Genomic DNA, 144,179 nt, shown 5'->3' on the forward strand with positions numbered 1-144,179 from the left:
CAAACTAATAGAAGAAAAACTAGGGAAGCATCTGGAACACATGGGCACTGGAAAAAAATTTCCTGAACAAAACACCAATGGCTTATGCTCTAAGATCAAGAATCGATAAATGGGATCTCATAAAACTGCAAAGCTTCTGTAAGGCAAAGGACACTGTGGTTAGGACAAAATGGCAACCAACTGATTGAGCAAAGATCTTTACCAATCCTACAACAGGTAGAGGCCTTATATCCAAAATATACAAAGAACTCAAGAAGTTAGACCGCAGGGAAACAAATAACCGTATTAAAAATGGGGTTCAGAGCTAAACAAAGAATTCACAGCTGAGGAATGCTGAATGGCTGAGAAACACCTAAAGAAATGTTCAACATCTTTAGTCATAAGGGAAATGCATATCAAAACAACCCTGAGATTTCACCTCACACCAGTGAGAATGGCTAAGATCAAAAACTCAGGTGACAGCAGATGCTGGCGAGGATGTGGAGAATGAGGAACACTCCTCCATTGTTGGTGGGATTGCAGACTGGTACAACCATTATGGAAATCAGTCTGGAGTTTCCTCAGAAAATTGGACATTGAACTGCCTGAGGATCCAGCTATACCGCTCTTGTGCATCTACCCAAAAGATGCCCCAACATATAGAAAAGACACATGCTCCACTATGCTCATAGCAGCCTTATTTATAATAGCCTGAAGCTGGAAAGAACCCAGATGCCCTTCAACAGAGGAATGGATACAGAAAATGTGGTACATCTACACAGTGGAATATTACTCAGCTATCAAAAACAATGACTTTATGAAATTCGTAGGCAAATGGTTGGAACTGGAAAATATCCTGAGTGAGGTAACCCAATCACAGAAAAACACACATGGTATGCACTCATTGATAAGTGGATATTAGCCCAAATGCTTGAATTACCCTAGATGCCTAGAACAAATGAAACTCAAGACGGATGATCAAAATGTGAATGCTTCACTCCTTCTTTAAAAGGGGAACAAGAATACTCTTGGCAGGGAAGAGAGAGGCAAAGATTAAAACAGATACAGAAGGAACACCCATTCAGAGCCTGCCCCACATGTGGCCCATACATATACAGCCATCCAATTAGACAAGATGGATGAAGCAAAGAAGTACAGGCCGACAGGAGCCGGATGTAGATCGCTCCTGAGAGACACAGCCAGTATACAGCAAATATACAGGTGAATGCCAGCAGCAAACCACTGAACTGAGAATGGGACCCCCATTGAAGGAATCAGAGAAAGAACTCCAAGAGGTTGTAGGAGCTCGAAACCCCTTATGAGCAACAATGCCAAGCAACCAGAGCTTCCAGGGACTTAGCCACTACCTAAAAACTATACATGGACTGACCCTGGACTCTGACCTCATAGGCAGCAATGAATATTCTAGTAAGATCACCAGTGGAAGGAGAAGCCCTTGGTCTTCCTAAGACTGAACCCCCAGTGAACGTGATTGTTGGGGGAAGGGCATCAATGGGGGGAGGATGGGGAGGGGAACACCCATAAAGAAGGGGAGAGCGAGGGATTAGGGGGATGTTTGCCCAGAAATCGGGAAAGGGAATAAAACTCGAAATGTAAATAAGAAATACTCAACTTAATCATAAAAAAATAATAATAGTAAGAGGAGTGAGTTTGCTGCTCTTTTAGACAGTCTGCCTATAAACTACCATTTACCTACTCTGTGTTAGGAAGACTTGCCTTCAACTCTCCAGAGATGACTATATCAGAGGAGATGGAATATAAAATGTTTGTTCTTTTTTGGTCTCATTGGTTCTGTAGTTTCTGGAGGAGGACTGGCTTTTGCTTGCAACCATGTATTAACAAGGAGGTTGCCCAGCTGCACATCCAAAAAGAGAGCATAATCTGTAACTCATACATTTTCCAATGCTGATAGATTCCCCAACTCACACCCTTGGACCAGATATGCATTTCCTGAGAAGCAGTAAAAATGACAATAAGCTTTCTCATTTTACTCCATGTCTTTCTGTTCTGGAAACAGGCTTCCAGTAAATTTTCAAATGATTCTTTTCTTTTTCTTCCAATTTCTTCCTTCCATTTTTGATTTTAGCAAATTACTGCCACTTGAAAGGAATACAATTTTAGCCCTTTTCACTGTGCCCTCAGCAGAGTATGGACTTGAATTTTGAGCCATCCTGGGTCAGTTTCTAGTCAAAACCATAAGCTATACTCAGCTATACTTAGGAAAAAGCTAAACCTGTTCACTGTGTGTAGAATGCAGACATTCTAAGTAACATAAGGGATTGCTGGCAATAAAATGAGCATTGCATTGTTCTTGATACAAGGGGTAATGTTGTCAACCTCAGTGCAAGTCAGGTCAGTGAAAAGGCAGGATGAAGTTAGAAAAATTTGAAATTAAGTTTCTATAGAAGACAGTTAAATTTAAAGTTCTACCATTCTCTATGGATATGTCTCTGGAAATTTCTATCATCGAATTGACTTATTTATACATTGGTCTTGAAGAAGAGCTCAGCAAATGCTGTTCGTGTTCAGCAACAGGAAAAACACAAGGAGTCTGGGAGAAGGACTCAACAGGAGTTGCTTGTGGACAGCAGCAAGAAAATTCATGAGGATCTTGTCACTCCTAACTATTTGCTGAATTCTCCTTTTTTTTTCCTATAACATCTCATTACTCTGGGGATAGAGAGGTAGGGAAGTATTGTTGAAAAAAAGTAGGCCTAGAGCTAAATCCTCAGAACCTATAAAAAGCTGGTCTCGATGATTTGTACCTGCAATCCCCAAAGCAAGAGAGAGATGAGTCACACAAAGAAGTGTGTTACAATACAAAATCAAGACACTCAACATGAACTTCGGGCACACACACAGAAATAGGCACCTACCTAACACACACACACAAACACACATACACGCACACACACACACACAGGGAGAGAGAGAGAGAGAGAGAGAGAGAGAGAGAGAGAGAGAGAGAGAGATGTGCACACATACAAACACATACGCATAAATATAGACATATGCACATAAAATGCATATTGAAATAAAACACTCTATCCAAGAAATATGTACAATTACACTGTGTTAATAAAAATGTAAAAGAGACTAGAATATTAGCTACTCATAATCCCTACACCCAGGCTTCAGGTTGAAGGTGAACCTAACATCACCAAAGGGCAGCATACAGATCCTACAGGAGTAACTTTTACTGTGCTTGTGTTCAGGGAGGCTTCAGAGAACTGCGTTCAATATTTGAATCTAGTGCAAATCTTTGGAATAAAGTAATTTAAAGGATTTTTGGGTTGGTTTTTGGGGGAACTTTTGGAGGACTGACTTTTATTTTCTTAAAGAGTTTTACTTTAAGTTTTTAATTGTTCATTTGGTTATTGCAAGAAATGGTATGTTTCATTAGGCATCTTTATACTTACAAATGATCATACCTTATTCTTCTTGAGTCCTTTCCTTGGGGTCCCTCTTTTAACTTTCTCCTTCCTTTGTGCCATTCCTTTTCTTCCAGTTAATCGCAAGGTCTACATACGCCTACACTATGAGATGCAGGTGAGATTTCAGAGAGGAAATGATCAATAATTTCAATTACTGCATAGTATAGTATTACTTTTAAATACCATGCTCTGTTCCCAAACACTGTGGGAGAAAGAGCTCACCGCCCAGACAGGTGGTCACTCCTGAGGCTGCAGAGCAGGAGAGAACTACAATACTGCCAACCCTTGCTCACATCCTTGTCCCAAGAGGAAACTGTATAGGGCTTCTGGCAACAGGAAGATAGGGCACTCAAGCAGGAGTTCCCCCGCGGTTCAGACACTGCCCGTAACTGAAGGGACCTAGTAAATAGATACCTGCACCCAAATCCCATGGGAAGGAGAGCTAAACCTTCAGAGGGGCATACATGCCTGGGAAGCCAGAAGAGACTACATTCTGCCCACATTTCTGACCCCAGAGGAAAACACCTAATGACATCTGGAACTCTTGTGAACAGGGACCCGGGAATAGGCAGTGCAAGCCCTTCTGGTTCCCGCCCTCATGGAGAGCTCAAACGCAGACACCCAGAAGCAACTTCAGCCAATGGACAAGAGGTAAGACCAACTTTTATGCTTCAAGTGACTGACCTGGTGGACTAAGGACACATGGCCACAGGAAGAGCTGAAGACCAGTAGTCAGGAAGACTACACACCTGAAAGCAGAACACTCTGTTCTCATAACTGGCTTAAAGAAAATAGGAAAACAGGTTGACAGCATACCTGACGCACAGTCCTACAGGATGGTCTAGCCACTGTGAGAAATAGCAGAACAAGGTAACACCATAGACAACCTGATGGCAAGAGGCAAGTGCAGGAACCCAAGCAACAGAAACCAAGATTAAATGGCATAATCAGAGCCCACATCTCCCACCAAAGCAAACATTGAATATCCAAATACACCAGAAAAGCAAGATCCTAATTATAAATCACATTTGATCATGATGGGAGAGGACTTCAAGAAAGACATAAAGAACTCCCTTAGAGAAATGAAGGAAAACATAAATAAATAAGTAGAAGCCTATAGAGAGGAATAACAAAAATCCCTAAAAGAATTCCAGGAAAACACAATCAAACAGGTGAAGATATTAAAAATGGAAATAGAAGCAATAATGAAAGCACAAAGGTGGAAAACCTTGGATATAGAAAACCAAAGGGAAAGACAAGGAGTCATAGATATAAGCATCACTAATAGAATACAAGAGAGAGAAGAGGGAATCTCAGGAGCAGAAAATTCCATAGAAATCATTGACACAACTGTCAAAGATAATGTAAAACAGATAAAGCTATTGGCCCAAAACATACAGGAAAGCCAGGACAAAATGAGAAGATCAAAGCTAAGAATAACAGGTATAGAAGAGAGTGAAGACTGCCAGCTCAAAGGACCAGTAAATATCTTCAACAAAATCATAGAAGAAAACTTCCCTAACCTAAAGAAAGAGATGCGTATAAACATATAAGAAGCCTACAGAACTCCAAATAGATTGGACCAGAAAAAAACTCCTATCGTCACATAATATTCAAAACACCAAATGCACAAAACATGGAAAGAATATTAAAAGCAGTAAGGGAAAAAGGTCAAGTAACATATAAAGGCAGACCTATCACCAGAGAGTATGAAAGCCAGAAGATACTGGACAGATGAGATACAGACCATAAGAGAACACAAATGCCAGCCCAGGTTACTGTATCCAGCAAAGCTGTCAATTAAAATAGATGGACAAAACAAGATATTCCATGACAAAACCAAATTTACACAATATCTTTCGACAAATCCAGCACTACAAAGGACAATAAATGGTAAAGCCCAACATAAGGAGGCAAGCTACACCCTAGAAAAAGCAATAAATTAATTGTTTTGGCGGCAAAACAAAGAGAGGAAAGCACACAAACATAATCTCCCATCCAAATATGAATATAATGGGAAGCAACAATAACTGTTCCTTTTATTTTTTTTTTGGTTCTTTTTTTCGGAGCTGGGGACCGAACCCAAGCGCTCTACCACTGAGCTAAATCCCCAACCCATAACTATTCCTTAATATCTCTCAGCAACAATGGACTCAATTCCCCAATAAAAAGACATAGATTAGCATACTTGAAATGCAATGAGGACCCTGCATTTTGAGAAACACACCTCAGAGACAAATACAGACATTACCTCAGAGTGAAACCTGGAAAAGAGCTTTCAACAAAATTGGTCTGAAGAAGCAAGCTGAAATAGCCATTCTGATATCAAATAAAATCGATTTTCAAACAAAAGTCATCAAGAAAGATAAGGAAGGACACTTCATATTCATCAAAGGAAAATCCCCCAAGATGAATTCTCAATTTTGAATATCTATTCTCCAAATAAAAGGGCACCTACATACATAAAAGAAACATTACTAAAGCTCAAAGTACACATTGTACATCATACAACAATAGGAGGGGTTTTCAACATCTCATTCTCATCAATGAACCGATCGTGGAAACAGAATTTAAATAGAGAAATAGACAGACTGAGAGAATTCATGAGGAAATGGACTTAACAGATGTTTATAGAACATTCTGACGTAAAACATAAGGATACACCTTCTTCTCACCACCTCATGGTACTTTCTCCAAAATTGACCATATAATTGGTCATAATACAAGCCTCAACAGATACAGAAAGATAGAAACAATCCCATGTGTCATATCAGACCACAATGGGCTAAAGCTGGTCTTCAATGACAATAAGGGAAGAATGCCCACATATAAATGGAAGTTGAACAAAGGCCTACTCAATGATAACCTGGTCAAGGAAGAAATAAAAAAAATTAAAGATTTCTTAGAATTTAATGAAAATGAAGGTACTCAAACCTATGGGACATAATGAAAGCTGTGCTAAGAAGAATACTTATAGCTCTGAGTGCCTGCAGAAAGAAACAAGAGAGAGCATATATCAGCAGACCTAAAACCTCTAGAAAAAAAAGAAGTAAATACATCCAGGAGGAGGAAAAGCAGGAAATAATCAAACTCAGAACTGAAATCAACCAAGTAAAAACAAAAAGGTCTATAAAAAGAATCAAGAGAACAAAAAGCTGGTTCTTTGAGAAAACCAACAAGATAGATAAATGTTTTGACAGACTAATGTGAGGACACAGAAGTGTGTCCAAATTAATAAAATCAGAAATAAAAACGGAGACATAATTGCCGACACAGAGGAAATTCAAAGAAATAATCAGATCCTACTGCAAAAGCCTATATTCAACAAAACTTGAAAATCTGGAGGAAATGGTCAATTACCTAGACAGGTACTGGGTACCAAAGTTAAATCAGGAACAGATAAACCATTTAAACCACCCCATAAATCCTAAAGAAATTCCAGGAGTCATTAAAACTCTTCCAACCAAAAAGAGCCCATTTCCATATGGGCTCAGTGCGAATTCTTTCAGACTTACATAGAAGACCTCATACCAATACTATCCAAACTATTCCACAAAATTGAAACAGATGGAGCACTACAGAGAATTGTTCCTTCTATGAAGCCACAATTACTCTTATACCTAAAACAGGCAAAGACCCCCCAAAAAAGAGAACTTCAGACCAATTTCCCTTATGAATATCGACACAAAATACTCAATAAAATTCTTGCAAACCAAATACAAGAGCACATTAAAACAATCATTCATCTTAGTCAAGTAGGTTTCATTCCCAGCATGCAGGAATAGTACAATATATGGAAAACCAGCAACGTAATACACTATATAAACAAACGAAAAGATAAAAACCACATGATCATTTCATTAGATGCTGAGAAAGCATTTGACATAATTCAAGATCCGTTCTCGATAAAAGTCCTGGAAAGAAGAAGCAGTCAAGGCCCATACCTAAACATAATAAAATCCATATACATCAAACCAGTAGCTAAAATTAAACTAAATGGAGAGAAACTTGAAGCAATACCACTGAAATCAGGGACTAGACAAGGCTGCCCACTCACTCCCTACTTATTCAATATAGTTCTTGAAGTTCTAGCCAGAGCGATCAGACAACAAAAGGAGATCAAAGTGATACAGATTGGAAAAGAAGAAATCAAAATATCACTATTTGCAGATGATACGATAGTATATTTAAGTGATTCCAAATGTTCCACCAGAGAACTACTAAGTCGGAGAAACACCTTCAGCATAGTGGCTGGGTATAAAATTAAGTAAAATAAATCAGTAGCCCTCCTCTACACAAAAAGAAACAAGCGGAGAAAGAAATTAGGGAAATTATACCCTTCACAATAGTCCCAAATAATATAAAATACTTCATTGTGACTCTAACCAAGAAAGTGAACGTTCTGTATTATAAAAACTTCCAGCCTTTGAAGAAAGAATTTGAAGATCTCAGAAGATGGAAAGATCTCCCATGCTCAAGGATTGGTAGGATTAACATAGTAAAAATGGTCATTTTACCAAAAGTGATCCACAGATTCATTGCAATCGCCATCAAAATACCAATCCAATTCTTTAGAGAGATAGACAGAAAAATTTGCAAATTCATCTGGAATAACAAAAAACCCAGGATAGCTAATACTATCCTCAACATCAAAAGGACTTCTAGGGGGAATCACTCTCCCTGAACTCAAGCAGAATTAGAGAGCAATAGGGATAAAAATTGCATGGTATTTGTACAGAGGCAGATAGATAGACCAGTCCGATAGAATTGAAGACCCAGAAATGAACCCACACACCTGTGGTCACTTAATTTTTGACAAAGCAGCCGAAACCATCCAATTAAAAAAATAGCATTTTTCAGAATATGGTGCTGGTTCAACTGGAGGTAAGTATGTATAAGAATGCAGATCGGTCCATGCTTATCACTCTGTACAAAGCTATATGTCCAAGTGAATCAAAGACATCCACATCAAAGCAGATACACTCAAACTAATAGAAGAAAGATTGGGGAAGAATCTCGAACACATGGGCACTAGAGAAAATTTCCTGAACAAAACACCAATGTTTTATGCTCTAAGATCAAGAATAGACAAATGGGATCTCATAAAACTGCACAGCTTCTGTAAGGCAAAGGACACTGTTGTTAGGACAAAATGGCCACCAACAGATTGGGAAAAGAGCTGTACCTATCCTACAACTGATGGGGGCTTATATCCAAAATATACAAAGAACTCAAGAAGTTAGACTGCAGGGTGACAAATAACCCTATTAAAAATTATTTTCAGAGGAAAACAAAGAATTCCCAGCTGAGGAATGCTGAATGGCTAAGAAACACCTAAAGAAATGTACAACATCTTTAGTCATAAGGGAAATGCAAATCAAAACAAGTCTTAGATTTCACCTCACACCAGTGAGAATGGCTAAGATCAAAAACTCAGGTGACAGCATATGCTGGCGAGGATATGGTGAGATTTTTTGGGATTTCAGATTGGTACCACCATTCTGGAAATCAGTCTGGAGGTTCCTCTGAAAACTTAATAATGACCTAACGGAGTACCCAGCTGTACCTCATTTGGGCATATACCCTAAAAATGTCCCAATATATATCAAAGACGCTGCTCCACTATGTTCATAGCAGCCTTATTTATAATAGCCAGAAGCTGGAAAGAACCCAGATGCCCTTCAACAGAGGAATAGATACAGAAAATATGATACATCTACAAAATGGAATATTAATCAGCTACCAAAAACAATGACTTTATGAAATTCATAGGTAAATGGATGGAACTGGCAAATATCATCCTGAGTGAGGTAACCCTATCCCAGAAAAACATAATGGTATGCACTCATTGATAACTGGATATTATCCCAAATGCTCAAATTACCCTAGATGCACAGAACACATGAAACTCAAGAAGGATGACCAAAATTCAAACACTTCACTCCTTCTTTAATAAGCAAACAAGAATTCTCTTGAGAGTGAATAGGGTGGCAAAGTGTAGAACAGAGACAGAAGGAACACCCATTCAGAGCCTGCCCCACAAGTGGCCCATACATACAGCCACCAAACTAGATAAGATGGATGAAGAAAGAAGTGCAGGCCTACAGGAACTGAATGTAGATCTCTCCTGTGAGACACAGCCAGAATACAGCAAATACACAGGCGAATGCCATCATTAATCCACTGAACTGAGAACAGGACCCTCGTTGAAGTAATCTTAGAAAGGACTGAAAGAGCTTGTAGGGGCTTGACACACCATGTGAACAACAATACCAACCAACCAGAGCTTCCAGGGACTAAGCCACTACCCAAAAACTATACATGGATTGACACTGAGCTCTAACCTCAGTGAATAGGTAGCAATGAATAGCCTGGTAAGAGCACCAGTGGAAGGGGAAGCGTTTGGTCCTACCAAGACTGAACCCCCAGTGAACGTGATTGTTCTGGGGGCAGGGCGATAATGGGGGGAGGTTAGGGAGGAGAACACCTGTAGAGAAAGGCAGGGGGAGGGGTTAGGGCTATGTTGGCCAGGAAACCAGGAAATGGAATAATATGTAAATAAGAAATATCCAAGTTAATAAACATGAAAAAAAATACCATTATTCATTAACCTTTGGAAAAATCATGCTTCATATATAATAGATGCAATTATGCTCTTTCTGCAATACCTGTGAATCATGCCACTTTCCTTATTTAAAGCCTTGTGAGACACAATCTGTGATGCTATGTTATTCTAGGTAAGAAGACTTACAGACCCAAACTTCAGGAAAAGATTAACAGATCAAGAAGCCTTTACCTTTATCCACCAGTTTAAGTCTCATTATTCTGTCACCAAGCTTCTGGGTGAGGGTATGGCTGTGTGTGACAATTGTATTAACAATTGGAGGCAAATGGGTATGGTGGCATGTACCTTTACCCTTCAGACAAGCATATTTGCTCTGCCTGTTTTACATAGTTCCAGGAGAGACAGCAATATGTACATAGACTCTGTATAAAAATAGAATTAAGTAGATTATTTGTCCTTGTATATGTGCATTTTAGGAGGTATTCTAACTTCCCTTGATAGCCTCCTCCCAGGTTTCTTGAAAATACCCACACCTTAATAACTTATTAAGGAGGAAATTTGTTTGAGAAAAATATTCCTAATTATATTACCTAGCAATTTTTATATTTCTTTTTTTAATTTTCTCTTCAAACCTCACCTGTATGTGGATTTGTCCTTCACTTTCTTTCATGGTGGGGTCAATTTATCTGTGTCCTTTCCAATTCCCATTGCTTCAGTTTAAAGATCTCTTTTTTTCAGAAAAAAAAAGACTTACTCTGAAATGGAATGTACCTGGTTTGTTGGCCAATCTTCGTACACCTGTACTAAGAGTAAATCCTACCATTCCAATATTTTCTCATGAATTACCTCAGTGTATGTTCTGGTATGGTTTTAATGTTGTAATAAAACACTCAGACCAAAATCAAGTTTGACGAGGGAAGGATTTATCTGGTTTATTCTTACACAGCAGAGTTCATCATTAAGTAAAGTCAGAGCAGGACCTAAAGCAGCAGCTGGAAGTACAAACCACTGAGAAAGATGTTGCTATCTGGCTTGTTTGCTCATGCTTAAATAGCCTTCTTATACAGCTAGTACTGCTTGTATAGCAATCTACAATGCCACAGTGGGTTTTACCCAAACACAGCACTTGACAAATAAGAATGTCCCCTATGGAGATGATGAGAGGCCACCCAATCTAATTTAGACCACCCGTCAATCAATGCTATCCTCTCAGATGACTCTAGGTCATGTTAAATAGATAATTAATGCTGATCAGGACAGCAAATCAGTATAGCGAATACACTTTAACAATGACACTATACTTCTCACATCCAGTTAACAGTCTTTCTTTCTTCTTTTCCTATCCACTGCTAAACCTGCTCTGATTATCCTGTATTTATTTTTATTATTTTATTTGAATCCAGGAGAAGACACACCTATAACTAGTTACCTTTGTGAATGCTAGTCTTAAATTATTTTGATCTGTTGCATGACATTTAGGGTGCATCCACGTTATGAAGGAATATACATAGTTTAAGGCTGGTAGACGTTTTACTGGGACAGTCCCTTAGGTAATTTCTGAACTTAGAATTTTTTTTCAGCTCCAGCAGATTATATTTATTGGATATTTTTATTTATATTTCAAATGACATTCCCTTTCCCAGTTCCCCAGCCATAAGCCTCATATCCCATCACTCTCTCCTTCTATAAGGGTATTCCCCCTCCACAACTATCATTCCTTCACACACCCACCTGACATTCCCCTACACTGGGAGGTCAAGCCTTGGCAGGACCAAGGACTTCTCCTTCCATTGGTGCACAACAAGGCCATCCTCTGCTACATATGACACTGGAGCTATGAGTTTGTCCATGTGTAGTCTTTGAGTTGTGGTTTAGTTCCTAAGAGCTCTGGTTGGTTGGGATTGTTGTTATGGGGCTGAGAGCCCCTTTAGCTCTTTCAATCTCTTCTCTAATACCTCCAATGGGGACACCGTTCTCAGTTCAATGGTTTGGTGTTAGCACTCACCTATGTATTTGACAAGTTATGGCCATGTCTCTCATGAGACAGCTATATCAGACTCCTGCCAACGTGCATGTCTTAGTTTCATCAATATTATCTAGCTTTGGTGGATATATATGTATATTTTTTTCCCACATGTGGGGCAGGCTCTGAATGGCCATTCCTTCATTCTCTTTTTCCCCCTCTTAAGAAGGAGTGAAGCATCTGCACTTTGGTCATCCTTCTTCTTCAGCTACATGTGTTTTGGGGATTGTATCTTGGGTAATTTGAGCTTTGGCGCTAATATCCACTTATCAGTGAGTGCATACCATGTGTGGTTTTCTGTGATTGGGTTACCTCACTCAGGATGATATTTTCTAGTACAGTCCATTTGCCTATATTTCATGAAGTCATTATTGTTTTTGATAACTGAGTAGTACTCCATTTTCTAGATGTACCATATTTCTGTAACCATTCCTCTGTTGAATGGCATCTGGGTTCTTTTCAGCTTATGGCTATTACAAATATGGCTGCTTCAAACATAGTGGAAAAATGTGTCTTTGTTTTATGTTTTAGCATCTCTTGGTTATATGCTCAGGAGAGGTATAGTTGGGTCCTCAGATTTTGAAATACCTAATTTTCTGAGGAATCTACAGACTGATTTTGAGAGTAATTGTACAAGACTGCAATCCCACCAACAATGGAGGAATGTTCCTCTTCCTCTGCATCCTCCCCAGCATCTGTTGTGACCTGAATTTCATATCTTAGCCAATTTGACTGGTGTTAGGCGGAATCTCAAGGTTGTTTTGATTTGCATTTCCCTCATGACTAAGAATGTTGGACATTTCTTTAGGTATTTCTCAGCCATTCGATTTTACTCACCTGAGAATTCTTTCTTTGGTCTGTGCCCCATTTTTAATAGGGTTATTTGGCTCTCTGGAGTCTAACTTCTTGAGTTCTTTGTATATTTTGGATATTAGATGATCTATCAGATATAAGATTGGCAAAGAAATTTTCCCAATCTGTTGGTTGCCATTTTGTCCGTATGAGAGTGCCCTTTGCTTTACAGAAGCTTTGCAGTTTTATGAGATCCTATTTGTTTATATTTGATTTTACAGCATAAGTCATTGGTGTTTTGTTCAGGAAATTTTCCCCAGTGCCCATGTGATCAAGACTCTTCCCCATGTTTTCTTCTATTAGTTGGAATGTATCTGGTTTTATTTGGACTTTATTGATCCACTTGGCCTTAAGCTTTCTACAGTGAGAGAAGAATGGATCAACTTGTATTCTTCTACATGTTGAAGGTGAACCAGCATCAATTGTTGAAAATGATATTTTATTTACAATGTATGGTTTCTTTTCCTTTGTCAAAGATCAAGTGACCATAGGTGTATGGGTTCATTTCTGGGTCTTCAATTCTATTATACTGATCTACCTGCTTGCCTCTTACTAGTACCATACAGTTTTTGTCACTATTGCTCTGTATTACTGCTTGTGGTCAGGATGGTGATTTCCCCAGATGTTGTTTTATAGTTGAGGACAGTTTTCTCTCTTCTGGGTTCTTGATATTCCAAAATATTTTGCAAATTGCTCTTTCTAACTCTAGAAGAATTGAGTTGTAAATTTGATGGTGATTGCATTGAATGTGTAGATTGCTTTTGGCAAAATGGACATTTTTTACTATATTAAGCTTCCCAATCCATGAGCATGGGAGATCTTTCTGTCTTCTGAGATCTTATTCAATTTCTTTCTTCAAAGACTTGAAGTTCTTGTCATACAAATCTTCCACTTGTTTGGTTAGAGCCACACCGAGGTATTTTACATTATTTGTGACTGTAGTGAAGGGTATCTTTTCCCAACATCTTTCTCAGCCTGTCTATCCTTTCAATATAGGAAGGCAACTGATTTGTTTGAGTTAATTTTACACCCAATCACTTTGCTGAAGTTGGTTGTCAGGTTTATTAATTCTCTAGTGGAACGTTTGGCATCATTTGTGTAGACTATCATATCATCTGCATATAGTAATATTTGAGTTCTTTATTTCCACTTTTTTCCCTGTGATGTCCTTTCATTATCTGATTGTTCTGGCTAGGACTACACTGAATTACACTGAATAAATACGGAGGGAGGGGGCAGCCTTGTCTAGTCCCTGATGTTAGTGGGATTGCTTCAAGTTTCTCTCCATTTTGTTTAATGTTGGCTACTCCTTTGCTGTATATTGCTTTTACTATGTTTCTCTATGAGCATTGAATGCCTGATCTTTCCAGGACTTTTATCCTGAAAAGGTACTGTACTTTGTCAAACAATTTCTCATCATCTAATGAAATGATCATGGTTTTTTTTCTCATTTTGATTTTGTTTACATAGTGGATTATGTTGATGCATTTCTGACTATTAAACCGCACCTGCATCCCTAGGATGAAGCCTACTTTATCATGATGGATGATCCTTTTGATGTGTTCTTGAATTAGGTTTGAGGGAATTTTGTTGAGTATTTTTGCATTGATATTCCTAAGGGAAATTGATCTGAAGTTCTCTGTCTGTGCTGGCCCTTTGTGTGGTATAGGTATAAGTTTAATTGTGACTTCATAGAAGGAATGGGAAGTGTACCTTCTGTTTCTATGTTGTGGAATAGTTTGTACAGTGTTGGTATGAGGTCTTCTATGAAGGTATAATAGAATTCTGTAGTAAAGCCATGGGGTCCTGTGTTCCTTTAGTTGGGAGACTTTTAAAAATACCTTGTATTTCTGTAGGAGTTATGCGATTGTTTGGATGGTTTATCTGATCCCGATTTAACTTTGTTACCTTGTATTTGTTTAGAAAATTGTCCAGTTCAGTCAGATTTTTCATTTTTGTTCAATATAGGCTTTTCTAGTAGGATCTGGTGATTTTTTTGAATTTACTCTTATTCTGTTTTTTATGGCTCCCTTTGCATTTCTGATTTTGTTTATTTGGATATACTCTGTGTGCCCTCTGGATAGTCTGCATTTATCTATCTTTTTGATTTTCTCAAAGATATAGCTCCTGGTTTTTCTGATACTTTGTATAGTCCTTTTTGCTTTAAATGTCCCTTAAGTAGTATTTGTGATCATGGAGGCATAACTTGAATATGATAAAAGGATACATACTTGATTTTTTATGTCCTTGTTTTCAATACAGTAGTTGATTCCTTCTACAAATGAAGGATGCCTATTTTTTTTCATTACAAACACAACTAACACAATGAAATACATTTTGCTAAATTGCTTTTAAACGTCACATCAGCATACTTCTGTGCCTAAGTAACTCTGGAAGATCAATTTTCATGGTTGCTCTTTTTTTCTGATTATGAAATATCTGAGTGCATTTAACTATTTTTATTGTTGAAATTTGTGTGTGTGTGTGTGTGTGTGTGTGTGTGTGTGTGTGTGTTGGGGAGTTTTCAGAGGATAGAGGTCAATCTCAGGTTTTGTTTTCTGTCAATATCTACCTATACTCTCCATGCCCCCTTTATTTTTTAGGCAAGGTTTCTCCCTGTGACTGCCTAACTTGAAAGCTTCAGAGGTTACCATGAATCTACCTCTCCAGCACTGTGGTTATAAGGATAAGCTACCATGCCTGTGCCTGTGTGTTTACATAAGTGCTGGGAATTGACTCAGGTTTTTACATATGAATATTATTTTATCAATTGAGTCATCTCTGTAACCATTATCTGTGGAGAGCCGCAATAACATTTGTCACCACAAGATGGCGCTGGCTTCCACTGCGCCCCACATGGAAAGCCGGGATAGCTTTTGCCATTACTAGATGGTGCTGGCCTTCGCCGCGCCAGCCAACTTCCTTTCAGGAAGTTAACTGTGTGCACATGTTCAAGAGTGCCTTCGTGCCAGGTCTTTGCCCACTCCGGGGCGTGCCTATGAGATCATGGATAATCATGTGTGGATGCACCGCGCTAGGGTGTATATAAGCCGTGCTATGCTGGCGCCCCGGGCCCTCTCTTTAAGATACAATAAACGTTTTTGCTGCAGAAGGATTCGTGTGTCCCCACGTGTTCTTGCTGGCGAGATAGCATGGGACATCTGGTGCTGAAACCCAGGAAAAAAACGCCACACCATCGCCAGGCACCGAGGAGTGGTCCTCCGTCCAGGGAGAGAATCCAGAACTGTAGTGTTTAAGGTAAGCTCTGAAAGATATGCTTGGTCTTGATCTGTTCCACTTCTCTCCCCCGCTGGGAAGATGGTGCGGAAGTTTTTGTTATCGTTTTGGCTGCCTTCATGCTTTCTCTTTTGGTTTTTGATTTTGTGGCTGCTGCTAGACAATGTCAGAAGTCATGCCTAGAAAATGGGAGCCGCCCAACTGTAATAGCAGGACAGAGAGTGCTAGGGGAGTTACAAGGCAGCATGTCAGAAACAGAGCGAAAAAAATTAAAGAGCTCAAAGAGAAAAGATAAATATAAGCAAAAAGACCCTTCCAAAGACTTCAGATCTGAGGGAGCGAGAGGTTGGGAAAAGAACGCCCTGGGAGAGAAACAGAGAAAGGAGAAAAAAGTTTTGTAAAGGAGAAGCCTTTATCTGGGAAAGGAGTTAGAGGCTTTAGAGCTTGATAGCTCAGAGACAGACGAGCTTGACTCCTCTGAGGAAGAGGATTTAGAAGATGAGGCAGCTCGCTATGAAGAAGAGCTTCAAAGAGTCATACTGATCAGATTTGATAGAGGTAGACCGCCTGAAAAATTTACTCTGGAGAATCAAACAAAAGGACTTCTCAACGCCCATGCACAGCTTGATGGAGTTAATGTAATTGGGTTGTGAGTAAAAATATTCAGGGCTGTGTTTCACTTCCATACCATTTGTGAATGTCAGTCGTGCTGCTCAGATATCCCGTAATATATCTCAGTATCTTACAGGAATTTGGTTTCAACACATTGATGGACAATCCAGGAATTGAGACAATCCATCGTCCATATCAACTCCACTTGAGTGGATGGTCACCGTGGAAGTGGTGGGAAAGGGGAAATCCTACCTCTCTGCTGACTCCTATTGGAATCTGGATCCCCTTGACGGGACACCATCTAGTTTTTCCCCTTTGTCTATTGTCTGTCCTTGGTGCACCAAGCTGTCCATGTTTGTCAGTTTATGTCTGTGGTTTTTGTTTCTTGTTGCTTAAATGTTTTATGTTTCATCTTCAAAAGAGAAAATGGTAAAAACTTTATCTGCTGGTCTTTCACACCTTGATTTGGTTTTAACTCGTTTCAAAAAGGAACAAATGAATAAAAAGCAGTTTCAATCGGCCTTTAGAGCCCTACACCTGTAGCCAAGAGTCTAGGTCAGCTGGAGAAGCTGCCCAGGGGTAAGCGTCTACATGAGCTGATTATTAGACTCAACAGGTGACAAGGTGCTTCTCTTAACATCATAGCTAAAAGGGTAAAAATGGTGCTTGGTCTAAATATTAAAGACATGTGTAGCCACTTCAATTTTGTTTCTGATTGGTTTTAAATGTATAAATATGCTCTACATGCCTTGGTTATGGACTATTGGCTTTTAAGTTATTGGATATGGTTAAAAAGGTATAATATTGGTAACAGAAAGTTGACATAAAACTGGTAATTTGGATGGAGTCATTCTAGACAACATGTGGCATGAGCAAACCTAGGGAAACAGGTCTAAATTGAGATAATATTTTTATAGAATTATTATTCTAGAAACCAGGCTTCTAAAAGAATTTAGGACAATGTCTCTTTGTTGAGGTACTGGAGACTACACCATCGTGTGTCCATATGTTTCCTATAACATTCTTTGCAAGGTAAAATTAGTAGATTAATATTTAATGATGACCAAGATAACAAGGGAGCATGGTTAGTTGAGTAGCTTTTTATTGATGCTTGAAAGATATTTTTTACTCTTTTTAAAATATTCATACTCCTTACATGTTATATTTAGTAATTTTTAGCAGGATGTCCATTTATCATCAATTTTTTTGACCTGCTATGAGTTTTTGTTGAATTCTTTGGAATGTGTGAACAGAGACTGTAGCATCCAGCAAGAAAAAAGAAAGAAAGAAAGAAAGAAAGAAAGAAAGAAAGGAAGAAAGAAAGAAAGAAAGGAAGGAAGGAAGGAAGAAAGGAAGAAAGAAAGAAAGAAAGGAAGGAAGAAAGAAAGGAAGGAGGGAAGAAAGAAAATGTCACTAGACAGCATCTCTGGCTTTCAGCAGAGATTTCCCTGCTTTTTTGTAACCCATCTATGTTGTGCTGCCAGTGTATTGAAAATATTTGTTGATTTACAACCTTGTTAGAATGGCCCTCAGCATTATAATCCCTTTGATATTATTAAAATTCTGACCAAACCATTTCAATACCTACATCAGAACTTATAAGAAATGTAGTTCTGCATTCCCAGCCAGAGATTTCCGAAATCAGGAAGCATAAAGGTGGTCCTGGATTGTTTCCAAGAAGCTCATTTATGGACATGGGTCTGTATTAAGAGGACATGAGGTTATATTTCTAGGATTTTGTGTTTTGGAAAAAATAATTAAAACAATGATACCTGATAGTAAAAGAAATAGAGAAATTTTTCTCAGGACATGAAAGGCATTTCTAGAAAGCTGGAACAAATGTGATACTGTAAAATGTACAGGGTACAAGAGTCCTGAATCTTTCTATGTCATTTACATAACATCTACCTTATATTATGCACCACACTTTTGTTTTTTTCAAAAATGCCTCGTAGCTTCAGCTTAGGTCTCTCCCAACTGAATTATTTCATATGTTAATCTCCCTCTCCCCCTCCCTCTTCCCCTCTCTCTCCCCCTCCCTCTCCCCCTCGCTTTCCCTCTCCCTCACTCACTTTTCTACTAAAATCACATTAGTGGACTCTAAGTCCAACTTTGAGAATTATATTTGTACAGAATTGATTCTTCTTGACAGTTAAGCCATCCAGAGATGACTACAGGGATATTCTTAAAAGACCCCATATTCAGAGTCACTCTTTGTATGTGGAGGGGAGAGGGGCCTCAGGTACAGGAGGCTACTTCTTCCTGCAAAGTCTTGGACAGGAGAGCTATTATTCTTTTCCAAAACATGACTGGTCCTATGCTGGGCCACAGGGAGGAGAAAATATAACTTCTTCCAGGGGTACGGAGAGAACAGTCTGAATTCTGTGTTGCTCTGTTTCTTGGCAAATCAAAAGGATTGAGGTACATGAGGCCACAGGTTTTCAGTCAGGGAGGTCAGTTTTGCACTAGAGAAATCCACTGGTCAAAATACAGAAACTGCGTGGGTTGGGCCTCTAGTCCCCATGTTCTAAATGGCCTGAATCATCTGGCAATCCAGAGTTTCTTCAATGGCTAACTGACTTCAATGGAGGACCAATCTATCTCACAGAAGATCTGGAGTATTCTGGGTGAGAAATCCTTTTCTGTAAAATCCTTTTTGGTTGTGCTTTACTAAGCCAGCCTTGACTGTGCAATCTCTCTCTCTCTCTACCATAGGGAGGATCATGAGCTTACCAGAAGTAGTACACGACTTTATGGGCAGAGTTGGTGCCTTTGACAGTGGTCCTTGGATTGCTTACTCCTCTTATTTTAGATTTGGTTCTTTAACCAAAAATGAAACTGACCAACACACAGAGAGAAATACAGTCAAGAAAAGTGTAAAGATAGCCAGAGGTGGCCACCCCACAAACGTAAACCACACAGTCCACTGATATTGGATCTTGAACACTAGAATTGGGGTTATGTCCACTCTTTAATATGTGTCCTGTTAAGAAGGCACCATAAATATCATTCAAATATGACAGTTTTACATGTCTTACTGTTATTTTTTATTTTAGGGTAGAGGGGTGGGTAGTCTGGACTTGAAGTCAGAAAAGTTTGTGGAACCCTTAAACATCTCAGGGTGTGCTTCCCCAAGGAACTTTCTGATTTCTCTCTATTTTAGATCCAGAGGTAATTTAAGATACCCAGTATCCCAGCATCATCTCAGTCTCTGGGGATCTTACCGTTTTTTGCAGAGCATTGTGAAGGGATCCCAAAAGAGACCACTCAACCATTCTCTTAAAGCTGGCTAGAGAAAAAAAAGAATAAAGTACTTATTGCTGGCCTGTAGCTCATAGAAGAACTTGTCTAAATCAGGAATCCTGGAACCTTTGAAACTTTTTTTTTCTTTTATGCATAAAACCAGACCCTGTTTGTCACACTTTAGGTAGCAAGAAACAGAAATACAGAAGCAAATAACAAAGGTTAGTACATTTAGGGACTTTCTTGGAAATATGGGCTAGGTCTTGGATGAATCCTGTCTTTGTTTTCATTTTAGCAGGTATTGGGGCCTGGATTTTAAAAGTCATAATTATGGCTCTAACATGGTATTACTTATGCTAATGTCTGGAGATTGGCTAAATACACTCTGTCTCTTCTTTGTTACATGGTAGCAGATAGTGTAACTTTGAGATAAGGTTTGACCTGCTTACTATTGCCCAAGTGTCAGGATGTAAAATCACTTGGAACTAAGCCAACTGGCATATATGAAGAATTATCATATTAAATTAGCTGACACATAAAGACCTGCCTCAAATGTGGGGGACACTATTGTACCTATGGGAATCCTGAACTGAATGAGAAGGAGGAAGTAAGCTGAGCACAGCATTCATCTTGGTTTGCTTACTGACAATCGATTCAAAGTAAATGACTTCCTCATGCATCTGCTACCATGTCTTCCACACCACGATATGATGAACCCTCAACTGTGAGCCAAAATAAACACTTTGTCCTATTTAAATTTGCCTTTTGTCCAGCATTTTGTCTCAACAATGTGACATGCAAAGCAATACAAGGATTCACCTCTAAAAAGTGGTAGGATTTGTAGGAAAGTAATTAGAACAGGTATGACAGTGGGTTTTTTTGTTTTGTTTTGTTTTTTTTCCAAGTCCTTTGAGAATATACGTTCTACTATGCCTCACTTCTTCTGTAAATAACATGCTTATACAATTACCATCTCAGAGTCCCAACTATCTTGGCCCAATAGCATAGGTCCCTAAAGAGCAGATCACTGGGATAGCTGGGTCTATAATAACTGTAATGGAACTATTGGCACCCCACTCTAGAGAACAGAGTGGGGAGTTCTCACAATCCTTACCAAGAAGTCTAGCCATCACTCTGTCTTACCTTAATTCACCTTCAAATGATCTTGAGCAATACTAGCATATGTAGAATCTGGAATGCTCATTGTAATTTGGACTCCTTAATGTGACTTCCATGATGTCTTCTATACTGAACTAAGAATTTTAGTAATGTAGCTGTTTGAGGTAAAAGTAAACCCTCAGTCTTTTTCTGTATTAGTAAGCCCAATAACATCACTGATTTCACACAATAGACTTTGGTGGAATCATACTTCGTTCTCTCATTTGGTATATTATCTTCATGAATATATTTTGTTGGTTTCTCTCCTTAGAAAAAACAATTTAAGAATATAGATAATTTTCTTTTCTGTTCTTTTTCAAGTGTGTGTATGAATGTGTGTATGCTTGTTCTTTGTTCTTGTTTCATGCATACACAGGTCAAAGAATGGCATCAGTTTAACCATATTTTGGTGCAGGGCTTTATTCATCTTTAAGCTCTTTTTATTTTGGCTAGTATGCGAGCCATCAAGCCCTAACAATCTTTCTGGGTTCCTTCCAAATTGTTGTCATTGCAGGAAAATAATGTGCAAAGATACCCTACATTTATCACCCAGTTAGAGCTATGTATCCAAGAGGCTTCAGGAATGGGACTCAATGGTGCAACACCATTTAAGCATATTCAGTGTATACTGGCTTGGATCCACTGACATTTATGGAGTTTATACCACATTGTTCTGAATATAGGTCATTTTCTAAAACTGTCCTGAGGTTTATGGACAAAGTGTACTATGAAAACCCACAGAGCATTGTTCAAATGGCCTGGGTACAGTGAGTGTTTCATCTGAATGCTGGAAACAAGCAGTAGATATACAGTTGTAATTATGGAGAATGAGACTCCTTATTTACACTTTAATTTGCCTATATCTTTAATGAGTTCCTACTAATGAAACAAGCAAATTGAGAAGGCCGTAACTGCTTCTATACCTTGCTGTTCTTATGAGCCAATTACAAGGCACCTCTCATTGCTGATTGCTGCAAACTCCAGGCTTTTTTTGTGAAGCAGGTGTCTTGCCAGTAATAATGATCTTCTAATTTCCCACAGATAAGGAGGGAGGATTTTAAAAGACAATGAGAAGACAACTCTATGCCCTTCTAAGAGCAGCAGCTGGTATGTGGTAACCTGTAATCTGGATCAAATACTTTCACCAATGCAAATATTTCTGTTCCTTTTTTACTATCACTACATTCCAGAGACCATGGAAGCAAATGAAAATAACAGTTAAGTACACTTGTAATGCAAGAATAAGGATCAGAGTTTCCAAATGCATGTAATAAGCCAAATAAACACAAATAGTACAACACACAATCAAAAATTATCTGTTTATTAAATAGTTCACACCTGTGTGGTAGTTTGAATGAGATGTTTTCCATAATCTCAAGCATATGCAAACTTGGTCCCTTGTTGGTGCTGGCTTTTTGGGGAGCTTACTTGATATTGTCTTAGGAAAAGAAGTACGTCACTGTGATTGGGCTTTACCTTGTCAAAAGGCACACACCATTTGTAGTGTACTCTTTCTGCCATCTGTTTACCTTTTGGGATATTGGCTCTCAGCTTCTTCACAAGCAGGCTTATTCTGTCCATTATACTACTAACTGTAATGGATTCGTATTCCTGTACATGTATAACCCACAAATAAACCCTTCTACCTATAAATCACCTTAACTATGGTATTTTTTATACCAAGAGAAAAGTAACTAAGATGAAATGCTTCGCTCTTTTCTTTTTGTTTTTGTGTGTTCATGTGTGCACATGTACACTATAGGTTCATATGCAGATGTGCTTGCATGTGGAGCCAAATACAAACCTTGGAAATCACTCATCATCTCTTATCTGCCTTGGGTTCTTTGAGACAGGGACTTTCAGTGCCCTGAATATCCCAGGTAAACTATAATGTTTCATCAGTAAAATCCAATGTTCCTTGACATTTTATCTCCCCAATGTGGATGTGCCACCACATCTGGCTTTTATTATATGGGTTTTAGGAACTGAACTAAAGCCCTTTTACTTAGATGACAAGTATTTGATCAAGTGAGCTATCTTCCTATCCCCCATGAAAGTTTTTTCTTTCCTTCATGCTTCTTTGATATTAGCAATTTTCCAAACTAGAAGTCTGTATTAGTTACTTAGAAAAGTGAGAGAACATCATGTGAAAAACAGCTTATAGAAGAGAGTTTAAATGTGGTAACAGTTTTAGAGGAATACGTCCACACTGGTGGTGAAATATACCAGCACACTCAACAGTCAGCATCAAGGAGAGAGAGAATGGAAAGTAGCTTTAGGGTTTATACTCTTAATGCCCACACCAAGAGATATGCAAGGCTGCAGCACATCCTAAACCTCCCACAACAGTGCCATCAGCTATGGTTGAAATACCAAGTTCCAGAAACTATGGGACATTTCTCATTTAAATGACCTAGCGGTATTTCTTCTTGGAACTCCATTTATTAACCTAGTTATATGTGATGATACAATGTTTATGACATAAATATACATGAGTCTTTCTATGAAAAGTCATATCCCCCATATGTATATATATACAGGTCCTAAAGCCACCACAAAACCCCATTAGTGAATTTTGGAAGATGCCCTAAGCCCTGCCTGTTTTTCTTTCTACCCAGAGCAGGTGACATTCCATATACAAATATTGGAATAGAATCAGCAAATCAGGATTAAACAACTGCACTTATGTGTTTCAGGATTGTTGTTGTTGTTGTTGTTGTTGTTGTTGTTGTTGTTGTTGTTGATGATGATGATGATGATGATGATGATGATGATGATGATAGTCTTGACAGAGTACCATTGTAGTACTGGTAGTTAATGTTAGGAATGTTTAAGGTGAGGTTGCAGAGCTTGTGGAAACCCTCATTTCCTGGCCAGTATTCTCTTAAGTATTGGCATAAAGCATCTCTGGGTGCTATTGATCAGTGGGAGGGGTCCAGGCAGGTGGTCCATGCTGGAGTCCCCTGCAACAGGAAGTTATCAGTCACAGATATAAATTACCCTTGACTTTCTTTTCATTGCTTCCATCTCAAGCAATATTCAGAGTCAGACTTACCTCAAAGTGACCTAAAGGGTGGTGTTGGAGACGATTCTTGGAGAAACTCTTGGGATTCTTGAGGTTTTTTTTTTTTTTTTTTTTTTTTTTTTGATGAACTATGTGCTTTCTGGGGACTGGCCCTTTAAGATGAGCAAATCCATCTCATAGCTTAGACATTGCTTTTCAATATCATATTTACTATTACTTTTTACAGGAGCTTATTTGGATGAATTTTTTTCTTGTCCTCCAATCCAAAGAAAATGTAAAAACACAAGAGTGTTACACACCTTCCTACGCACTCTCTATGTTTGCTTAGTACATAAAGTCATTAATATGTTTAATATTCTACTCAGTTACACCTGTGGATATAGGCATGCAGAATCTACAGGCCAGGATTTCTCTGAATGTAATCCAACAGAAAACTGTGCAGTTACCTAATCCTTATTGCTACAAAATGCAAAAGAGCAGCACCACAATTGGTTATGAAGGTACTGACACATACTTTTCCCCAGGATGAAATTTTGAAGAAAGAGACTCAAGACTACTAAAAGGCTTCAGTGCAACATATCACACATGGCATAAGAGGGCCTTAAAGGAAAAGATACTTTCTTTAAAATCTGTAGATGAAGAAATATTGAAAATATGTAAAAATAGACTACCAATCAGCTTTATGTAGAGGGAAATCACAAAATTTTCAGGAATTTGATAGACTTAGAGTGTACTATATTAAGGAAGGGGACCCAAGTCAGAAAAAATAAATAAAATAGTAATCACATTTCCCCTCATTTTTGATCTAGCCTATAATATGTACAAACATTCACACACACACACACACACACACACACAAACACACAGAAATGTGTGCATGATGCTATACATTTAGAAAAAACAAGATTGGCAGTAAAAATATATGAGTTATGAGTGGTAAAGATGAAATAAAGCTAGTTTTTCGTTAGTTTTTAGCATTAAATCCCTTGTCATTTATTTTTCTTTGTGGTGGAGAAGGGCATTAACATGTAATTAGTGATAACAGTACAAAATACAAAGTGAAGGTCCACACTTCAGAATTTTTGTTCAATGGTATAAAAGTTCATTGAGACGTATAGAGCTTGGGACAATCAGTTTGATGGAGTTTGCTAATTCATACACGCGATGCCTTTATTAGCTCATTGTGACATGAAGCCATTTATATTAAAAAAATGAATTAATGGCCATGATATGGGCATGGTTTTGTGTGCTTGCTAAGTCAGTGAAGCACTCTCTTGAAGGAAGAAAGACCTGAATACAATCCCCCAGAATGTATGATGAGGTGGAAGCAGAACTGTCCATAGTTTTGCAAGACTGTATTTCTTGTGCTGGTATGATGGAGTCAAATGATCCATTCAATCATTTGCCAGCCAGACTAACCTCACTAGTTAAGTTTAAGGCTGATAAGGGACAAAATATTAAAAATAAAGTTGATTTCCAGGAGGAACATCTGAGGTTATCTTTTAGCCAGTATACATTTGTTTGCAAATATGCACACATACTAGAGAACAACACACACACACACTCATACACACACACACACACACACACACATACACACATACACACACACACACACACACTGAGAGAGAGAGAGAGAGAGAGAGAGAGAGAGGGAATGGGGGGGGGGAGTTCAGAAAATCTCCAGGAATCTGTTCTCAGTATGAGAAGTGTGGAAGCCATGAGGAATCTTGACACAAGGCTTTTTCATGAAGAGCCTGATGATAATTATAGTAGTGCAGGTCAGAAGGGAGCAACTTAAGGGATACTTACTGCCCACCATGAAGGTGGAGACAGGAGCTGGAAAGCACATCAGCACTTAACAAAACATCTGAGTTTCTGGGGAACCAAGATTTCAGTTTTCAGCATCCATATGGGCAGCTCACAACCACCTCTGACACCTACTGGGAGGATATAAATATCTCTACTGACCTCTGAGGCCACTTTACACACGTGGATTATGTGTTTGCATTCATGCTCAAACATACATACATGCAAATGCACACGTAAATGGACACACACATGCGCGCACACACACACACACACATAAAAACAAATCTTTAAAACGAAGACAGACATTACATGATATAACTCTTTGGTTGGAATTTTTTTGGTAGTTATTTTATTTATTTACATTACAACTGTCATTCCCTTTTTCAGTTTCCCCTCTGTAAACCCCATATTCCATACCTCTCCTTCTGCTTCTATGAGGGTGGTCCTACCCCTTCAACCAGGCCCTCCTCACTGCACTATTATTCCCCTATATTGAGGAATCAAGTCACCACAAGACCAAGGGTCTCCCCTCCCATTGAAGCCAGATAAAGCAATGACTGCGACAATGCAGCTGGAGCCATGGGTCCCTACATGTGTATTCTTTGGTTGGTGGATTAGTCCTGGGAGCTCTGAGATTTTTTTCTAAAGGAAATCCAAGAACTGTGAAGATATGTTGTTGTAAAATTTTAAAATGCAAGCTGTCCTTTACCCCCACTAGGTGTGGCACCACAGTGCTCCAAGATATCTGACTGATATCTTCATCCCATTCAGCAAAGCCTCTGACCCGCATTGTTCCATCCCATATCACACTGCCATTGGCCTCTCTCTGAGCATGGCATAAATCTCTCTACCCCTCCAGTTCCTAAGGCAGGCTGCCACCATGCCAGAAATATACATCTCAATTCTGTGGCAGCTTAGTGTCCTAGTCGCCAAATATTCTTTATACTTAATTCGCAACAAGAAAGAAAACACTAATAACCTGTGATCCAATTGATAAGATATAATTGCCCACCTCAACATACAAAGCCCTTTACACTTCCTTCCCTTAAGAACATTTGTAACAACCTGTAAATATACAGAGTGGAAACTTAACCTCAGCCTTGATGTTCTCCCAATGTCTTCTTCCCCAGTCTCCTTCTGTTCCAGTCTCCTCCTCTTCCCTCAAGCTTTTCTGCCCATGCCTATCCTTCCTTCTCATCCTTGTTCTATCTTGGACCTGCCTTCACCTGTATGACATCATCCTACAAAGATAAACTTATGATTACTCATTAAATGGTTAGTCATGTGTCAATTGCTGAATCTTTGGGGCTGTGACTGGTTTAGATATGGATTTAGATTTTTTTCTTCTATTGGATATTTTCTTTATTTACATTTCAAATGTTATCTGCTTCCCTTGTTTCCCCACCAGAAACTACCTATCCCTTTCCCCCTCCTGCTGCTTCTATGAAGATGCTCTTCAAACCACCTATCCATTCCCTCCCTCCTCCAAGCCCTGGCATTCCCCTACTCTGGGGCTTCTAGCCTTAACATTACCAAGGCCATTTCCTCCCATTGATGTCCAACGATGCCATCTTATGCATACATATGAGGCTGAATCCATGGGTCTTTCATCCATACTCTTTGATGAATTAATACCTTGGAACGCTGGGGGATCTGGTTGGTCGATATTCTTCTTTTAATGGCATTGCAAATCCCTATAGTTGTTTCACTCCTTTCTCTAACTCCTCCATTAAAGACGATATTCTCAGTCTAATGGTTTACTGGTAACATCTAATTTTTTGTTTGTTAGGCTCTGCCAGATCCTCTAAGGACACTTGGAGGCTACTGTCAGCATTGACTTCTTAACATGTGCAATAGTGACTGGGTTTGGTAAATGTATATTGAACACAACCCCATGGGGCAGTCTCTGGATCATCTTTCCTTCAGTGTCTGCCCCATACTTTGACTCTATATTTCCTCCTGTGGCTATATTATTCCCCCTTCATAAAACCATTCTTATAGTGAGTCAGACATACCTGGTTACTGCCAGATAACTGTGGGACAAAGATTCTAGCTATTTTATGTAAGCCTGCAGGAATAGTGAGGAATCTGTGTCCTTGTTATATTTTGGAGCATTTTATGGATATATATCAATAAGTAGTATAGCTTGGTCCTCAGGGAGTACTATGTCCAGCTTTCTGAGGAAACTCCAGAATGATTACCACAGTGGTTGTGTTGAAATCCTACCAACAATGGGAGAGTGTTCTTCTTTCTTCACATCCTGGCCAGTACCTACTGCCACCTGAGTTTTTGATCTTAGGCATTCTGACTGGTGTGAGGTAGAATCTCAGGGTCATTTTGATTTGCATTTCCCTTATGACTAAGGATGTTGAACATTTCTTTAGGTGCTTCTCAGCCATTCAATGTTCCTTAGTTGAGAATTCTTTGTTTAGCTATGTACTCCATTTTTAATAGGATTGTTTGTTTCTTTGGAATCTGAGTTTTTTTTTTTAAATGAATTAGACATTATTATCTATCTAATGTAGGATTGGAAAAAAATATTTTCCCAATCTGTAGGTAGGCAATTTGTCCTATTGACGGTATCCTTTCACTTACAGAAGCTTTCCAGTTTTATGAGATCCCATTTGTCAATTCTTGATCTTAGAATAAGTCATTGTTGTTATGTGCAGGAAATTTCCCCTGTGCCCATGTCTTCATGGCTCTTCCCCAATCACTCTTATATTAGTTTGAATGTATCTGGTTTTATGTGGTGGTCCTTGATCCCCTTGGACTTGAGTTTTGCAAAAGGAGATAATAATGGATAAAATTGCATTCTTGTACATGCCAACATCCAGTTGAGTCAACACCATTTGTTGAAAGCGCTGTTTTTTTTCCCCATTGCAAAATTTTTAGCTCCTTTCTCAAAAATCAATTGACCATACATCTGTGTGTTCATTTCTAGGTCTTCAATTATATTCCATTGATCTACCTGCCTGTCTAGGAAGCAATACCAAAAAGTGTTTTATTACTATTGATCTGTAAAACAGCTTGAGGATAGAAATGATGATTATACAAGAAGTTCTTATATTATTTAGAATAGTTTTCCTATCTTGGGTATTTGGTTATTCCAATGAATTTGCAAAACATTCTTTCATACTCTGAGAAGAATTGACTCGGTATTTTGATGGGAATTGCATTGAATCTGTAGATTGCTTTCAGCAAGATTACTAATTTTACTAAATTAATACTGTCAATCCATGAACATGGTGGTCTTTCCATATTCTTAGATCTTTGCATTCTTTCTTCAGAGACTTGAAGTTCTTGTCATACAGATGTTTTACTTGCTTTGCTGGAATCATCCCAAGGAATTTTATATTATTTGTGACTATGGCTAAGAGTGTATTTCCCCAATTTCTTTCCACTTATCCATTGAGTAGACGAAGGGTAATGATTTCATGAATTAATTTAATATCTAGTCACTTTGCTGAAGTTGTTTTTCTGCTGTAAGAGTTCTCTGGTGGAATTTTGGGGTCACTTCAATTATTAGCATATAATCTGGACATAGTGATATTTTAACGACTTGCTTTCTATTTTGTATCCCATTCACCTCTTTAATTTTTGTCTATTAACTCTGGCTAGGACTTTAAGTACTATACTGAATATGTAGGGAGAGAGTGAGCAGCCTTGTGTAGTCACTGATTTTAGTGGGATTGCTTCAAGGTTCACTCCATTTAGTTTGATGTTAGCCACTGGTTTGCTGTATATTGCTTTTACTATGTTTAGATATGGGCTATTGATTCCCAATTTTTCCAAGAATTTTATCATGAAGGGGTTTGCATTTTAACAAATGATTTGTCATCATCTAATGATATGACTATGTGTTTTTTTTTCCTTTGAGTTTGATTACATAATGGATTGCTTTGTTGGAATTTTATTTATTGAACCATCCCTGCATCCCTGGGATGAATCCTACTTGACCATGATGGATGATCATTTTTGTTGTGTTCTTTGATTCAGTGTGAGAGAATTTTATTGAGTATTTTCACATCAATATTCTTAAGGGAAATTGGTTCTCTTTTTTGCATCTTTGTGTGGTTTAGGTGTAAGCGTAATTGTGGTTTCATAGAGCAAATTGAGTAATGATCCTTCTACTTCTATTTTTTGGAATATTTTGAAGTATATTGGTATTAGGTCTTCTTTGAAGGTTTGATGAAATTCTACACTAAACCTTTATGGTTCTGGACATTTTCTGGTTTGGAGATTTTTAATGACTGCTTCTATTTCTTTATAGGTTATGGGAATTTTAGATGGTTTATCCGATCCTTATTTAGCTTTGCACATGATATCTGTCTAGATAATTGTCCTTTTCATCCAGATTTTACAGTTTGGGTGAGTATAAGCTTTTGTAGTAGGATCTGATTAATTTTAGAATGTCATCAGTTTCTGTTGTTATGCATTCAGTTTCATTTCTGAATTTGTTAATTTGGATACTGTCTCTGTGCTCTCTCATTAGTCTTGCTAAGGGTTTATCTATCCTGTTGATTTTCTCAAAGAATCAGCTCCTTGTTTTGTAGATTCTTTGTATAGTTCTTTTTGATTCTACTTGGTCAGTTTCTGCCCTGAATTATTCATTTTCTACTCTTTACTCCTTTTGGGTGAATTTCCTTCTTTTTGTCCTCAGACATCATGTGTGATGTCAAGGTGCTAGTTTTGCTCTCTCCAGTTTCATTTTGGAAGCTCTCAGTGCCATGAATTTTCCTAAGACTGCTTTGATTTTGTCTAATAAGGTTGGGTATGTTGTCCTTTCATGTTAATTAAGTTCCAAAAAGTCTTTAATGTCTCTAGTTCTTCCAAGTTATCATTGAGTAAAGCATTGTTTAGCTTCCATGTACAAGCTGGTTTTCTGTTGTTTTTTGTTGTTATTGAAGACCTGTCTTAGTCCATGGTGATCAGATAGGATGCATGGGATTATTTCAAACTTTCTGTGTCTCTTAAGGCCTGTTTTGTAACCAATTATATGATCAAATTCATAGAAGCTATGATGAGGTGCACAGAAAAAAGTACATTATTGTGTTTTAGGATTACATGTTTTATTGATGTCTGCTAAATCCATTTGGTTCATAACTTCTGTTAGATCCACTATATCTCTCTTTGTTTACTGCTTCAAGATCTCTCCATTGCTAAAAATGGGGTGTTGAAATCTCCCAAGATTTTTGTGTGATTTGCATTGTGTGCTTTGAGCTTATTAAAGTTTCCTTTATTAATGGGGGGTGTGCCCTCACATTTGGAGCATTAGTGTTCATAATTGAGAGTTTATCTTGGTAGATTTTTCCTTTGCCAATTATGAAGTGTCCTTCCTTATCTTTTTTTGATAATATTTGGTTGAAAGTCAATTTTATTTGATATTAGAATGGCTACTCCTGTTTGCTTCATGGAATGATTTGCTTAGAATTTTTTTTCGAGGCTTTTCTTCTGAGGTAGTGTCTGTCTTTGTCACTGGGGTGCGTTTCCTGTATGCAGCAAAATGCTGTATCCGTTTTACATATCCTGTAAGTCAGTGTATGTCTTTGTATTAGGGAATTGAGTTCATAGATATTAAAAGATATTAAGGAAAAGTGATGGTTTTTTCCTCATTTTTCTCCCCCATCTTCTTTCTTTCTTTCTCTCTATCATTCTTCTTTTTCTTTTCATAGCAGCCTTATTTATTTTTTTGTGTTGTTTTATCTCAGATGTACTTTTTGTTTTCTCTTTTACATCTTGTCTTTTTTTAATTTTATTTTTTTTATTAACTTGAGTATTTCTTATTTACATATCGAATGTTATTCCCTTTCCCGGTTTCCGGGAAAACATCCCCCTAATCCCTCCCTCTCCCCTTCTTTATGGGTGTTCCCCTCCCCATCCACCCCCCATTGCCGCCCTCCCCCCAACAATCACGTTCACTGGGAGTTCAGTCTTAGCAGTACCAAGGGCTTCCCTTCCACTGGTGATCTTACTAGGATATTCATTGCTAACTATGAGGTCAGAGTCCAGGGTCAGTCTATGTATAGTCTTTAGGTAGCGGCTTAGTCCATGGAAGCTATAGTTGCTTGGCATTGTTGTTCATAAGGGGTCTCGAGCCCCTTCAAGCTCTTCTAGTTCTTTCTCTGATTCCTTCAACGGGGGTCCTGTTCTCAGTTCAGTGGTTTCCTGCTGGCATTCACCTCTGTATTTGCTGTATTCTGGCTGTGTCTCTCAGGAGAGATCTACATCCGGCTCCCATTGACCTGCACTTCTTTGCTTCATCCATCTTGTCTAATTGGGTGGCTGTATATGTATGGGCCACATGTGGGGTAGGCTCTGAATGGGTGTTCCTTCTGTCTCTGTTTTAATCTTTGCCTCTCTATTCCCTGACAAGGGTATTCTTGTTCCCCCTTTTAAAGAAGGAGTGAAGCATTCACATTTTGATCATCTGTCTTGAGTTTCATGTGTTCTGTGCATCTAGGGTAATTCAAGCATTTGGGTTAATTGCCACTTATCAATGAGTGTATACCATGTGTGTTTTTCTGTGAGTGTGTTACCTCACTCAGGATGATATTTTCCAGTTCCAACCTTTTGTCTATGAATTTCATAAAGACATTGATTTGATAGCTGAGTAATATTCCATTGTGTAGATGTACCACATTTTCTGTATCCATTCCTCTGCTGAAGGGCATCTGGGTTCTTTCCAGCTTCTGGCTATTATAAATAAGGCTGCTATGAACATAGTGGAGCATGTGTCTTTTTTATATGTTGGGACATCTTGTGGGTATATGCCCAAGAGAGGTATAGATGGGTCCTCAGGCAGTTCAATGTCCAATTTTCTGAGGAACCTCCAGCCTTATTTCCAGAAATGTTGTACCAGTCTGCAATCCCACCAACAATGGAGGAGTGTTCCTCTTTCTCCACATCCTCGCCAGCATTTGTTGTCACCTGAGTTTTTGATCTTAGCCATTCTCACTGGTGTGAGGTGAAATCTCATGGTTGTTTTGATTTGCATTTCCCTTATGACTAAAGATGTTGAACATTTCTTTAGGTGTTTCTGAGCCACTCGGCATTCCTCAGCTGTGAATTCTTTGTTTAGTTCTGAACCCCATTTTTTAATAGGGTTATTTGTCTCACTGCAGTCTAACTTCCTGAGTTCTTTGTATATTTTGGATATAAGCCTTCTATCTGTTGTAGGATTGGTTAAGAACGTTTCCCAATCTGTTGGTTGCCGTTTTGTCCTAAACACAGTGTATTTGTCTTACAGAAGCTTTGCAGTTTTATGAGATCCCATTTGCCGAGACTTGATCTTAGAGCAAAAGCCATTGGTGTTTTGTTCAGGAAATTTTTTCCAGTGCCCATGTTTTCCAGATGCTGTCCTAGTTTTTCTTCTATAAGTTTGAGTGTATCTGGTTTGATGTGGAGGTCCTTGATCCACTTGGACTTAAGCTTTGTACAGGGTGATAATCATGGATTGCATGCATTGTTCCACATGTTGACCTACAGTTGAATCAGCACCATTTGCTGAAAATGCTGTCTTTTTTCCATTGGATTGTTTTGGCTCCTTTGTAAAAAATCAGGTGCCCTTAAGTGTGTAAGTTCATTTCTGGGTCTTCAATTCTGTTCCATTGGTCTATCTGTCTGTCTCTGTACCAATACCATGCAGTTTTTATCACTATTGCTCTATAATATTGCTTGAGTTCAGGGATAGTGATTCCCCCTGAAGTCCTTTTATTGTAGAGAATAGCTTAAGCTATCCTGGGTTTTTTGTTATTCCAGATGAATTTACAAATGGTTCTGTCTAACTCTATGAAGAATTGCCCTGGAAATTAATGGGGATTGCATTGAAGCTGTAGGTCGCTTTGGTAAAATGGCCATTTTTACTATATTAATCCTGCCAATCCATGAGCATGCGAGATCTTTCCATCTTCTGAGGTCTTCTTCAATTTCTTTCTTCAGAGTCTTGAAGTCCTTATTGTACAGATCTTTTACTTGCTTGATTAAAGTCACACTGAGGTACTTTACATTGTTTGGGTCTATTATGAAGGGTGTCATTTCCCTAATTTCTTTCTCGGCCTGTTTCTCTTTTGTGTAGGGGAAGGCTACTGATTTATTTGAGTTAATTTTATACCCCGCCACTTTGCTGAAGTTGTTTATCAGCTTTAGAAGTTCTCTGGTGGAACTTTTGGGATCACTTAAATATACTATCATATCATCTGTAAATAGTGATATTTTGACTGATTCTTTACCAATCTGTATCCCCTTCATTTCCTTTTGTTGTCTGATTGCTCTGGCTAGAAATTCAAGGACTATATTGAATAAGTATGGAGAGAGTGGGCAGCCTAGATTAGTCCCTGATTTTAGTGCGATTGCTTCAAGTCTCTCTCCATTTAGTTTAATGTTAGCAACTGGTTTGGTGTATATGGCTTTTACTATGTTTAGTATGGGCCTTGAATTCCTATTCTTTCCAGGACTTTTATCATGAAGGGGTGTTGAATTTTGTCAAATGCTTTCTAAGCGTCTAATGAAATGATCATGTGGTTTTGTTCTTTCAGTTTGTTTATATAATGGATCACGTTGATGGTTTTCTGTATAGTAAACCATCCCTGCATGCCTGGGATGAAGCCTACTTGATCATGGTGGATGATTGTTTTGTTCAATATAGGCTTTTAGAGTAAGATCTGATGATTTTTTGAATTTCCTCTGATTCTGTAGTTATGTCTCCCTTTTTATTTCTGATTTTGTTAATTTGGACACACTCTCGTTAGTCTGGCTAAGGGTTTATCTATCTTGTTGATTTTCTCAAAGAACCAACTTTTGGTTCTGTTGATTCTTTCTATGGTCCTTTTTGTTTCTACTTGGTTGATTTCACCTCCGAGTTTGACTATTTCCTGCCTTCTACTCCTCCTGCGTGTATTTGCTTCTTTTTGTTCTAGAGCTTTCAGGTGTGCTGTCAATTAGCTGACATATGCTCTTTCCTGTTTCTTTCTGCAGGCACTCAGCGCTATGAGTTCTCCTCTTAGCACAGCTTTCACTGTGTCCCATAAGTTTGGGTATGTTGTACCTTCATTTTCATTAAATTCTAAATAGTTTTTAATTTCTTTCTTTGTTTCTTCCTTGACCAGGTTATCATTGAGTAGAGCATTGTTCAATTTCCAAGTATATGTGGACATTCTTCCTTGATTTTTATTGAAGACCAGTTTTAGGCCGTGGTGGTCCGATAGCACGCATGGGATTATCTCTATCTTTCTGTACCTGTTGAGGCCCGTTTTTTGACCAATTATATGGTCAATTTTGGAGAAAGTACCATAAGGAGCTGAGAAGAAGGTATAACCTTTTGCTTTAGGATAGAATATTCTATAAATATCTGTTAAGTCCATTTGACTTATGACTTCTCTTAGTCTGTCTACGTCGGTGTTTAATTTCTGTTTCCATGATCTTTCCAGTGATGAGAGTGGGGTGTTGAAGTTTCCTACTATTATTGTGTGAGGTGCAATGTGCGTTTTGAGCTTAATAAGGTTTCTTTTACGTATGTAGGTGCCCTTGTATTTGGGGCATAGTTATTTAGGATTGAGAATTCATCTTGGTGGATTTTTCCTTTGATGAATATGAAGTGTCCTTCCTTACCTTTTTTGATCACTTTTAGTTGAAAATTGATTTTATTTGATATTAGAATGGCTACTCCAGCTTGCTTCTTCTCACCATTTGCTTGGAAAATTGTTTTCCAGGCTTTCACTCTGAAGTAGTTTCTGTCTTTGTCTCTGAGGTGTGTTTCTTGTAGGCAGCAGAATGCAGGGTCCTCATTTTGTATCCTGTGTGTTAATCTATGTCTTTTTATTTGGGAGTTGAGACCATTGATGTTGAGACATATTAAGAAATTGTGATTATTGCTTCCTGTTATATTATATTTGGATGTGAGGTTATGTTTGTGTGCTTTTCTTCTCTTTGTTTTGTTGTCAAGACGATTAGTTTCTTGCTTTTTCTAGGGTGTAGCTTGCCTCCTTATGTTGGGCTTTACCATTTATTATCCTTTGTGGTGCTGGATTTTAGAAAGATATTGTGTAAATTCGGTTTTGTCATGGAATATCTTGCTTGGTTTCTCCATCTATGTTAATTGAGAGTGTTGCAGGATATAGTAACCAGGGCTGGCATTTGTTTTCTCTTAGGGTCTGTATGACATCTCTTCAGGATCTTCTGGCTTTCGTAGTCTCTGGCTAAAGTCTGGTGTGATTCTGATAGGTCTGCCTTTATATGTTACTTGAACTTTTTCCCTTACTGCTTTTAATATTCTTTGTTTATTTTGTTCATTTGGTGTTTTGACTATTAGGTGTCGGGAGGTGTTTCTTTTCTGGTCCAATCTATTTGGAGTTCTGTAGGCTTCTTGTATGCCTAAGGGTATCTCTTTTTTTAGGTTAGGGAAGTTTTCTTCTATGATTTTGTTGAAGATATTTACTGGTCCTTTGATCTGGGAGTCTTCACTCTCTTCTATACCTATTATCCTTAGGTTTGATCTTCTCATTGAGTCCTGGATTTCCCGTATGTTTTGGACCAGTAGCTTTTTCTGCTTTACATTATCTTTGACTGTTGATTCGATGATTTCTATGGAATCTTTTGCTCCTGAGATTCTCTCTTCTATCTCTTGTATTCTGTTGGTGATGCTTGTATCTACGTCTCCTTGTCCCTTCCTTTGGTTTTCTATATCCAGGGTTGTTTCCATGTGTTATTTCTTGATGCTTCTATTTCCATTTTTAATTCCTTCAATTGTTTGATTGTGTTTTCCAGGAATTCTTTCAGGGATTTTTGTGATTCCTTTCTGTAGGCTTCTACTTTTTTATTTATGTTTTCCTGGAATTCTTTCAGGGATTTTTGTGATTCCTCTCTGTAGCCTTCTACTTGTTTATTTATGTTTTCCTGTGTTTCTCTAAGGCAGCTCTTCATCTCTTTCTTGAAGTCCTCCAGCAGCATGATCAAATATGGTTTGGAAACTAAATCTTGCTTTTCTGGTGTGTTTGATATTCTGTGTTTGCTTTGGTGGGAGAATTGGACTCTGATGATGACATGTAGTCTTGGTTTCTGTTGCTTGGGTTCCTGTGCTTGCCTCTCACCATCAGATTATCTCTAGTGTTACTTTGTTCTGCTATTTCTGACAGTGGCTAGACTGTCCTAAAAGCCTGTGTGTCAGGAGTGCTGTAGACCTGTTTTCCTCTTTTCTTTCAGCCAGTTATTAGGACAGAGTGTTTTGCTTTCGGGCGTGTAGTTTTTCCTATCTACAGGTCTTCAGCTCTTCCTGTGGGCGTGTGTCCTGAGTTCACCAGGCAGGTCGCTTGCAGCAGAAAAGGTCACCTTACCTGCATTCCCAAGGCTCAAGTTTTCTCGTGGGGTGTTGCTTATGAGCTCTCCGTGGGGGGAGCAACCAGGAAGATCTGTGCCACCCTTTCTAGGAGCTTCCGTGCACCAGGGTTCCAGATGGCGTTTGGTGTTTTCCTCTGTAGTCAGAGATGTGGGCTGAGTGTAGACTCTTCTGGTTTCCCAGGTGTGTCTGCTTCTCTGAAGGTTTAGCTCTCCCTCTCATAGGATTTGGGTGCAGAAAACTGTTTATCCGGTCGGTCTCTTCAGGTTCTGACGGTGTCTCAGACACAGTGGATTTCCAGCTCCTGTGCCCTTATCCAAGGGAACCCAGAGGAAGTATACAGTTTTCTCTTGGGCCAGGGATGTGGACAGGGGTAGGCAGTGTTGGTGGTCTCTTCTGCTCTGCAGTCTCAGGAGTGCCTACCTGTCTTGATGGTGAGCTCTCTCTCCCACGGGTTTTGGGAGCAGTGAGCTGGAGCACGACATTGGGACTCCTGCTAAAAACTGGAAGTGTCTGTTCCTGGAGGAATTTTGCCTCTGTGTGTCCCAAGGCCACCAGTCAGGTTGCTTGCAGCAGAAAAGTTGGTCTTACCTGCGGTCCCGAGGCTCAAGTTTGCTCGTGGGGTGTTGCTTATGAGCTCTCCGCGGAGACAGCAATCAGGAAGCTCTATCTTTCTTTCTTTTCCTTTCTTTCTTTCTTTTCTTTTCCTTTTTTTTTGTTGTTGTCTGAAATTATGTTTGTGTGGCAGTCTTCTATTGGGTTTGTTGAAAGAAGATTACTTTCATGGTTTTTCTATAATGTAGTTTCTCTCCTTGAATTTGAGTTTTCTATCTATTAGACTTTGTAGGGCTGTAATTTTGGGAAAATATTGTGTAAATTCGGTTTTATTATTTTATTTTTATTGGATTTTTTAATTTACCTTTCAAGTGCTATGCCTTATCCCCACCTAATACTGATGCCTACCCAGTTCACTCCACTGAAATTCTTCTACACTGGGGGAATCAGATCTTAGAAGGAGAAAGAACTGTGATGCCCAAAAAGGCCATCCTCTGCTAAGTATGCAGGTTGAGTTAGCGACCTGTTCGTGTGTACCCTTTGGATGGTGATTTATTCCCTGGGAGCTCTGGTTATTGTTATTGTTGTTTTTATAGGGTTGCAATATCCTTCAGCTTCTTCTATCTTTCCTCTAATTCTTCCAATGTATTGCCCATTCTCAGTTCAATGGTTGGCTATGAGCATTTGCTTCTGTATTTGTCATGCTCTGGCAGAGCCTCTCAGGAGAAACCTATATCAGTCTCCTGTTAGCATGCCCTTCTTGTTCTCAGAAATATTGTCTGTGTTGGGTGGCTGTACGTATATGGGTGGGATCCCCAAGTGGGTCAGGCTCTGTATGGCCATTCCTTCAATCTCTGTTCCAAACTTTGTCTCCATTTTTAATCCCATGAATATTTTTGTTCCCCCTCCAAAGAAGGACTGAAGCACCTGCACTAGTCATTCTTCTTGAGCTTTATGTGGTCCATGGATTGTATCTTGGATATTCTGCGCTTTTGGGCTAATATTCACTTATCAGTGAATGCATACCATGCTTTTTGTTGTTGTTGTTGTTGTTTGTTTGTTTGTTTGTTTGTTTGTTTGTTTGTTTTTTGTGGTTGAGTCACCTCCCTCAGGGTGATATTTTCTAGTTACATCCATTTGCCTATGAATTACAGCAAGTCATTGTTTTTAATAGCTGAGTAGATTGTGTAGATTACCACACCATCTGCATCCATTTTTCCGTGAAGGTCATGTGATTGTTTCCAGTTTCTGGCTATTATTAATAAGGCTGCTATGAACTTGAACATAGTGGAACATGTGTCCTTGTTTATGTTGGAGTACATATGGTATGTACTCTGGAGTAGTATGTCTGTGTCCTCAGGTAGTACAATATCCAATTTTCTTAGGAACCTGGAGTGTGATTTCCAGAGTGGGTATTCCAGCTTTAAATTCCACCAACCATGGAGAAGTGTTCCTCTTTCTCCTCATCAACATCAGCATCTGTTGTCATCTGAGTTTTTGATTTTAGCCATTCTGACTGGGATTGAGGTAGAATCTCAGGTTTGCTTTGATATGCATTTCCCTGATGTCTAAGGATGTTCAACATTTCTTATGTACTTTCCAGGTATTCAGTGTTTCTCATCTGAGAATTCTTTGTTAACCTCTGTGCCCCATTGTTTTTAATAGGGTTATTTGATTCTCTGGAGTCTAACTTCTAGAGTTCCTTGTATATATAGGATTTTAGTCCTCTATGGGATGTAGGATTGGTGAAGACTTTTCCTAATCTATTGGTTGCCATTTTGTCCTAATGACAGTGTTTTTTTCTTCACAGAAGCTTTGCAATTTTATGAGGTTCCAATTTTTGACTTTTCATCTTACAGCATAAGCTATTGGTGTTATGTGCAGGAAAATTTCCCCAGTGCCCCTGTGTTTGAGGCTCTTCCCCACTTTATCTTCTATTAGCTTCAGTGTATCTGGTTTTATGTGGTGGTCCTTGATCTAGTTGTAAATTTGGTTTAGTCATGGCATATCTTGTTTTCGCCATCTATGGTAATTGAGAGTTTCTCTGGTTATAGTAGTCTGGGCTGGCATTTGTCTGCTCTTAGGGTCTGTATGACATCTGTCCAAGATCTTCTGGCTTTTAGAATCTATGTTAAGAAATTTGGTATAATTCTGATATGTCTGCCTTTATATATTATTTGACCCTTCTGCCTTACTACTTTTAATATTCTTTACTTTTGCTTTGTGGATTTGGTGTTTTATTATTATGTGATGGAAGGATTTTCTTTTCTGGTCCAGTCACTTGTCATTTGTAAGCTTCTTGTATGTTCTTTAGCAGCTCTTTCTATTTTTAGGTAAGTTTTCCTCTATAATTTTGTTTAAGATACACTGACACTTTGTGTTAGGATCTTAGCTCTTTTCTATACCCATGATCCTTAGGTTTTTTTTCTCCACATTTTTTTCAGGATTTTCTGGATGTTTTGGGTTAGGAGCTTTTTGCATTTTACATTTTCATTGACTTCTATGTCAATGCTTTCTATGGTACTTTTTGCCCCTGAGATTCACTCTGCTATATCTTTTTTATGTTTGTGATACTTACATCTATGACCCCTGATCTCTTTTCTTAATTTTCTATTTCCAGGGTTGTCTGTTGTTTCTATTTCCACTTTTAGATCCTAGATGGTTTTGTTCAATTCCTTCACGTGATCGGTTGTGTTTTCCTGTAATTCTTTAAGGGATTTTTTGTTTCCTCTTTAAAGGTTTCTACTTGTTTACCTGTGTTGCCCTGTATTTCTTTAAGGTAGTTATTTATGTCCTTTTTAAAGTCCTTTATTATCATCATGAGATGTGATTTTTAAATCCATGTCTTGCTTTTCTGTTGTGATCGGGTACCCAGGACTTGATGTAGTGGGAGAAGTGAGTAGTGATGATGCCAAGGAGCCTTGTTTTTTATTGTTTATTCTCTTATGCTTGTCTCTGTCCATCTGGTTATCTCTATTGTTACATGTCCATGCTGTTTCTGACTGGAAACTGTCCCTCCTGTGATTCTGTTTTTTTCAGAAATCCTCAGAGTCCAGCTTTCTCTGCGATCCTCTGATTCTGGGATTCTTTGATCCTGAGATTCTGTTGTGTCAGAGCTACTGAGAGTCAATATTTCTCTCAGATCCTGAAATCCTGGTTTGACCCAGTTCCTGAGATCCTGCTGGGTTATAGCTCCTGGGAGCCAAGGTTTCTCCTTGTGTTGCAGGAGTGGGTAGGGAGCCAGAGCCCTTAGTTTGCTCTGAGCATATATGAATGCTGGAAGGAACTTGCTTCTGACTGAGCAGGAGTTTGTGTTCCCCTGGTCCTTGTGGGGGTCCCAGTTACACTGGATGTTGGGAAAGATAAAGTGGCCTAAGCTGTGATCTTGAGTGTGTCAGAGCCCCAATGCTCTTGTGTGTGCCAATCTCCTGGGAGTTAGGCTTCCTCTGTGATCTCGGGATACTGAGATCCTGTGATCCTGTATCCTGGCATCCTGGTTGTTTCAGAGCACCTGGGATTCGGGCTCCGTCTGGCTTCTGTAAGAGTGGAGGCAGAGTCAGCACCACAGGTATGCTCTGAGTGCAGGTCCAAACTGTGATCCAAGGCTTGTGGGAGCACTTTGGAGTTGAGCTTTCTCTGGTTTTTTTTGGAAAGTGCGCAGAGCCAGTACTCCTGGTCTGCTCACAGCACAGTTTCCGATTGGAAGAAAACCATGCCATTGGCTGACCAGGGGTTTCTGTGGCCCTGGATCTGGTTGTCCCAGTCACTCTGGGTCTTGGGGCAGTTATGGTCTCCTCGTGTTTGATCCTGGATATGTTAGGGCATCTGGGTTTTGCGCTTCCTCGGGGTGCTGTGGAAATATGCACATAGCCAGTTCCCAATATCTGCTCAGGGCAATTTATTTATTTTAATTTAAATTAATACATGTTTTGCCTATAATTGCTTACCTATGTACAACATGTTCCTGCTTGGTGCTGTGGAGATCAGAAAAGAGCATCGAATTACCTGAACTTAAGTAACAATGAGCTGTCATGTGGGTTTTGGATGAGTTAATCCAAGTATTCTGGTATATCATCCATGCTTGTAATCACAGAGACATCTCTCTAGTTCTTGAATGAAAAAAAAAATCATAACTTAAAAGGTTACTTTCCTGAAATTAATGCCTCAACATCGAACTAAAAATGACAAAACCAACAGCAGTGTTAGTGTGATTTCTTGATGGCTGAACCTGTCACTCAGCTGTGTTCTAGAACTGAGAGGGATGTTGTAGAAGCATCTTTGTGGAGTCCTATTCTCTTCTTTACTGGGTTTATTTGTCTTTCTCCTTAAGTTACAGTATCCTTTTTTTTTTACCATTTTTTCTCCAGAACAGACCTGAGCAAATTGATCTGCCACCCATCAACATAAGACTTTTAAGAGGATTGTCTTATGCTTTAGTATTTTAACTTGAAATTCAAGGAGAAATTGATGCTGCCAGATTACTACCATGTAATTGATTTGTAGACGATTATTTGGCCTGGCAAATGTTTTTGCTTAAGTAATGATTATGTGTAACAGGAAAACAGTGATGTGCACAGACTGTTCAGTAGGGGTCAGGTCCTTCCTGAAGGATTTACAAACATTGATGCAAAGAATTATTATCAGAGTTGTTGGAGTAAGAGCCTGACTCTGGCAGTGTTGAAACATTATGTCCAGCCATCCATTCTGTATAAGGCAAGGAGAGAAATTAACAGAAATTAAAAAAAAAAGAGAGAGAGAAAAGATTTATTCAACATGGTGTCATTGGGAACAGAAACAAAGAGTTCCAATGGCCCAAATAAGAGTGTTGTCAGGATCCTTACATGACATTTGGGTTAATATTACACAGAGAATCAACATGATTGATAACTTGTCCAAACTGCTTGGACTTTCTTTTCCAGGAGATGAGCTCTATTTGGATGCATCCACCCTCAACATTTCCATTTGGAAACAGGAGAACTCGGGAGGAATTCTAGTTTCTTAGGTACTGTTGTTGCAATAGTCTGATAGTCAAGGGGAGGGATACAAATGTATTTTTAGAGTAGTTACATTACCTTAGATATGACAATCAATAAGGCAACACTTTTACTTAAGTTTTTTATTGCCTCCATTTTATTGTTTATTTGTATTGCTTGCTCTCCCTGAAATTCTCTTTCCTGTAGTATTCTGACAAAGGTAATTGCACCTCAGAATCAGTGGTACTCAGGGTCCCCAAATAGGCTCATCTCATTTTACGTCATTTTACAATTCAACGTCCCTTCCAGGTCTGAACACAACACCATGTAGGGAGATCAAATAGTTTAGGGCTCTTGCAAGTTGTCTGTCAAGACTTTGGACTTGATGAAGATGGATTTTTTTTTTTTTATTGAGAAAGATGAAGGGTAGTCAACAAAAGTAAAAAATGTTATATACAACCCGTAATTCTGCTCTATGACTGGGTTTTGACAAAACCAGACTCCAGTGTTACTATAAATGTGTTGAGCATCCACTTTCTTCTACCATAGAAACATGTCCACAATGAGAGATGTGCTGTTATAGCCTTTTCAGTTATTATCCAAAAAGTGTTCCTATGTTCATGCTTTTTCCCAAATAAACTCCATAGACGCTCTTTAATTCTATTATAGTTCCTCTGTTATAACATGTTTGACTTCCAGCTCATAAAAATACAAAAAAGTTTTTTGTATGTGCAGGCATATAGGTATCTATATGTGTTGGCAAGAAGATTAGCTGTCCACCTTCAGGGGAACTACACTTTGTCTTCTAAGATAAGGTGTGTTTCTTCACCAAGAGTGTGTTGATATTTTATAATGGTTTGCTGGTAAGCACTGGGGTTTTACAGTTTTGTCCTGCAAAGGCTGGTACTCTAGGCCTGTGCTACCACTGCAGGGCTGTGCTGCCATAATCAGGGTTTTGATGTGTGCTTTGTGAGTTGTCCTCGTACTTTTTCCTGCAAATATTTACCACTGAGCCCTTGCCTGAGCCTGTCACATGCCTTGTGTTAGGATATGGATTTCATTCTCTAGACTGCCAGAGAGATCTCTGTATAAGGAAATAATATTATAAATTAAACTTATTAAACACAATGGGGTTTTCTCTGGTCCTGGTCCTTATTTATGAAGGTAGATAAGAGCCTCCCTCACAGGGCTACAGTTAATGTCAGTTAGCACATTAGCTAGCCATAATAAAAGATCAGTAAATATTAGCTGGCATTAATAAAAAATTCATTTTAGGTATCTGGCTTAATTAACATATCAAACACTGACCAGTACATCATACCCAGCTTCTTTAGCTGAAATTACATTTTTTGTAGGTAAATTTTACTTCTAAGATGTTTAATCATTTTATACTCTAAAGTGAGTCAATATTGCACCAGTGATTTGATTTACTCTTTAAGGTGGTCTGAGTATGTTGTTTTGCCCCAAGATGGATTTTGTCTACGTGGATTGTCAATAAGTGAAGAAAACTAGAATAGACAAAATATAGTGCAGGTAGAAGAGCTCCTGTTTGCTCATAGCTAAAGTATTGATCTACGTTGTCAGTACCCTATGATCCTTTAAGTAAATAAAGGGAGCTCATATATAATGTACCGGCATTTTTCAGAAAAAAAAGAAAGAATCCTAAACAGTCATTGTGGCTTCCCACTTTTTAATGTACTTTCTCTCCAGGATGACATCTAAGCAAAAAAGAGAGATCTCTCTCTCTCTCTCTCTCTCTCTCTCTCTCTCTCTCTCTCTCTCTCTTTCTCTCTCTCTCTCTCTCCCTCTCTCTCTCTATATATATATATATCCCTCTCTTTAACAAGGCTCACATATCATGGTATCTTGGTCTGTTCTTACCCACTATGTACCTATCAACTGCTTGCCATCCTGCCTCTATTTCATGATTGTGGTGATGCACTTTTACACAGACAACTTTGTTCATGCTTCATGAAGCGTCAGAGATGAAACTTAGGGCTTCTTGCATGCTAGGCTGAGCTGTGTGTCAAGTCCCAGGAAGAAAAGAGGGTTTTTGCAAAATCATTTGAAGTATCTTCTTTAAAGTTCCTCTAATAGATTCAGTAGAGTGAAACATTTAACAAAGTTCTCTGCCCCATCACTTCCTAGATGAATCCTCTTCTATTGGTTACCTGGAGAATTGGAGGTGGTATTTTCTTCCCTTTCTACAGGATCTCCTTTCTGTGCAAGATACTACTAAAAGATGATCCTGATCGTTCCCCTTAGTTCCTCAAGGAGATTCTAAAGCAGTGGCTCACAAACTTCTTAATACTATGCCCCTTTAATACTGTTACACAAGATATGGTGAAACCAAATGATAAAATTAATATTGTTACTATTTCATAACTGTTGTTTTGTTACTCTTATGAATCATAATGTAATTTTCTCCAATGGTCTTCAAGAATCTGTGTAAAGGTCATTTGGGCCCCAGGGTGTCACATCCTGAAGAATGGAAACAACCGTTCTACATGAATTCAACACTTTCTTCCTCTGTTTACTATATTTGACTTTTCAACCCATTTTCATCTCAAAGTCTTGCTTCATCTATCATGGAAACAATTAGCCATTTTTTTTTCCTGAATGAGGTTACAAACCTGAAAAATGAATGGTTCTAAATACTTAGTAGTGAGTGAATTGTTATAGGGGCTTGGAAATATGTGCAAATCTGGTGGTCTAAATGACTATATTTATTTACATTAGTGCTAGCAGGGATTAGCTGCAGATGATTAATAATTGAAATGTCTTATAATATGTTCTAGGGATCACTGTTAAGTAGACCAGTATGCTAATTTAGGGGTGCTTCTGTCTTCAGGAGATACATTATCTGACAGGGTAGGACAAAGAAGTGGTATGTCAAAATTTGTGGTAACTGAAGGTTCTATATGGATTCGCAATTGCTATAGTGATTATTTCTGCTACACGATGACTACATGATTCTCCAGAGCACCGTCATATAACATCAAAACTACTGTCCCAGACTTGTGCCCCACATTTCTTTTTGTCATTTTAAAATCATTTTAAATCAGAGGGGTGTTTGACTGTACAGTATCAAATACTCTCTCATGCACTTTAAAAATTATAATATATTTTAAGGTCCTCTTATCAAAGGGACCACAAATATTCCCATAGAAAATAATGTAGAGGTTTTGCTTTTTTGTAATTTCTTTATTATTAGTGAATTGTTAGTATGAGATTGTGGTAGTTTGCATAAGTGAAGACTCTCTTAAGGTCCTGTGTTTATATACTCAGTCCCAACTTCAATGTGCTTGCTGTTTGGCAAGGTTGTGGAACATGTAGGTGGTAGAGCCTTGACAGCAAAAGTACTTCACTGGGGATAGACTTTGAAGTTTTATATCACATCATGACTTCCTGCCTCTTTTTGCCTTCTGTATATGAAAATAAGACCAGATATCTTTGCTTTAATTCACCAAACTTTCTCACTCTTAGATATCCCAGATACATATCCTCTTGTGGGAACACAGTCCAGGAATCAAGACATGTAAGGAGATTTCTGAGTGTTTGTGAGAAACTCTGAGGGGGAAAAAAAAAAGACAGGAGTCTTGTGACTACAGTTTCTTCAAAACACAAAATCATTCTTGTGCTTCTCCCAGGTGTACTGAATAAGAGTGAGTTTACCTTAGATTATTAACAGGCTATTATTTGTTAACAGGCCAGTAGTAGTTTTAATATTCTTGGCCCAGGAAGGGCCAATATTCGATGGTGTGGCATTTTTGGAATAAGAGTGTCCTTGATAGAGGAAGTTTGTCACTGTGGGAATTGACCATAAGACCCTTAAATTAACAAAATCAGAAATGAAAAGGGAGACATAACTACAGAATCAGAGGAAATTCAAAAAATCATCAGATCTTAGTGTAAAAGCCTATATTCAACAAACTTGAAAATCTGCAGGAAATGGACAATTTCCTAGACAGATACCAGGTACCAAAGTTAAATCAGGAAGAGATAAACCAGTTAAACAACCCCATAACTCCTAAGGAAATAGAAGAAGTCATTAAAGGTCTCCCAACCAAAAAGAGCCCAGGTCCAGACGGGTTTAGTGCAGAATTCTATCAGACCTTCATAGAAGACCTCGGACCAATATTATCCAAACTATTCCACAAAATTGAAATAGATGGAGCACTACCGAATTCCTTCTATGAAGCCACAGTTACTCTTATACAAAAACCACACAAAGACCCAACAAAGAAAAAGAACTTCAGACCAATTTCCCTTATGAATATTGACATAAAAATACTCAATAAAATTCTGGCAAACCGAATCCAAGAGCACATCAAAACAATCATCCACCATGATCAAGTAGGCTTCATCCCAGGCATGCAGGGATGGTTTACTATACAGAAAACCATCAACGTGGTCCATTTTATAAACAAACTGAAAGAACAAAACCACATGATCATTTCATTAGATGCTGAGAAAGCATTTGACAAAATTCAACTCCCCTTCATGATAAAAGTCCTGGAAAGAATAGGAATTCAAGGCCCATACCTAAACATAGTAAAAGCCATATACAGCAAACCAGTTGCTAACATTAAACTAAACGGAGAGAAACTTCAAGCAATCCCACGAAAATCATGGACTAGACAAGGCTGCCCACTCTCTCCATACTTATTCTATATAGTTCTTGAAGTTCTAGCCAGAGCAATCAGACAACAAAACGAGGTCAAGGGGATACAGATCGGAAAAGAAGAAGTCAAAATATCACAATTTGCAGATGATATGATAGTATATTTAAGTGATCCCAAAAGTTCCAGCAGAGAACTACTAAAGCTGATAAACTACTTCAGCAAAGTGGCGGGGTATAAAATTAACTCAAATAAATCAGTAGCCTTCCTCTACACAAAAGAGAAACAAGCCGAGAAAGAAATTAGGGAAACGACACCTTCATAATAGACCCAAATAATATAAAGTACCTTGGAGTGACTTTAACCAAGCAAGTAAAAGATTTGTACAATAAGAACTTCAACACTCTGAAGAAAGAAATTGAACAAAACCTCAGAAGATGGAAAGATCTCCCATGCTCATGGATTGGCAGAATTAATATAGTAAAAATGGCCATTTTACCAAAAGCGATCTACAGATTCAATGCAATCCCCATCAAAACACCAATCCAATTCTTCAAAGAGTTAGACAGAACAATTTGCAAATTCATCTGGAATAACAAAAAACCCAGGATAGCTAAAATTATCCTCAACAATAAAAGGACTTCAGGGGGAATCACTATCCCTGAACTCAAGCAGTATTACAGAGCAATAGTGATAAAAACTGCATGGTATTGGTACAGAGACAGACAGATAGACCAATGGAACAGAATTGAAGACCCAGAAATGAACCCATACAACTATTGGCACTTTATTTTTGACAAAGGAGCCAAAACCATCAAATGGAAAAAAGATGGCATTTTCAGCAAATGGTGCTGGTTCAACTGGAGGTCAACATGTAGAAGAATGCAGATCGATCCATGCTTATCACCCTGTACAAAGCTTAAGTCCAAGTGGATCAAGGACCTCCACATCAAACCAGATACACTCAAACTAATAGAAGAAAAACTAGGGAAGCATCTGGAACACATGGGCACTGGAAAAAATTTCCTGAACAAAACACCAATGGCCTATGCTCTAAGATCAAGAATTGACAAATGGGATCTCATAAAACTGCAAAGCTTCTGTAAGGCAAAGGACACTGTGGTTAGGACAAAATGGCAACCAACAGTTTGGGAAAAGATCTTTACCAATCTTACAACAAATAGAGGCCTTATATCCAAAATATACAAAGAACTCAAGAACTTAGACCACAGGGAGACAAATAACCCTATTAAAAATGGGGTTCAGAGCTATACAATGAATTCACAGCTGAGGAATGCCGAATGGCTGAGAAACACCTAAAGAAATGTTCAACATCTTTTGTCATAAGGGAAATGCAAATCAAAACAACCCTGAGATTTCACCTCACACCAGTGAGAATGGCTAATATCAAAAACTCAGGTGACAGCAGATGCTGGCGAGGATGTGGAGAAAGAGGAACACTCCTCCATTGTTGGTGGGATTGCAGACTGGTACAACCATTCTGGAAATCAGTCAGTAGGTTCCTCAGAAAATAGGACATTGAACTGCCTGAGGATCCAGCTATACCTCTCTTGGGCATATATCGAAAAGATGCCCCAACATATAAAAACGACACGTGCTCCACTATGTTCATCGCAGACTTATTTATAATAGCCGGAAGCTGGAAAGAACCCAGATGCCCTTCAACAGAGGAATGGATACAGAAAATGTGGTACATCTACACAATGGAATATTACTCAGCTATCAAAAACAATGACTATGAAATTCGTAGGCAAATGGTTGGAACTGGAAAATATCATCCTGAGTATGGTAACCCAATCACAGAAAAACACACATGGTATGCACTCATTGATAAGTGGCTATTAGCCCAAATGCTTGAATAACCCTAGATGCCTAGAACAAATGAAACTCAAGATGGATGATCAAAATGTGAATGCTTCACTCCTTCTTTAAAAGGGGAACAAGAATACCCTTGGCAGGGAATAGAGAGGCAAAAATTAAAACAGACACAGAAGGAACACCCTTTCAGAGCCTGCCCCACATGTGGCCCATGCATATACAGCCATCCAATTAGACAAGATGGATGAAGCAAAGAATTGTAGGCCGATAGGAGCCGGATGTAGATCTCTCCCAGGAGACACAGCCAGAATACAGCAAACACAGAGGCGTATGCCAGCAGCAAAGCACTGAACTGAGAATAGGACCCCCGTTGAAGGAATCAGAGAAAGAACTGGAAGAGCTTGAAGGGGCTCGAGACCCCATATGTACAACAATGCCAAGCAACCAGAGTTTCCAGGGACTAAGCCACTACTTAAAGACTATACATGAACTGACCCTGAACTCTGACCTCATAGGTTGCAATGGATATCCTAGTAAGATCACCAGTGGAAAAGGAAGCCCTGGGTCCTGCTAAGACTGAACCCCCAGTAAACTAGATTGTTGGGGGGAGGGCGGCAAGGGGGGGGAGGATGGGGAGGGGAATACCCATAAAGAAGGGGAGGGGGGAGGGGGATGTTTGCCTGGAATCCGGGAAAGGGAATAACACTCGAAATGTATATAAGAAATTCTCAAGTTAATAAAAAAAATCAAAAATATATTAAAAACACAAAATTTGCTGATTAACAAAAAAAGAAAGAAATCTCATTGTCTGCACAAGGTGTGCACTTGTAGCAGCAGATGGGCTTGCCCTCTAGGGTCACTTAACTGAATCCAGGCCCACAACTCTCACTATATACAGACTGAGGGACCTAAGAATAATGAAAAAAAGTGTCATCTAATGTTCAGTGGAGTATTGTTATTAACACCTAGAGTTACTTAAAAGATTGTGTGGAGTAATGCAGGATGAGGAACTGGGGCTAGCCACCAATAAGTCCCAGATGTGAGGAAAGCAAAAGACTCCCAAGACCCAATGGGGATGACATTACTTGAAATACCCAACAAAGCGGAGGGAGAACATATAAAGACTGTATCCAGATATTACACATGCCCCCTGGTTGAGAGATGGCGCCACCACACATTTTGAAAACATTGACATAGAATTGCTCCTGTGTAAAGGAAATACAGAGACAAAGAATGGAGCAGAGCAGAGACTAAAGGAAATGTCATCCAGAAAGTGCCTCACCTAGGAATTCATTCCATGCAGCTACCAGACCCTGACACTATGGCTGATGCCAAGAAGTGCTTGTTGACAGAAACCTGATATAGCTGTCCCCCAAGAGACTTTGCCAGACTCTGATACCTATACAGCCAAGCATCTGATGGGGAACACAATGAAGGAGATGGTGGAAGGACTGAAGGAGCTGAAGAGGATTTCAACCCCAAAGGAAGAACAACAATATCAATCAACCAAACAACACAGAGTTCTCAGGGACTAAACTACTAACTAAATAATACACATGGAGGGATCTCTGGCTCCAGCCACATATGTAGCACAGGATGGCCTTATCTTGTTTCAATGGGAAAAGAGGCCCTTTGTCCTCTGTAGGCTTAATGCCCCAGTATAGGAGAATGCCATGGCCAGGAGGAGAGAGTGAGTTGGTGGGTAGGTAGGGTAGTACCATCAAAGAAACAGGGGAAGGTAGAATGTTATGGGGGCTTGCTTATCGGAAACTGGAAAGGGGAATAATATTTGAAATGTAAATAAATTAAAAAAATAAATTAAAGAAATAAAAGATTATACCTTTAGAAGGCAAATGTGTTTACATTTTCGTCTGAGAATTAGCATAGTGTTAAAATAATTTGGAATCTTAATGAGTTAAGGACAAGTTGATGAAACATTGTTGATTAGGAACAAGATATACAAGGCCATGTGGTCAATCTAGTATAACACTACCTTTGTATTTTCTGACACCTGTGTTGATGATCTTAACATCCACTGTTATGGTGAATCTTGACTGTTAATTTGAGAAGATTTATAATTATCAGTGAAACAAATGAACATTTATCTGTATGAAGACATATTCTGATAAATTTAGCTATGGTGAAAAGGGTCAGCTAAATCTTAAATGTCACTATTTACTGTACAAATGTCACAATTGTAGAGGAGAGAGGAGGGAGCTGCAGTTTTCCTTGCTTCCTGCATCCAGAGGATATTATACTAACAGCATCCTTGACATTTGAAAATCGCATATTTTCTCTTTTTTTTGTAGTTCTTTTTATTTTCTTATAAGTTTTATTTTATTTTTTCATCTTTATTAACTTGGGTATTTCTTATTTACATTTCAATTGTTTCTCCCTTTCTCGGTTTCCGGGCCAACATCCCCCTAATCCCTCCCCCTCCCCTTCTCTATTGGCGTTCCCCTCCCAATCATCCTCCCATTACCACACTCCCCCCAAAATCATGTTCACTAGGAGTTCAGTCTTGGCAGGACCAAGGGCTTCCCATTCCACTGGTGCTCTTACTAGGCTATTCATTGTTACCTATGATGTTGGAGCCCAGGGTAACTCTATGTATAGTGTTTGGGTAGTGGCTTAGTCCCTGGAAGCTCTGGTTGGTTGGCATTGTTGTTCTTATGGGGTCTCAAGCCCTTTCAAGCTCTTTCAGTCCTTTCTAAGATTCCTTCAAAGGGGGTTCCACTCTCAGTTCAGTTGTTTAATGATGGCATTTGCCTAGATATTTGCTGTATTCTGGCTGTGTCTGTCAGGAAAGATCTACCTTAGGGTTCCTGTTGGCTTGCACTTCTTTGCTTCATCCATCATATTTAGCTTGATGGCTGTATATGTATGGGCCACATGTGGGGCAGGCTCTCAATTTTAAAATTAATGCCCCACATTCTTAAATTGTTCAAGTTATTTGAAGTTATTGTTAAACATTGGATGACAGAGGACATAATAAGACTTGAAAGACAATTTATCCATGCTAATGGAGTTATTTTATTACATATTGAAATAGGCTGGAGCATGTGAGTACTTATTTCCTTTTTGGTGACATTTTATGGGAAGTTATTGAAACTTTCAGGGATGCAGACTTCATGATGAAATTATGGCACAGTTGTTGGGAATTGATATATTATGTTTCCCCAATGACAGTCTTTTTTCTTTCCTTCTATCTTCCTTCCTTCCTTCCCTCCTTCCTTCCTTCCTTCCTTTCTTCCTTTCTCTCTCTCTCTCTCTCTCTCTCTCTCTCTCTCTCTCTCTCTCTCTTTCTACTGTCAATATGAGTGGATATAAACATTTTATTCCTTTTACTATTCCTGTCTCCAGTATAAGCATTTGTTGTCATGCTTCTATCTTTTGTAGGCTCGGATACTTCTGGAACCATAAAGCAAAATATAAACTTTATTCTAAAAGTCATTCTGGTCATGGTACTTGACCATACAATAAAAAATAAATTTCAGGCAGTCCAGACTGTGCCTGGATCTGAGCGAACTCAGTCAGAGTGCTCCCTCCATGTAAATCCTGTGAGAGGGAGAGCTGGACATTCAGAGGAGCAGACATGCCTGGGAAACCAGAGAATACTCTCTGCCCAATTTCTGACCTAGTGCCATCTGGGCTCCTTGTGCACAGGGACCCAGGAGAAGTGGGGGCAGGTCCTCCTGGTTTCTGCCCTCACAGAGAGTTGAAACCCAGCTCCAAGGAGTGACTTCAGGCCGAAGACCAGAAGTAAGACCAACGTTTCTGCCCAAGTGTCCTGCCTTGTGTACTCAGGGCACACAAAGTCAAAATTCCTCAGGGACCAGATCTTTCTGGTTTCTATCTCTTGCCCAAATCTCGCTGATCAAGGCCCACAAGTCCCTGCTCCCAAACACCGTGGGAGAGAGACCTGATTGCCTAGAAGTGTGTGCAATCCTGAGACTGTAGTGCAGGAGAGACCACCACTTCTGCCCACCTTTGCCCACATCCTTGGCCCAAGAGGGAACTGAATATTGCCTCTGGGCATGGGAAGTTAGGAGAAGTCAAGCTGCAGGAGCCCTGTGGTCCAGACAGCACACAGATATGAGTGGAACAGGTCACAGAGCTCTTTCAACACAAATACCGTGGGAGGGAGAGCTGGACCTTCAGAGGGTCATACATGCCTGGGAAACCAGAGGAGACTACTCTCTGCCCACATTTCTGACTCTAGAGGAAAACGCTTAGAACAGTCTCGGCCCCCTGCACACAGGGACCTAGAAGAAATAGGGGCAGACCCTTGTTGTTCCTACTCACAGGGACAGCTGAAAGCCAGTGAACAAGAATGACTACAAGCCTGAGAGAAGAACACTCTGTTCCCATAACTGCCTGAAAGAAAACAGGAAAACAGGTCTACAGAACTCCTGACACACAGGCCTATAGGAAGGTCAATTCACTGTCAGAAATAGCAAAACATGGTAATACCAGAGGCAACCTGATGGTGAGAGGCATGCACAGGAGCATAATCAACAGAAACCAAGACTACATGGCATCATCAGAGCCCAATTCTCCCACCAAAGCAAACAGTGAATATCCAAAACACAATAAAAGCAAGATCTAGATGTAAAATCACATTTCATCATGATGATGGAGGACATTAAGAAAGACATACAGAACACCCTTAGAGAAATGCAGGAAATCACAAGTAAACATGTAGAAACCCTTGGAGGTAAAATACAAATATCCCTGAAAGAATTACAAGAAAACACAATTTAACTGGTAAAGGAATTAAAAATGGAAATGGAAACAATAAAGAAAGCACAAAGTGAGACAACAGTGGATATAGAAAACCAAAGGAATAGACAAGAAACTGTAGATACAAGCATCACAATGAGAATGCAAGAGATAGAAGTGAGAATTTCAGGAGTAGAAGATTCCATAGAAATCATGGACACAACTGTCAAAGTTAATGTAAAATGGAAAAAGCTACTGGTCCAAAACATACAGGAAATCCAGGACTCAATGAGAAGATCAAACCTAAAGATGATAGGTAAAGAAGAGTGTGAAGACTCCAAACTCAAAGGTCCAGTAAATATCTTCAACAAAATCATAGAAAAAAGTCCCTAACGTAAAGAAAGAGATGCCTATAAACATTCAAGAAGTCTACAGAACTCTCAACAAATTGGATCAGAAAAGAAACTCTTCCTGTCACATAAGAGTCAAAACACCAAATGCACAAAACAAGGAAAGAATATTAAAAGCAGTAAGGGAAAATTGTCAAGTAACATATAAAGAAAGACCTATCAGAATTACATGAGATTTCCCACCAGAGACCATGAAAGCCAGAAGATCCTGGACAGATGTCATACAAACCCCCAGAGAACAAAAATGCTAGCCCAGGCTACTGTATCCAGCAAAACTCAAAATTAGCATAGATGGAGAAACCAAGATATTCCATGACAAAACCAAATTTACACAATATCTTTCTACAATTTCAACCCTATAATGGTATAGCCCAACAGAGGAAAGCAAGCTACCCCCTAGAAAATTCAAGAAATGAATCTTTCTGCAACAAAACAAAGAGAAGAGAAGCTTACAAACATAATCTCACCTTCAAATATGAATATAACAGGAAGCAACAATCACTATTTTGAATATCTCTCAAGATCAATTGACTCAATTCCCCAATAAAAAACACAGATTAACAAACTGGATATGTAATGAGGGCACAGTATTTTGATGCCTACAGGAAACACATCTCAGAGAAAAAGACAGTTACTATCTCAGAGAAAAAAGGCTGGAAAACAACTTTCCAAGCAAATAGTCTGAAGAGGCAAGCTGGAGTAATCATTCTAATACTGAATGAGGTCAAATTTCAACCAAAAGTAATCAAAAAAGATACAGAAGGACACTTCATGTTCATCAAAGGATATGTCAACCAAGATGAACTCTCAATCCTGGAAATCAATGCTGCAAATAAAAGGGCACATTGCACCTCACACAATAAAAGTAGGAGATTACAACACCCCACCCTCATCAATGGAGGGATCATGGAAACAGGAATTAAACAGAGACATAGACAGACTAACATCGGTTGTGAACCAAATGGACTTAACAGTTATTTATAGAACATTCTATGCTAAAACAAAAGGATATACCTTCTTCTCGCCACCTCATGGTACTTTCTCCAAAATAGACCATATAATCCGTCAAAAAAAGGCCTCAACAGATATAGAAATATTGAAAAAAATCTCATGTGTCCTATCAGACCACCTTGGACTAAAGCTGGTTTGTAATAAAAATAAAGAAGGAATGCCCACATATACATGGAAGTTGAACAATGCTCTACTCAATGATAACCTGGTAAAGGAATAAAGAAACAAAGAAATTGAAGACTTCTTAGAATTTAATGAAAATGAAGGTACAACATACCCAAACTTATGGGACACAATGAAAGCTGGGCTAAGATGAAAACACATAGCTCTGAGAGCCTACAGAAAGAAACCAGAGATAGCATATATCAGCAGCTTGACAGCACACCTAAAAGCTCTAGAACAAAAAGAAGCAAATACACCCAGGAGGAGTAGAAGGCAGAAAATAATCAATCTCAAACCTGAAATCAACCAAGCAGAAATGAAAAGGACTATAAAAAAATCTACAAAAACATAAGCTAATTCTTTGAGAAAATCAACAAGATAGATAAACTCTTAGCCACACTAATCAGAGGACACCGAGCATGTGTCAAAATTAACAAAAGCAGAAATGAAAAGGGAGACAAAACAGAATCAGAGGAAATTTAAAAAAAATCATCATATCCTACTACAAAAGCCTATATTCAGCAAAACTTGAAAATTTGGAAGAAATAGACAATTTCCTAAACAGATACCAGGTACTGAAGTTAAATCAGGAACAGATCAACCACTTAAGCAACCCCATAATTCCTAAAGAAATGGAAGCAGTCATTAAAAGACTCCCAATCAAAAAGAGCCCAGGTCCAGATAGGTTCAGTGCAGAAATCTATCAGACCTTCATAGAAGACCTCATACAAATATTATCCAAATTATTCCACAGATCTGAAGCAGCGAGAGCTCTACTGAATTCCTTCTATGAAGCCACAATTACTTTTGAACCTAAACCACACAAAGACCCAACAAAGAAAGAGAACTTCAAAGCAAATTCCCCTTCTGAATACTGACCCAAAAATACTCAATAAAATTCTTGCAAACCAAATCCAAGAATGCATCAAAACAATCATCCATCATGATCAAGTAGGCTTCATCCCAGGCATTCGGGAATGTTTTAATATATGGAAAAAATCAACATAATCCACTATAAAAACAAACTGTAAGATTAAAAACCACATGATGATTTCATTAGATACTGAGAAAGCATTTGACAAAATTCAATACCCCTTCCTGATAAAAGTCCTGAAACGAACAGGAATTCAAGGAGCATACCTAAACATAGTAAAAGCCATATGCAGCAACCAGTAGATAACATTAAACTAAATGGAGAGAAACTTGAAGAAATCCCACTAAAATCAGGGACTAGACAAGGCTGCCCACTCTCACCCTACTAATTCAATATAGTTCTCGAAGCCCCAACCAGAGCAGTCAGACACCAAAAGAAGATCAAAGGGATACAGAGTGGAAAGGAAGAAGTCAAAATATCTCTATTTGCACATGATAAGATTCTATATTTAAGTGACCCAAAAGTTCCACCAAAGAACTACTAAACCTGATAAACACCTTCAGCAAAATGGCTGGGTATAAAATTAACTCAAATAAATCAGTGGAGTTCCTCTACACACACACACACACACACACACAAAAAACAAAAAAACAAAAAAAAACAAAAAAAAAAAACAAAAACAAAGAAACAAACAACCAAAAAACAAAATCAAAAACAAAAACAAAAACAAAAAGACAAGCTGAGGAAGAAATTAGGGAAATGAAAACATTTATAATATAAAATACCTCAGTGTGACTTTAACCAAGCAAGTGAAAGATCTGTATGATAAGAACTTCAAGTCTCTGAAGAAAGAAATTGAAGACGATCTCAGGAGATGGAATGATCTCTTCTGGTCAAGGATTGGCAGGATTAATACAGTGAAAATGGCCATTTTATGAAAAGCAATCTACAGATGCAATGCAATACCCATCAAAATTCCAATCCAATTCTTCATAGAGATAGCAAGAAAAATTTGCAAATTCATCTGGAATAACAAAAATCCCAGGATAGCTAAAACTATCCTCAACTATAAAAGGAATTCTGGGGGAATCACTATCCCTGAACTCAAGCAGTATTACAGAGCAGTAGTGTTAAAACTGCATGGTATTGGTACTGAGACTGGCAGATAGACCAGTGGAATAGAAGTGAAGACACAAAAATGACCCCACACACCTATGGTCACTTGATTTTTGACAAAGGAGCCAAAACCATCCAATGAAAAAAAGATTTGCAGTTTCAACAAATGGTGCAGATTCAGCAATGGAGGTCAGCATGTAGAAGAATGCATATCGATCCATTCTTTTTACCTTGTGCAAAGCTTAAGTCCAAGTAGATTAAGGATCTCCACATCAAAGCAGATACACTCAAACTAATAGAAGTAAAAGTGGGGAAGAATCTTGAACACATGGGCACTGGAGAAAATTTCCTGAACAAAACACCAATGGCTTATGCTCTAAGATCAAGAATTGACAAATGTGACCTCATAAAGCTACAAAGTTTCTGTAAGGCAAAGGACACTGATGTTAGGGCAAAATGGCAACCAACAGATTCGGAAAAGATCTTGACCAATCTTTCAAATGATAAAGGGCTTATATCCAAAATATACAAAGAATTCACGAAGTTAGACTCTAGGGAGACAAATAACCATATTAAAAAATGGGGTTCAGAGGTAAACAAAGAATTCACAGCTGAGGAATAGCAAATGCTGAGAAGTACCTAAAGAAATGTCCAACATCTTTAGTTATAATGGAAATTCAAATAAAAACAACCCCGAGATTCAACCTCACGCCAGTCAGAATGACTAAGATAAAAATCTCTGACAACAGCAGATGCTGGTGTGGATGTGGAGAAAGAGGAACACTGCTCCATTGCTGGTGGGATTGCAGACTGGTACAACCACTTTTAAAATCAGTCTGCAGGTTCCTCAGAGAATTGGACATTACACTACCTGAGGATGCAGCTATACCTCTCTTAAGCATATGCCCAAAAAATGCTCCAACATACAACAAAGACACATGCTCCACTATATTCATAACACCCTTATTTATAATCGCCAGAAGCTGGTAAGACCCCATCTGCCCTTCAACAGAGGAATGGATACTGAATATGTGGTACATCTACACAATGGAATAGTACACAGCTATCAAAAACAATGACTTCATGAAATTCATAGCCAAATGGACAGAACTGAAAAATATAATCCTGAGTGAGGTAACCCAAACACATAAAACCACATATGGTATGCACTCATTGCTAAATGGATATTAGCCCAAATGCTCAAATTACTGAGGATTCACAGAACACATGAAGCTCAAGTAGGATGACCAAAATGTGAATGCTTGACTCCCCCTTTAAAAGGGGAACAAAATACTCTTAGCATAGGATACGGAGGCAAATTTTAGTACAGAGACTGAAGGTACGCCCATTCAGAGCTTGCCCCATATGTGGTCCTACATATACAACCACCAAACTAGATCAGATGGATAAAGCAAAGAGGTGCAGGCTGACAGGAACTGAATGTATATCTCTCCTGAGAGACACAGCCAGAATATAGCAAATACATAGGTGAATGCCAGCCGCAAACCATTGAACTGAGAACGGCCATCCTGTTCAAGGAATCAGAAAAAGGACTGAAAGAGCTTAATGGGCTCGAGACCCCATATGAACAACAATGCCAACCAACCAGATCTTCCAGGGATTAAGCCACTACCCAAAGACTATACATGGACTGACTCTGGGCTCTGAATTCATAGGTATCAAGGAATAGCCTAGTAGGGGCACCAGTGGAAGGGGAATTCCTTGGCCCTGACATGGCCAGACCCTCAGTGAAAGGGATTGTTGTGGGGATGGCGGTAGTGGGAGGATGATGGGGAGGGGAATGGTCACCTATAAGGGGAGGGAAGGAGTGAGGGGAATGTTTGCTCATAAACAGGGAAAAGTAATATCTTTTGAAATGTAATTAAGAAATATCCAATTTAATGAAGATGTTGGAAAAACTTAAATTTCAATATTGTTTCATTTTATTAATCCCACACGAGAGATCTTTTTCCAGCACATTAATACATGAGTCATTTGGAGATGGAAATTTCTTCTTATCATGTGTCCCATCCCTAATTTGTGACAAATAAAGGAAACCTAATCCTCATAGGAATAAACAGTGGGGGACTTATTGACCACTATATACTTCCATTGATCTGAATCATGGAACCCAAATAGTCAGTATACTAGTATGGTATTTCATACTGATCCTGGAATTATAAAGGAACTTGAGTCAAGTATCTTTATATCAGAAAACATAATTGTGTTAGCACAAAGCATTTAGATAATGCATAACATACCTTTGAAAATATTTCTGGCCGTTGAATCATCTGTTCAGATAAAGAAAACTGTTGACCCTTGTGAGCATTTGCAAAAACGATCCCATTTTCACGTCTAGTCCAAGACCCTTTGGTAAATCCAAAGGTTAAGAATATCATATTCTGCATCTATTGTCTGTCTCCAATCTAAACTCCTATTGTCTCTTACCTTAAGGTCCTTAGGAAATTGTTAAGCTGAAGATAAACATAATTTTATGTTACATTGTGCCCAAGGGGCATCACAAGATGTGGGTTTTAGAATGTGCCTTACTGTTTTGAACTTCTGATGTGACCATCAACAATAATGAAGCTTCAAGTATTGTTGAGTACGTGACAAGCTGAGTGTATAGAATATCACTTTGCTTCTTGATTATTGATCTTTAAGTGAAAATTTTGAACCAAGCTCAAGTAAGCAATTGGTGACAAATGACCCATGAAAAGCTCAAATTTCTTGAAACCTACCCTCAAACATTTGCTTTCAGAATACCTTCAGAGGTTCAGTGTCTAAAATGAGAGTGGTGATATTTAGAAATTAATTAAGGGCATCATTTAAGTATAAATCAACAATCAGTGTTTCACATAAATGTTTCTGTTTCTATTTTACTTGTAAGAAATATATAAAGTGTTATTTTTATTGTAACTATTATCATGATTAGATTATAGAGCTATAAATTGATGAAATGAACTTAAGGTTGAATAAGGAGATTTGCTTCTAGTAAATACACATCTTTTCACAGCAATGTATTATTGAATCTGCATTGATGTCTAAATAAGTTAGAAACACAAAATTTTCTGTAACTGTGGACAACATAAACTGATTTTTTAAGACATAAGTTAGTGTCATTGAAAATCTCATATGTTAGTGTGGTGTCAATAAAATACATAGCAGTTATTACCTGCCATAGGGGAAAAACATCCCTTCTCCATTTTCATATAGTTGTATTTGAACTTGATGAAGTCTCATATAATGGAGGCTGTGCACTACAGCATACACACCATTGTAAATACTAATGCTCTCTTCACTCATGGTTACATCAAATATATGACCAGGTAACACACCCAAAGAAGTGTTGATTTGACAATTGTCCAAGAGATGAAAATTAATATCAGAAAATGAGCACTTGAAGAACAAATTCCACAACTTCAGAAGATAAATTTCTTCTGGGTATCTATTAAGATTAACTGTTTGAATGAATTTGGTAAACTCAAAATTTTCTCTATAATTGTGCTTAAAAATTAGGTTTCCATTGAATGAGTCAAACATGCAATAATCAGTAACTTCAGCAGCATGGTGATCAATGCTCATGTCCCAGACTTTCCATGTCAATAATTTTTGCCCAATATTTCTCATTAGACCTTCTAGAAAATCAATGTCACCATAAACAATTATTACATTTGTCTCATCCATATTTACCAGAATCTTGGAAAATATGAAGCCCATGTGGCTGTGATCATTTTTACAAAAGCAAAGCAGACTCTTTGTCTCTCTATCTCCTCTCTAAAATCTAATAGAATTTTATTTCCTTTGTGGTCATCAAGGAGGATGAGACCTACCCACGACCACCTAAAATGAACCATCAAAGAAACAATGGCAAGGGAAAGAGATGTGTCCTTGGGGGCCATTTGGTAGAGAGAAGAATATAGACCATGGTCATTCAAGGCAGGATCACAAAGTCCAAAAGTAATCTGAACCAAATTGGTGAAAAGAGGAAGAAGAATATTAATGTCAAATAAAAATTCATTCCTAAAGCAATAGACGAAAACAGGAGAAGATTTTAAAGTAACATTCCATTTACTAGATTTTACAGAAATTTCTGTTAAGTCTGTAATTTTTAAGGACTTACCTGGTTTCATTTACTACACCAACCTTTCTTTTACAAGCAAAATATATCTGGATTGAACTCTGGGTATGTTTTGATGTTTGGATAATTGATAAATTGCTCTTTCAGTTTAAAGACACCTATAATACGAACTAAGAAAATTGACTCTCAGTGTGCACATCCAAATTTTCTCACCTGGGGACATTTCAAGAGCTGAAGCAATGTCCCAATTTGGGCAGATGTTATCCATAATGTTCCTGTGAGTGCAGCAGAACATTTTTTCTTTTTACAATTGGAATTAGGCAAATCCTTTCTCTGCCTATGAGCAGTGAGCCCAACAAACAGTATTCATAAGTGTTTCCTTCTCAGTGAATCTGACATTGTAGAAATCAAATGCAAGAGATATGTTGGGTAAAAGATTGGGGTTCCCATTGACCTCCTCAATGGCAAGTAGCAGAGCAAGAATATACTGGTAGTTCTTAAAGTTATACCTCTGTAAGTGACATAAAAACATAATAATATAATCATATATACCATATATACCACACATTCACATATTTAGTACACTAAATGTTCTAGTTCAACTTTGATTCTATAAAACATGTAATTTAATGTCTTCATTATGAATTGATGAACTACGTTAGGTAAATGTGTTAGGATTAGGTAATATCTCATTAGTTATAGATCCTCAAATCACATATTATTTATATTTTATAAGTTGATTCCTTACACATTCTATTTACAAATCAGGAATCGTATTTCTCCCAATAGCAGATTTGTTGATATCTAGACTTCTCAGGATCCTTATAAAAATCCACTATTCTATTATCAACCCAACAACTTTTGAAAAACAATATCTTAATTAAATTGTATTTCAAAGATAATTTTATTTCATATGTAGCCATTGTGGTTATTTATCTGATATAATTTTTTTATTATGGCAGCATGGAATTACTAGTGTCATAAAACAATCATAGAAAATCCTGCTTCTGTATATGAATAAATAAGGTTAAAAAGAATGCAGCACCATACCCTTTATATTTTTATCATTATGAGTATTATGTTGTTTTTGTGTGTAACTGTGCGCATGTTCATCTCTTAATATATACTGTTCTATGGATTTCAGGATGTATGAATTCAAGATAAAACATACGCAGGTTGATTCAAAGCTATTCGCCTTATTTATAAAGAGTTCAATTTATTTATGTGTGTATACATATATTTAATTATGCATTCATGAATCTATGCATTTCATTCATTTAGTGCTCAGCTGCATGTTTGGTTTATTTAATAACACAGAGACACAACTTTACTGTATGTTGTTATGTACATCATATTGGTCTTGAACTCAGAAATACCCACCTGTCTCTTTCTGTAGACTATTGGGAATAAAGTCTTGCACCAGCATATCTACCTGATGGGTTACTTTATTGTCTAATCACCTATACCTAGATTGCTATAGAGCAAACTTAGAGAGATTCTCTTTTTCTCTCTGGCTTTCCACATAATCACTAGATTACAAGTATATACTCATATTCTTTTGGGAGGTATGAAATCAGTTCCTCACAGTTATATTTCATTCTCAGCTTCTTACTTTTCATATATGTATTCATATGCATAAGCACTAATAACTGCAGACAATGGTCAATAAGAGGCTATGTTGACATTTCCTCCACAAAGGGAATAAATCTATAGCTCTACACTTTAGCTTCAGACACATATTTTAAACTACGTCAAAAATACAGCATCATTATTTTCCAAGATATCTAAGCAGCAATCTCTATGTAACATACTAATTGTAATCACCTCTGTGTCCACTTGAGCCAGGAACTCAAAGATCAAATCATACTCAGCAACATTTTGTTTCATATCCTTCCTTGGATGGCTCATTAAGCAACATTTAAAAGATTTCACTGTTGTCCTAAAACAAAGTTCCAAAGTCAATATTCCTCCAAACATTTAAAAGAACAAGCCTATCTTCCTTGGGTTTATTGAATGTGAAGACGCACAATGACAAGTAAGACTCTGGGATGGCCCCACTCTCAAAGTTATTAGAGCAAAACAATATGAACTTCATTGAGAACTGTATTAAATTTTGTTAGGAGCAATTTCCCTGAGTGGAGAGGTGATTTGATGATGTTGCAAGATTTTGCTAAGTTATTTTCCTAGCAAAAGCAACAATTTGTTGTGAATGAATTAAATTTTTCATTATCTTCATCCAAAGGATGAGAAACCAGAATAAACTCAAATTTGTCCAATAGACAAAGGTAATTTCTAAACTGAACCAAGAATTGTAATTCTGAATATTGGGGCTAAACTTGTAAAATAGGTATAAAACAATGACATAGTTTTTTTTTAAAAAAAACAATGGGCTTGTCTGTACTATTTAAAAGACAATAAATATTGTCACTACATTTGTTTGTTATGCAAAGGTTTCTTGTGTGAGAAAAAATATTTTTAGATGCTAATAATCGAAGTAAGCTGTTTGAGGAGGTCATGAGTAAATATTGTTGTTGAGGTTCAGTCCTGTACTGCCAGGGTTTGCCTGCAGGAGCTGTTAGATAGTTCTCCAAGGACAAACGGATTGGTTGCCTGAGGCTCTTGAATTGCTTCTATTGTTTGAGGGGCCTGAGGTAGGACCCTCACAAAGTTTTTCTGATTTAATAAGATAACTGTATTATTGGGGCTTACAGCACCAGATAGGGGAGTGCCTTTTTTTTTCAATCTCTTTTTTTATTGGATATTTCGAGTGTCATTTTTACGATAGATAGTGTGGAACTTTTTAAGCCAGTGGTACCCTTTCAGACAAGGAGGGTAACTAATTTGAGTTTCTGCTCTGATTAGAGCAAGAAGCATTAAAATTTATATTACCTCCAACTTACTGGGATGATATGCCCAGTTTGGTTAATTGAATAATTTTTTGAGCAAACCCTAAATTAATAAATATTTTCTGCCCTTGATTAGTAAGATTTTATATGGTGTTCTAGCATTGTGTGGTTGTTGTTAGGGATACACACTAAAATTATGGAGTAACAACCTCAGCATATGTTTTAAATAAATTAACAGATTTTTAAATTGTCTTTAGGAGAGAGTAACAAGTGGGTATAGGCAAGATGTTTTAAAATAATATCTTCGGCTTTAAAACCTCTATCATCTGGGCAAAAGAGTTCTCAATTTTTTTTTCTGGTTTCTATATCATATTAACAAGCCTTTTGGTATTTGTATCTCTGTTAGGCAAGCATCTCCATGCTCTTAGAGCTGCAGCTACTATTTTTACTATAACTTCCTTTGTCATTTTTTGGGGGAGTTGTTTCTTCAAACTTTTTCCCCATACCCATAAACATTTCATATGTTTATATTTTTCTTTTTTAATTTATTTTTCTTGAATAATTTATGGATTTATATTTCAAATTTTATCCCCTTTCTCCTCCTTTCCGATACTTCCCTGCTTTTATGAGGAGGCTCCCATTCCCATCCACCCATGCCCAGCTCAATGCCCTGGCTTTCCCCTTCATTGGGGAAATGTGCCTTCATGGGACCAAGGGCTTTTCCTCCTATTGAAGCTGGACAATGCCATCCTGTGTTACATATGTGGCTGGAGTCATGGGTCCTTCCATGTGTACTCATTGGTTGGTGATTTAAACCCTGGGAATTCAGGTTGGGTTCTTTTTGGTTGATGTTGTTCATCCTATGGTGTTGCAAACCCCTCCAGATCCTTCACTCTTTAGTCTAACTCCTCACTTGGTGTACCCTTGTTCAGTCCAATGATTAGCTGCAATCATCCTCGTCTGTATCAGTAGGCCTCTGGAAGAGCTTCTCAGGAGACACCTATATCTGGCTCCGGTTAGCAAGCACGTCTTGGCATCAGCAATAGTGACTGGCTTTGGTGGCTGTATATGGGATGAATCTCCAGGTGGGACATTCTTTGGATGACCTTTTCTTCAGTTCCTGCTCCACACATTGTCCCTGTATTTCCTCTCGTGAGTATAGTGTTCCCACCAAAGAAGGAATGAAGCCTCCACATTTTGGTCTTCCTTAATCTTGGGCTTCATATGATCTGCGATTTTTTTAAGTATTCCAAGCTTTTGCGCTAATATCCACTTATCAGTGAGTGTATTCCATGTGTGTTCTGTGACTGGGTTACCTCACTCAAGATGATATTTTCTAGTTCTATCCATTGATGTGGAGAAATAGGAGCACTCCTCCATTGATGGTGGGATTGCAAGCTGGTAGAACCACTCTGGACATTGGTCTGGTGGTTTCTCAGAAAATTGGACATAGAACTACCTAAGGACCCAGCTATACCACTGCTTGGCATACACTCAAAATATCCTCCAACATATAACAAGGACACATACTCCACTATGTTCATAGCCGATTTATTTATAATAGCGAGAAGCTGGAAAGTACCCAGATGTCCTTCAACTGAAGAATGGATGCAGAAAATTTGGTACTCTTACAACATTGAGTACTACTCAGATATTAAAAACAAAGACTACATAAAATTCCTAGGCAAATGTTAACTCTTTCTTTCTCATCCTTATTTATCAAAGATCTTAGATGACTCTTTTTCAGCCAATTACACACACACACACACACACACACACACACACACACACACACACACACATATATATATATATATATATATATATGGTAAAAATTTATCTTTAGTTTGGTGGGCTCTGGCTACTTTAAATTGATCAAGAGGAGTTGTAGGGAATTTAAATGGCAATAATTCCCAAAAGGAATTTTTAACCTTTTTTATTCTCCATAATAACTGAAAAACAGCCTAACAATTTCCCTGTTGTGGAGCAGAGAGTACACCAGCAGCTGATCACAACCTCTTTGGATTCTTTTTATATTTATCAGGGAGTCTTATAGAATGACTTATTTTTAAATGCTGCAGGGTAGACCAGCTATGTTTATGATATTTTGTTAATTTCTTTTTTGAGTTAGCTTGCTTCTCAGTGGTTGATGTTTTCTTTTTTGACTTATCACTACCTTCTTCTGAGCTACTTTTCTTAGACTTTTCTGTTGAAGAATAAACATAGTACTTAGATCCTAAGTGACACAGTAGGAAAGGAGTTTCCTCACAAGGAGGTGAATCTATAGTCTCCTGAACATATGTGGCTATTTTTTTTCTTTGCTTATCAGCCAATGCCTTCCTAAGCACATTCCAAATAGCAAATGCTATAGGGGACACACCTAATCCTCTGTTCTCTTTAAACCAGTTTTCAGTCTCTAACCGTGTTTTCTCCCATGTACCCATATCTAAATTTCTCCTTCCTGGAAACTGAGGACTGACCATTTATACAAACTGAAGAAAGTCAATCAGCTGGCTAGAGCTAACCCTAATCCCTTTTTTCTTTAAGGGTATGCTTAATAACATCTGTAAAGAACTCTATGTCAAGGGTTCACGTTGTTCCATCCTGAGAGATAAAAGAAATGCACATAAACTGAAACTGATGGTTCCAGACCTAATATTACTGCTGATAGCTCCCAAAAGAAATGCTTTGAGAACTGCCTGGTATAGCAGGCAATGAAAACCAAAGCTGATGATTCCTGATGTACCCTTGGCATTGATGGTACTCAACCAACCCAACCTGGTTGTGATGGCACCTACAATCCTGTCTCTGCAGATGGCAGCAGCCAATTTACAGCAAGAGATGATGGCTCCTGGCACAACCCTTATGGTACCTAATTTCAAACTTTGCTGACGGCAGTTGGCAATATCAACTCCTATTTCTCACCCTCTATAAACAGGTCTGAAAGGTCCAATTGAGAGTCCAATCTGTGTAGACTTACCTTCGTCAAATTCCCTGCCTCATTCAAGGTGCCAATTTAGATGACAGGAGCCTCCTGGCATGGAGAAGTTAGAGACAGGGCACAGAATAAGACTCTAGTGTGGCTTTGAAGTCTGAGGGTTTCCAGACCTTCTAGTTCTCTAATTATACTGAAATGCTGACAATAACTTTGAAAAAGTCTTAAAAGTTTCTTGTACTTTCTCTGTGCAAAAAGCTGATGCTGTAGGAGATTGGCATCTGTAGCCTGGCAGCAAGGAATTTAGTAATGTGGCCTTTGATCTATCTCACCAGGAACTGCATTGCTCTAACTTTTAGTCTGCTTGTTGGAAGTCACAGGAAGAAAAAAAGGAAGAAATGGATACAGAAAATGTGGTACTTGTACACAATGGAGTACTACCCAGCTGTTAAAGCCAATGACTTCATGAAACTCTTAGGGAAATAGATGGAACTAGAAAATATCAACCTGAGTCAAATAATCCAATCACAAAAGAACATACATGATATGCACTCACTGATGACTGGATATTAGACCAAAAGCTCAGAATACCCAAGGTTTACCTTTTGTGAATTGTAATTCACAAACTACATGAAGTTCAAGAAGAAGGAAGACCAAAGCGTGGATATTTCAGTCCTTCTTAGAAGGGGGAGCAAAACACTCACAAGAGAAATACACAAAATATAGAGCAGAGACAGAAGAAAAGGCCATCCAGAGACTGCCCCACCTGCAAATCCATCCCACATCCAAACACCAAACCCATACAACATTGATGATGCCAAGAAGTGAAGGCTTACAGGGGCCTGATATAACTGTCTCCTGAGAGGCTCTGCCAGAGCACAAGAAAAACAAAGGTGGATGCTCATAGCAAACTATTTGACTGAGCACTGGGACTCAAATGGAGTAGTTAGAGAAAGGACTGAAGAAGCTGAAGGAATATACAAACCTATAGGAAGAAAAGCAATATCAACTAACCAGACTCATCAGAGATCTCAGGGTTTAAACAGCAACCAAAGAGTACACATGGAGGGATCTATATCTGCAGCTGCATATGCATCAGTGGATGGCCTTATCTGGAATTAACAGGAAAAGAGGCCCTTGGTTCTGTGAAGGCTCAATGCTCCACTGTAGGCAAATGCCTGGGAATGGGGGAGGGAGGTAGGGAGTGGTTGAGTGGATAAACACACTCAGAGAAGCAAGGCATGGGAGGAGGGGACACAAGGTTGTAGAAGCTGAAACCAGTAGCAAGAATAACATTTGAAATGTAAGTAAAGAAAATATCCAATAAAGTAAAATAAAAAAGATAATTGTAAACTTTATTTCTAAGTTGTAAAAAGTTTCAAATGATATCTATCTAAGAAAGCAGCAAAAGCAGAACGATCCAAAGCGAGTCAAGGACATTTTTTTCTGACTTTTTCTCCTTGTCTAAGCCCTCTTTCTCTTTGTCCTTAGTACTTACACATTTTTCAGAATACATGATCACATGTTAAAACGTTTCTCATATGTTCACACATATAATCAAATCATAAAATGAAATAGAAGTTTAAAACAAAAAATGTTTACATGCATATTCATTAGGAGTAATTATATGGAAAAACATTCTTCATCAGTCACAGTTTCACAGGTTCCTTGAAAGATGAAACCTATAGCTAAGTTATTTATGAAGTTTTGTATGAACTCAGTCTTCTGTCTTATCATCTGTAGTAAATTGTAGTTCCCTTTTTATGACCTTTGCTTAATTGTTTTACAACCTCTTGGAATGTTCTCTGAGTGCTAGAAAGTCTGGCTAGTATCTAGAAACAATTAACAGGTAAAACATGGGAGACTGCCAGATTTCTCAATGCAGGGTTTTTTTGTTTTGTTTTGTTTTGTTTTTTTTTTTGTTTTGTTTTGTTTTGTTTTTGTGAGTTTGGATTTAGTATTTGTGAGTTAGTATATGCTTTCAGTTATACTAGTAAAAACAAAAACAGAACAAAAAAAATTAAAAAACCTAAAAGCATGGTAAGTATAATTTATATACTTTTCTTTTTTATTGAATATCTTTATTTCAAATATTAATCCCTTTCCTGGTTTCCCAAACATAAGCCTCCTCTCCCATACCCCTCCCCTTCTATAATGTTGTTCCTTTGCCCAACCAGCACAACTGTGGACATTCCCCTACACTGGGGGGTCCAGCCTTGGCAGTACAAAGATCTCATTGCAGTTTTAGTTATAAGAAAAGGCCCTAAAAGGAGTCTCACCATTGTTGTAAATAAATAAATAAATAAATAAATAAATTTAACTTAAAAAAACTTAATAAACACCAACATAATTTTAGGGATTCTTATAGACTCAACATTAAGAATTAAGAAGTCATCTATTTATTTATATAGAATCCCTACAAGACAGTACATATTCCTGTGTTTTCAGAGCTCTGCTTAAAGAGGTGAGGAAATAGCTAATGATTGTTACATATGTTTAATAATTACAGAAAAATCATATTAAGAGCAGAAATCTTTCCTAAAATGATTTATTACTAGGCCTTGCTAATCAGAGTTTCATCACAGATAGTATCTAAAGCAAAGTCATTTGAGGAAGTCACATGCTAGATACTAGCTTGTCTAATGATGGCTCATAGCTAAATTTAAAGTTGGGAATGAGAGATATGGACAAAGAGGATAGGCACTGTACTACATAGGGGCTTTGGAGAATATTATCAATGCACTGAACTGCTTATAAGTATAAATATATTATTATTAAGATTTCCAATGACAATTTTTATGGTGGGGAGGAGGACTTGCTCAGCAATTCAGGGTGTCATTATTCCAGAGAATCCAAGTTTGATTCCCAAAAATCATACCCAAATCTTGATGCTCCAATACAAGTACTGGACTTAATTGGTACAAATACTAAAGGCTCATATATTCACGCAAAACACAGATACAAACACACACAGAAAGAAAAGAAAAGGTAATCGTAATAATAGCAATATGATAACAAGCAGTACAGGTATAAAAACATCAAAGGCAAGATCAACCACCTAGCAGCCTATAGGAAAAGCTGTTAGTCTATCTACTTGAACTTATGTTTGAAATCAATTATAATGCTCTTTTTGTGGATGCATGCATGTGTTATGAAATTAACTTTATTTTTATTTGAATGATTAATATAGTTCTTTGAGATCACAAACAGAAATAATAAAAAAATAGCAAATATTAATTTTATATTAAAGCAGACAGATAAAAATATAAATGAAGTAATATAGTCCAAAGTAAAAGAATTGATAAGTAAGATGTTGAATTTGAGAAATAATATCAATGACATTTTCTCATGTGTAAAAATTATATATTCAAATAATATATATATATAATTTAAAGATATGTATGAATTTTGAGAAGTCCATGATTAATTAAGTAATAAAAACTACTACTAGATCAGAGGAACTAAAAATCTATAGTCAAAGAACAATGATCAGAGGCAACTTTAATAAAACAGATTTGATAACTTTTTGCACACCTAATTTTAAATTACATGCTTTATAATACATGTTTTGCAAATGAAAACCATTTTTATCATTTCTGTTCTTGAGATTATACAATGATTGCATCATTTCTCCCATCCATTCTCTTTACAAAAATTCTCTTATTATTTTAAGTTTATGGACTTTACTTTCATTAATCGTCCAGGAGGACTTAAACTGACACAACACACACACACACACACACACACACACACACACACACACACATAATTACAAGTAACTAAAGAATGCTTGAAAATAGTTTACCTGAGTTGTAATATTCTTCCACAGGAAAGATTATAATTTTCCCCAGGAAAAATTTTACATAACATCAGTCTATATTTGTTTTATTAGTTATGGAATATGAATGTTTCAGTTGGATGCCCACATCTACCCGTATAAGATAGATGGTAAAATAACCCTTACATTGCTGATAGAAAGGGCCATCAATTCTTACCACAGTGAGAACTTGCCAAAGCCTGCACTATATACTCTGAGCTGCTTTTTTTTTTGTACATTTAAATTTGATCAAATATAACTCTGCAGATTATATCTTTCTTAGAATACAAACAGAGAATAGGAGAGCTCACAAACAAGATCTCACTGCCAATGAAAAGTGCAAATGGAACAAGTAAAGGTCAGTGGTTACAACGGGGTAGATACCAAGGAAGAACTTTTGTAGTTATTATTAATACATGTAAAAATAAGGTCATGTTGGGCTGGTATTTACATCCAAGATCCAGTCATTGTTTTTTTTTTTACTGAAAAACTGCATTGCTGAAATTCCAAGAAAGAATGAGGTCAATTTTAAAGCCAACTCAGAATAACAATATATTTAGGAATGGAACCATATTCACTACTAATATAAATGAGGGAAGACATGCTACAAAGAATCCAAAATGGCATTATGTACATGAAAAATGCTCTAGAAAATTGGCTTCTCCTTTAATATAGAAAATTGCACACATGGTGCATAATTCTAGTAAAATAATAGTCTATTAAAAACAAAATTGACTAGAATTGAAATATTGTGATACATCAATTTTATCAAACTATGAAGAGTAAAAGTGAATATGTATTTGATGAAATTAAATTTGATAAATATGCTCAATCCCATATTTTACTTGATGTGAAGGAAAATAATTCACTTTCAGAAACCAATAAAGAAAATTCTCAGTTTGACTTGGGAAAAATCAAGATATGACAATCAAAGGATTGAACAATAGGTCAACAATATAATTTATATATGGTAGGGTCATAGTGCTTGCCCTGAAGACCAGAGCTCGATCTTAACTCATACATTGTAGGATGACAACCTTCGTTCAAACAGTTTTGCCTTCACCTAAAAATATGGGCTATATCAGAAGAATATAATACATACAAATAAAGAATATGATAACAAGTTTGAAAAGATTGTACTGTTAATATGACCCGGAAACCGGGAAAGGGCAAAACATTCAAAATGTAAATAAGAAATACTCAAGTTAATAAAAAATAAAAAAAAACATTCATTCTAGGATTTAACAACGTTTTCCCCAATTTACTTCAGTACATAATCTCTATTCTTTTCCTTTTAATTTTTACACTTATGTCTACATATTGGACATAGTTGTCTCCTGATAGTAATTCCAACATTCAGTACTTTTACCCATGGACCATTTTTCTTGCTATATTGATAATAGAGTGTATATAAAACTGAATAGATTAGGTGTACATTAAATGAAAAAATATGACAATAAAAGAAGCCACTTTTCTTTTACTCATATGTAACATTATATCCAAAAATATTGTTAATACATTATAGTAAAAGTGACTGAATTTTGTCATATATTTAGCTTATTTTCTTCTGATTTTATGCAAGTTTAATGTTCTTTACAAAAATAAATCCTTTTATTCATAATGACTAAACCAGACATTAATTGCTCACATATCTGTAAATAGAGTCTTTGAAGTGAAGAGCTTACTCCTGCACATAATAAGTAGAAACACATACTCATACATATTGGTACCTCAACTGCTGAGAGGACAGGGAACCAGAAAAGAGGATTTGTAAGGAATATTGATAATAATGAAATAGAAGAGTCTCCACAAAAAAAAAAAACAAATTTACCACATCTATTATCATATGACAAATTATTATGATCTACTTTGGGTCAAAATATGATTCCCAAAAAAATGGAATACCATAAAATATTTTATTGAAATAAATTTTATATACCCATATTTGATGTTTTAAAAATTCAAAATAAAGTTGCCAAATAAATATTACATTTTCATTTATATCTAAACATATTTCTCCTCCACTGTCATGATTTAATGCCTTAATACTTCAAAAGATTTTACCAAGCACAGAATATTATCTCATAGAGCATAATTCACCATCATACCTTCTTTGCTTTTTTTAAAAAATTATTATTTTGATAAATTCACTCTCAGAGGTTCTAAAATCTTTCATGTATTTGTTTTGGTCATTTTCAACTTGCTGGTTTCCAACACATCTCTTCATGTATTCACTGGAATCTAGAATTGGTGGTCTGTTTAGGATAAAAGCATCTTATTTACTTTATCAAGAAATATACATGAATATTTCTGTACAACTCAGCAATACCTGTCTGAGACTATCAATTAATCTGGAAATTTAACATACGCTAAGATACAGCACCATGATGAAACTCTCATAGTCAATATGTTTTGGTCTATATGTATATAAAAACAAGAATAAATACTGCAAACAAATGAAGTAAACAGGAAAACACAGGAGAGTTGTCTGAGAATAAAAATTAAATTATCAAACAAACACTTATAATAAAACATGAGATATGTGAAATATTGCTGAAGCACAGAAGTATTCACAACTTCTTCTTCTTCTTCTTCTTCTTCTTCTTCTTCTTCTTCTTCTTCTTCTTCTTCTTCTTCTTCTTCTTCCTCTTCTTCTTCTGCTTCTTTGAAAGAACAAGGATGGCAAACTGGTACAATCATTCTGGAAATCAGTCTAAAGGTTCCTCAGAAAATTGGACATTCCACTACCTGAGGACTCAGCTATACCTCTCCTGCTCAAATACCCACAAGATGCTCCAACATACAACAAAGACATATCCTCCACTATATTCAGGGCAGTCTTATTTATAAAAGCCAGAAGCTGGAAAGAATTCAGATGCCCTTCAAAAGAGAAATGCATGCAGAAATGTGGTACATCTACACCATGGAGTATTACTCAACTATCAAAAACAATGACTTCATGAAATTAATAGGCAAATGGAATGAACTAGAAAGTATCATCACGAAACACACACACACACACACGCAAAACAAACATACTTGGGATGCACTCATTGATAAGTGGCTATTAGCTCTAAAGCTCGAATTACCCAAAATAAAATCCACAGACCACATGACGCTCAAGAAGAAGGCCAACAAAGGGGGCAAATGCTTCACTCTTTCTTAAAACAGGGAACAAAAATATTCATGAGAGGGGATAAGCAGACAAAGTTTGTAGCAAAGACTGAAGGACCAGCTGCTCAGAGCCTGCCCCACATGGGTATACAGCCATAGATAGATAGATAGATAGATAGATAGATAGATAGATAGATAGATAGATAGATAGATAGATACAGATACAGATACAGATGCAGATACAGATACAGATATAGATAGATATAGATGAAGATTAATGAGGCTAAGAAGTGCTGACAGGAGCCTGATATAGTTATCTCTTGAAGTCACAGCCAGAGAATGTCAAATACAGAGGCAAACGCTAGCAGCAAACCATTGCAGTGAGAATGGGATCTGTGTTGGAGTAATTAAAGAACAGATTGAAAGAGCTGAAAGGGGTTGCAACCCAGAAGAACAAAAATGCCAACCAACCAGAGCTTCCAAGGACTAAACTAATACCCAAATACTATATACATGTACTTACGCATGTCTCCAGCTGCATAGGTAGCACAGGAAAGACTTGTTGGGCAAAAATGGAAGGAGAATCCTTTGGAATCCCCAGTGTAGAGGTATGTGGGAAAGGGGGTTGATTGAAAAGGGGAAAACCCTTATAGAAAAAGGGGAGGGGGTGGGAAAACTGGGAAAGGGAATAACATTTGAAATGAAAATTTTAAAAATCCAATAAGAGAAATAAGAAAGAAAGAACAGGGAAACGAGTGGTTTATTCAACAGATATGTTTTGTAGGTGTTTTTTTAGTCATATGTAACCATTGAACACACAGCTCAGTTTGCCATCTTATAACTCTTTGTCAATAAAATATGTTGAAATGTATTACTTCAAGTTCAAAGACAAACTGCAGCCTCACTGGTAGCATTTTTTCCCTAATAACCACATGTTCTTCACATCAGCTTAGACCCTCCCTATCGTCGTCATATGGGAAGCTTTTTATTCAACCTGTTCTATCTTCAGCTTCCAGCAGTTGAATGTTCAAATGGCTATACTTTATTGGTTTTGTTATAGTTGTACATAGTTTATTCATTTTTTTACTTTTTCTTTTATTGGATATTTTTATTTGCATTTCAAATGTTATCCCTCTCTGGGTATCCCTTCAATAAATCAGCTATCTCCCCCTGCTTCTATGTGGGTGCTCCCTCACCTATCCACCCACTCTTTCCCACCTCCCCACCCTTACATTCCCAAACACTGTGGCATCTAGCCTTCATAGGACCAAGGGCCTCTCCTCCCATTGATGCTTGAAAAGGCCATCCTCTGCTACATATACTGCTGGAGCTATAGGTCCATCCCTGTGTACTCTGGGAATGGTGATTTACTCCCTGAGAGACCTGAGGGGTCTTGTTGGTTGATATTGTTGTTATTCTTTTGAGGTTACAAACCACTTCAGCTCCTTCAGTCCATTCTCTCTCTCACCTTTATATTCACAACTTCTGATTGTGACATTCTTAACTCTAGAGTCAGTTACAAATAACATATATATTCCCTTTGCTCAAGCATCACAACACTCAGCACTTATTACATTTAATAACATTATCTAATATCACAGGTAAAATCATGACTAAATGCTATGAAGAACATGGTCAGGTTTAGAATAAACCTTTAAATCATAACATGGAAACCTATTCAATCATTGTACCATAGCAAGAATGGTAAATAAGAGGTTATGGTTATCAATAAAATGGGAAACTAACATGAATACAGTCAAAGTTACCATTTAATTCCACCCTGATGAGGAAAATAATCCAAAAGAAAATATAGTTAGCAAAAAGATTTTAGAATCTCTAAGAATGAATTTGTAAAATTTGAAAGATAAACAATAAATAAAATTTAATGGTTATACCCAATAAATAATAAGAATTCTGAACTTGAAAAATACATAATTGTACTTACTGTATTTACTTGTCCCAATATTGATATGGTACTGCTGAATATGGCATTTTCTTCCCAGTGTAGAAAGTATGAAGAGGAAAAAAATGCAACAATGACAACATCATTTCATAGTGAAATTCTTCAGTGATTATGTAATAACATCTACTGATATTAAAAACAAAAGCAGAGACAAATTTGAGAATCTGCAAGATCCAGAAGATAAAAATCCAGGTGAAAATCCTATTATTACATGAGTATGCTTGATGCACAACACACAGTATGCAGTACATATTTGCTTGGTTCATATTTTTGTGACCATGTATGTTTTGAGTTTGTTGATGATTCAATCTGTCACAATAAACATTCCAAAGAATTGGGAATCCCATTTTGAATTTTGAAACTCTCCCTTCCCTTGAACTCTGCTGCTGAAGCCCTCTATTCACATGAAAAACAAGTTGACAAATATGTTTGTTCATATTCTTCACTAGCCAAATGCAATATGACTTCAGCAAAGATTACAAACAACAAGAACTCAGGGTTGTTTTCTCCTGGGATGAATTGGCTAAACATATGAAGCAAGAAACTTTTAATATGAAAAACAATTTAATCAGTTCCCTACAGTTTAAATTAGAGGAGAGCAACTCAGTGAAAAAGGAAAAGGCTAAAAAGAAATCATTGGAGGTACAAACTCTCAAATTAATGTTTTCGAGAGCTTTTGGTGGCAACTAACAAGTGTTAACTATGGGAAAAACTTTCAAGACATTTAGAGAATATGGATTTGTATAGTTTATCCCAACATTATCTTCTTATAGTCTAATAAAGGGGCTTTATCTCTAATATCTGTAAATTTTACACAATAAAAATTATGACTTGGTCCTTCAAAGACTGAACCCCCAGTGAACGTGATTGTTGGGGGGAGGGCAGCAATGGGGGGAGGATGGGGAGGGGAACACCCATTAAGAAGGGGAGGGGGAGGGATTAGGGGGATGTTTGCCTGGAAACTGGGAAAGGGAATAACATTTGAAATGTAAATAAGGAATACTCAAGTTAATAAAAAAATAAAAAATAAATAAAAAAACCCTCCCATTTGCCTGGTTCTTCAGATGATATGGGTATGGGAGCTCAAGAAGAACATTTTTAGCAAGTTCCCATATTGTGTTTTATAATGTCAATTAATATTTGATTACCTGAGCTAACGATATACATCAGGACACAAGTTAGCATATGATACAGGAATTATAATCACTTAAACTGACAATAAAAAATGAAATAGAAATGTTATTTTCAAAATTCTGCTTCTTGTTCAAAAAGTCCTTATTGCTTCCTAAGAGAGTAACTATTTCACTGATGTGAAACACTGGTGAATAGTCTATAAAAACAAACTATGAGAACTCTCAAGGTAATAATCATTATTACAATGTCCAGTTCCTTTGAATTTAACAACTTTAAACAAAGTATTTCGGTACTCTTCCCTATCTTGTTCAGTCCAAAGTTCTGTAGGGGGTTTGTGTCAAATGAACATGATGAAAAGTGGATTTAAAGTTTATACTTACAAGGAAACCAAAGAAAATTTTAGGTGTGGGGTTTGAGACTATGATTTTATTATCAGAACTTCACTGATTAATATTAAGCTCTGGACTTATGAAGTTTACTGTTAATCTAGATTTCAAACCCATCAAAGACCTGAGAGGTATACATTTAACCTGAGTAAGCATGGTGTGCAGACCAAGGAGCTTCTGTGTTAAATAAAATGACAGAGATTTATTGGCTTCTTAGAAGAGTCAACCAAAGTTTATCCATAAAAGTGGGGACATCCATCTTTAACACCCAAGCCCAGAAGTTCTGAGAGACCTAACCTTGAAGCAGAAAGTTTGGAAGTACATCCTATATTGTCTAGGAAACACCAGGCAATGACTATCCAGTATGGGACATAGTGCATAAGAAGAGAGGCCACTTAACTGACAATGAGAATAGACACAATGAAGAAACCAATACCATCACTCTATAGGTTAAAGGAAAAAGACTCATTCAAATTTGATAAAGCTCTCTTCTAGAAAATAGTTAAGAAGTTCTAGTAGTCAGTATTAACCTTCACATGACAATACATACCAGTCTTATATTACTGGAAGGCACACAATTTTCTCTTCCCAGAGATGAGGAAAATTACTCCCTATTTAGCAAGCAGGTACCTTATTCAAACTTCCGATGGATTGGGGCTTTTGTCTAAATCACTGTCCTTGTGAAAGGAATGTCTTGGGAACCAAAAAACTTATGTTGTTACCTATCTCAATTATTTAACAGCTTGGTAATATGCACTTAGCAAATCCATAAGTAGTTAGACATATATCTTAAGTTAATTATTGTTAATCAAATTAGATCTTTATAACATTAAATTTTCAATTTTCTTCAAAAAAATCCTTACCAATCTAAGATATTCCAGACTTTTCTCACTTTTTTTATTCTAAAAGGAGATACAATATTCTTCACTGCTTTTCCTTTTCACAAATCCCCAGTCTTGTGACCTAACACTAGGCAGAAGAGAAAGAAGAGAGGATACAGAGAAAGAGATCCCTGAATATATTTTTTCTTTCATCCCTAAGCATTAACAACCTGCAATTAACCTTCCTATATGACCAAAAACTGACAACAGCAACCTTCCACCCCACCTCTCAAAGGAAAGAGAGAATTGTTCTCTATAGAAAGTTTCATTTGTGTGGCAGCAACAACATGTTTGGAGATTGTACTGGCTTGTTTAGTGTGTCAACTTGACACAAGCTGGAGTTATCGCAGAGAAAGGAGCTTCAATTGAGAAAATGGTTCTATAAGTCCCAGCATTAATGCATTTTCTCAACTAGTATTCTTGGGGGGAGGACCCATCCCATTGTGGGTGGTGCAGTCCCTGGGTTCATAGTCTATAAGAGAGCAAGCTGAGCAAGCCAGGGAAAGCAACCCAGCAACTAGCATCTCTCCATGGCCTCTGCAAAACCTCCTGCCTCCTACCCTATGTGACTTCTAGTCCTGACTTCATATGTTAATTAACAGCAATGTGGAAGTGTGAGCAGAATAAACCCAATCCTCCCCAACTTGCTTCTTGCTTGTGATGTTTGTGCAGGAATAGAAACCTGGATTAAGAGAAATTGGTCCAGAAATGGGGTTTTCCTGTGACTGGAAGGACTTTGGAATGTTGAGCTAACGAGCCACTGGGATGTTCTGTAGGAGCTTGAAAGAATGTGAATTTTGGAACTTTTGGAAAGAAATGGAATGCTTTAAATGGGGTTTAATGGGCTATCCTAGTAGGATTACAGAAGACTATGTTACTGAGAGGTTTGAACTGTACAGACCTAGCCCAGGAGGTTTCAGTGAAAAAGAATTTAAGTATGAGGCCTACAGACAGTTTTATGGTATTTTGGGGGAAAATGTGGCTGCTTTACACCATTGTCCAAACAGTGTGCCTAGGTTAAGGTGAAGAGATTTAGATTAATTGCTTTGAAAAGAGAAGTCTCAAAACAGCCTGGTGCAAATTCTGATGTGTGGTTACTAAAATTCACTCTTTTTCTTGAGTTAGAAAGGGTTCTTATTTCGAATTATTGAATTTATGTACTGATATAATTAAATGTATATAATTTTTATGAGTAGATTTGATAGAAATTTATTTGATGGGATATTCATTATAGGCCTTTTGGCTTTTTTATTTTTCTATTTTTATTTTTTTATTAGATATATTTCTTTACTTACAATTCTAAATTTATCAACTTTCCCAGTTTCCATTCCATTATTCCCCATTCAGTCCCCCTAACCCATACAGGTATTCTACCTGTCCACCACCTTAATGCACCCACCCCCAAATTCCACTACCCTGGGTGTACAACCTTGGCAGGACCAAGGGCTTCCCTATCAACTGGTGCCCCAACAAGGCTATTCTCTGCAACATATGAAATTGGAGCCCTGAGTCAGTCCATGTATAACCTTCAGTAGGGGTTTAGTCCATTAAGCCCTGGTTGGTTGACATTAATGTACTTTTTTTTCTTTTATCGTTATTGAATTGACTATTTCTTATTTACATTTCGATTGTTATTCCTTTTCCCGGTTTCCAGACCAACATCACCCTAACCCCTGCCTCTCCCCTTCTATGTAGGTGTTCCCCTCCCCATCCTCACACCATTATGCCCTTGCCCCAACAATCACGTTCACTGTGGGTACAGTCTTGGAAGGACCAAGGGCTTCCCCTTCCACTGGTGCTCTTACTAGGCTATTCATTGCTACCCAGGGGGTTGGAGCCCAGGGTCAGTCCATGAACAGTCTTTGGGTAGTGGATTAGTCCCTGGAAGATCTGGTTGGTTGGCATTGTTGTTCATATGGTGTCTCGAGCCCCTTCAAGCTCGTCCAGTCCTTTCTCTGATTCCTTCAACAGGGGTCCCATTCTCAGTTCAGTGGGTTGCTGCTGGCGTTTGCCTCTGTATTTGCTATATTCTGGCTGTGTCTCTCAGGAGAGACCTACATCCAGTTCCTGTCAGCCTGCACTTCTTTGCTACATCCATCTTACCTAATTGGGTGGCTGTATATGTATGGGCCACATGTGGGGCAGGCTCTGAATGGGTGTTCCTTCTACCTCTGTTCTAAACTTTGCCTTCCCTATTCCTATCCCTTCCCTTCCTTCCTATTGTTCCCCTTTTAAAGAAGGAGTGAAGCATTCACATTTTGGTCATCCCTCTTGAGTTTCATGAGTTCTGTGTATCTAGGGCAATTCAAGCATTTGGGCTAATAGCCACTTATCAATGAGTGCATACCATGTGTGTTTTTCTGTGATTGGGTTACCTCACTCATGATGCTATTTTCCAGTTCCATCCATTTGCCTATGAATTTCATAAATTCATTGTTTTTGATAGCTGAGTAATATTCCATTGTGTAGATGTACCACATTTTATGTATCCATTACTTTGTTGAAGGGCATCTGGGTTCTTTCCAGGTTCTGGCTATTATAAATAAGGATATTATGAACATAGTGGACCATGTGTCTTTTTTATATGTTGGGGCATCCTTTGGGTACATGCCCAAGAAAGGTATACCTGGGTCCTCAGGTAGTTCAAAGTCCAACTTTCTGAAGAACCTCCGGACTGATATCCAAAATGGTTATACCAGTCTGTAATCCCACCAACAATGGAGGAGAATTCCTCTTTCTCCACATCCTCACCAGCATCTGCTATCCCCTGAGTTTTTTTTTTTTTATTATTAACTTGAGTATTTCTTATATACATTTCGAGTGTTATTCCCTTTCCCGGTTTCCGGGCAAACATCCCCCTCCCCCCTCCCTTTCCTTATGGGTGTTCCCTTCCCAACCCTCCCCCCATTGCCGCCCTCCCCCCATAGACTAGTTCACTGGGGGTTCAGTCTTAGCAGGACCCAGGGCTTCCACTTCCACTGGTGCTCTTACTAGGATATTCATTGCTACCTATGGGGTCAGAGTCCAGGGTCAGTCCATGTATAGTCTTTAGGTAGTGGCTTAGTCCCTGGAAGCTCTGGTTGCTTGGCATTGTTGTACTTTTGGGGTCTCGAGCCCCTTCAAGCTCTTCCAGTTCTTTCTCTGATTCCTTCAACGGGGGACCTATTCTCAGTTCAGTGGTTTGCTGCTGGCATTCGCCTCTGTATTTGCTATATTCTGGCTGTGTCTCTCAGGAGCGATCTACATCCGGCTCCTGTCGGTCTGCACTTCTTTGCTTCATCCATCTTGTCTAATTGGGTGGCTGTATATGTATGGGCCACATGTGGGGCAGGCTCTGAATGGGTGTTCCTTCAGTCTCTGTTTTAATCTTTGCCTCTCCCTTCCCTGCCAAGGGTAGTCTTTTTCCTCATTTAAAGAAGGAGTGAAGCATTCAGATTTTGATCATCCGTCTTGAGTTTCGTTTGTTCTAGGGATCTAGGGTAATTCAAGCTTTTGGGATAATAGCCACTTATCAATGAGTGCATACCATGTATGTCTTTCTGTGATTGGGTTAGCTCACTCAGGATGATACTTTCCAGTTCCAACCATTTGCCTACAAATTTCATAAAGTCGTTGTTTTTGATAGCTGAGTAATATTCCATTGTGTAGATGTACCACATTTTCTGTATCCATTCCTCTGTTGAAGGGCATCTGGGTTCTTTCCAGCTTCTGGCTATTATAAATAAGGCTGCGATGAACATAGTGGAGCACGTGTCTTTTTTATATGTTGGGGCATCTTTTGGGTATATGCCCAAGAGAGGTATAGCTGGATCCTCAGGCAGTTCAATGTCCAATTTTCTGAGGAACCTCCAGACTGATTTCCAAAATGGTTATACCAGTCTGCAATCCCACCAACAATGGAGGAGTGTTCCTCTTTCTCCACATCCTCGCCAGCATCTGCTGTCACCTGAGTTTTTGATCTTAGCCATTCTCACTGGTGTGACGTGAAATCTCATGGTTGTTTTGATTTGCATTTCCCTTATGACTAAAGATGTTGAACATTTCTTTAGGTGTTTCTCAGCCATTCGGCATTCCTCAGCTGTGAATTGTTTGTTTAGCTCTGAACCCCATTTTTTAATAGGGTTATTTGTTTCCCTGCGGTCTAACTTCTTGAGTTCTTTGTATATTTTGGATATAAGGCCTCTATCTGTTGTAGGATTGGTAAAGATCTTTTCCCAATCTGTTGGTTGCCGTTTTGTCCTAACCACAGTGTCCTTTGCCTTACAGAAGCTTTGCAGTTTTATGAGATCCCATTTGTCGATTCTTGATCTTAGAGCATAAGCCATTGCTGTTTTGTTCAGGAAATTTTTTCCAGTGCCTATGTGTTCCAGATGCTTCCCTAGTTTTTCTTCTATTAGTTTGAGTGTGTCTGGTTTGAGGTGGAGGTCCTTGATCCACTTGGACTTAAGCTTTGTACAGGGTGATAAGCATGGATCGGTCTGCATTCTTCTACATGTTGCCCTCCAGTTGAACCAGCACCATTTGCTGAAAATGCTATCTTTTTTCCATTGGATGGTTTTGGCTCGTTTGTCAAAAATCAAGTGACCATAGGTGTGTGGGTTCATTTCTGGGTTCAATTCTATTCCATTGGTCTATCTGTCTGTCTCTGTACCAATAACATGCAGTTTTTATCACTATTGCTCTGTAATACTGCTTGAGTTCAGGGATAGTGATTCCCCCTGAATTCCTTTTATTGTTGAGGATAGCTTTAGCTATCCTGGGTTTTTTGTTATTCCAGATGAATTTGCAAATTGTTCTGTCTAACTCTTTGAAGAATTGGATTGGTATTTTGATGGGGATTGCATTGAATCTGTAGATTGCTTTTGGTAAAATGGCCATCTTTACTATATTAATCCTGCCAATCCATGAGCATGGGAGATCTTTCCATCTTCTGAGGTCTTCTTCAATTTCTTTCCTCAGTGTCTTGAAGTTCTTATTGTACAGATCTTTTACTTGCTTGGTTAAAGTCACACCGAGGTACTTTATATTATTTGGGTCTATTATGAAGGGTGTCGTTTCCCTAATTTCTTTCTCGGCTTGTTTCTCTTTTGTGTAGAGGAAGGCAACTGATTTATTTGAGTTAATTTTATACCCAGCCACTTTGCTGAAGTTGTTTATCAGCTTTAGTAGTTCTCTGGTGGAACTTTTGGGATCACTTAAATATACTATCATGTCATCTGCAAATAGTGATATTTTGACCTCTTCTTTTCCGATCTGTATCCCTTTGATCTCCTTTTGTTGTCTGATTGCTCTGGCTAGAACTTCAAGAACTATATTGAATAAGTAGGGAGAGAGTGGGCAGCCTTGTCTAGTCCCTGATTTTAGTGGGATTGCTTCAAGTTTCTCTCCATTTAGTTTAATGTTAGCAACTGGTTTGCTGTATATGGCATTTACTATGTTTAGGTATGGGCCTTGAATTCCTATTCTTTCCAGGACTTTTATCATGAAGGGGTGTTGAATTTTGTCAAATGCTTTCTCAGCATCTAATGAAATGATCATGTGGTTCTGTTCTTTCAGTTTGTTTATATAATGGATCACGTTGATGGTTTTCCATATATTAAACCATCCCTGCATGCCTGGGATGCAGCCTACTTGATCATGGTGGATGATTGTTTTGATGTGCTCTTGAATTCGGTTTGCCAGAATTTTATTGAGTATTTTTGCGTCGATATTCATAAGGGAAATTGGTCTGAAGTTCTCTTTCTTTGTTGGGTCTTTCTGTGGTTTATGTATAAGAGTAATTGTGGCTTCGTAGAAGGAATTCGGTAGTGCTCCATCCGTTTCAATTTTGTGGAATAGTTTGAATAATATTGGTATGAGGTCTTCTATGAAGGTTTGATAGAATTCTGCACTAAACCTGACTGGACCTGGGCTCTTTTTGGTTGGGAGACCTTTAATGACTGCTTCTATTTCCTTAGGAGTTATGGGGTTGTTTAACTGGTTTATCTGTTCCTGATTTAACTTCGATACCTGGTATCTGTCTAGGAAATTGTCCATTTCCTGAAGATTTTCAAATTTTGTTGAATATAGGTTTTTATAGTAAGATCTGATGATTTTTTGAATTTCCTCTGAATCTGTAGTTATGTCTCCCTTTTCATTTCTGATTTCGTTAATTTGGACACACTCTCTGTGTCCTCTCATTAGTCTGGCTAAGGGTTTATCTATCTTGTTGATTTTCTCAAAGAACCAACTTTTGGTTCTGTTGATTCTTACTATGGTCCTTTTTGTTTCTACTTGGTTGATTTCAGCTCTGAGTTTGATTATTTCCTGCCTTCTACTCCTCCTGGGTGTATTTGCTTCCTTTTGTTCTAGAGCTTTTAGGTGTGCTGTCAAGCTGCTGACATATGCTCTTTCCTGTTTCTATCTGCAGGCACTCAGCGCTATGAATTTTCCTCTTAGCACAGCTTTCATTGTGTCCCATAATTTTGGGTATGTTGTATCTTCATTTTCATTAAATTCTAAAAAGTTTTTAATTTCTTTCTTTATTTCTTTCTTGACCAGGTTATCATTGAGTAGAGCATTGTTCAATTTCCACGTATATGTGGGCATTCTTCCCTTATTGTTATTGAAGACCAGTTTTAGGCCGTGATGGTCCGATAGCACGCATGGGATTATTTCTATCTTTCTGTACCTGTTGAGGCCCCTTTTTTGACCAATTATATGGTCAATTTTGGAGAAAGTACCATGAGGAGCTGAGAAGAAGGTATATCCTTTTGCTTTAGGATAGAATGTTCTATAAATATCCGTTAAGTCCATTTGGCTCATGACTTCTCTTAGTCTGTCGACATCACTGTTTAATTTCTGTTTCCATGATCTGTCCATTGATGAGAGTGGGGTGTTGAAATCTCCCACTATTATTGTGTGAGGTGCAATGTGTGTTTTGAGCTTTAGTAAGGTTTCTTTTACGTATGTAGGTGCCCTTGTATTTGGGGCATAGATATTTAGGATTGAGAGTTCATCTTGGTGGATTTTTCCTTTGATGAATATGAAGTGTCCTTCCTTATCTTTTTTGATGACTTTTAGTTGGAAATTGATTTTATTTGATATTAGAATGGCTACTCCAGCTTGCTTCTTCTGACCATTTGCTTGGAAAGTTGTTTTCCAGCCTTTCACTCTGAGGTAGTGTCTGTCTTTGTCTCTGAGGTGTGTTTCCTGTAGGCAGCAGAATGCAGGGTCCTCGTTGCGTATCCAGTTTGTTAATCTATGTCTTTTTATTGGGGAGTTGAGGCCATTGATATTGAGAGATATTAAGGAATAGTGATTATTGTTTCCCTTTATATTCATATTTGGATGTGAGGTTATGTTTGTGTGCTTTCATTCTCTTTGTTTTGTTGCCAAGACGATTAGTTTCTTGTTTCTTCTAGGGTATAGCTTGCCTCCTTATGTTTGGCTTTACCATTTATTATCCTATGTAGTGCTGGATTTGTAGAAAGATATTGTGTAAATTTGGTTTTGTCATGGAATATCTTGGTTTCTCCATCAATGTTAATTGAGAGTTTTGCTGGATACAGTAACCTGGGCTGGCATTTGTGTTCTCTTAGGGTCTGTATGACATCAGTCCAGGATCTTCTGGCCTTCATAGTTTCTGGCGAGAAGTCTGGTGTGATTCTGATAGGTCTCCCTTTATATGTTACTTGACCTTTTTCCCTTACTGCTTTTAATATTCTTTCTTTATATTGTTCATTTGGTGTTTTGACTATTATGTGACGGGAGGTGTTTCTTTTCTGGTCCAATCTATTTGGAGTTCTGTAGGCTTCTTGTATGTCTATGGGTATCTCTTTTTTTAGATTAGGGAAGTTTTCTTCTATGATTTTGTTGAAGATATTTACTGGTCCTTTGAGCTGGGAGTCTTCACTCTCTTCTATACCTATTATCCTTAGGTTTGATCTTCTCATTGAGTCCTGGATTTCCTGTATGTTTTGGACCAGTAGCTTTTTCCGCTTTACATTATCTTTGACAGTTGAGTCAATGAATTCTATGGAATCTTCTGCTCCTGAGATTCTCTCTTCCATCTCTTGTATTCTGTTGGTGAAGCTTGTATCTACAGCTCCTTGTCTCTTCTTTTTGTTTTCTATATCCAGGGTTTTTTCCATGTGTTCTTTCTTGATTGCTTCTATTTCCATTTTTAATTCCTTCAACTGTTTGATTGTGTTTTCCTGGAATTCTTTCAGGGATTTTTGTGTCTCCTCTCTATGGGCTTCTACTTGTTAATTTATGTTTTCCTGGAATTCTTTCAGGGATTTTTGCGATTCTTTCAGGCATTTTTGCGATTCCTGTCTGTAGGCTTCTACTTGTTCTCTAAGGGAGTTCTTCATGTCTTTCTTGAAGTCCTCCAGCATCATGATCAAAAATGATTTTGGAACTAGATCTTGCTTTTCTGGTGTGTTTGGATATTCCATGTTTGTTTTGATGGGAGAATTGTGCTCCGATGGTGCCATGTAGTCTTGGTTTCTCTTGCTTGGGTTCCTGCGCTTGCATCTCGCCATCAGATTATCTCTAGTGTTACTTTGTTCTGCTATTTCTGACAGTGGCTAGACTGTCCTATAAGCCTGTGTGTGAGGAGTGCTGTAGACCTGTTTTCCTCTCTTTCAGTCAGTTATGGGGACAGAGTGTTCTGCTTTCGGGCTTGTAGTTTTTCCTCTCTACAGGTCTTCAGCTGTGCCTGTGGGCCTGTGTCTTGAGTTCACCATGCAGCTTTCTTGCAGCAGAAAATTTTGTCTTACCTGTGGTCCTGAGGCTCAAGTTCGCTGGTGGGGTGCTGCCCACGGGCTCTCTGCTGCGGCAGCAACCAGGAAGACCTGTGCTGCCCCTTCCGGGAGCTTCAGTGCACCAGGGTTCCAGATGGTCTTTGGCTTTTTCCTCTGGCGTCCGAGATGTATGTACAGAGAGCAGTCTCTTCTGGTTTCCCAGGCTTGTCTGCCTCTCTGAAGGTTTAGCTCTCCCTCCCACGGGATTTGGGTGCAGAGAACTGTTTATCCAGTCTGTTTCCTTCAGGTTCAGGTGGTGTCTCAGGCAGGGGTCCTGCCGCTCCTGGGCCCTCCCCCACGGGAGCCCAGAGGCCTTATACAGTTTCCTCTTGGGCCAGGGATGTGGGCAGGGGTGAGCAGTGTTGGTGGTCTCTTCCGCTCTGCAGCCTCAGGAGTGCCCACCTGACCAGGCGGTTGGGTCTCTCTCTCACCGGGTCTGGGAGCAGCGAGCTGCTGCGGGCCGGGATCCGCGGGTGTGGGACTTCCGGTAAACACAGAACGTGCCCGGTCCTACAGAAATTCTGCTTCCTTTTGTCCCAAGCTCACCAGGCAGCTTTCTTGCAGCAGAAAATTTGGTCTTACCTGTGGTCCCGAGGCTCAGGTTCGCTCGTGGGGTGCTGCCCAGGGGCTCTCTGCAGCGGCAGCAACCAGGAAGACCTGTCCCCCCTGAGTTTTTTATCTTAGCCATCCTCACAGGTGTGAGGTGAAAGTTTAGCGTTGTTTTGATTTGCATTTCCCTTATGACTAAAGATGTTGAACATTTCTTTAGGTGTTTCTCAGCCATTCGGCATTCCTCAGCTATGAATTCTTTGTTTAGCTCTGAAACCAATTTTTAAAAAGGGTTATTTGTCCCCCTGTGGTCTAACTTCTTGTGTTCTTTGTATATTTTGGATATAACCCCTCTCTATGTTGTAGGATTGGTACAGATCTTTTCCCAATCTGTTGGTTGCCATTTTGTACTAATAAGAGTGTGCTTTGCCTTAAAGAAGCTTTGCAGTTTTATGAGATCCCATTTGTGATTCTTGGTCTTAGAGCATAAGCCATTAAGGTTTTGTTCAGAAAATTTTCCAGTGCCCATGTGTTTAAGATTCTTCCCTACTTTTTTTTTCTATTAGATTGAGTATATGTTGTTTAATGTGGAGGTCCTTGATCCACTTGGACTTAAGCGTTGTACAGAGTGATCAGCATGGATCAATCTGCATTCTTCTCCAGATTGACCTCCAGTTGAAGCAAGACCTTTTGCTGAAAATGTTATCTTTTTTCCATTGGATGGTTTTGGCACCTTTATCAAAAATCAAGTGACTGTAGGTATGTGGGTTCATTTCTGGTTCTTCAATTCTATTCCACTGGTCTATCTGTCTGTCTCTGCACGAATACCATGCAGTTTTTATCACTATTGCTCTGTAAAACTGCTTGAGTTCAGGGATCGTGATTCCCCCAGAAGTCTTTTATTGTTGAGGATAGTTTTAGCTATCCTGGGTTTTCTGTTATCCCAGATGAATTTGCAAATTGTTCTGTCTAGCTCGCTGAAGAATTGGATTCATATTTTGATGGGGATTGCATTGAATCTCTGGATCGCTTTTGGTAAAATGGCCATTTTTACTATATTAATCCTGCCAATCCATGAGCATGGGAGATCTTTCCATCTTCTGAGGTCTTCTTCTATTTCTTTCTTCAGAGGCTTGAATTTCTTATTGTACAGATCTTTTACTTACTTGGTTAAAGTCACACCGAGGTATTTTATATTATTTGGGACTTTTATGAAGGGTGTCGTTTCCCTAGTTTCTTTTTCAGATTGTTCTCTTCTGTGTAGAGGAAGGCTACTGATTTATTTGAGTAAATTTTATACACAACTACTTTGCTGAAGTTGTTTATCAGGTTCAGTAGTTCTCTAGTGGAACTTTTGGGATCACGTAAATATACTATAATATCTTCTGCAAATAGTGATATTTTGACTTCTTCTTTTCCAATTTGTATCCCCTTGATCTCCTTTTGTTTTTCTCTGGCTAGAAATTCAAGAACTATATTGAATAAATAGGGAGAGAGTGGACAGTCTTGTATATTCCTTGATTTTAGTGCTTCAAGTTTCTCTCCATTTAGTTGAATGTTAGCAACTAGTTTGTTGTATGTGGCTTTTACTATGTTTAGGCATGAGCCTTGAATTCCTGTATTCTCCAGGACTTTTATCATGAAGTAGTGTCGAATTTTCTCAAATGTTTCTCAGCATCTAATGAAATGATCATGTTGTTTTGTTCTTTCAGTTTGTTTATATACTGGATCACGTTGATAGTTTTCTGTATATTAAACCATCCCGGCATGCCTGGAAGGAAGCCTACTTGATCATGATGGATAATTGTCTTGATGTGCTCTTGGATACTTTTTGCCAGAATTTTATTGAGTATTTTTGTGTCGATATTCATAATGGAAATTGATCTGAAGTTCTCTTTCTTTGTTGGGTCTCTGTTTGATTTAGGTATAAGAGTAACTGTGGCTTAACAGAAGGAATTCGGCAGTGCTCCACCTGTTTCAATTTTGTGGACTAGTTTGGATAGTATTGGTATGAGATCTTCTATAAAGGTCTAATAGAACTGTGCACTAAACCCGTCTGGACCTGGGTTCCTTTTGGTTGGGAGACCTTTAATGACTACTGCTATTTTGTTAGGAGTTATGGGACTGTTTAAATGGTTTATCTGTTCCTGATTTAACTTTGGTACCTGGTATCAGTCTAGGAAATTCTGTTTCCTGAAGATCTTAAAGTTTTGATGTATGTTGTTTTTTGTAGTACTATCTGATGATTTTTTGAATTTCCTCTGATTCTGTAGTTATGTCTCCATTTTCATTTCTGATTTTGTTAATTTGTACACACTCTCTGTGTCTTCTCGTTAGTCTGGCTAAGGACTTATCTATATTGTTAATTTTGTGAAAGAACCAACTTTTGGTTTTGTTTCTTCTTTGTATGCTCCTTTTTGTTTCTGCTTGGTTGATTTCAGCTCTGAGTTTCATTATATCCTGCCTTCTACTCCTCCTGGGTGTATTTGTTTCTTTTTGTTCCAGAGAATCTATGTGTGCTATCAAAATGCTGACATATGCTCTCTCCTGTTTCTTTCTGCAGGCACTCAGACCTATGAGTTTTCCTCTTAGCACATCTTTCATTGTGTCCCATAAGTTTGGGTGTATTGTACCTTCATTTCATTAAATTCTAAGAAGTCTTTAATTTCTTTCTTTATTTCTTCCTTGACCAGGTTATCATTGAGTGGAGCATTGTTCAACTTCCATGTATATGTGGACATTCTTTCCTTATTGTTATTGAAGACCAGCTTTAGACCGTGGTGGTTTGATAAGACACATGGGATTATTGTTATCTTTCTGTATCTGTTGAGGCCAGATTTAAGACAAATTACATGGTCAATTTTGCAGAAAGTACCATGAGGTGGTGAGAAGAAAGTATATCCTTTTGCTATAGGCTAGAATGTTGTATAAATATCTGTTAAGTCCATTTGGTTCATGACTTCTCTTAGTCTGTCTATGTCTCTGTTTAATTTCTGTTTCCATGATCTGTCCATTGATAAGAGTGGGGTTTTGAAATCTCCTACTACTTGTGTGAGTTGCAATATGTGTTTTGAGCTTTAGTAAGTTTTCTTTCATGTATGTAGGTGCCCTTGTATTTGGAGCATAGATATTTAGGATTGAGAGTTCATCTTGGTGGATTTTTCCTTTGTTGAATATGAAGTGTCCTTCCTTATCTTTTTTGATGACTTTTAGTTGAAAATCGATTTTATTCGATATTAAAAGGACTAATACAGCTTGCTTCTTCTGACCATTTGCTTGGAAAGTTGTTTTCCAGCCTTTCACTCTGAGGTATTGTTTGTCTTTGTCTCTGACATGTGTTTCCTGTAGGCAGCAGAATGAAGGGTCCTCATTGTGTATCCAATTTGTTAATCTATGTCTTTTTATTGGGGAGTTGAGGTAATTGATGTTGAGAGATATTAAGGAATAGTGATTATTGCTTCCTGTTATATTCATATTTGGATGTGAGATTATGAGTGTTTGCTTTTCTTCTCTTTGTTTTGTTGCCAAGACGATTAGTTTCTTGCTTTTTCTAGGGTGTAGCTTGCCTCATTATGTTGCGCTCTACCATTTATTATCCTTTGTAGTGCTGGATTTGTAGAAAGATATTGTGTAACTTTGGTTTTGTCATGGAATATCTTGGTTTCTCCATCTATGTTAATTGAGAGTTTTGCAGGATACAGTAACCTGGGCTGGCATTTGTGTTCTCTTATTGTTTGTATGACTCCTTTCCAGGATCTTCTGGCTTTCATAGTTTCTGGTGAAAAGTCTGGTGTGATTCTGATAGGTCTGCCTTTATATGTTACTTGACTTTTTCCTTACTTCTTTTAATATTCTTCCTTTATTTTGTGTGTTTGGTGTTTTACTATTATGTGACAGGAGGTGTTTCTTTTCTGATCCAATCTATTTGGAGTTCTGTAGGCTTCTTGTATGTTTATGGTCATCTCTTGCTTTAGATTAGGGAAGTTTTCTTCTATGATTTTGTTGAAGATATTTACAGGTCCTTTGAGCTGGCCGTCTTCACTCTCTTCCAAAGCTTTTATCCTTAGGTTTGATCTTCTCATTGAGTCCTGAATTTCCTTTATGTTTTGGACCAGTAGCTTTTTCCGATTTACATTATCTTTGACAGTTGTGTCGATGATTTCTATGGAATCTTCTGCTCCTGAGATTCTCTCTACCATCTCTTGTATTCTGATGGTGAAGCTTGTATCTACAGCTCCTTGTCTCTTCTTTTGGTTTTCTATATCCAGGGTTGTTTCCATGTGTTCTTTCTTGATTGCTTCTATTTCCATTTTTAATTCCTTCAACTGTTGATTGTGTTTTCCTGGAATTCTCTCAGTGATTTTTGTGATTCCTCTCTGTAGGCTTCTACCTGTTTATTTATGTTTTCCTGTGTTTCTCTAAGGGAGTTCTTCACGTCTTTCTTGAAGTCCTCCAGCATCCTTATCAAATGTGATTTTAAATCTTGATCTTGCTTTTCTGGTGTGTTCGGATATTCAGTGTTTGCTTTGGTGTGAGAATTGGGCTCAGATGATGCCAGGTAGTCTTGGTTTCTCTTGCTTGGGGTCCTGCGCTTTTCTCTCGCTGTCAGATTTTCTCTGGTGTTACTTTGTTCTGCTATTTCTGACAGTGGCTAGACCTCCTAAAAGTCTGTGTGTCAGGAGTGCTGAAGACCTTCGTTCCTGTTTTCTTTCAGTCAGTTATTTGAACAGTGTTCTGCTTTCGGGCGTGTAGTCTTTCCTGTCTACTTGTCTTCAGCTGTTCCTGTGGGCCTGTGTCCTGATTCCACGAGGCATGTTCCTTGGAACAAAAAAGTTGGTCTTACCTGTGGGCCGACTGCTCAAGTTGCTCATGGGGGGCTGCTTTTTATCTCACTGTGAGGGCAGTAACCAGCAGGGCCTGCACCACCTTTTCCGGGAGCCCCTGTGCACTGAGGTCCCAGATGGTGTTAGGTGTTTTCCTCTGGAGTCAGAAATGTGGTCAGAGTATAGTCTCTTCTGGCTTCCCAGGCGTGTCTGCCCTTCTGAAGATTTAGCTCTCCCTCCCATGGGATTTGGGTGCAGAGAACTGTAGATCCAGTCCCTTCAGGTCTGGGTGGTGTCTGTATCATGGGGGACTTGCAGCTCCAAATGACATTATTGTTCTTATAGTGTTGCAAGCTCCTTCAATTCTTTCAATACTTCCTCTAATTCCTCCCAACAGGAGTTGAACTCAGTTCAATGGTTTGCTGCTAGCATTGACCTCTGTATTAGACATGCTCTGGGTGTGTCTTTGAGGAGAGATCTATATTCAGTCCCTTTCAGCACTTATTTTTTAGCTTTATCGATCCTATCTAATTTTGGTATATATGGGCCACATGAGGGTCAGGCTCTGAAAAGCAACTCCTTCAGTCACTCCTCTACGCCTTGCTTCTATATCCCCTCCTATGGATATTTTCCCCTTTTAAGGAGTGGGAGCATCCATATTTTGGTCATCCTTCTTCATCTTCCTGTGGTCTGTGGATTGCGTCTTGGGAAGTTTCAGCTTTTGGGCTACTATCCACATATCAATGACTGCATACCAAGTGTATTTTCCTGTGATTGGGTGACCTCACTCCGGATGATATTTTCTAGTTCATTCCACTTGCCTTTGAGTTTCAAAATGTCATTGTTTTTGATAGCTGAGCAGCACTCCATTGTGTAGATGTACCACATTTTTTAATCCATTCCTCTGTTGAAGGGCATAGGGTTCTTTCCAGCTTCTGTCTATTATAAATAAGGCTACTATGAACATAGAATAGCATGTATCTTTGTTGTATGTTGGAGCATCTTTTGGGTATATGCTGAGTCCTAAGGTAGTGCAATGTCCAATTTTCTGAGGAACCTCCAGACTGATTTCCAGAATGGTTGTACTAACGTGCAATCCCACCAACAATGGAGAAGTGTTCCTCTTTTCCACATCTTTGTCAGCATCTGCAGTCACTGGAGTTTTTCATCTTAGCCATTCTGACTTGTGTGAGGTGGAATCTCACGGTTGTTTTGATTTGCATTTCCCTTATGACTAAAGATGTTGAACATTTCTTTAGGTGCTTCTCAGCCATTCAGTATTCTTCAGCTGTGAATTCTTTGTTTAGCTCTGAACCCCATTTTAACAAGGTTATTTTAAGTTTGAATCATTTGATTTTGATATATTTGTGTTTTAATCAGTACACACACACACACACACACACACACACACACACAGTTCAAGGTTTTTGGCATAGTAGAAAGACACCCCTAGCTGTTTTGAGACAGGGTGTCTCAATGCTATGACAAGACACCTGACAACTGGAGTTTAAGGAAGGAAGGAAGGGTTATTCTAAGAATTTTGCAACTCAGGTTTAAGTTCAGTTTACATACCTCAACTAATCCTAGCTAGAAATTACAACATAGTGTGCTAAGGTATTTGCTTACAAGGTGATTATAGATCCCATCATATTAATGGTCATATTAAAAATCACACAGTGTCTCACTTTGGAGTCATTGCAGAATAATCTAGAGCTATCATCTGTCTATGCGACTTAATTTTTAATAATGTCCAAGCATATCAACAGGCTTACAAATTCTGGCTGCCCTCAAATGCTTTATGTAAACTAGATTGCCTAGAACTCAAGAATACTATTTTGTCTCTGCTTTCTAAGTGCTGAGACTAAAGGTTTACACCACCCCATCCAGTGCTGAAATTTTTCTAGCCAGCTGTAAAGAGAGTACTTGAGGACACTGTAAAAAACATCATGGAGCTGAGCTGAACTGGCAATCATTTTATTGTACCCATTATCAGCATTTTGTCCTCCAATCTGAGCAAACTTGAAGAACAAAAATAGCATAGGCCCTACTCACCCTTAGTCATTCTCTCAGGGGCATTGCCTGAGGTCCTCATGTCTATTGCTTATATTACAGATGTCCACAAAATTCTTCTGAGAGCTGCTGTATTAAACAATAACATGGGAGAAACAGCATAATGCTTAAGAGTATGTACTAATCTTGCTGAGGACCTGAGGTCTGTTCCTAACACCTGTGTCAGTGTTTCATAACTACCTTTGATTCCTATTCCAGGGGACTCTGACACCTTAGGCCTCCACAAGCTCCTAGCATACATGTATACATACATATATACATGAATATATACATGAATACATACATACATACACGCATACATACATACATACATACAGATAATTTTAATAAGGCTTTTTAAAAAAGGTTATTTAAATAGAGCAAATAAATCTAGGCATTTAGAGCTGGAAAATGGTTTAAACAAAAAAAGTGTTGCATGGCACAAATGCATGAGGTCATAATGGTTACCTATACTCAAACTCCAAAACATCCAAGATATTGGAAAACATGGTGAGATGAGCTTATTATCAGCACTGGAGAAGTGAAAACAAGACCATCCATAAGGTTTTCTGACCAATTAACCTATCTTAAACAATTTACATCCAAATAAAAGTGAGACCTTATCTCAAAACTCAAGGTAGACCCAGAAGGAATGACTGTGACTGTCCTCTGTCTTACACATGCATGAGTATATGCCAACACGGACATGCTCAGTTATGCATGCACACACATTTAAAGGGCTAGAAACTGCAACTTGAACACCATGCAAATAAGTAACCTAACAGAAATATAGCCCACATGTGTTACGGCATCACTGGTGATGATATCAAAGCCTTAAGCTCTGTACTTCCCCTTTCAAGAAATAGGTCTTGAAGGCTTCAGTTGTAGATCAATGGTGCAGCAGTGGTTTGGCATGCCTAAGGTTCTTGGTTCAGCACTGTTAAAAAATTGTAAGACGAGAAGTAAGAGAAGTCACGGATAAATAAAGCGGAAAAGGGGAAAACTGAGGAGGAGAAAGAGAAGAAGGAAAAGGAGATAGGGAGAAAAAGATGACCTTGAACTGAAAATGAGTAGGGAAGTACTTGCCTTCCACAGACTGTTTCTAAATCTCTGAGTTTCATCCCATACATTAAAGATTATGCCCTTGAGAACATATCTTAAGGTTGTATTTCTGTGTAAAGACACCATGACCATGGCACCTTTTATAAAGAGAAACATTTAACTGGGGTGGCTTATAGTTTAAGAGATTAGTCCATTATTATTACAGCAGGTCACATGTGAGAGCTCCAGGATAACATGAGAGTTTTATATCTTGATCCTCAGGCAGCAGAAAGAGACTGTGAGCTTAGGAATCCTCAAAGCCTGCTTTCAGAGTGACAGTCTCCCTCCAAAGGGAGGGCCAAACACACTCCAAGAAGGCTGCATCTCCTAAAAGTGCTACTCAGTATGCATCAAACACCCAAATACATGAGTCTATGTGTGCCATAGGTATTTAAACAACCAAAGAGCATTTCCTTTTAAAACAGATCCTCCATTGCATTGAAAACTGATCTACACTACATCTGCTTTACCCAACTTTTTTTTTTTAATTTAATGGAAGTTGCCTTCTTTTTTTCTTCAGTTTATAACTAGAGTAGAGCAGTTGATATGTGGAGAGTATGCTCCTGAAGCTATCAAATATTCTCAATACTGTGAGAAAACACACAAGCGCAACACAATGTGACCCATCTCTACCACTCCTGAGGATACCTGAAGGAAAGTTTGTTAGTAGATACTTGTATACCCACAAACATTTCTGTAGTTTTCAAAATTGCCATGTACAGAATCCATCTGTACAATTCCTCATTGATGAGCAAATCATCAAATCCTCAAACTGAACCTACACTACTTTTCTTTGCATTGCTTGAAAATTAGTGACCAAAGGTAGCTTAAGAAGTTATGGGCTTATTTCAGCTAACAGCTTATAGTTTATTTTTGAGTGAAGTCAGGGCAAGAAATCAAAGCATAAACCTCAAGGCATAAAGGGGAGTTGTGAACATAGAGATATGTTGCTTACTGACTGGTTGCCATGACCTTCTCAGTTTGATTTTTATACAGCCAAGAACCACTTTTTAAGAGGTGGCATCACTCACAGTGGACTGGACCATCTTACAAAAATAATTACCACATAGCCTTTCCTACAGGTCACTCTGATAGTCATCCTCTATTTGTCATTGCTTTTTGTTGTTGTTGTTTTTAAGACAGTGTCTCATTATATTGTTTTGGCTCTCCTAGAACTCACTATGTCGGCCAGCATGGACTGAAGATCACAAAGATCCTCATGCCATTGCCTCCCAAGTGCTAGATTAAAGGCTTGTGCCAACACAACCAGTTAGATGAATCCTCTTAAAATTGAGACCCCTTCTTCCCAGATGACTCTTGTTTTTATTAAGTTGATAAAATCTATCAAACATGGATCACTTTTCCTCCTAAAGATTTTAATGTCAAACTCTTTCCTCTTCATCATGGTAGATAACTATTTTCCAGGCATAGCTCCTACCCTGTTCATCAGATCAGCTTTGCCTGCCTTCTTAGAAATCATCAGAGCCTGTGGATTGTTGACATTCTCGTGAGGAGAGTGAGAGAATCATTCCTGTCAGAGTCTAGGCTGTAAAGCAAAATTACTGTGGAAGGTTGTTCATGAGAAATCAATCTATTACTTTGGGTGAGCCACTGTGAAGACATTCCAAAGCAGCTGGTTTCTCATTCCTTCACACTCTTACCAGTAATTCTTTACCCATGTTCTATAAACTCAGTGATTGCCGTGCCCAACCTCGACCAGCAAGTAAGACACGACCAGAGGAAATCTTCTTCAAGCAGTTTACTCAGGAACATTGATACAACCTTCTGACCCGGTGGAACCACTGCGCTGGTCAATCCTAGCAAGCCACATGGGTCATGCACATAGGCTGTCACTATGGGGAAGCTAGCAGTCCAGGCAGGCATAGCCAAATAAGGACTTCTTTACTACAAGGAGTGCTCACCATTGGGAGAATGGAAGGCAGAAAGCAGCACCATCTTTAAGGCACGGCACGGCATGTCGCAGCTCCCTACAAGTGATCTCACTGGTTCCTCAGTAAGGACTCTATTGGATTCACATCATGCTTTTTCATTAGGACTTTAAAGGGAAGTCATCTGCCCCAAGGTAATAAATTCATACATTAGTCCGAATGTATGTTCTTCCCCTTCAATCTATGCCTGGGATGAGCATTGGCTGAGATCAGGGTCTAGAGAAGGGTAAATACAAGAGCAGTTAAGGGCAAAAAGGATCACAAGTAGGATATCATTTGTTACATAGGAGAAAAGACAGAGAGGAAGCACATTTTGATATGGCTTTTCTTACTCTGACAACTTCTGTTTCTTTTAAGATTTATTTACACATATAACTTTCTCAGAAATGTTATGCATTGATTACACAGCTTTTCAAAATACATTTTCTTGTTAAGTCTTCCTTGATTACCTAAGAATATTGAAAGAACAACAAGTCAAGCAAATAGCAATTTTAAGAAGTAAAAATTAACATTACTATAAAATCAATTTTCTTCCAACTCAATATCTTCTTCTTTACGGGGGTATGATACAGCCTTGCAGCTTCAAATGGATTAACGAGGATGACTCTATTTGAATTTTATTGTGTTTCAATTGGACATAAAGTGAATAGACTAAATGTTACTTCCTATTAACTATTATACCGATCCTGACTATCTACAGAATTTGAAACATTAATCCTTATTTATTTCTCCCTTTCCTTCCTCTATAGTTATTTTATGTCTGACATAAGACCACTGTCCTTTTCTGTTGATTCTTAAAATATGTTCAGACCCTTTGCTTAAGCAAGGGTCATGTACAAGTAAAGTTTTGAATTGACAAATTTATTCAGAAATATAGGAAGTTTACTGAGCCAGGATGTTCCTCTGTGTCTCTGTTTCGAACACATTTTTCAAAATAATTCCTTTCTTCACTACAATTCTGTAAAGAATAGAAGAACATCAGGGTTTCTAAAACTGCTGACTTTGGCTTTTAGGAAGGTACTAAGACTTGTCATAAACTTCATGATCCAAATCTCTTCCTATACATACAAGTACCTTATTTATAAAGTTGTATGTTAAAAACCTAGGATTTCAGTTATAACTTGTCAGCTTCTAAATTTCCACTAAGTTTTGATCCTTTAATAACTCTTCTAAAGTTTTCGTTATCATGATTACTAACAGCACTCATTAGTGTTTTGAATGCTAATTTAAGTAATAAGTTCTTAGGATAGACTGAAATTTGTGCATAATTCATTTTTCCATGGAATTGTCATTAATTGCATTCTTTTTTAGCAGGTAGAGAGAGGACTTTAACAGGAAGAAGCATAAGGTGTGCAGCAAATATCCATCAAGGGCAATGAAGTGTCAGTCCAGATTGTCCAAGCACCAAAACTTGTTAAACAGTGCCTTCAGGAAACTTGGAATCACCACAACAGCTTCAAGACTCAACTCTAAGAAAGAAACATCTGGAGAAGGAGTGAAGGGATTAAAGTAGCAAAAAAATATTCCTTTTTGTTTTTCAGTTAACTTTCCCTCAGAGACGCATTACCCTGACTGTTGGGTTTTGTTAAAGAAGCAAAATGTGCTGGCAATTGGATAATAGACACAGCTGCATCTAGTCGATAATAACAGGGTAGTCTAAGAAAACATGTCATTCCCAGGTCAAGATATTTCTTTTAAACATATGAACCCTCTCTGTGGTTTGACCAGATGTGGTGGAACATTCCTTTACCCTTTTTAGCAATCATGTAATGCCAAGGTTTGAAAATTCCTTTGTGACAATTTTCCCTTTATAAACCACTTTCCCCTGGACCTTGGAGTTATTCATCTATCCTGCTAACTTGGGGCAGTTTGCCGGCTGAGCTGGAACTTAAATAAAGACTTTGGTATGCTTGCATTGGAGTGATGGTTCCTCATGGTCTCTGGGGCTTTCGTTATCAGGGCATAACATTTGGTACATTTTCTGGGAAACTCCAAAACACAAGACTCAGGCCAAGAGAGTATGGCACTGGCAGGTAGTAAATGTCTAATATCTTTGGGTATTGTCTGTCTGTTCTTACTCTTGTTTTTGAAAAAAAAAAAAGCCTTGAATTTTTGATATGCACAGCTTGGCACCAAGTGACAAAGAGTGAAAACACTGGAGGGTCACAGTTCCAGGGGTCAGTGAAATGATCCTGAACCCATGACCACCTTTCAACTGGAGGAATTTTAGGTGGAAGTTTTAGATTCCCAGGATGAGTTGCTTTCCTCTCCATGCTGCTTTTGCTTTCCAAAGAGGGAATCTGTGAGTGCAAGTCTTAGGATTCATTTTTTTATTTCGATCTTGGAGTTGTTATGTGGTGCTATGTCTATGCCGGTATTTTTGTTCTTGTTATTGGGTTTTGTTGTCATTTTTTCGGTCTATGGACTGGAATCTAAAATGAAGTAGTCTTTACATAGAAAGGCCCAACCCTTATTAAGCAAGACTTCTTTTAGGGATGAACATTTTTCATGAGGAATGTATCCCTGCATCTGCTTGGCATAAAGATAGAAGTATGTTTAGAATAAAAGAGGTGGAACAATATTTACCAAGAGAGAGCTACATAGAGGAGAGTGAGAAAATATCTCTCACAGGCATCTCAGTGTCTTGCCTTTTTGTGATTCTATATCACCTCAAGTTGACAATTGATATTAGCCTGTACGCTCATAATCATAAGTATTATGAATAAACAGAGACTTCTCCCTCTACAGTTCACATATCTGAAATGAAACACTACAGTATAGCATAATATACAACAGTAACCACCCCAGTTGTCAAACAGAGTACAGCAGACATCACACGAGCAGGGCTGTCAACAGAGATGCTGGTACTATCTTGTATATTCTATTAACTGGTTCCCATTAGCTCAGAGTTCCCTCCTTGACCAATCTTCAGTCAAGATCCTCTAAGTATTCTCCTGTACTGCTGGATCTAATTTTAGATTTTTCTGAACAAATTTATGAAGAATTTTCCACATAAGACGTGAATATAAACTCCTCATTCTCCATGCTACATAAGCATACCTGTCTCAGCCATTTTTCCACTTATTTCCTGATGTCCCGCATTTGCCAAGGCAACCCTATGACTGTTTAGAATTTCAAACCACCCATAAAACTTTTGGCCAAAAATTAGTGCTGTCTACCAAAAATGCAGGGGCAAAGATGTAGCAGAGACTACTGGAATGGCCAACCAATACCCAGCCCAACTTGAAATTCATTCAATGTGCAAGGATCAGGCCCTGAAACAAATACTTATACTCTCTTATGCTTAGAGACAGGAGCCTAGCATAACCATCCATTGACAGGCTCTATTAAGCATCTCATTGAAACAAACGCAACAATACATGGCTGTTTATTCATTCAATGTTTATTGAATAGAGCACAGGGACTCTTATCAAAGAGTTAAGGCAGGGATTCTGGGTACAAAGGGGATAGAAACGCCATGAGTGTACAGAGTCAAATAACATGAGGTGTTGGGGGTCGTCAGAGACGAAGACACGACACAAATAGCATACAGGAACTGGACTTAGGCTCCACACATATATGTAATAGATATGCAGATTGATCTTCATGTGAGTTCCTTAACAAATAGAGCAGGGTTTATCCCTAAACTTGTTGCCTGTATGTGGAACTCAGTCCCCTAACTGACCTGCCCCTTCTGTCCTCTGTAGGACAGGAGGTACCAAGCCCAAAAGCCACTTGATGTGCCTGTATAGGGGAATACCCACATGAGGCCTCCACCATCTCAAAGGGGAACATGAGAGGTATTGGGCGAATGAGCTATATGATGGGAGTATCAGTGGGGACCATGATAAGGGACCATCATAGGGGATGTTGAGTCAAAAATACATTATTAGAAAGACTATGAATGCTGTCAGCATCAATAATGGATCAGAGAGGGATTCATGGGGTCTTATACTTCCTGCTGAACTATTGACATCCAATAGATTCTAGAGTAGACATTTAGTGAGCTGAACAGTGACCCTTGCAGGCACTATGGGATAATTCCAAACTTGCAGCTATAAGTACAATCCTGGTTAAAATCTGTAGGTCAAAGACAAAAACAGAATGAAACAAACAGAAAGAAAAACAATCTATTAGCCACAGGGAGATTCCTAAGGTCTGTTCTGCAGAGAAGAGTAGACAGTGTGAACATCTTCTTTCTTTCCCCAAAGTTGTCAATAAATGTTTAATAAAGGGAAAGTAGGAGAATGTATGAATGCCATGACTGAGGAAGATGAGGTTGGGTGGGATAAAAAAAATCCCACATACTTGACACATGTATTAAGTCATCAAAGGACAGATAAGATACAGAAATTGAAAGAATTTTCTTGTAGAAATACCAGGTAATCTAAGAAAAATAGATAGTATACCAAGAAAAGAACATGATCTGTCTGTATAGCTCCATCATTATTCTTTATAAACATCAGGTACCTACATGTAAGAATGCTTGGGAATTTTGCTGAGTTTACAATTAAAAAAAATGGAGGCAGAGGCAGATGGCTCTATGAGTTAAAGGCCAGGTTTTATAGATAAGATTTCCAAGCCATACAGGGATGCAAATTATGACCTTGTTTGAAAGAAAATAAGGAATGTAGGAAAGAAGGAAGAAAGAAAAGAATAATGGAAAGAAGGAAGAAAGGAAGGAAGGAAGGAAGGGAGGAAGGAAGGAAGGAGAATAGGTACAGGGAAGGCAATCAACTTGCAACTATCACTCCAGGCGATTCAATATACTCTTCCGGGCCCATGTACACATGGGCATATGCACTTGCCTGCATACATGTAGACATATAACACACATGTACACACAAATATAAATAAATAAATACAAATAAATATTTTAAAAGAGAATACCAAGAAATTCTAGATATCTACAGGGCACACTCTTCAATTATGATGTTCTACAGAAGTGAATGGTACCTCCTAAATCTTAGAAAACTCACACTTTTATTGTAACAACTTGGACAAGATGATGGGGAATTGGTAAGCCCTATGAGAATTGGGGCTTGAGACTTTCACAGAGTTAAATCTAAACTAAAATTTATGTACTTGGAAAGAAAAATCTCTCACTAAATAGTAGATTATTTTTTTTAAAAAAAAGCGAAATTCACTTTATATAAGAAATACACAACAGTACAACTCATAAATATGCAAACACATTCCTGGGAATTCAAAACCACAAACCTACCTTCACACCGATTTTTGTCTCAGCTTTATATAAGTTGGTCTGGAAATCCCCAAACTAAAAATAAACATGCAAATTGATTCTCAACTAATGATGACTTAGGTGATATGACCAAAGCTGACACTCTAAAGCTGGCTACATTATAGAAAGTCATAATATTACAGACATATTTTTTTCTCTATAGATTTATTGAGTCAACAAAACCATCAAAATCCTAAAACACGTTTTTATGGAAATTCAGGCCTAAAGACCTGAAACCCTTGTCCCAATTCCACAAGATTATAGGAGAGAAGTGACTCCCCAGAGTGATATTGTAACCTACACACATACATGTGCCATACATTAGTATAAAAAATAATATAAATGCAAAAAAGTGGCTAAAGGTATGGTTCAGTGATAAAATGCATTCAGTTCTTTTACAAAGCACCAAGATCCAATTCCCAGAACACACATGGTGGCACAGGACTGTAAGTAACTCTTATTTCAAAAGATAAAACATCTTCTTCTGTCCTCCTTGGCCACCAGTCACACAGGTGCTATACATATATACATAAGCACCTATACACATAAAATAGAATACATATATGTATAAATAAAAATATTTTAATACAAATGTAAGAGTCAGAAGCAATCAAACCCTAAATACAAAATGCAAGCATAATTAATAAGAAGTTCCCAGGTAAAGAAAAGCAAGTATACTCCTATACTTCCAGGGTGACCAAGGAATAACAAAGTAACCTAAACAGAGCACAGAAGTGTAGGCTGACAGCACAGACGGAACACAGCCCACTGGCAACTGTGACTCTGCTAGTCTGTCATTTGTTCCAGAGAAAAATTAAACAGGAGAGTCCTAGAGGAATTGATCACTACAAACAATAGCATTGCTCAATCACCACAGGGAAAGAAAGCAGTTCTAGCAACAGCCTTGAGCTCAAAAAATAGTTTCTTTTCAGAAAATGAGGAGTCAATGTCACTTATTTTTCCCCTAGACTACAGGCTGGTATAGCACAGTGATGTCCTGATAAAGAATCTACTATTGGAAATAGCACTGTCCCAGAGGACAACAGCTTCTATATATCCTGTCTCTTGGACACAGGTATCTCACTATACTATGAACCTTTTTCCCAGTTAGGTACCAGGGAGATGGAATAGTTTATATAGTACTTGCCATTCTCTGATGGTCCAAATTCATATTCTTAACACCCAAGAAAACCTAAAAAAAGTAAATAAATGAATAAAACTTGAACTGACAGATACTGGGGATCCTAGTAGCTCATGGATCACCCAGTCTAGACAACCAGATCCTCATGAAATATAGCCATATTGAAAATTAAATAAATATGGAAAAGTAGAAGGGAAAATTTGCAGAGGAAGGAAGAAGTTCAAAGAGGGTGGAGAGTAATAAAAGGTAGTAAAGAGGATTAGGATTTTCTTGCTGAGAAAAGAAAAAATGACTAAGGCAACTCTCATCAAAGAAAATATTTAATTGCGGCTGGCTGCAGTTTCTCAGGTTCCATCCATTATCGCAGCAGGAAACATGGCATCATACAGGGCTGACATGGTGATGAAGAAACAGCTGAGGGTTCTATATCTTGATGATAAGACAACATGAAAGATTGTTGTCAACAGGAACCAAGGAGTTGTAGGTCGCCCTCCAGTGGTGAACAACGGTACTGCACATGTGCGGTTTTTGCACCTGGTGTCAGTTGGCTGTTAATATGCTAATGAGGAGCTGTACCATGCTAGTGAGGTGATTCATTCTCCGACAATCCCAGGAGGACAAGTAGTGGGGTGATAGTGGGATGACAGTGGGGTGATAGTGGGGTGACCCATGCCCCGCCAATCCTTGAAGGATTATTAGCATACTGTTGTTTATATAAGGTGAGCGCTCTTGCTGTTTGTGGTCCCCTGTCCCTGTTCAAGAGAGCTGTACAGTAAAGGCTTGTTCGCAGAAGAATCCTGTTGCCGCGTGTCGTTCTTACTGATGAGACATTGGGTGAGCGATATGTGGTGCCGAAACCCGGGAACCAACATCGCCAGTGCCGAGGGGACCCTTCAGTCAGAACTGCGAGAAGGTAAATTAAAAGGTAAGCTTCGAGAGGCATGCCACTTTTTGGAACAGAGCATGTCAGAAACGGAGCAGAGTGAGAAATTAGGCTTCGAGAGGCATGCCCCTTTTTCGATTTAAGAGAGCATGTCAGAAACAGAGCGGAGTGAGAAATTAGGAGCGCGCAAAAAGAAAAAGGATACTAAAACAAAAGTGAAAGAGATACAAAAGGCGGAAGAAATGCCGCCGGAGGAAAAAATAGGTGTGCCCCGGAGGACAAAGTACAAGTCATCTGGAGAGGATACTTTGTATTCATTAAAAGAATTAGAAGCCTTAGAACTGGCTGGCATTGACTCTGAGCAAGAGTTGTCAGAGTCGGAGGAGGAGGAATTAGAGGAAGAGGCAGCCATATATGAGGAAAAAAGATATGGGCCTAGGTGGAGAGCCACTGTGAAGAAACTGAAAGTTATGGATCCTTTGTGGGCAAGGCTGGTAATTTTTTTTTCTTTGTGTGGGATAGAGAAGCCACAGACAGCAAGCTTAAGCCCGGACCAAAACCACTTTGGCTAATGGTCCCTGCCTGCTTAGAGGATAAACGATGTGAGGAAGCTGTTAGAGCCGTTAGGACAGGTCAGAGGGTCCTTGCAGAGCAACAAGAATGTATGTCAGAGGGAGAAAAGGTCTCGAAAGAAAAAAAGAAAAGAAAAGGAGATAAAAGGAACAGAGAGAAGGCAGAGATAAAAAATAAAAGAAGATAATCAGGACCAGGGAACAAATAAGATATATTCTTCTTTGAAAGCCTTGACCTTAGAAATGTCAGACAATCTAGGAAGTATCACCGACAGCCTAGAGAAAGTGAAACTAAAGGTAGAACCATGGGGTCCTGGGCCTCCCGCAGAGCAACAAAAGGAAGCACAGGACTCGACCTCAGTTCCACCACCAGACTCGTATTGACGCCTCAAATGGGAGCTCAGGTAGTGGATACAGATTTTAAAGGCCCCAGTAAGCAGAATTCAGAAGGATCGCAGAAATTGAAAGCATGTGCAAAGATAAAGATTTGGGGTAGTGGTAGTGGTCAAAAGGGGACAAGGTAATGGTAAAATGTTTTTGTGTATGTGTTCTTTTAGAGTTATGTTAAAATCTAGAGAAGCAAAGTTGATTCTCATAGATGCTTTTAGTCTGTGGACCCTGACTAGAGACAGTTTACACCCTAGACAAGAGAGAGAATGGGGTTGAGAAAAACAGTCCTCCCCAACTTTCCACAGATGCTTTGGCAAAAGAAGGAAATGAGCTTAAACTTTTTGGAGCTCTCCTGGGAACAGAAGGAGGTGGGAGATGTCTTGCCTCCTTGCTGGCTCCTATTGGAGAAGTGCTTATTTCTGGTTCTGGGTTCTTTAGGTAGGATGTCTGGGTCCTTTTGGTGGAACACCATCTAGTTCTTTTCCTCTGTGTCTATTGTCTGTCTTTGGTGCACCAAGCTGTCCATGTATGTCAATTTATGTCTGGGTTTTGCTTCTCATTGCTTGAATGTTCTATGTTTCATGTTTAAAAGAAACGGTTAAAATTTTAAATGCTGGTTGATTCACCCATTGATGTAGCTTTAACTCCTTTCAAGAAAGGAACAAATAAATAAAAAGTTTCAATTGGCTTTTGGAGCCTGCATCTGTAGCTAGAAGCCTAAGTTGGCTGGGCAAGCTCCCCAGGGGGCTGGCTAAATGTTTATACTAGCCAATCCTAAAGACACCAGGAGCTTCACAGCTTCTAAGGAAATGGAACTGATGGCTGTCTCTCTTAGAAAAATCTTTGACTGTGATTATTGGACTCAACAGGTAACAAGGTGTTTCTCTTAAAACTACAGCTAGAAAAAGTAAAAATGGTGATTGATTTAAATATTAAAGGTAAGTGTAGCCACTTCATTTTTGTTTCTGATTGGTTTTAAATGTATAAATATTCTCTACATGCCTTGGTTATGGACTATTGTCTTTTAAGTTATTGGATATGGTTAAAAAATGTGACATTGGTAACTGAAAGTTGACATAAAACTGGTAAATTTGGATAGAGTCATTCTAGACAACGTGTGGCATGAGCCAATCTAGGGAAACATGTCTAAATTGGGATGATATTTTTATGGAAATCTTTTCCTAGAAACCAGGCTTCTAAAAGATTTTAAGGCAATGTCTCTTTATTTAAGTATTGGAGACCATCATGTGTTCATATGTAGGAATTGGCAGTCAAACCTTGTAGCATGAAGGATAGACTCAGTGTTTTGGAAACTGGATTTTGGGATGATGAGGCTGATCTCGAGGAAGAGGCTGCTCAGTGTGAGAGGGAGAAATATGAAGATTGTAGCACCCTAGAAGTGGCCTATGCAAAAGTGGTTAAGGTGCTTGGAAAAAATCAATTGTTCATAGCACCTGAAAAGGTTCAAATGGGCCAAATGGGGGAATAGCTAGGAACTAAAATTACTCCTCATAGTATTTCCCCTCAGAAAATTGAATTACAAAAAGATCATTTAAAAACATTAAATGACTTTCAGAAATTACTAGGAAGCATAAATGGGATTTGACCCTATATTAAAATGCCCAATGTAGATTTACAACCACTTTATGAGATCCTGAAAGGGGATTCTCAGCTTACTTCACCCCGTGTTTTAACCAAGGAAGCACGATTATCCTTGAGGAAAGTAGAAAAAAGACTGGAAAAGGCAATGCTAAAAAGGTACAAAGACTTTCTTTTAGCTCTTTTTACTCTAAATTTCTTAATTTTGCATGCACATGGTCGCTCTACTGCGGATCGCCATGCTACTACTACACCGGTGAGTAATGCAGAAGTAAAGTGGAAGGATGTCTTAACTGATGAATGGCATGGCCCAGATCCCATGATTTCGAGATCTAGGGGAGCGATTTGTGTTTTTCTGCAGAATCAAGAAAATCCAATATGGGTACCTGAGCGCTTGACTCGAAGATTGCCTCCTGCTCTTCATGAAGATGAGACTACGAACCCTAGTATTACTGGGAATGGTAATCCAGGTTGATTCACTCATCTTGTGGGCTAATGCCAGATCCTGACCAGTACCCTTGCCAATTCATAGCAACTCTACTGTTTTGCCAACCTTTTTCTCTACTTCCTGTTTGCGTGATGTTGCCTGTATAGTGCCAAATGGAGAAATGCCCCAACAGTATGCCGCCAATAACTTTTCTCTGTCGCATACCTTATGTTTTACTGTTAAGACCTCTTCCCTGCTCTGTGTTTGGTTGTGTAGAGCCACATTTCAGTATTCAATATAATATAAGCTCTAATGTGAGCAATGTACCCATTTGGCATCTGGCTTTTTATTAGCTAATCAAAGGATAGATTTAGTTCAAGAACAAATTGAAGCACTGTATCATATGACACAGCTGTCTTGCGTTTCCTCCCTTAGAGGTTTATGCATTACTCCTTTGCGAGCTAATTTTTCTCAGCATTCTCAACAGAGCAAAGAAATCTCGAATTATCTGAAAGGAAACTGGTCCATGAAAGCAGAGCAACTATCAAGACAATTGCTGATGCAGATTGCTGTCCGCAACAGCACTAGGCTGGACCCCATCACAGTTGAAGACTTTACCTCATGGATTACCAATGCTTTCTCCCTTGTTAAGGAGTGGGCGGCATGTTTGCCTGGGGAGCTATTGTCCTCCTGGGATGCAGAGTATGTCTCTGGCTTATTGGCCGTTTAATAAGAGAACATGCCAGACACAAAGTGGTTGTTTACCAGGCTATGACCGCCATCAAAAAGGGTGTTTCTCCCAACATATGACTGGCCTCTTTGAAAGATTAAGAGTTCGCCCTAGATCATTTTTGTCACTGTCATATGGCGTCATTGTATCCAGAGACGGGCAACTTTCCTTGAGCTCGGACCAACCTAAGACATGGGGCCCAGTGGCGATAGGGAAACTCTATGACAGGTAAGGCCGAGTTTGGATGAGAAGGACCTAAGACAGGAGCAATGACAAGATTGACGTGACACCCAGATCTAGACCAGTCATTTTATTAAACAAAAAAGGGGGAGATGTAGGGCGCCCTCCAGTGGTGAACAACGGTACTCCACATGTGCGGTTTTTCTACCTGGTGTCAGTTGGCTGTTAATATGCTAATGAGGGGTGGTACCACGCTAGTGAGGTGATTCATTCTCCGACAGTCCCTGGAGGACAAGTAGTGGGGTGATAGTGGGGTGATAGTGGGGTGACCCGTGCCCCGCCAATCCCTGAAGGATTATTAGCATACTGTTGTGTATATAAGGTGAGCGCTCTTGCTGTTTGTGGTCCCCTGTCCCTGTTCAAGAGAGCTGTACAGTAAAGGCTTGTTCGCAGGAGAATCCTGTTGCCGCGCATCATTCTTACTGGCGAGACATTGGGCGTCTGACAAGAAGTCAAGTCTCATTCCCTACAGGGTAAAGCCTGAGCATAGAAAACCTAAAAACCCACCTCACAGTATCACTCCTCTTCCACTAAGGCACAACTACTCCAACAAGGCTATGCCACTAATACAGCCATGACATGTGGGCCAAGCACTCAAACACATGCACCAAGAGAGGCTATGTCTAATCAAAACAGTACCTTGTGGAGAAAACAGAAAAGTACTTGAAGCAAAATGCAACAAATACTTGGGGTTTTCTCTTTAACAAAGGAGGTATTGTAGGTAGAGAGAGAGAGCAAAGAAATGCAAATACAAGAGTTCACTGAGGAAGATTACAAACAAATATATAGCAGCAAGCTAGAAAGCCAAGGAGAAAATAGACCAAATCCTGGACATTTGTGATCTACCAAAACTGAAACAAAAAGAAAAGCAAGTTTCCAGTTTCTGCCTACATTCAGAACTGACCTTGTGCCACAGCTCACTGTACCCAGCTGCTACTGGGAGAAAGCCTGTCCCCAGGAGTGCTGACAAATCTGAGAGCACAGGTAAGACTACCACTTCTGCCCCAAGAGATCCACCAAGAGCCCTCAGGAAACAAGTAACTAGGAGTAATCTGGGAAAGGAAGTTTGTGGTTTCCGCCTGCACCCGGGCTGACACTTTGCCACAGTTCTCTATATACAGATCCCATGGGGAGAGAGCTGGAATATCAGACATGTGGACAATCCTAAGAGCACAGGGAACACCACCAACACTGTTTCTATTTCTGGCCCAGGAAGAACCTGTCTGGAGTCATCTGGACATGGGAAACAAGGAACAATTTGGGAAAGGATCATTTCTGTTTCCACGTGCACTCTAAGCTTATCCTTTGCAACAGCTGTCTGTACCCAGATCACACTGGAAGAAAGACTGACTCCAGAAGTGCTGACACAAATACTTATAGGAGGGGCAGCCTGTGTCAGAGACAGCAAGACTAGCTAACACAAGAGATAAGCAGATAGCCAGAGGAAAGGGCAAGACCTAAGCAACAAAAATCAAGGCCCTTTGGAATCATAAGGACCCAGTTTCCCTACCATAGCAAGCCCTGGGTGCCAAAACACACTGGCAAAGAAAGATTTTGATTTTAAAATCACAACTCATGATGATGTTAGAGAACTTTGAGGAGGATATAAATAGCCCCATTAAAGAAATACAGGAAAGCAGGTAGAATCCCTTAAAGAGGAAACACAAGAATCCTTTAAAGAATTATAGAAAATCACAATCTAACAGATGAAAGAATTGAACAAAATCATCCAGGATAAAAAGGAAAAATAGAAACGTTAAAGAAATCACAACTGGAGACAACCCTGGAGATAGAAAACCTACGAAAGAGATCAGGAGACAGACACTAGCATAACCGACAGAACTCAAGAGATAGAAGAGAGTAGCTAAGAGGCAGAATATTCTATAGAAAACATTGACATAACCTTCAAAGAAAATGCAAAGATTTAGGGATGTTTCAATATACAGAAATCCATAAGCATAATCCACTCTATAAATAAACACAAAGAAAAAACACATGATCATCTCATTAGATGCTGAGAGAGCAATTGAAAAAAATTCACCACCCTTTTAGTTTAAAAATTGTAGAAATATCAGGAACTCAAGGTCTATACCTAAACATAGTAAAAACAACGTACAGCAAATGAGTAGCCAATATCAAACTAAGTGGAGAAAAATTTGAAGCAATCCCACTATAATCAGGGACTGAACAAAGCTGCCTACCCTCTCACTACCTATAGCATATAGTACTCAAAGTCGTAGCTAGAGCAATCAGAAAACAAAAGGAAGACAAAGTGATACATATTAGAAAAGAAGAAATCAAAATATCACTATTTGCAGATAATATGATAGTATTCTTAAGTGACCCCAAAAGTTCCACAAGAGAACTATTAAACCTGATAAACAACTTCAGCAAAGTGGCTGGATATAAAATTAACTCAAACAAATCAGTAGCCTTCCTCTACTCGAAGGATAAGGAGGCAGAGAAAGAAATTAGGGAAACTATACCTTTCACAATAGTCACAAATAATATGAAATACCTTGGTGTTACTCTAACCAAGCAAATGAAAGATCTGTTTGACAAGAACTTTAAGTCTCTGAAGAAAGAAATCGAAAAGATCTCGGAAGATGGAAAGATTTCCATTGCTCTTGGATTGCTCATATTATAAAATGGCCACCTTGCCAAAAGTGATAAACAGATTCAATACAATCCCCATCAAAATTTTAACTCAATTCTTTATAGAGTTTGAAAGAGAAATTTTCAAATTTATTTGGAATAATAAATAAAACCCAGGATAGTGAAAAATATTCTCAACAATAAAAGAACTTCTGTGGGAATCACCATCCCTGACATCAAGTTGTATTACAAAACAATAGTGATAATGGTCTTGGGACAGAGATAGCAGGTAAGTCAATGCAATAGAATTGAAGAATCAGGAATGAACCCCCAAAATTAGTTCGCTTGGTCTTTGACAAAGAAACTAAAACCATCCAGGAGAAAAAGATAGCAACAAACAGCATGTAGAAGAATGCAAATCAGTCCTTTCTTATATCCCAGTACAAAGTTCAAGTCCAAGTGGCACAAAGACACCTACTCGCGCACACACACACACACACACACACACACACACACACACACACAATCTCACACAGACACACACACACACATGCACACTAGAAAAAAGGAAACCAGCTACACTCAAAAAATGAGAAAAAAGAAGGGAAAAGCCTTGAATATATGGCACTATGGAAATTTTCTGAACAGAACACTAATGGCGTATGCTGTAAGACATTGAATAGAAAAATGGGACCTCATAAAATTGCAAAGCTTCTACAAGGTGAAGGACACTGTCATTAGGACAAAATGACAAACAATATATTGGGAAAAGATCTTTACATATCCTACATTTGATAGAGGGCTAATATCCAAAATATACAAAGAACTCAAGAAGTTAGACTCCAGAGAGCCAAATAACTCTATTAAAAAAATGGGTACAGAGCTAAACAAAGAAATCTAAGGTGAGGAATATCGAATGGCTGAGAAACACCTAAAGAAATGTTCAACAAGCTTAATCATCAGGGAAATGCAAATCAAAAGAATCCTGAGATTCCACCTCACAACAGTCAGAATGACTAACATAAAAAAAAAAAAACCCTTAGGTGACAGCAGATGCTGCCAAGGATATAGAGAAAAAGGAACAATCTTCAGTTGTTGATAGTATTGCAAGCTAGTACAGCCACTCTAGAAATCAGTCTGCAGATTTTTCAGATAATTGGACATTGCTGTACATGAGGACCCAGGTGTATCACTCCTGGGCATATACAGAAAGGATGCTTCAACATACAACAAAGACACATGCTTCACTGTGTTTAGAGCAGCCTTATTAATAATAGCCAGAAGATAGAAAGAACCCAGATGCCCTTCAACAGAGGAATGGATACAGAAAATGTGGTACATCTACAAAATGGCATACTACCCAGCTATCAAAAACAATGACTTCATAAAATTCATAGGCAAATTGATGCTACCTGGAAATATCATCCTGAGTGAGTCTGTCCTGAAAAAAAGAAAACACACACACACACACACACACACACACACACACACACACACACACACCCCACACGGTATGGGCTCACTTATGAGTGGATATTACCCCAAAAGCTCAAATTATGCAAGATACAGTCCACAGACTATATGAAGGTCAAGAAAAAGGATGACCAAAGTGTTGATGCTTCATTCCTTCTTCAGTGGGGAACAAAAATATTCATAGGAGGTGTATAGAGACAACATTTGGAGCAGAGGCTGAAGGAATGTCCTCTCAGAGCCTGCCCAACCAGGGGACCCAGCATATCTATATCTATATCTATATCTATATCTATATCTATATCTATATCTATATCTATATCTATATCTATATCTATATCTATATCTATATCTATATGTATATCTATATGTATATCTATATCTATATCTATATGTATATTTATATTTATATCTATATCTATATCTATATCTATATCTATATCATCTATATCTATATCTATATCTATATCTTTATCTATATCTTTATCTATATCTTTATCTATATCTATATCTATATCTACATCTATATCATCTATATCTATATCTATATCTTTATCTATATCTTTATCTACATCTTTATCTATATCTATATCTATATCTATATCTATATCTATATCTATATCTATATCTATATCTATCTATCTATACATATATATATATATATATATATATATATATATATATATCCACCAAAACTAGACAATATTGATGAAACCAAGAAGTACATGCTAACAGGAGCCTGATAGAATTGTCTCTGAGAGGCTCAGCCAAAGTACAACAAATACAGAGCCAAATGCTAGCAGCAAACCATTGAACTGAGAAGGGAGTCTCCATTGGAGGAATTAGAGAAAGGGTCGAAGGAGCTGAAGGGGCTGAATGGGCTTGCAGCCCCATAATATCAACATTACCCACCGATTAGAGCTCCCAGGGACTAAACCACTACCCAAAGAGTACACATGGACAGACTTATGATTCCAGCTACATATGTAGCAGAGGATGGCCTTGTTAGACACTAGTGGGAGGAGAAGCCCTTTGTCCTGCCAAGGCTGGACACCCACATTGTAGGGAAATATCAAGGCGCGGAGGCAGAAATGTAGGGTGGTTGGGGAGGGGGAACACCCTTATAGAAGAAGGGGATGGAGAAAGGATAGGAGAGTTATGGCTGAAAAACCGAGAAAGGGAAAGCATTTGGTGTATAAATAAAAAATATCCAATAAACAAATGAAAGAGAAATGTGGGTATGAAGATGATTACAATAAAATAAAATATGAACAATATTGTCCAACTAGAAAAAGTTTTTAAAACTATTATAGACATGTTCGCTCAGGCAAAATAAAAAAGAAAAGTTAAGAAATAATAAAAGGAATACAGGACAACAAAGGTAAACAGGAAGAAGCCTTTAAAGAGGAAACACAAAAATCCCTAAATGAATTATAGGAAAATAAAACCAAGCAGGTGAAAGAATTGAACAAAATCATACAGAATCTAAAAATGGAAATATAAACAATAAAGAAATCACAAAAGAAGACAACCCTGGAGATATAAAACCTAGGAAAGAGAGTCATAGAAGCAATCATTACCAACAGAGTACAAGAGATAGAGGAGAGAATCTAAGGGGCAAAATATACCATAGAAGACATTGTGACAACCATCAAAGAAAGTGGAAAATGTGAAAAACTCCTAACCCAAAATATCCAGGATATCTGAACAACATGATTAGATCAAACCTAAGGATATTAGGTATAAAAGGGAGCAAATATTCTGAACTTAAAAGGCCAGCAAGTATCATCAACAAAGTTATAGAAGAAAACTTCTGCAACCTAAAGAAACTGATGCCCATAATTATACAAGAAGACTACAGAACTCCAAATAGATTGGACCAGAAAACCGTTTTCTCTCTACATAATAATAAAAACACCAAATGCACAAAACAGAAATATGAAGATTAAAAGCAGTAAGAGATAAAGTTCAAGTAACATATAAAAGCAAACCTACCAGAATTTTATCAGACTCCTCACCAGAATGGATGAAAGCCAAACAATCCTGGGAAGATTTACTACAGACCCTAAGAGAACACAAATACAGCCCAGGCTACTATATCCAGTAAATCTTTCAATTAACATAGATGGAGAAACCAAGATATCCCATGACAAACCAAAGTTACACAATATCATTCTGCAAATTTAGCCCTACATAGGTCCTGCCAAGGCTTGACCCTTCCCTAACCAATGTAGAAGAATGTCTGTGTGGGGATCTGGGAAAGAATGGGTAGGTGGGTAGAGGAACACCTTAATAGAAGAAGAGGGAGAGGAATAGTATAGGGGGTTTATGGATGGGGAACCATAAAAGGGGATAGCATTTGAAATGTCAATTTAAAAATCCAACAAAAAAGAAGAAAAACAAAAGTCTGGAAAATATGAATATTGAATATCTCAACTGAGTGAGTAAAAAATTATATCAGCAAAGAACAGCCTAAGGCCAGATGGCTTAACTGCTGTACTCTACAAAACATCTGAAGAAGTAACAATGTCATTTCTGTAACAATTTTTAAATTTAAAAAGGGGTGGGAGTACTGCCCAAATTTTCTGACAAGGCTAACATTACTATGATTACATAGCTAGAGAATGGCATAACAAAGTGGGAAATGTGGGCCTGGAAATCTGGCTCTGCAGTTACAAGGCACTTGATATTTCAGAGGACCTGTTTTGAATTCAGCACCCATTTTGGCCAGCTCATAATCACCTGTAACTCAAGTGACAAAGAATTTACCCCACTTTTCTGGCGTCTACATGCAAAAATACACTTATGTATACACACACACACACACACACACACACACACACACACACACACACACCACCATCGTCGTCATCATCGTCATCATCACTGTCGTCAAACTTTAAAGTAAACCTTTACAAAATGAAAATGATCAATAAATTCCCTGGTAAAAATAGTTGTAAAATTTCGTAAGATTAAATTAAGAAAAAACAAATTAAAGCCAATCATAGTGGAATACTCCTTTAATTCCAGAATTCAGGAGACAAAGGCATGGGCATCTCTTTGAATTTCTGGCCAGGCTGAGATACATAGTGAATTCTAGGACAGGCAGAGCTATGTATTTTTCCTCTTTCTTGGAAGAGAGAGAGGGGGGAGAAATAGAATACTTATATATGTTTATCTGTGTGTGTGTGTGTGTGTGTGTGTGTGTGTGTGTGTGTGTGTGTGAGTGCTCATTTATGTATGTAGATTTATGTACTATATATTAAAAATATTTAGAAGGGTTAAATACACAGGTCAAGTGAATATTATTAACAAACATTAAATACAAAAGCATTATATGAGTTAGAGTTCATGAAATGTTCAAAGACAAAATAATATGGTCATCTTATAGAAGAAAAATCTGGCAAAACTCAACAAATGGGTGTAATATACCTAAGCATAAGAAAGAGTATATATAAAAAAACATTGCCAAGAAGTCTCAAGAAAGTAAATTAAGAATCGGCACTAATATCACGAACAGACACAAAGATATCCACTTTTATCACTCCTACTCAAGAAATACTGAACATTTTATACAATATATATAGGCAATAGACAAAAAGGATATTCAAATTCAGAAAGAAATTGTAGGCTGAAGGATAACTCATGGTGCATCATGCTTGGCATGAGTACACGGACAAGTATAAATGTTACTCTTATTTCTTTGACTAGGTATTGAGTTGAAAGTCATACATAAGCTGTGGCTTGGGCAGAAATTGGAGAGTTTCCATCTCTGTTAGACCTATCCATAGGCCTAGACATGAAGCCTCTAGAGGCCATACAATCTAATCTTCAAAACTGACTGCTTCAGTCTGGACTCTCTTGGTTTCTGACAGAATTGCTCAGTCTGTCCTCATATTAACTTTGGCAATATGTTCTAATTTTCTGATTCCTTCTCATTTTCTTGCTCATTCTATATTTGTTTAGAATGCTCTTTCTGTAATCATCTTTGGAACACACACACACACACACATACACACACACACACACACACACACACACACATACACACACACACCACACCTTTCTTTTCTCTTGCTGCTCTTAAATATCCTCCCTTACACTGCTGTTCTATTAGTTTCACTTATCCTGTCTGGCTCTATCAAAGCTTTCTCTGATCCAACACATTCCTCTTGAATTAGACATCACTTTCAAACATATCATTTTCTTCTATAAACAAACCTTACCTTCACTGTTAGAGATTAAAGGTGTGAATTAAGGGCATATCTATATTAGAGAGAGATCATACTGTAATTCAAGGCATGCTAGGATTTCAGTTGGATTATAACTTTGGATATCATCCCTTGCTAGAGGAGCCATGTTGCTGGCTCCATATGCACCTAAGTTTAAACATCCAGAACCCAGGGAAAGCAAGATTTGGTATCAAGATCTGTGCCCTAATTTGCTTGCTTTTCTGCAATAAAACACTGATAAAAATCATTTGAGGGGGGGCAAGTTGTCCTGGCTAGTTTATTTTAGTAAACTTGACACAGTCTGAAAAGTGAAAAACCTCAATGTGAAAATAGCTGTAAGCAAGCCTATATGTGTTTTCTTTGTGACTGATGATGAACAAGGGCTATCAATTCTGAGTGGAACCACATTTAGACTGGTAGTCTTGGTTTCTTTGAGAATGCAAATTAAACATGCTATCAACCAGCCCTCTACTGTAGCCTCTTCAGCAGTTCTGGTTCTTCCTGTGCTTGAGTCTCTATTCTGACCACTTTCAAAATGAACACTTTCCTCCTCAAATTAGTTTTGATTATGCTATTATATCACATCAATAACAATATTAACTGGGAAAGGATTTAGTTGACTAATAGATTAGAGTCTATCATCAGGTAAGTGCAACAGAAATTCAAAATAGGAATCTGGTGACAGGAATTTGAAGCAGAAATCACGGAGGAGTACTGCTGTGTGACTGGCTCCCCCTGTCTTGGTAATTGTTTTTTGATAGCTCAGGCTCACATGCCAAATGATGGTACTTCTCAGAGAAGGCTAGCCCTTCTACATCAATCAGCAATAAAGAAAATGCTCCCCACAGACCTGACCACAACCAATTTGTTAGAAGAAAAAAATTCACTCTAGTCAGGAATGTCTAGGTTTTTATCAATTTCACCAAAAAACAAACCAACCAACAAACAACAACAACAACAACAACAACAACAACAACAACAAAAACAGACATCTATGACACAAGTGCTCTTATGAGGAGAATCACACAGATGTTTTCTCCTTGGGAACGTCAGGTAAAATCAAGGAAGCCAGTAGCAAACAAGCTGAGGGATTGGAACCAATGTTGTCATCTTATGTCAGTGCACCTTCAATGGCATGCGTGGACCTGGACTCATATACCATGTCTTGTACTCTCACATAATGTGGTGCACTTGCACAGCATTGGCAAACATGCACACACACACACACACACACACACACACACACACACACACACACACACACACAATGAATGACAAAGTATTTTCCCAGCATCCTCAGTTCCCCAGTTCCAAGCAGAGTTAGCATAGAGAATAAGAGAAACAGAAATATAAAGAGATAGAGAGACAAGCAAACAGGGGCACAGAGAAAGATGGAAAAAGAGACGGAGAGAGAGAAAAATCACCTCACCAGTTGTTTCTCTTTTCCTTCTGGCACCCTAGACCATCTCTATATAGGATGTCATCACTAGCTGGAGACCATGCACTGATATCCATCAAGGTTCAATCCTCTGGAAAGACACCAAGCCAATGGCATTGAGCCATGTTGGTATTTGGTGGCACTTAGAGAGTTCATTGATAGCTAACTAAGTGCTTCTCTTGAACAATAATTCCTCCACTGGTGGTGAGAATGATACAGACTATGGCTCTCTGTCCTTCACTTAGAGATTGAATGTATAAGACACTGTGACCAAACTTTTTTTCTTAAATTGTCTTGATTAGAAGTTGATGAACCTTCCTAGTTATACCTAGAAATATATTTTAAATATTCTATGTATATATGCATTTGTTTGTTTGTTTATTTACATCTCAAACACTAATCCTCCCTCCAAGTTCCAATCCCACAGAGTCTCTACCCCTCTCCTTTTCCTCAGAGAAGTTGATACCTCGTGGGTATCCCCAAACCCTGGCACATCAAGTCTCTGTATCATTAGACCCATCATCCCCTTGTGAGACCAGACAAGATGGCTCTGTTGGGGAGTAGATACCATAGTCTGGCTACAGCTTTGGTAATACCTTTGACTGCTGTTGTTGGGGACCCAAAAGGAAATTAAATCATCCACTTGCTATATATGTGCTATTATATGATTTTTTGGTGTCTCAGTCCCTGAGAGTTCCCACAGGGTACATGTTACTTGACACAGGTTGTCTTCCTGGGGAGTTCCTATTCCATTTATGGCACTCAATTGTTTCTTCAACACTTGTATAGGAGTTCATGACCTCCAGTCAATGTTTGTCTGTGCGTATCTGTATCTGTTTCAGTCATCTACTGCTTAGATCCTCATATTGTATAGTTATGATAGGATCCTGTCTGCAAGTGCAACAGTATATCAGAGATTGGTACTTGCCCATGGAATGGGTGTCAAACTGGGCTTCTAATTTTTTGTCCATTCCTTTACTCTCTGGTTCTTCTTTGTCCCTTCATTTCATTTAGACAGGGCAAAGTTTACATCAAAGGTTTGGTGGTGTGTTGCTTTCCTTATCCCTCCATTGAGGATCTTGTCTGGCTTTCTATTGAGTGGCCACTTCAGTTCTGTGTCACCAAAGTTAGGCATCTCAGCTAAGATCATGCACTTTGACATCTGGGAGTCACCCCAACCCCAGATCCCTGGACTTCAAGAGATTTCCTCAAAATTCTGACACCCAGCAGATGCAAATGTATGTTCATTGTCCTGGCCCCCCGGATTTCTCTCTTTTTTGCCCCCATACCTGATCACGTCACCCCTTTTACCTTCCCCCTCTCCTCTTCTACCAACTTTGCTTACATCCTTTGCCTCTTATGAATATTTTATCCCCCCTTCTAAATGTGATTTACACGTCCATAATAGAATGAATTATCTGTGTCTCTGGGGTGTATCATTGATATACTGTACTTTGTGGTTATTATCCACTTACCAGTGATTATATACTGTACATTTCCGTTCGTGACTAGGTTAGCTCACTTAATATGATATTTTCTAATTCTATCCAATTGCCTACAAAATTCATAGTATCCTTGTTTATAATAGCTATATAGCATCAAATTGTGTAAATGAACCATATTTTCTGTATTCACTCATCAGGTAAGAGACATCTGTATTGTTTCAAGGTTTGGCTATTACAAAGAAAAGTGTCATGAACATAGTGTAGCATGTTCTTTTGGTATAGCATAAAATTTCTGGGTATATGCCCAGAAGCAAGATAGCTGGGTCTTTTTTTTTTTTTTTTGGTTCTTTTTTTCGGAGCTGGGGACCGAACCCAGGGCCTTGCGCTTCCTAGGCAAGCGCTCTACCACTGAGCTAAATCCTCAACCCCAAGATAGCTGGGTCTTCAAGTAGAACTATTTTAAATTATCTAAGAAACTGACAGACTGATTTCCAGAATGATTATACAAATTTTAACTTCAACCAGCAAAAGAGAGCATTCACCTTTCCCAGCAATGTCCTTGCATTTTTGATCATCTCCTTTCTCACTGGCGTAAGGTGAAATCTCAGTGTTGTTTTGATTTGCATTTCCCTAATGATTAATGATATTGAACATTTCTGTAAGTGCTTCTCTGCCCTTCAAGATTCTTTTGTTGAGAATTCTCTGTTTATTTGGTTTGATGGAATTTATATTCTTGTGTTCAAGTTTCTCTCCATTTAAGTCGATAGTGGTTATTGGCTTGATGTATATTGTTTTTATTATGTGTTATTCACCTTGACAACCTAATCTCATCAAGATCTTTAACATTAAACAGTGTTGGATTTTGTAGAAGTCTTTTCTAGCATCTTATGAAATCATATTTTTTTTCTGTCAATTTGTTTATATAGTGGATTATGTTGATATATTTTAATATATGAAACTATGCCTATATTTACAGGATTAAGCATACTATATTGTGCTGAATGATGTTTCTGATATTTTCTTGGATTTGGGTTGCAAGAATTTTAAAGGATATGTTCATGTCTATGTTCATAAATGAAATTTGTCTGAGGTTTTCTGTGTTTATTTTTTTCTGTGGAGTAGCTATCAGGGTAATAGTGGCCACACAAAATGAATTAAATTGTTTTACCATCTGTGTCTGTGTCTTTTTTGACGACTATCGGTATGTCTTATTAAAAAGTCTTTTAGAATTTTACACTAAAAGCATAATGTGCAAGAATTTTTTTCTTGGTTAGGAGATTTTAATGACTATTTCTATTTCCTTTGTGGTTATAGGACTGTTGGAATAGTTTCTCTGATCTTAATTCAAGTATAGTAAGTAGTACCTGTCTAGAAAATCATCCATATGTTTTGCAGTTCTGTGGAAAAAAAGTCTATTAGTTTCATTTTTCTCTGAATAGTTTCAATTTTGATTACCTATCCATTGGTGAGAGTAGAGCTTTGATCTTCCCACTATTATTTTGTGAAGTTCACTGTGTGATTTGAGCTTTTAAATTTCCTCAGGTTTTAATATTATGCTTTCTTTTTAACTTCTGATATTGTTAATTTAGATACCATCTCTGTGCCTCTTAGTTTGATTATGAGTTTTTCTATCCTATTGATTTTCTCAATAAAACAGGTCTTGGTATTGTTGATTCTTTGTATTGTTCTCTTTGCTTTATATTGAATGACTTCAGCCCTCAGTTTTACCATTTCCAGCCATCTTCTCTTTTGCTCATATTGTGTCATTTATTCTAGAGCTTTCATGCATGCTGTTAAGTTGGTAACATGAGATCTTTACAATTTCTTGAGGAACTTAGTGCTATTAATTTCCTCCTATATAGTTTCAATTTTGATTACCTGTCCATTGGTGAGAGTGGGGCTATGAACTTCCCACTAGTATTGTGTAAGGTTCACTGTGGTTGAGCTTTAGTGAAATTTCTTTGAAGAATGTGGATGCTCTTACATTTGTGTCCTAGTTCTTCAGAGGATCTTTCCCTTTATTATGATGAAAGATCATTCTCCATCTCCTTTGATTAAGTTTGATTGCTAGTCTGTTTTATTAAGTATTAGAATGGCTACTCCAGCACGTTTTTTGAGTCCCTTTGCAGGGAAAAAAATTTCCAGGTCTTTACACTGAGATACTATCTATTTTTGTTCCTGAGGTGTGATCCTGGTATGCAGCATAAGATAGATATTGTTGGGGTTGGGGATTTAGCTCAGTGGTAGAGCACTTGCCTAGCAAGTGCAAGGCCCTGGGTTTGGTCCCCAGCTCCAAAAAAAAAAGAAAAAAAAAGAAAGATATTGTTTATGTAACCTGTCTGTTACCCTGTGCCTTTTTATTGGTGAATTGGGTACACTGATATTAATATAAATAATGATATTAATGAATATTAGTTCCTGTTATTTTGATGTGGGAGGAATTGTGTGTATGATTCTTCCTTTTTTTATTTTACAGTGAGGTGATTAATTTCTTATGTTCTCTTGGGTATAGTTATCCTCCTTGTATTAGAGTTATCCTTTCAGTATCCTCAGTAGGATTTGTTTAGCAGATAGATATTGTTTCGATTTGCTTTTGCTATATTATATCATGGTTTCTCTGTCTAATGTGATTGGAGTTTTGCTAGCTATAGTAGTCTGGCCTGTCAACTTTGGTCCCTTAGGGTCTGTAAAACATACTTTAGGATCTTCTCGCTTTTAGTGTCTCTGTTGAGAACTCAGATATAATTCTGATAACGCTACCTTTTTACGTTACTTGGCCATTTTACCCGCAGCTTTTAATATCTTTTCTTTTTTCGGTACATTTAGTGTTTTCATTATTATGTGGTGGAATGATTTTCTTTTCTGATTCTATTTGATGTTTAATAAGGTTCTTGCACATTTATGGCTATCTCTATCGTTAAGTTAATAATGATTTCTTCTATGATTTTTTTGAAGGCATTTTTTCACCCTTCGAACTGGGTATGTTTATCCTCTTTTATTATTTTTCAGTTTGGCCTTTCAATAGGGTTGCACATTTCCTGGATGCTTTGAGTTTGGAAGCTTTTACATTTGACATATTCTTTTATTCATATATCCATGCCATCTATGGTGTGCACTATTCCTGATATTCTTCTCTTTCTTCTATTGTGTTGGTGGTAATTGCATCTGTGTTTCCTGTTATCTTTTTTGGGTTTTCCATCACCTGCGTTGCCAACATTTGTGATTTCATTATCTGTTTTCTTTCCTTTTTTAAATTATAGAATGTTTTATTCATTCCCATTATCTGTTTGATTATATTGTTGTTATTTCCTCAGTTAAAGTATCTATTTGTTTCCTTTTTAAGTGTTTCTACCTCTTTGTACTTTAATACATTTATTTAAAAGAATTCGTTTTATACACATTAAAAGTCTTTATCATCTTTGCGTGATAATATATAGGGTAAAAAACTTATTCTTTATATGTGTAAAGATATCCAGGTCTTGCTGTAGTAGGACCAATAGGTTTTTATGGTGCCATATTGCATTGGCCTCTGTTGATTATGTTCTTGTGCTTAAATTTTTCCATCTGGTTGTTTCTGGTATTGGCCGGTCTGAGTGTCTTGATTAGTGCAGGCCTCAAGGAGACAGATAGGGATGTGGGTCCAGGTTTTGAGCTGGAATCCTGACAGTCAGAGCTGTAAAGTGACACCCACATTGTGCTGATCTATGACTGCTGCAGGTGTAGGTACAGAACAGAAGGAAGATTTAACTTTTTTTTGAGAATAATTTTCCTAATAGTTCTCGGTGAGACGTGGGGCCTAGGAACACTCTGTGTGTGTGTGTGTGTGTGTGTGTGTGTGTGTGTGTGTGTGTATGTGTGTGTGTGCCTGCATGAATGTACACATGTGTGTTTTTGTACTGATGTCTCATATATAGCTGAGAACTCATCTTATTTTCAGTAATGGAACCAGTTGTGCATCTTTCTTTTGACTGCTGCCCATTGTGTAAAGAAGCTTCTCTCATAAAGTCTGAGAAACTCTAAATGGATGTGGGTATAATTATAAATATTAAGAGGGCAATTTATACTGTGACCACCTAGCAAAATAACAATAGTAGCTTATACACTGCGGCCTCTGACCTCCAATGGATGGGGGCAACCCATGCAATGAAAATGTTAGTTACTTAACTGTCAAGATGATGGTCAATTGTTGTGCTAATTTCTGTGTCTTCATCTCTTCCTTTAGAGTCACATGAATGTTGAGAGCTGGATTCTGCTGTCTCCTAGGCCAAGAGACTCCAAAGATCTTTGAAATCTGTGATTGTTTTAGGGTTTGTACTGCTGTGATCAAACCCAATAACCAAAGCTAACTTGGATAAAGGAGTGTTTATTTCAAGTTACAGGTCACAGTCTATCAATAGAAGCCAGGACAGCAACTCAAAGCTGGAAGTGAAGCAGAGGACATAGAGTAGTATTAGTGTTTAGAGATTTGTTCTGTATGTCTTATTCAGCTTGTTCTCTTACAGTAACTAGAACCAACATCTCAGGGATGTCTCCACCTACATGAACTGGGCTTTTCTACATCACTTACCAATCATTAAACTTCAGCACTAATTGCATATGGGCTAGTCTCATGGGAAACTCTCTGTCTCTCTCTCTCTCTCTCTCTCTCTCTCTCTCTCTCTCTCTCTCTCTCTCTCTCTCCATCCCTCCCTCCTACTCCCATCCTCTTATTCCTTCACTTTCCACCACTTTCTTTGTTCATTTTTGTTTTTTCTATAGCTGAGGATCTTGTGAAATTTACTCTGTAAATAAGGCTGGCTTTCAATTCTGAGATCAACCTGCTTCTGCCAACTAACCCCTGGGATTAAAGGGAAGCACCACCACTGCCTGTTGGTGGTGAGAATATTGTTAATTGAGATTCCCTCTACTCGATTGACTCTAGCTCGCATCAAATTAGCATAAAATAGTCAACTCAATAATCTTCTAGAAGATTCCATAGTGATCTGAAAATCCATGTATCCTTATTTATTAGGGAAAAAGTCTAGAAAAATAGTTTCACCTCTACAAACTGTTCTCTCTGTTTTCTCTTCACTCTCTTCCTGATAAACTAGCCAATCTTCCTGGAATAGAGGTATGGCCAAATTTATAAGTGCAATTTGATGGATAAACATACTTTGGCAGACAGGAGGAGTCACCTACTACAATCCTTTGGTGTGGGGCAAGTAAACTATGCTACCAGACAAAAGAACTGGTAAGGCTGAGAAGCTATGTTTTCTGGGTAATCACAGGATTGATAATGACAGTTGTGGGTCCAGCTGCTTGCTAACCTCTATCGTCTTGTACAAATAATTGCAACATCGCATTAAAGGGTCATGGCAATCAGGTAGGGACCATTCATGGAGCCCATTTTCATGGAAATACAGCGTCCCTATCATCTCAGACTGAGCCAAAGGGAAACACTTACCTCTGGATTCCACTCTACTCTTACTTATTTTAATTTTTATTAGATATATTTCTTTACTTACGTTTCAAACGTTATTCCCCTTCCTGGTTTCTTATCCATAAGCCCCAATCCCTCCCCACTCCATCCCCAATACCGGTATTTCCCCTATAGATCCCCCTTATTGCCTCACCCCATATTCCCTCGCAGCAGATTCCAACCTTGGCAGGACAAGGGCTTCCCCTTCCACTGGTGCCCCACAAAGAATATTCTCTGCTACATTCGCAGTTGGAGCCCTGGGTCAGTGCATGTACAATCTTTTGGCAGTGGTTTAGTCCCAGGAAACTCTGGATGATTGGCATTGTTTTGATTTTTTTAACGAGTTGCAAACTCCTTCAACTCTTTCAATACTTCCTCTAATTCACCAAAGGGGGTCCTCTTCTCAGCTCGGTAGTTGGCTGGTAACATTGACCTATGTATTGGACATGCTCTGGATGTTTCTCTCAGGAGAGATCTATATCTGCTGCCTTTCAGAATGCATTTTTCAGCTTCATCAATCTTATCTAGTTTTGGTGATTGTATATATGTATATATGGGACACAAGTGGGGCAGACTGTAAATGACCGTTCCATGAGTCACTGCTCTAAACTTTTCTGCCATATACACACCTATGGATTTTTCCCCCTTTTAAGAAGGAGTGGGAGCATCCACATTTTCGTCATCCTTTTTTTTTTTTTTTTTTGAGCTTCCTGTGATCTATGGATTGCATCTTGGATAATTTGAGCTTCTTAGCTAATATCCATTTATCATTGAGTACATACCAAGTGTGTTTTTCTATGATTGAGTAACCTCACTAAGGATGATATTTTCTAGTTCATTCCATTTGCATATGAATTTCATGAAGTCATTGCTTTTGTAGATGTACCACATTTTTTTTAATCCATTTAATCCATTTAAACTCTGTTGAAGGACATCTGGTGTCTTTCCTGCTTCTGGATTTCATAAATAAAGGCTGCTATGAACATAGTGGAGCATATGTCTTTGTTGTATGTTGGAGCACCTCGTGGGTGTATTCCCAAGAGAGGTACAGCTGTTCCTCAGCTAGTGGAATGTCCAATTTTCTGAGGAACCTCCAGACTGATTTCCAGAATGGTTGTACCAGTTTGCAATTCCACCAACAGTGGAGGAGTGTTCCTCTTTCTCCACAACCTTGCCAGCATCTACAGTCACTTAAGTTTTTCATCTTAGTCATTCTGACAGATGTGAGGTGGAATCTCAGGGTTGTTTTCATTTGCATTTCACTGATGATTAGGAATATTGAACATTTCTTAATGTGCTTATTGGCCATTTGATAATCCTCAGCTGAGAATATTTTGTTTAGCTCTGTAGCCCATTTTTAATAGGGTTATTTGGCTCTCTGAAGTCTAACTCTTGAATTCTTTGTCTATTTTGGATATATACCCTCTATCAGATGTATGATTGGTAAAGATCCTTTCCCAATCTGTTGGTTGAAATTTTGTCCTAATGACAGTGTCTTTTGCTTTACAAAACATTGCAGTTTTATGAGGTCCCATTTGTTGATTCTTGATCTTGGAGCAATTGCCATTGGTGTTTGTTCAGGAAAATTCCCCCAGTGCCCATGTGTTTGAGACTCTTTCCTACTTTTTCTTCTATTAGTTTGATTGTATCTGGTTTGATGTGGAGTTACTCGATCCTCTTGGACATAAGCTTTGTACAAGGTGATAAGAATGGGAATATTTGCATTCTTCTACATGCCGACCTCTATTTGAAGCAGCACCATTTGTTGATAATACTATCTTTCTTCCACTGGGTGGTTTTAGCTCCTTTCAAAATGGTCAAGTGACTATAGGCGGTGGGTTAATTTCTGGGTCTTAAGTTCTGTTCCACTGATTTATGTGCCTGCCTCTGTACCACTATCACACAGTTTTTATGATTATTGCTCTGTAATACTGCTTTAAGTCAGGGAAGGTGATTCCCCCAGAAGTTCTTTTATTGTTGAGTATAGTTTTCACTATCTTGGGATTTTTGTTATTCAAAATGATTTTGCCAGTTGTTCTTTCTATCTCTATAAAGAATTGAATAAGAATTTTGATGGCGAATGCATTGAATCTGTAGATTGCTTGTGAAAAATATGGTCATCTTTACTATATTAATCCTGCCAAACCATGAGCATGAATGATCTTTCCATATTCTGAGATCTTCCTCAATTTCTTTCTTGAGAGATTTGAAGTTCTTGTCACACAGGTCTTTCACTTGCTTGATTAAAGTCACACCAACATATTTTCTATTATTTGTGACTATTGTGAGGGGTGTCACTTCCTTATTTTCTTTCTCAGCCTGTTTATCCTTTGAGTGGAGGAAGGCTACTGATTTGTTTGAGTTAATTTTATACTCCAACACTTTACTGAAGGTGTTTATCAGCTTAAGTAGTTCTCAGGTGGAACTTATGGGGTCACTTAAGTACACTATGATATCATCTGCAAATAGTGATATTTTGATTTCTTCCCTGCAAATTTGTATCCCTTTGACCTCCTTTCACTGTCTGATTGCTGTGTCTAGGCCTTCAAGTATTATACTGAATAAGTAGGGAGCAAGTGGGCAGCACTGTCTAGTTCCTGATTTTAGGAGAATTGCTTCAAGTTTCTCTGGATTTAGCTTGATGTTAGCTACTGGTTTGGTGTATATTGCTTTTACTAAGGTTAGATATGAGCCTTGAATTACTTATCTATCCAGGACTTTTATCAGGAAGGGGTGTTGAATATTGTCAAATGCTTTCTCAGCATCTAATGAAATAACGATGTAATTCTTACTTTGAGTGTCTTTATGTAGTGGATTACATTGATGGATTTTCATATTTGCAACCATCCCAGCATCCCTGGGGTGAAGCCTACTTGATCATGTTGGATGAACGTTTTGATATGTTCTTGGGTTCAGTTTGGAAGAATTTTACTGAGTATTTTTGTGATGATATTCACAAGGAAAATTGGTCTGAAGTTCTCTTTCTTTGTTGGGTCTTTGTGTGGTTTCAGTATAAAAGTAATTGTGGCTTCGTAGAAAAGTTTGTTAGTGCTCTGTCTGCTGCAATTTTGTGGAATAGTTTGGACAGTATTTGTATGAGGTCTTCTATGAAAGTCTGATATAATTCTGCACTGAACACATCTGGACCTGGGATCTTTTTGGTTGGGAGACTTTTAATAACTCCTTCAATTTCTTTAGGTGTTATGTGTTTTTTTAGATAGTTTATTGACCTTTACTTAAATTTGGTACCTTGTATCCGTCTAGAAAATTGTCAATTTCCTCCAGAATTACCTGTTTTGTTGAATATAGGTTTTCATAGTAGATTCTGATGTTTTTTTTTTAAATTTCTTCAGATTCTGTTGTTATGTCTCCATATTCATTTCTGATTTTGTTAATTTGGAAACACTCTCTGTGTCCTCTGGTAAGTTTGGCTAAGGTTTTATCTGTTTTGTTGATTTTCTCGAAGAACCAACACCTGGTTTTGTTGATTCTTTGTATAGTTCTTTTTCTTTCTACTTGGGTGATTTCAGCCCTGAGATTGATTATTTCCTGATATCCACTCCTCTTGGGTTTATTATTTGCTTTTGTCTAGAACTTTAAGGTGTGCTGTCAATCTGCTGATATATGCTCTCTCCTGTTTCTTTTTGCAGGCACTTAGAGCTACGAGTTTTCCTCTTAGTACTACTTTCATTGTATTCCATAAGTTTGCAAGTGTTGTATCTTCATTTTCATTAAATTCTAAGAAGTCTTTAATTTATTTCTTTATTTTTACCTTGACCAAGTAGCCATTGAGTAGTGCATTGTTCAATTTCCATGTATATGTGGGCTTTCTGTCATTTTTGTTGTAATTGAAGACCAGTGATCTGACAGGATGCATGGGATTATTTCTATCTTTCTATATCTGTTGAGGCATATTTTGTGACCAACTACATAATCAATATTGGAAAAGGTTCCATGAAGTGCTGAGAAGAAGGTTTATCTTTTTCTTTTAAGATGGATTGTTTTATATATATATATGTATATATATATATATATATATACATATATATATATATATATATATGTTAAAACCATTTGGTTCATAACTCCTGTTAGTTTCTGTAGGTCTTTGTTTAATTTCTGTTTCCATGATGTGTCTAGTGATGAGAGTGGGGTGTTGAAATCCCCTACTATTATCGTGTGAGGTGCAATGTGTACTTTGAGCTTTAGTAAGGTTTCTTTTATGAATGCAGATGCCATTGCATTTGGAGCATAGATATGTAGGATAGAGAGTTCACCTTGGTGGATTTTTCCTTTGATTAATATGAAGTGTCCTTCCTTACCCTTTTTAAAGAGTTTTGGTCGAAAGTCAATTTTATTAGATATTAGAATGGAAACTCCAGCTTGTTTCTTTGGACCATTCACTTGGAAAGCTGTTTTCCACCTATTTACACCGAGGTTTTGTCTGTCTTTGTCTTCAGGTGTGTTTCCTGCAGCAGCAAAATACTGGGTACTCTTTATGTATCCATTATGTGAGTCTATGTCTTTTTCTTGGGGAATTGAGTCTGTTGATATTGAGAGATATTAAAGAATAGTGCTTGTTGCTTCCTATTATTTTTGTTGTAAGAGGTGGAATTATCTTTGTTTCTCTTCTGGTTTCATTGCAAGAAAATTATATTCTGGATTTCTGTACGGTGTAGTTTCTCTCCTTGTGGTGGAGTTTTTCAACTATTATCTTGTGTAGGGCTGGGTTTATAGAAAGGTATTGTGTAAATTTGGTTTTGTCATGGAATACCTTGGTTTCTCCATTTATGTCAATTGTAAGTTTTGCTGGGTACAGTAACTGGGCTGGCATTTATGTATTCTAATGGTCTGTATGACATCTGTCCAGGATCTTCTAGCTTTCTGTCTCTGGTGAGATGTCTGGTTTAATTCTGGTAGGTCTGCCTTTGTATGTTACTTGACTTTTTCCCTTACTGTTTTTAATATTCTTTCTTTCTTTTGTGGATTTGCTGTTTTAACTATTATGGGACTGGAAGAATTTCTCTTCTGATTCATCCATTTGGAGTTCTGTAGGCTTCTTTTATGTTTACAGGCATCTCTTTCTTTAGGTTAGGGAAGTTTTCTTCTATAATTTTTTTGAATATATTTCCTGGCCCTTTAAGTTTGGAGTCTTCACTTTCTTCTATATTTATTATCTTTAGGTTTGATCTCATTGTGTGCTGGATGTCCTGTATATTTTGGGCTAGAAGATTTTTTCATTTTACATTATCTTTGACAGTTGTGTCAATGTTTTCTATGATATCTTGTGCCTCTCAGATTCCCTCTTCTATTTCTTGTATTCTGTTGGTGATGCTTGTATTGCTTGTATATATTGCTTCTTGTCTCTTCCTTTTGTTTTCTTTTTTTTCCTTCTTGGTGGTTTATTTTTTTTAATTTTATTTTTTTATTAACTTGAGTATTTCCTATATACATTTCGAGGGTTAATCCCTTTCCCGGTTTCTGGGCAAACATCCCGCTCCCCCTCCCCTTCCTTATGGGTGTTCCCCTCCCAAACCTCCCCCCATTGCTGCCCTCCCACCAACAGTCTAGTTCACTGGGGGTTCAGTCTTAGCAGGACCCAGGGCTTCCCCTTCCACTGGTGCTCTTACTAGGATATTCATTGCTACCTATGGGGTCAGAGTCCAGGGTCAGTCCATATATAGTCTTTAGGTAGTGGCTTAGTCCCTGGAAGCTCTGGTTGCTTGACATTGTTGTACTTTTGGGGTCTCGAGCCCCTTCAAGCTCTTCCAGTTCTTTCTCTGATTCCTTCAATGGGGGTTCTATTCTCAGTTCAGTGGTTTGCTGCTGGCATTCGCCTCTGTATTTGCTGTATTCTGGCTGTGTCTCTCAGGAGAGATCTACATCCGGCTCCTGTCGGCCTGCACTTCTTTGCTTCATCCATCTTGTCTAATTGGGTGGCTGTATATGTATGGGCCACATGTGGGGCAGGCTCTGAATGGGTGTTCCTTCAGTCTCTGTTTTAATCTTTGCCTCTCTATTCCCTGCCAAGGGTATTCTTGTTCCCCTTTTATAGAAGGTGTGAAACATTCACATTTTGATCATCCATCTTGAGTTTCATTTGTTCTAGGCATCTAGGGTAATTCAAGCATTTGGGCTAATAGCCACTTATCAATGAGTGCATACCATGTATGTCTTCTGTGATTGGGTTAGCTCACTCAGGATGATGTTTTCCAGTTCCAACCATTTCCCTACAAATTTCATAAAGTCGTTGTTTTTGATAGCTGAGTAATATTCCATTGTGTAGATGTACCACATTTTCTGTATCCATTCCTCTGTTGAAGGGCATCTGGGTTCTTTGCAGCTTCTGGCTATTATAAATAAGGCTGCAATGAACATAGTGGAGCACGTGTCTTTTTTATATGTTGGGGCATCTTTTGGGTATATGCCCAAGAGAGGTATAGCTGGATCCTCAGGCAGTTCAATGTCCAATTTTCTGAGGATCCTCCAGACTGATTTCCAGAATGGTTATACCAGTTTGCTCTTAGCCATTCTCACTGGTGTGAGGTGAAATCTCAGGGTTGTTTTGATTTGCATTTCCCTTATGACTAAAGATGTTGAACATTTCTTTAGGTGTTTCTTAGCCATTCGGCATTCCTCAGCTGTGAATTGTTTGTTTAGCTCTGAACCCCATTTTTTAATAGGGTTATTTGTGTCCCTGCGGTCTAACTTCTTGAGTTCTTTGTATATTTTGGATATAAGGCCTCTATCTGTTGTAGGATTGGTAAAGACCTTTTCCCAATCTGTTGGTTGCCGTTTTGTCCTAACCACAGTGTCCTTTGCCTTACAGAAGCTTTGCAGTTTTATGAGATCCCATTTGTCGATTCTTGATCTTAGAGCATAAGACATTGGTGTTTTGTTCAGGAAATTTTTTCTAGTGCCCATGTGTTCCAGATGGTTCCCTAGTTTTTCTTCTATTAGTTTAAGTGTGTCTGGTTTGATGTGGAGGTCCTTGATCCAATTGGACTTAAGCTTTGTACAGGGTGATAAGTATGGATCGATCTGCATTCTTCTACATATTGACCTCCAGTTGAACCAACACCATTTGCTGAAAATGCTATCTTTTTTTCATTGGATGGTTTTGGCTCCTTTGTCAAAAATCAAGTGACCATAGGTGTGTGGTTACATTTCTGGGTCTTCAATTCTATTCCATTGGTCTATCTGTCTGTCTCTGTACCAATACCAGGCAGTTTTTATCACTATTGCTCTGTAATACTGCTTGAGTTCAGGGATAGTGATTCCCCCTGATGTCCTTTTATTGTTGAGGATAGTTTTAGCTATCCTGGGTTTTTTGTTATTCCAGATGAATTTGCAAATTGTTCTGTCTAACTCTTTGAAGAATTGGATTGGTATTTTGATGGGGATTGCATTGAGTTTGTAGATCGCTTTTGGTTAAATGGCCATTTTTACTATATTAATCCTGCAAATCCATGAGCATGGGAGATCTTTCCATCTTCTGAGGTCTTCTTCAATTTCTTTCCTCGGTGTCTTGAAGTTCTTATTGTACAGATCTTTTACTTGCTTGGTTAAAGTCACACCGAGGTACTTTATATTATTTGGGTCTATTATGAAGGGTATCATTTCCCTAATCTCTTTCTCGGCTTGTTTCTCTTTTGTGTAGGGGAAGGCTACTGATTTATTTGAGTTAATTTTATACCCAGCCACTTTGCTGAAGTTGTTTATCAGCTTTAGTAGTTCTCTGGTGGAACTTTTGGGATTACTTAAATATACTATCATATCATCTGCAAATAGTGATATTTTGACTTCTTCTTCTCCGATCTGTATCCCCTTGACCTCCTTTTGTTGTCTGATTGCTCTGGCTAGAACTTCAAGAACTATATTAATAAGTAGGGAGAGAGTGGGCAGCCTTGTCTAGTCCCTGATTTTAGTGGGGTTGCTTCAAGTTTCTCTCCATTTATTTTAATGTTAGCAACTGCTTTGCTGTATATGGCTTTTACTATGTTTAGGTATGGGCCTTGAATTCCTATTCTTTCCAGGACTTTTATCATGAAGGGGTGTTGAATTTTGTCCAATGCTTTCTCAGCATCTAATGAAATGTTCATGTGGTTTTGTTCTTTCAGTTTGTTTATATAATGGATCACGTTGATGGTTTTCCGTATATTAAACCATTCCTGCATGCCTGGGATGAAGCCTACTTGATCATGGTGGATGATTGTTTTGATGTGCTCTTGGATTCGGTTTTCCAGAATTTTATTGAGTATTTTTGCGTTGATATTCATAAGGGAAATTGGTCTGAAGTTCTCTTTCTTTGTTGGGTCTTTGTGTGGTTTAGGCATAAGCGTAATTTTGGCTTCATAGAAGGAATTCAGTAGTGCTCCATCTGTTTCAATTTTGTGGAATAGTTTGGATAATATTGGTATGAGGTCTTCTATGAAGGTCTGATAGAAGTCTGCACTAAACCCGTCTGGACCTGGGCTCTTTTTGGTTGGGAGACCTTTAATGACTGCTTCTATTTCCTTAGGAGTTATGGGGTTGTTTAACTGGTTTATCTGTTCCTGATTTAACTTCGTTACCTGGTATCTGTCTAGGAAATTGTCCATTTCCTGCAGATTTTCAAGTTTTGTTGAATAAAGGCTTTTATAGTAAGATTTGATGATTTTTTGAATTTCCTCTGAATCTGTAGTTATGTCTCCCTTTTCATTTCTGATTTTGTTAATTTGGACGCACACTCTGTGTCCTCTCGTTAGTCTGGCTAAGGGTTTATCTATCTTGTTGATTTTCTCGAAGAACCAACTTTTGGTTCTGTTGATTCTTTCTGTGGTCCTTTTTGTTTCTACTTGGTTGATTTCAGCTCTGAGTTTGATTAGTTCCTGCCTTCTACTCCTCCTGGGTGTATTTGCTTCTTTTTGTTCTAGAGCTTTTAGGTGTGCTGTCAAGCTGCTGACATATGCTCTTTCCTGTTTCTTTCTGCAGGCACTCAGCGCTATGAATTTTCCTCTTAGCACAGCTTACTTGTGTCCCATATGTTTGGGTATGTTGTACCTTCATTTTCATTAAATTCTAAAAAGTCTTTAATTTCTTTCTTTATTTCTTTCTTGACCAGGTTATCATTGAGTAGAGCATTGTTCAATTTCCAAGTATTCTTCCCTTATTGTTATTGAAGACCAGTTTTAGGCCGTGGTGGTCTGATAGCATGCATGGGATTATTTCTATCTTTCTGTACCTGTTGAGGCCCGTTTTTGACCAATTATATGGTCAGTTTTGGAGAAAGTACCATGAGGAGCTGAGAAGAAGGTATATCCTTTTGCTTTAGGATAGAATGTTCTATAAATATCCGTTAAGTCCATTTGGCTCATGACTTCTCTTAGTCTGTCTACGTCTCTGTTTAATTTCTGTTTCCATGATCTGTCCATTGATGAGAGTGGGGTGTTGAAATCTCCTACTATTATTGTGTGAGGTGCAATGTGTGTTTTGAGCTTCAGTAAGGTTTCTTTTACGTATGTAGGTGCCCTTGTATTTGGGGCATAGATATTTAGGATTGAGAGTTCATCTTGGTGGATTTTTCCTTTGATGAATATGAAGTGTCCTTCCTTATCTTTTTTGATGACTTTTAGTTGAAAATTGATTTTATCTGATATTAGAATGGCTACTCCAGCTTGCTTCTTCAGACCATTTGCTTGTAAAGTTGTTTTCTAGCCTTTCACTCTGAGGTAGTGTCTGTCTTTGTCTCTGAGGTGTGTTTCTTGTAGGCAGCAGAATGCAGGGTCCTTGTTGCGTATCCAGTTTGTTAATCTATATCTTTTTATTGGAGAGTTGAAGCCATTGGTGTTGAGAGATATTAAGGAATAGTGATTATTGCTTCCTGTTATATTCATACTTGGATGTGAGGTTGTTTGTGTGCTTTTCTTCTTTTTGTTTTGTTGCCAAGACGATTAGTTTCTTGCTTATGCTAGGGTATAGCTTGCCTCCTTATGTTGGGCTTTACTATTTATTGTCTTTTGTAGTGGTGGATTTGTAGAAAGATATTGTGTAAATTTGGTTTTGTCATGGAATATCTTGCTTGGTTTCTCCATCTATGTTCATTGAGAGTTTTTCAGGATACAGTAACCTTGGCTGGCATTTGTGTTCTCTTAGGGTCTGTGTGACATCAGTCCAGGATCTTCTGGCCTTCATAGTTTCTGGCGAAAAGTCTGGTGTTATTCTGATAGGTCTGCCTTTATATGTTACTTGACCTTTTTCCCTTACTGCTTTTAATATTCTTTCTTTATTTTGTGCGTTTGTTGTTTTCACTATTATGTGACGGGAGGTGTTTCTTTTCTGGTCCAATCTATTTGGAGTTCTGTAGGCTTCTTGTATGCCTATGGGTATCTCTTTTTTTAGGTTAGGGAAGTTTTCTTCTATGATTTTGTTGAAGATATTTTCTGGTCCTTTGAGCTGGGAGTCTTCACTCTCTTCTATACCTATTATCCTTAGGTTTGATCTTCTCATTGAGTCCTGGATTTCCTGTATGTTTTGGACCAGTAGCTTTTTCTGCTTTACATTATCTTTGACAGTTGAGTCAATGATTTCTATGGAATCTTCTGCTCCTGAGATTCTCTCTTCCATCTCTTGTATTCTGTTAGTGAAGCTTGTATCTACAGCTCCTTGTCTCTTCTTTTGATTTTCTATGTCCAGCGTTGTTTCCATGTGTTCTTTCTTGATTGCTTCTATTTCCATTTTTTATTCCTTCAACTGTTTGATTGTGTTTTCCTGGAATTCTTTCAGGGATTTTTGCGATTCCTCTCTGTAGGCTTCTACTTGTTTATTTATGTTTTCCTTGAATTCTTTCAGGCATTTTTGCGATTCTTCTCTGTAGGCTTCTACTTGTTTATTGATATTTTCCTGTGTTTCTCTAAGGGAGTTCTTCACGTCTTTCTTGAAGTCCTCCAGCATCATGATCAAATATGATTTTGAAACTAGATCTTGCTTTTCTGGTGTGTTTGGATATTCCATGTTTGTTTAATGGGAGAATTGGGCTCCGATGGTGCCATGTAGTCTTGGTTTCTGTTGCTGGGGTTCCTGTGCTTGCCTCTCGCCATCAGATTATCTCTAGTGTTACTTTGTTCTGCTTTTTCTGACAGTGGCTAGACTGCCCTATATGCCTGTGTGTCAGGAGTGCTCTAGACCTGTTTTCCTGTTTTCTTTCAGCCTGTTATGGGGACAGAGTGTTCTGCTTTTGGGCGTGTAGTTTTTCCTCTCTACAGGTCTTCAGCTGTCCCTGTGGGCCTGTGTTTTGTGTTCACCAGGCAGGTCACTTGCAGCAGAAAAGTTGGTCTTACCTGTGGTCCTTAAATTCAAGTTCGCTCGGGGTGTGCTGCCCACTAGCTCTCTGCGGCGGCAGCAACCAGGAAGATCTGCGCTGTCGTTTCTGGGAGCTTCAGTGCACCAGGGTTGCAGATGGCGTTCGGTGTTTTCCTCTGGCGTCCGAGATGTGTGTGCAGAGTGCAGTCTCTTCTGGTTTCCCAGGCGTGTCTGCCTCTCTGAAGGATTAGCTCTTCCTCCCACCGGATTTGGGTGCAGAGAACTGTTTATCTTGTCTGTTTCCTCCTTTTGTTTTCTATATCCAAGCTTTCTCTCTTTGTGCTTTCTTTATTGTTTCTACTTCCATTTTCAATTCCTTTACCTGTTCGTTTGTATTTTCCTGTAATTCTTTCAGGGATTTTTGTGTTTCATCTCTATGGGCTACTGTTTGTTTACTTGAGTGTTCCTGCATTTTTCTATGGGTGTTCTTTATGACTTTCTTAAAGTCCTCCATCATTATCAGAAATTTGATTTTGAAAACTAAATCTTTCTTTTCTGGTGTGTTTGCATATCCACTATTTTCTTTGTTGGGAGATCTGGGCACCGATGATGCCAAGTAGTCTTGGTTTCTGATGCTTAATTTCCTGCCCTTGCCTCTATCCATTGGGATGTCGCTTGTGTTTGCTTGTCTTGCTGTTTCTGAGAGTGACTGAACCCTGGTATAGACATCTGTGTCAGCACCCCTATAGAACTATTTTTCCTGTTTACTTTCAGCCTTTCCTGAGACAAGGTGTTCTGATTTCAGGTGTGTTCATGCTCCTGGACACTGTCTTCCAGCTCTAGGCATAGGCAGGAATTAAAGGTTCCTGCCCCAGATTGCTCTTGTAGGTCCTTGCACCCAGAAGACACAGTTGGCACTATGTGATTCTCTCTTGTGTGTGGTCTGTGGACAGAGGGTTGTCTCCTCGGACTTCTCAGCAGTATCCACACTTCTGCAGATCCAGCTCTCTCCCCCATGGGATTTAGGTGCAGGGAGCTGTCTGGACAGTTCGGTTCAGTCCTGGGCACAGATCAGAACAGTTGGTACCAGCAGCTGTCTGTTCCTATATACTTGTGTCCAGGGGCACTGTGCAGTTTCCCCTTGGATCAGAGATATGGGCCGAGGTATGCAGAGGTGGCAGTCTGTCCTACAGCTTCAGAATGTCTCCACACCCTACTTTTAAAAGGTTTATAATGTTTCTATCCACAGGGAATATAGTGCATTTGTTATTTCACCAAAAATTATCCTAGAGTGGCAATTTTATTGAGCTGTAATACTCAAAGGAAACATTCTCTCACCAAGCAATCATCACTAGAGGTTGGATTCAACCTGCATGTGGTGTTCATGTCCCAGATGCCAATACTATTACCCTCGGCTGCCTGCATTTACTTGTGTGATTCATAGCTACTTCCTACTGCCTGTTTGCCTAGTAGTTACAGCTGTATTTCTCAGATGTTTGGCTGTTCTGGACAAACCAGAATCTGGAGGAACCTTTTTTTCCCTTCCAGAGCAGAGATACTGAGAATATATCCTTTCTGCTGCATCAGAATATAACACATGGATTCCCCTATGATGAACTGCATTCTGCCTTCTCTGAATAGTCATAACAACCCCAGTCACAAGGCAGATAGGCAGCTCAACAATTTGGCATACATGCATCACTTTCCTCATCAAGGTTCCTTACAAAACGGTAGGAAAAGTAAGCAGGCATTTGTCATAACAGCACATGAAATAATGATGCACTGTATGTACTTTGTTTGAGATGGGAATTGAAGAGATTTGTGTGCAGCTCAGGTATTCTCTTCTTGGAAGAAGGAAGCATGAAGAGTGGAATTTGACCAGGAAGACTATCACATCTTTTCTAGGGAAGAAGATGTGCTTGGTGGGTTCCTCCCTGCATGGCTTTCAGTGTTATTGCTTCATATGATGGTAAAGAGCAGGGCTTCTCCATCAGGATTGGCAAGTTTTGAGGCTTCTTTCCTGTTTGGTATGGAATACATGGGGATGGACCTTTGCTGGGAGAGCATTAAATAGGCAAGTGCTTGTGGTCAGTTTTTCCTTAATTTAAGAATGGAAAGGCTGATGCAGAGGCATGCATAGTGATGGAAAGTAATAGAAAGCATATTTAATAATTTGAACCCTGAGGGAAGGCTGTACAGTTCTCTCTATTCTGGACCATCTTTTGGGGCACCTTTCTAAATTTTACTGAGTTGGGGTAGTTTATCAGAGTAGAAATTGTGTATGGAGCAGAAAGAATGTTCTGGGCTGCTTGGGTTCCCATGTGGCGTGGTAAGGTCACCTATCCTATGAGCAAGGCATGTTCCTGCAGTCTACCTCCAACAATGTAGTCTTCTTACTTATGAAATTAGATCTCTACTGGCCTGGAAGTTGCTGGGTTGGAGAGGCTGGCCAGTGATCCCCAGAACTACTTGTCCTTGATTCTTACTTTTGTGATTATGAATATGCTCCAACACTTGGCCTTATAACCCTATGGTTTGTCTGGGATTGAACTCTGGTACTCATATCACTGAGTGGGCTTTCTCAGTATCCCAAAAGTGTATATTTAATGGCATGATTTCTGTGATGGAAAGATATTTGTATATGAAGGCACTTAGACTCCACTTTCCCTGTGACTATCTATTTTATGTTGGTAGGAAATTGTCTGGAACAGGCCTGTCACCAACAATCCATCATCAGATTGAGAAGGGACAGTTTGTAGAACACAGGCTGGAACAGAATGAAAAAGTTATTGAGTATCTTTCTATTCATTCTTCTTTTTATACCAAATTGGGTGTTTTATTAGAAATACATAGGATCTAATAATGTTTTTCAGCCAGGATTTGACAATGTAGACGTGGAGAAACAGAATTTGTTATACAGACTTAGTGTGGCTTCAAATTCAAAGAGAGCTACGTTTATCTGCCTCTGGAAAATTGGATTATGTTTAGACATGGCACATACCTAAAGGACCATAACAGCAAACAAAGAAAGAGAAATTGAGACCAATTAAAATTGTGAATATCAATGTGAAAATACTTAATAAAATTCTCACAAACAGAATCAAAGAAACACGTCAAAACAATCTTTCATCATGATCATACATGGTTCCTCCTGGTGGTGCAGTGATGGATAAATATGCAGTAATCCATCTAGATAATCCAGTATATAAAGAAACTGAAAAAAAACAAAAAACAATACAAACAAAAAAAAACATACAAATGATCATTTCATTAGATGCCAAGAAAGGTTTGACAAAATTCAAGAAGCTTTAATGATAAAAGTCAAGGAAAGACCAGAAATTGAAGACACATATATAAACATAGTAAAAGAAATATACAAGAAACCAGTAGTCAACATCAGACTAAATAGAGAGAAACTTGAAGCAATCCACTAAAATCAGGGATAGACAAGGATGCCTGCTCTCTACCCTACCTATTCAAAATAGTACTAGAAGACCTAGACAGAGCAATTAGAAAACAAAAAGGAGGTGAAAGGGATACAAACTGGAAAGGAAAAGTCAAAATGTAACTATTTGAAAATGATACAATAGCATACTTAAGTGACACAAAAATTACACCAAAGAACACCTAAACCTAATACATAACTTCAGCAATGTGGCTTATAACTCAAACAAATCAGTAGCCTTCCACTACTCAAAGAATAAATAGACTGAGAAAGAAATTAGAGAAATCACACCCTTCACAATAGTCACAAATAATATAAAATACATTGTTGTGAATCGAACCAAGCAAGTGAGAAAAAATCTATATGACCAGATCGTTAAGTCTGTGAAGAAAGAAATCTAAGAAGATCTTAGAAGGTAGTAAGATTTCCCACACTCATTGATTAACAGGATTAAGATAGTAAAATGGCCACTTTGCCAAAAGATCACTAAAGATTCAAAACAATCCCCATTAAAATTCTAACTCAAATCTTCTTAGTTTTAGAAAGAACAATATACAAAGTCATTTGGAATAACAAGAAAAAAAAACAGTACAGTGAAAATTTTTCTCAAAATAAAAGAATGTCTAGGGAATCACTATGTTTACCTAAAGCTATATTACAGAGTGACAGTGATAAAATTGTATGGTATTGGTACAGAGACAGGCAGGAAGGTCAGTGGAATAGAGTGAAGTCCCAGAAATGAAACTACACACCTGTCATCACTTGATCTTTGACACAGGTCCTAAAACCACACAGTGGGGGAAAATATAGCATTTTCAAACACTGGTGCTAGGTCAATTGGAGATGAGTATGTAGAAGAATTCAAATTGATCCATTCTTATTACCTTGTACAAAGCTTAAATACAAGTGGATCAAGAACCTCCACATAAAACCAGATACACTCAAACTGATAGAGGAAAAAGTACAGAAAAGCCACAAACACTTGGGCACTGGGGAAAATTTTCTGAAAAGAACAACAGTGGTTTATACTCTAAGATCAACAATAGACAAATGGTACCTCGTAAAATTGCAAAACATCTGAAAGGCAAAGGATACTGTCAATAGGACAAAACACAACCAATGAATTTGGAAAAGATCTTTACCAATCCTACATCTGATATAATGCTAATATATTAATATGTATGGATAATTCAAGAAGTTAGAATCCAGAGAGTCAAATAGCCCTATTAAAAATTAGGTTCAGAGCTAAATAAAGAATTCTCAACTGATGAATATTGAGTTTCCAAGAGGCACCTAAAGAGATTTTCAACATCTTTAGTCTTCAGGAAAATGTAATTCAAAATAATTCAGAGATACAACAGTACATCAGTCAGAAAGGCTAAGTTAAAAAATAAATCAGGTGACAGAAAATGCTGTCAAGAGTATGGAGAAAGCGGAACACAGTTCCATTGTTGTTGGGATTACAAGCTGGTACAACCACTGTGGAAATCATTCTGGCAGTTCCTCAGAGAATTCAACAAAGTCATAATTGAGAACACAGCTATACTACCCCTGGGGATATGCCCAAAAGATGCAACAAAATATAACAAGGACACATGCTCCACCATGTTCACAGCAGACTTATCTATAATAGACAGGAGCTAGAAAGAACCCAGATGTCCTTCAACAGAAAAATGCATACCGAAAATGTGGTACATATACACAAAGGAATACTACTTAGGTATTAAAAACAAAGACTTCATGAAATCCTCAGGCATATGGATTAAAATAGATAATTACCAAGTCCCAGAAGAACACACTTTGTATACACTCACTGATAAGTGATTTTTAACCCCAAACCTTGGAATACCCAAGATACAATTCATAGACCACATGAAGAGAAAGGAAGACCAAAGAGTTGATGCTTTAGTCTTTCTTAGAAGGGGAAACTAAATATTTACAGGAGAATATGTGGAGACAAAGTGTTTGGAACAGAAGCTGAAGCAAAGGCCCTCCCATATACTGTCAGCAAATCCAGACACTATTGAGGATGCCTTGAAGTGCAAGCTGAAAGGTTCTGGATATAGCTGTTTTCTGAGAGGCTCTGCAAGAGTCTGACCAATACAGAGCCGGATGCTTCCAATTACCCATTGGATTGAGAATTGGGTCCTCGATGGAGTAGTTACAGAATTGACTGAAGGAGCTGAAGAGATTGGCAACCCCATAGGAAAGAAACACTAATATCAACCAACAAGTCCCACCAAAGCTCCCATGGACTAAACCACCAATCAAAGAGAATTCATGGATTCATGGCTCCAGTTGCATATGTAGCAAAAGATGACCTTGTTGAGCATCAATAGGAGGGGAGGCCCTTAGTTCTGTGAAGGCTTGATTCTCTAGTGTCAGTGAATTCCATGGTGAGGTGGTGGGAGGAATTGAGTGGGTCTGTGGGGGAGCACATTCATAGAAGGAGCAGGAAGGGGGGTGGGATAAATAGTTTCCAGAGGGCATACCAGGAAAGGGGAAAGATTTGAAATGTACATAAAAAAATCTATTAAGAGAAAAAATGGTTTATGTACACCTGATGACAGGATGCATTCAACATATCCCTTATCCAGTAACTCCAATGAATTCTTTCTCATCTACTTTAGGGAATTTTTTCTCTTAGGAAAACCACTTTAGAGAGTCCTTAGTTACACTTTTTTTGCACATGGTCCCAAAAACCTTGGACAAACCTGTTGGCTACTTTTGTGTTCTCATAGAGCTCTGGACAGAAGCAGTCCAAGTACCTGTCTAGAGTGTACATACAACAGGACTTGACATAAGAGCAGATAGAGTCTTTCCAACACTGAAGCCTCATTTGACACGTTAATTCTCTCAAGAGGAAGATGATCCAGAAGATCCACAAGGCTTGGCAGTTTGTTACCCATCAGAATAGCATTACCCTGAGTGTGGCCTTAATTCGGTTAAGGAAAACAACTCCATGGCAATGCTTCATATCCATGATTTATTTTGAAAATGTATCTCAGTGACAACTTGAACAAATCCTTTCACTTCTAATACATTAAAAATTCACCCCTCCCAATAAGAATTCAACTTGTAATCTTTAGATAATGCAAGTATTTAGATATTATTTTTCCTTGAAATAGAAAAGAAACAAATGACATTCGCAACCATGTTACTGAAACATTAATATGAATACTAAATTATTCATGAGCATAAAAATAACATGAAGGTGATATTGTTTCAATCACAGGCTATAATGCTTCCTTTTGTGTTGATGAAGCATCTGTGGAAGCCTTAATATGCCAGATTACCAGGTAAAAGAAGGAAACTTGTGTATGCATGCAAGTGTTTCTTCTTGGGGGAAAGGAATACAGCCTGTGGGCTCCAAAGCCCCAGAGGCTTTTCTACATTTGTAGCTGCCCAGAGGGAGTCTGCTTTTGTCTCTTTGGCTAAGCACTGCTCTCCTTAGCTTTTCTTAGCTACGTGTCACTAAATGACATTATGTGAAGATGTCGTACATCTCCTCTTTAAAAAATTTTGTTCCTTTCCTACTCCACTTGCTGGCAATCTCCCTCCATTCCTTCTTTTATACTCCATGTTGGTTGGCTCTCAATCACTT

General features: G+C 38.2%; 1 long non-coding RNA gene across 1 annotated transcript; it reads left to right on the forward strand.

Moving 5' to 3' along the window:
- The first annotated feature begins 15,945 nt into the window (after positions 1-15,945).
- LOC148005568 (uncharacterized) lies at positions 15,946-99,903 on the forward strand. The gene is made up of 3 exons (XR_015620592.1): positions 15,946-16,132; positions 22,166-22,231; positions 99,300-99,903. It is a non-coding gene; the product is annotated as an uncharacterized LOC148005568 (long non-coding RNA).
- Positions 99,904-144,179: the final 44,276 nt, after the last annotated feature.

Source organism: Rattus norvegicus, chromosome 5 (genome assembly GCF_021556685.1).
Source record: "Rattus norvegicus strain SHRSP/BbbUtx chromosome 5, alternate assembly SHRSP_T2T, whole genome shotgun sequence".
NCBI lineage: Eukaryota > Metazoa > Chordata > Mammalia > Rodentia > Muridae > Rattus > Rattus norvegicus.